We start from the raw sequence: 114,892 nt of genomic DNA, 5'->3' as shown, positions 1-114,892 counted from the left end.
TCCGACGAACTCTAAAAATTACCAAATTTTATAGGCAAGTAGATTTCAATGAGAGGAATAACTTTTATACCTGGGCGGAAGTCCAATTCGGCTTGGAAACATCTCAATTCTCCCTTGAATCGCTGGAAACCTTTGAATTGGGTGTTCTTGATTCAACTCTAAAACGAACTTCGATGCCTCATCCAATGATTGGGCCTTGCTCCTGGGGTTGAGGAGAGTCTATTGGTGGTGGGGATTGATGATAGTCGTTGTCAAAATCACCAGAAAAGGAAGAAAACCTCCTGGACAACTATGGGTTTGTGGCTTCAATTTGTAAAATTGGGTAAGAAATTGAGAAATCCAACACCTCAGGAATGTTGGGCTCACCAAGAGCTTCCTATAGACACCATAATCACCTCCAACAGACATCAGACGGAGGAGATGGAACCGGGTCAATGAACTAGGTCGGGTGGAGAAACCAAGTTGGCCGATTCTCTCATTCTCCCTTCCCTCATTTCCCTCATTTCCTTTTCTTCCCATTGGTCCTCCCTTCTCCCCTCTTTCCAGATTGGTCACCCTTCCCCCTTCTTGTCAGATCCTGGCCCGGATCCCCACCACATCCCGGGCCCAACTCCACCGGAGCACGATGTTGTCCGCTTTGGGCCCTTACCACACCCTCACGGTTTTGTTTCTGGGAACTCACGAGAGAACTTCCCAGTGGGTCACCCCTCCTGGAATTGCTCTCACGCGAACTCGCTTAACTTCGAAGTTCCGATGGAACCCGAAGCCAGTGAGTTCCCAAAAGGCCTAGTGCTAGGTATAGATGGAAATATACATATAAGGCTTACAAGATCCACTTCTCTGGGTGATGTGGGATGTTACACTTCTTCTCTCCCGCATCTCTCATTTTCCTCATCTCTCACGTTGCCATTTGGCAGCTTCCAGACTCCTCTTCCTCTTCTTCTTCTTCTTCTTCTTCTTCTTCTTCTTCTTCTTCTTCTTCTTCTTCTTCTTCTTCTTCTTCTTCTTCTTTTAAAAAAAAAAATATTCTAAAACCTCTAATTTCTTCATTTCAATTCCGATTCACAAATGGTTTTTGCCTACGTTTTCGTATGATCGAGCTCTATTCAAATACGTCCAGAAATACGATAAAATACATGAGGATAAAATATGTCCTTGTAAAATTACGTTTAGTCAACTAGGGCATTTTCATCTTTTCCACTTATCGATAAATTTTTTGACATAAATTATAATAAATTCTAGAAACAAAATTCTAAAATTTATCTAATCAATTTTTTATAACCATAAATCTATTTATTCTCGATTTACTCCACATAATCATATATTTTAAATTTCCAGGGTATTACATTCGACCCCCATTGAAATAAATCTTGTCCTTGAGATTTCAATTACATAATAAGGATAAGGTATTTCAAATCAATCTGCAGTATCGTTAACATTGAACAAAATCAAGATCTTATTCTATGATTTCATTCATATCCTTACATGAACCAAACTAACCATATTAATCACATAGCCATATTCATCATTGGTAAAACAATGACCCCTATTATAATAAATCTCGTTCTCGAGATTTCCAACCATCGAATAACAAAAAGGGATTTAGAACTAATCCCACCGTTCCATTTATAGTGAATAAAATCATACCCTCAGTCTACGATTTTATTCAAGCGCAAAATAAGTAATTCAACTTATCAATTATCAAAATTTTCACTCATACACTCAGATTTCCAACCACATTAATTGGTGGAAAAAAAAGGTATCAAATTTCTAGCCACACACATTGGTAAATTAATATTCCAAACATCAAGCCATAATCCTCATTGGCTAAGTAAATACCAGATTATCAAACCACATCTACCATTAGCTAGATAAATACAAGCATAAGAACCACAATCATGGGTAAAACTACTTACCATCATTGGCTACACATAACCGTTACCTCGATCCTTCCTCAAAATTTTTGGCCACAATCGCTGGCGATACCAGACATCAGAAAATTTTGCCATATTCATTTTTATTTTTTTTAGCAAAACAATTATCATATATTCCCATCGTAGCCATCATCAGCCAAATAAATATCAGAATTTCAAGCCATAATCATTAGTGGCTAAGTAATATTATAATTTCAAGTCAAACCAGCAGAATTGGCAACCCAAATGTCAGAAATTCCAGCAAAAATCATTGGAACTTCTAATCACAATCACTGTATAAAAAAAATGAGGGATTTAAAACCAACCCCACAATTTCCTTTTATATTAAACGAACTCAAACTCTCATTCTATTATTCATGTCCACCAATAATTCAATAAATGAAGAAATCTCCATGGTTTTTCCACCATTCCAATGAACAATTCATAACTTTGATTTATGATTTCTTTCCCGTTCGATAAATTTCATCTTGATTTTCGTAAATATTAAAATTTTCAGCCATAGATATCATTGGCAAAACAATGATTTCATCATCTTTTTCTTTTATCCCAATACGTGACTAGCAACTGGAAAAGATTGTAATATACTTGGTCGATACACATCACATTGATAACTTATTCTCACATCCCACACATGGAGCTTTTCTCCCGAAAACACTAGGTCTTTGTGCCCATTCAATTATTTCTCCACATTTCGCCTAAATCAACATTCACGGGGCCACTTTGCCCAATCAAACATCCACGTGCCATTTTGCCCAATCAAACATTCCTCCCATTTCACGGGGCATCACTGACACACCCCGACCGAGATCGGAGCGTGCTGGCCGTCACACAAAGGTGACGTAGCCATGTGCACGTGCGGAAGCTAAAGTAGTAATATGAAAGTACGAATAATTAAAAACTAGCATACAAGTACTAGAATGAGTGCTAGTTAGTGCGATACAAATTCAGAGCAGGTCTATAGCAGTCCAATTAAAACAACAACAGTAGTACGCCCGAAGGCGACCCTACAATGGGGAGTGTCTGTCAGAACGCCGAAAAGCTCTCAAGGGAAACCACCGCAACGGCTAAGCAACTAGAACCTGGAGGGGCGCAAAACAAAAACGTGAGTGGGCAAAAACAAAGCTCTTTGAAAACCATTTCATAAAATACTTTCTAACCCCTCGCCGTAAAACCTGTATACTTCCCAGAAAATAAACATATGTACGTATGTGTAAACATGCAAAACATGCTCAAGGGTATACCAATCATGCTCAAGATATGCCATGCCAAAATCTCAAAGTGATATGCAAGTGCCCAGGTATAATCATAATCAATATCATGTAATCAGGCAGCCGGAGTCACCTACGTGACCTGTACGGCTACATCTAGAGCTCAAATCTCAATCTCAATATCTAAACCTGCCCACGAGTCGGAACCACCTAAAGTGGTCTGTACGACAAGCCTGGGTGTAACATATATATACGCTCTAGTGCTACGATCACGTGAAGGCTGTGCGAATAATCGCGGGTCACCTACGAGTCGGAACCACCTATCGTGGTCTGTACGACAGGCCTATGCACCTAGCTTGGATCCAAGCTGAGCGTATGGTGCGGGAGGTGAACAACACGTGAAGGACTGTGCCCTACTCTGGGCGGGAGCACTAACACCGGGGGTGCAGGTTATGAGCTCTCTAAGCATCTCTAACCACTATTTAATGCAATCGTTAAATAACGCTTACCTGGCACTTACCTATGCCTCCACAGCACCCACATATAAATATGTATATGCATGCCACTACTAATGAATGTGATGATGCATAAACGTTAATAATAACATGCATGGCATAAGGCAAATAACCCTTTTAAACCAATTTCTGGGAATATAAATGTATATAGGTATATACGGAAAACAAAAGCCCACTCACTGATATGTAGAAGGGTCGTAGCCCCCCTGTCTCGCGTGTGCACGCTCGTCCTCTGGGTACGTGTCACCTAAATGCGAAACAACTATAAAAACGTTAACTTTAAAGCACATAACCCGTTTCTCGTAATAACTTCTCATACATTGCTCAAAATGGACAAATGAATATACCAACGTGCTCTACACAACCTCAGGATCACAACCATATTTTTAAAATAATTTTTGGACCCCGCACGCGCCCCCACGCGCCAGCACAGGCACGGACCTACGCGCCCCCCACGCGCGGCCACGTGCCAGGCACACTGACGGTGTCAACAGACGCCGTCAGGAATATTCCGTTAAACTGACGGAATATTCCGTCAAATCTAACTGATGCCGTTAACGGCGTCAGGAATATTCCGTCAACTCTGACGGAATATTCCGTCTCCTTCTCCACTCAGTCCCCGACGCCGGCGCCGTTGCCGTCGCCGGCACCGTCGCCGGAAAACCTGCAACTCACAATTTCTCACTCGTTTTTCCACCTTTTTCCACGTTTCTTGCACCAAATTAAAGCCCTAAACTAGTAGAACATGTCCCAACAAGTTTTAAGGGCTAAAACCACGAGATTATACCTGTCCAAAAACTCCAAGCTCGGCCAACCTCGAACCAGGCCTTCCCGACGTCCAAAATCGTCCAACGAGCTACTCCGACGCTCCTGGGAACCTCACAAACACAACCACGAGCTCAGAAAACCCAAAAACTTAATGTACAAACTTTGCATGAACAGTACCCAAATCGGCCATTGATGAATCGACGTGAAAACCAAGGATTCCTCACCTGAAAATGGTATGGCTGAGCTCGCCTCGACCTCACGAGTCGAATGGTGTAGTTGGTTCCTTCGATCTGTGATGGTTTGAAGGTCCTTGGTGTGTGTCCGTACACTCACAGAAGGAAGAAGAAGAAAGAAGGGAGAGAGAGAGACACGGGACAGGGATAGAGGGAGAGGGAGAGTGAGTCAGTGTGTGTGTGGCCCTCCACTTGCCACCACACACAAAATAACCCCACAACGTGACGAAAAACATACTAGGGGCAAAATCGTAATTTCCTACGTACGTTTTCGATAATTCCGGGACGGGATGTCACAACCTTCCCACCTTAAAAGAATTTCGTCCCGAAATTCAAAACAACCAAGCAGCAGCCCCTAGTGGCCAAAGAACAAACGAGGATACAAATCCCTCATTCGATCTTCTGTCTCCCACGTAGCTTCCTCAACTGAATGGTTCCTCCACAAAACCTTCACTAAATTCACTGTCTTGTTCCTCAAAACCTTCTCTTTCCAATCAATGATCGTCACCGGTTCCTCATCATACGTCAGATCTGGGTTAATCTCAAGCGGTTGAGGAGGTATCACGTGAGATGGATCAGCAACATAGTGTCGGAGCATAGACACGTGAAAAACATTATGCACTCTAGCCAACTCCGGAGGCAACTCCAACCTGTAAGCTACCTCACCAACTCGTTCGGTGACCATGTATGGTCCGATGTACCTAGGACTCAGTTTCCCCTTCTTTCCGAACCGCACAACACCTCTCCACGGTGAAAGCTTCAGAAATACCCAATCTCCGACCTCATATGTTCTGTCCGTAGCACGCCGATCCACTAGACTCTTCTGCCTGTCCTGAGCTGCTTTCAGGTTAGACTTAATCACCTGAACATTCTGAGTAGTTTCCTCGACAATCTCTGGACCCACTAAGACTCTTTCGCCAACCTCTGACCAACACAACGGTGTGCGACAAGCTCTGCCATACAAGGCCTCAAATGGCGCCATGCCAATGCTCGAATGAAAACTGTTGTTGTAAGCAAATTCCATCAAATCCAACCGCTGGTGCCAAGCGTCACCAAACTGCAACACCGAAGCTCGCAGCATATCCTCCAAAGTCTGAATAGTTCTCTCTGACTGACCGTCTGTCTGTGGATGATACGCCGTACTGTAAAGTAATCTCGTGCCCAAAGCTTCCTGAAAAGCCATCCAAAACTTCGATGTGAATCGTGGATCACGATCCGAGACAATACTCACTGGGACACCGTGGTACTTCACAACCTTCGAGATGAACAACTCCGCTAAACGGCTCAGAGAATACTTCTCTCTCACAGGAATAAAATGAGTCGACTTAGTGAGTCGATCAACGATCACCCAAATGCCGTCAAAGCCATTATGTGTACGCGGGAGTTTGTACACAAAATCCATGGTGATATTTTCCCATTTCCACTCGGGAACGGGAAGCGGCTGCAACAACCCAAACGGCTTCTTCCTTTCTGCTTTAACTTGCTGACAAACAGCACATCTGCTCACATACTCGGCTATCTCCCTCTTCATACCCGGCCAATAATAAAATGGTCGAATGGTATGATACATTTTCGTAGCTCCTGGATGCATGGCATAAGCCGAGATATGTGCTTCATCGAGAATTTCTTTCTTCAACTCCACACTCTTAGGCACGAACATTCTACCTTCTAGCATCAACATGCCATCCGAATCCCGAACTCTGAGGTCTCGCCTCCTTCCTTGCTCTCGAGCTTGAATAAGTTCTTGAGTCTCCTGATCAGCTACTTGGGCTTCAAGCACCCGATCAACAAGTATCGGCCTAACTTGGAAATTAGCAAGTAATGCCACATCTCGATCTTTGGCTTCTAGCCTTACTCCCGTAGTATGCAAGTCCACCAAAAGAGGAGCACGACTAGCGTACAACGCATTAATACGGCCCTGTGACTTCCTGCTAAGTGCATCAGCCACTACGTTCGCACGACCAGGATGATAATCAATCGTGCAATCGTAATCGCTGAGCAACTCCAACCACCTCCGCTGACGAAGATTGAGTTCCTTCTGAGTAAAGAGATACTGGAGACTCTTGTGATCCGTAAAGATCTTGCACTTTTCTCCGTAAAGATAGTGCCTCCACAACTTTAACGCAAAAATGATAGCGGCCAACTCCAAATCATGTGTAGGGTAATTCCTCTCATGAGGTTTCAACTGCCGCGAAGCATAAGCAATCACCCTACCATGCTGCATTAATACACATCCCAAACCATTCAAGGAAGCATCGCTGTAAACCTCGAAATCACCACTATCGCCTGGGAGTGCCAAAACAGGTGCATGAGTGAGACAATGCTTCAACTGTTGGAAACTCCGCTCGCACCTATCATCCCACTCAAATTTGACATCCTTCCTCGTTAACCTCGTCAACGGCAAGGCAATCACCGAAAAATCCTTAACGAACCTCCGATAATACCCTGCCAAACCAAGGAAACTTCTCACTTCGATGACGGTTCGCGGTTGCTCCCAACTCTCTACCGCTGCAACCTTCTGAGGGTCAACCAAAATACCCTGAGCAGAAATGACGTGTCCCAAGAACGCAACTTGGTCTAACCAGAACTGGCACTTGCTAAACTTAGCATATAACTGGTGTTCCCTCAACCTTTTCAACACCAAAGTAAGATGTCGAACATGCTCCGCTTTCGACTTAGAATACACCAGAATATCGTCAATGAAAACAATGACAAATCTATCCAAGTAAGGCTGGAATACTCGGTTCATCAAATCCATAAAGGCGGCTGGTGCATTCGTCAACCCAAATGGCATAACCAGAAACTCGTAATGACCGTAACGAGTCCTGAACGCCGTCTTAGGGACATCATCCCTACTGATCTTCAGCTGATAATAACCAGACCTCAGGTCAATCTTTGAGAACACACAAGCACCTCTCAGTTGATCGAACAAGTCATCGATACGCGGCAATGGGTAACGGTTTTTAATCGTCACCCGATTGAGTTGCCTGTAGTCGATGCACAGCCTCAAAGTTCCATCCTTCTTCCTCACAAACAACACTGGAGCGCCCCAAGGCGAAGTACTAGGCTGAATAAATCCCTTATCCACTAACTCCTGCAACTGAACCTTCAATTCCCTTAACTCCGCGGGAGCCATACGATAAGGAGTTAAAGAAATAGGATTTGTACCTGGAATCAACTCAATGGTGAACTCTACGTCTCGATCTGGGGGTAACCCAGGTAAATCCTCGGGAAATACATCAGGGAAATGTCTGACCACCCTCACATCCTCCACTCTGCTAGTAACAGTCTCATCCAGTACCACATGAGCCAGATACCCCTGACAACCCTTAGTTAACAACTTTTTCGCTCGAAGCGCCGAAATAACGCCATATCTCACCCCACTCTGCTCACCCACGAAAGTAACCACAGGTAGTCCAGGTCGGTGAAACGTAACTACTTTCCCGTAACAGTCAATATTGGCACGATAGAAGTGTAACCAATCCGTGCCCAGAATCACGTCAAAGTCCACAATATCTAACGGGATAAGATCGGCTAACAAAGCAACTCCCTCTACGATCACTGGACATCCTGGGTACACACAATCTACGACACAACTTTCTCCTCTAGGCATAACAAACTCTAAATCATACCCTAGAGGTGTGGGGCGAGGTTGCGTTACTTGAGCAAAAGTATGAGAAATTACGGAATGTGTAGCTCCACAATCAATTAAGACTCTAGCAAAACAACCAAGAATGTTCAACGTACCCATAATCAAGTCTGGGTTGTTCTGAGCGTCCTGCAGAGAAATATTGTGAAGACGCCCCTGTCCCTGCTGACGCCCGCCGCGGCCTCGGCTCGCCTGAACGCCGCGTCCCTGAGCACCACGCCCCTGACTGGGCTGGCCTGACTGTCTCGAAGACCCTGCACTGCTAGTGGCAATCTCCCCCTGCTGATACTGTCCTCCCTGATACCACTGTGAACCACCCGCTGGGGCTGGAGGATACGGCATATAGCCGCCTGAATACTGGGGATAGCCACCCTGGGAATAGGGATCCTGAGGGTACTGATACTGCCCCGGAGCATAAGGGACAGCATCACCCTGATAGTGGTAAGCACCACCTCGACCCGTCTGGCCGTAACTACTAGGACCCTGGATCTGCTGGAGTGGTGCAGGCGGTGGCATAAAGGTCTGCTGTGGTTTCTGCTGCTGCTGACCCTGGGGACAATTTGCCGCTCTATGTCCCACCTGTCCACATGTGAAACAACCGTTGCTACCACGTCTACACTCACCGAAATGTCGGTTGTTACACCTGCGGCAAATAGGGGCTCTGCCTCGCCCACCATCGCCCTGCCTCTGGCCTCTAGCGCCACCAGAAAATCTACCTCCACGACCCTGCCCAGTGGCACTGAAGCCACCACTCGAAGAACTAGAACTAGCTCCACCTCTCTTGAAGTTCTGAGTCTGTCGGGGCCCGAGCGATGCCTGACCTTTGCCTTTGTCATCTTTCTTCTGGTTGCCGTCCTTCTCTTCATCCGTATCGCTCGACATATTCTCGGAATCCTCGATCCTCAACAGTATCTCATAGAAGTCCCGATAAGTCTCGCTGTGGACCGTAGACGCCATAGAACGCCACTTCTTCCTTGTGCCCAGACGGAAAAGACGGAGCATCTCCGCCGGATTACCAGCGACATCAGGGTGATAACGGGACAAGTCCGTAAACTTACGGTAGTACTCATTCGCTGACATCTTCCGCTGTTTCAGTTCGGAAAACTCCTGCTTCTTGCGGTCAATGTACTCAGGGGGTACATATCTTCTCCTAAACAACCCCGTAAACACGTTCCAATCAATCCTCTGATCCGGAGTCAACCTACGAAGCTCCTGCTCCCACCAAGCTGCCGACTCCGTATCCAGAAACCAAGCGGTCGTCTCGACCCACCTCTCCATAGGCAAGTTCCCCTGATTATGCAGCACCCGGAAAGTCTTCTCTATGTGTTCTAGCCAGCGCTCTGCGCTCTCGGGTCCCTCACTGCCCTTAAACTTATCCAACTTCAGATTGTACATGGTCTCCAGAGGAGTCCTCTGGGGAGGGCGCATCACTGCCTGAAGGGCTGTAGCAAAAGCTTCCCCCAACTGAGTAATATCGGGGAACATAGGCTCAGAAGAGCGACGGGGTTCCCGACGAGGCGGCATAGTTCTGACAGAAGACACCAAAATTATTAGAATACTCACAAGGACACAGGACTGCCAAACCTAGGCTCTGATACCAAACTGACACACCCCGACCGAGATCGGAGCGTGCTGGCCGTCACACAAAGGTGACGTAGCCATGTGCACGTGCGGAAGCTAAAGTAGTAATATGAAAGTACGAATAATTAAAAACTAGCATACAAGTACTAGAATGAGTGCTAGTTAGTGCGATACAAATTCAGAGCAGGTCTATAGCAGTCCAATTAAAACAACAACAGTAGTACGCCCGAAGGCGACCCTACAATGGGGAGTGTCTGTCAGAACGCCGAAAAGCTCTCAAGGGAAACCACCGCAACGGCTAAGCAACTAGAACCTGGAGGGGCGCAAAACAAAAACGTGAGTGGGCAAAAACAAAGCTCTTTGAAAACCATTTCATAAAATACTTTCTAACCCCTCGCCGTAAAACCTGTATACTTCCCAGAAAATAAACATATGTACGTATGTGTAAACATGCAAAACATGCTCAAGGGTATACCAATCATGCTCAAGATATGCCATGCCAAAATCTCAAAGTGATATGCAAGTGCCCAGGTATAATCATAATCAATATCATGTAATCAGGCAGCCGGAGTCACCTACGTGACCTGTACGGCTACATCTAGAGCTCAAATCTCAATCTCAATATCTAAACCTGCCCACGAGTCGGAACCACCTAAAGTGGTCTGTACGACAAGCCTGGGTGTAACATATATATACGCTCTAGTGCTACGATCACGTGAAGGCTGTGCGAATAATCGCGGGTCACCTACGAGTCGGAACCACCTATCGTGGTCTGTACGACAGGCCTATGCACCTAGCTTGGATCCAAGCTGAGCGTATGGTGCGGGAGGTGAACAACACGTGAAGGACTGTGCCCTACTCTGGGCGGGAGCACTAACACCGGGGGTGCAGGTTATGAGCTCTCTAAGCATCTCTAACCACTATTTAATGCAATCGTTAAATAACGCTTACCTGGCACTTACCTATGCCTCCACAGCACCCACATATAAATATGTATATGCATGCCACTACTAATGAATGTGATGATGCATAAACGTTAATAATAACATGCATGGCATAAGGCAAATAACCCTTTTAAACCAATTTCTGGGAATATAAATGTATATAGGTATATACGGAAAACAAAAGCCCACTCACTGATATGTAGAAGGGTCGTAGCCCCCCTGTCTCGCGTGTGCACGCTCGTCCTCTGGGTACGTGTCACCTAAATGCGAAACAACTATAAAAACGTTAACTTTAAAGCACATAACCCGTTTCTCGTAATAACTTCTCATACATTGCTCAAAATGGACAAATGAATATACCAATGTGCTCTACACAACCTCAGGATCACAACCATATTTTTAAAATAATTTTTGGACCCCGCACGCGCCCCCACGCGCCAGCACAGGCACGGACCTACGCGCCCCCCACGCGCGGCCACGTGCCAGGCACACTGACGGTGTCAACAGACGCCGTCAGGAATATTCCGTTAAACTGACGGAATATTCCGTCAAATCTAACTGATGCCGTTAACGGCGTCAGGAATATTCCGTCAACTCTGACGGAATATTCCGTCTCCTTCTCCACTCAGTCCCCGACGCCGGCGCCGTTGCCGTCGCCGGCACCGTCGCCGGAAAACCTGCAACTCACAATTTCTCACTCGTTTTTCCACCTTTTTCCACGTTTCTTGCACCAAATTAAAGCCCTAAACTAGTAGAACATGTCCCAACAAGTTTTAAGGGCTAAAACCACGAGATTATACCTGTCCAAAAACTCCAAGCTCGGCCAACCTCGAACCAGGCCTTCCCGACGTCCAAAATCGTCCAACGAGCTACTCCGACGCTCCTGGGAACCTCACAAACACAACCACGAGCTCAGAAAACCCAAAAACTTAATGTACAAACTTTGCATGAACAGTACCCAAATCGGCCATTGATGAATCGACGTGAAAACCAAGGATTCCTCACCTGAAAATGGTATGGCTGAGCTCGCCTCGACCTCACGAGTCGAATGGTGTAGTTGGTTCCTTCGATCTGTGATGGTTTGAAGGTCCTTGGTGTGTGTCCGTACACTCACAGAAGGAAGAAGAAGAAAGAAGGGAGAGAGAGAGACACGGGACAAGGATAGAGGGAGAGGGAGAGTGAGTCAGTGTGTGTGTGGCCCTCCACTTGCCACCACACACAAAATAACCCCACAACGTGACGAAAAACATACTAGGGGCAAAATCGTAATTTCATACGTACGTTTTCGATAATTCCGGGACGGGATGTCACAATCACGCCCAAATCGATATCCACGGGTCTTTTCGTCCAAATCAACATTCCTCAATTTCATAGGTATAATACGACTTTTCCATCTACTTGTCACAATTCCACAATCATCCTACATTCAAATTTTTCATAATGCATAACACAAAATCAACCCAATTCAAGATTAATCTGAAACTTTAAATCAAACATTCATTCTTAAAGTTACACATAAAATATGACATTTTAAAATCTTCTACTCCTACTCAATTCAATTCACTTCATAGTGATTCACAATATAGACATTACACATAAATTCACCATTAGTCAAAGAACTTATGAAATAATACAATATCAATGCAATTCACAATTCACATCCATGAGCACCAATAATATCTCACATTGTAAGGTAAGATCATTCGCTCTGATACCATTTGTGAGAACCCGCCCCGCCAATTCGGAAATTACATTTAGTGATAGGCCAAAAGTGTCATTGTTACCTTTTATGTTAATAACCATTCTAACAATTCTCAATTGACGATTTTCCACTAAAATTTAATCTCGTTTATTTTATGGCTACATCTAACTTCTCGTTAGACTGCCTACGTACCCTACGAAGCGATCAAGCCATTCGTAGTTCACAATTTCCTTTTTAATCCATTTCTGATAATATCCAAATGATAGAGATATCCAACATTAGTTTTAATAATCGAAACACATCAATTGCATACTAGATACATATTTAGAATATCAAAATTGGCATAAAAAGGCAGCATCGGTCCACTGGCCACACGCCACCATAGGTGGCGGTTTCCGGCGAACAGAAACTCAGTTTTTCGATGAACTCCAAAAATTACCAAATTTTATAGGCAAATAGAGTTCAATGAGAGGAACAACTTTCATACCTAGGCCAAAGTCCAATTCGTCCTGGAAACACCTCAATTTGCCCTCGAACCGCGGGAATCCCTTGAATTAAGTGTTCTTGATTTGACTCCAAAACGAACTCTGATGCCTCATCCAATGATTGGGCCTTGCTCCTGGGGTTGAGGGGAGTCTATTAGTGGTAGGGATCAATGATAATCGTTGTCGGAATCACCAGAAAATGAAGAGAATCGCCATGACAACCGTGGGTTTGTGGCTTCGATTTGTAAAATTGGGTAAGAAATTGAGAAATCCAACACCTCAGGGATGTTAAGCTCGCCGAGAGCTTCCCATAGACACCAGAATCACCTCCAACAAACATCGAACGAATGAGCTAGGACCGGGTCAAGGAACCGGGTTGGGTAGAGAAACCAGGTTGGCTGGTTCTCACCTTCTCCCTTTCCTCATTTCCCTCATTTCCTTTTCTTCACATTGGTCCTCCCCTCTCCCCCCCTTTCCAGATTGGTCACCCTTCCCCCTTCTTCTCTCCCGCATCTCTCCTTTTCCTTCTCTCTCATGCTGTGATCTAGCAGCTTCCAGACTTATCTTCCTCTTCTTCTTCTTCTTCTTCTTTTTTTTTTTTAAATATTTTTTTTTCTAAAACCTCTAATTTCTTCGTTTCAATTCCGATTCACAAATGGTTTTCGCCTATGCTTTCATAGGATCAAGCTCTATCCAAATACGTCAAGAAATACGATAAAATACATGAGGATAAAATATGTCGTCGTCAAATTACGTTTAGTCAACTAGGGTATTTTTGTCTTTTCCACTTATCAATAAATTTTTCGACGTAAGTTATAATAAATTCCGGAAACAAAATTCTAAAATTTCTCTAATCAAATTTTTATAACCATAAATCTATTTATTCTCGATTTACTCCACATAATCATATATTTTAAATTTTCAGGGTATTACAGGGCGTATCAAGATATTTCTTATTTTCTTTAATGTTGTACATTATATTTTGTTTCTCGTTTTAAGAACTAACGACATTTTATGTATTTGATTAACCAAGTAAAATTCATGAATCGACTTATTTTTCTCACAAATAGATTGTACATTGTTCAATGTACTACATTATTCTATTTTCTGAACATTTAGCCAAGCAAAAATTCTCTTTAAATAAACAAAAGTTATAGCAACACAATACATAATATATACAATAATGGCTTCCCATCTCAAAGATGTAAAGAATCAACAATGACGAATAAAAAACGTAAAGTATTGTGCGAGTACATTACAAATAACCAAGTAGCCCTAAAAAAACTATTGTAACAATGAGTTATTAATTTATATATTAAGTGAGACCTATATGAATTTTTTATAATGTATTATCTTAAAATTTTAGCCATTTATTAATTTAACACGTTATCTTTAAGTTGAAACCAGTCAGATATATTACTTAACTGAGGTTATTTATCCAAGTTCTACCGTAGTTTGGAATCTCTCATCCAAAATCCAAACACACAAAGGGATGTTGCAGCATTGCAACTGAGTCTAACTGTTGATCGTGAACTAGGATTCTCTTCCCTCATCTTTTCCTCCACTTCCATCCCCTTCTCTCACATTTTTTATTTTGCCTTTCTCTTTCTATAAAAAATTAAAATAAGATGTTAACGTGACTTAACCATGATTGTTCAAATAAGAAGGAAGGGAAGGAGATGAAAAAAAAGAGGAGAGAATCCTACTCCGTTGATCATAACTTGCTTATGGATCAAACAGTACTGAATCTTGTAGTTCACACAGGTACCGTTTGGTACGTGGGATGGGACGGAACAGAGTGGGACAAGACGTTCCGTCCCACGTTTGGTGCGCCTAAAACGGGTGGAACGAGCTGTTCCACGGGATGAGTTTTGGGTGAATTTTCGTTCCACCTCACCCCCCTGGAACGACTCGTTCCACATCCGTAGAACATAAAATTATAACCTCTCCGTCTCCTTCTTCTTCCTCCTTGTTTCCATCCGAGGGCATCTTTGCTCCCACTCCGTTCCGTTCCGTCCTGTCCCGTCCCATTCCGTTCCGTCCCGTCCCGTCTGCATACCAAACGATACCACAGAGAATCCTGACCCAAGTTGTCTTCTTTTGGCCAGGCGGTCGACAAAGTTGTAAAAAATTTAGGACCCGGCTTCTCTGTCATCCCAGTTCCCATACACTCTCATCCCCTCCTATTTTGTACGCTCACGGTTAAGTCACGTCAACATTTTATATTTAATTTTTTATAGAGATAATAAGATAAAAAATAGTGATATAAAATGTTGACATGATTTAACCGTGACCGCACAAATAAAAAAGAATAAGAGTGTATAGGAATTGAGAGGGCAGAGAAACCAGGTCCAAAAATTTAAGCAGATCTCAGTTAAAGTTATCACTTCACTTGATAGTCGCGCTGGGACTGATGGCTCATGCAATTCCAGCCGTCCTTTTTTCGTGTGAAAAATCAACACGAACGTGTACATTGTGAGGACCAAGTCTCTCTTCACTATTCCCACCCCACAACATTCACCTGTCCCAACTCTTCAATCGTCAATTCTTCACCCAACAACACAAACTACTTCTGTCACAACTTATTAATTTCCCACAAATCTTTGCCTCCGACCCTCCAAGTTTCTCTGGAGTTTGGAGTTCTTAAATTTCAGAAACCTCACTTTCAGATTACTCTTTTTTCCACTTTCTGGGAAATTTGACTTGTTTGTAATCATAAATTTGTTCGAATTCGAAAACCCATTTGTTGTTTTAGATTGGTTTTGTGTTTCTTCAATTGGGTAGTTCCTGGGAAACATGGCTATGCATGTTAGCAGTGCATGTTTTTCTGCTTTGAGTGAGAGGAGAGTTCCTAGGGTTAGAGCTGTTGCTTCTGAGAATGTGACCACAGAGGATGATAAGGTGCAATTGGGTGGCTCTGATTTGAAGGTGACAAGGCTTGGGATTGGAGCTTGGTCATGGGGTGACACCAGTTATTGGAATAACTTCCAATGGGATGGTAAGTTGCTGAAATTCCACTTAAACATTACTGAAATTATTAAATAACTGGAAATTCGTTTTCAAATTGGTGCTTTATCATGTTACTAGATATTATTAATTCTTATTAAAATATATTTTGAAAAATAGTGAACGTAACCAGCCACCGTCTTTGTTTTTTTTGTTTTTATTGTTTTTTATTTTTTGAAATCTCAACGGTGGAAGAGTAATTTGGTTATTATAAAAGCTTCACGTTTTTCGTATTTCTTTATATTTATTCTTTATATATATAATTGTGGCTGTACTAGTTGCAGATGAGTTTTGCTGAAATTTTGTGCCTTTATTGTCTTTGTACATTAACTTTTAGCTTCCCAGAAGTGGGTGTACGGTGTAACCATGTAGGCTAGTGTGGATGTGTTCCCTCTATGCATACGAGTTTAGATTAGTTTAAAGTAAAATATCGCTTAAATAAAAAAATAAAAAAAACTTTTAGCATATGAATGAGTGTCTTTAATTTAGCTTCACTCTTTGCACCTTCAATAACAATGTGAAGTGTGAGCCATCATGGCTTTAGATTGAACGTGAGAAGTGAGTTGTATTTGCATGGTTCATCTTTATGCTAAAGCAATGGAAATTTTTGCTGGTGGATTGATGGGGTTTTAGGTTTGGCCATAAAATCCAAATAGTTGTATGAATTATTGTATGATTTGTATCCATTAAAGCAGTTTTCTTTGTTAGATTGGTTTCAATATTTATAAGGGGAAATTAGAAATTACTCAAATGTGTTTATGATGGCAATATGCTTGGAGAAAACTGCAGACAGGAAAATGAAAGCGGCTAAAGCGGCTTTCGATGTCAGTGTTGATGGCGGAATAACCTTCTTTGATACTGCTGAAGTGTACGGCTCCAGGGTGAGAAAAGCGTCTTATAGTTCTTCTGTTCCTCTCAAATACATTTCCCTAAACTTTGTTGCAAATCCATCGTTATCTATTCTCGCAGGCTTCTTTTGGTGCTGTAAATTCTGAAACTCTACTAGGAAGGTACATTGTAGGAATCTTCCGTAGTGGATCATTCTAATTTCAAGTCAACAGAGAGTACAGATAATCACGTCGGTTTCTGTATTTTGAGAATATTAGTAGACAACTGATTCCGAATTTTGCACAGATTTATCAAGGAAAGGAAACAAAAGGATCCAGGAGTAGAAGTTGTTGTTGCGACCAAATTTGCAGCTTTGCCGTGGAGGCTGGGCCGTCAAAGTGTCCTGGCCGCCCTTAAGGATTCCCTCAATCGCCTTGAACTTTCTTCGGTAGAACTGTATCAACTCCATTGGTATGTCCCTTATGAGGCTTTGCTCTTTGTGTAAATACTTGTTTGTGCTAAGGTAACTGCAAAATCTGATCAAGTGTTTGTGTTATTTTTCAGGCCTGGAATATGGGGAAATAAGGGTTGTTCATAAGCAACTCCATTTTTTCATTAAATAAATCTGTCTATCTAATATAATTAGGAGGTTATAACCGTTACGTATAATATTTTAATTTTGTTTCTGAAGAGGCGTATTTGGAAAATTAATTCAGGGTATCTCGATGGTCTTGGAGATGCTGTTGAGCAGGGCCTTGTGAAGGCCGTCGGTGTTTCCAACTACAGCGGTAGAAATCAGTATCTTTATCTATTTATATTGTTGGTTAAAATTAGCAGTTCAAACCATTTCTATCATAGATGCTCTTAACCAGAACATGATGCATAAAGTTCGTCATTTCAGAAAAGCGATTGCGTGAGGCACACACGAACCTTCAAAAGAGAGGTATCCCACTAGCATCAAATCAAGTGAATTACAGCCTCATATACAGGGCACCAGAGGAGAACGGAGTTAAGTCTACCTGTGATGAACTTGGGATCACTTTGATTGCCTATTCGCCTATTGCTCAAGGTGAAGTTGGAACCTTGTGTTTTCTTACCATATTCTCATCGTCACTCATATATGTTAGCTTATGAATTAACAAAAGAATTTCTAGAAGATATAATATCTTCTTATTTTACAGTATTCAAGACCTCTCTGCGTGAACTTAATCCTTGCTATCACCTTCCAACTATATGCCAAAATGAAACAGTGAAGCACATAACATTCTGTATATCTTGCGCATTAATGTGCTTTATCTTTTCAACATCTTGCTTGTATTTTTCTTTTTGTTGAATTGAACTGTTGTTGGATAGTTGGCGAATGGCGGTCTTGCATGGTAAAGTTTTAAGGTGAAATATCTTAGCAATAGGAGGTGTTGTCTATTTGTTGTTCTACACTTGCCCTCATATTTTCACCGAACCAATAAATACCTTACAAAAAATTCCGAACATCTTTTTTTGGTTAAGAAATTAGACAGTTTTTAACGATACAAAAGGGATGTAGTTATTCTAAAACAAACAAAAAAAATAGGGATTCTTGATAAAAATGTCTGTTCGGATATTATATTAGTACTTGTAATCTCTTCACAACCCCCGTTACAACGAATATGGCCTTTAAACGCAGATCTTACTAGATTGGTTGTCACAGCAGTCACGTTTTGTCTGTCTGATCCAGGGGTGAAAGAGATGAGAAGATTGACATTTCTACTATTTATACATATGCAGGTGCTCTTACAGGAAAGTATACACCTGAAAATCCCCCAAGTGGCCCCCGAGGACAGATTTATACTCCTGAATTTCTTACAAAGGTCCTAGTCAATACCTTGAATGCCGCTACACATTAAGTTCCAATTTTTTTTTGCTAAAATAATGGTGTTATCTGCAGCTCCAACCTCTGCTGAACCGGATCAAGGAAATAGGAGAAAAGTACAGTAAAACAAACACACAGGTTTGTTGCTCTTTAAATTTAACTAGCTTTTATCTTTTTCAATTAGAAGCCCTAAAGTTTTCATTTCTGTGTGAAGCATGGCTGAAAAATTATCCCCAGAAGATCTGTATTTTAGTAGTTAATTCATTTTGGACCCTTGAATACGAGTGTCAAACTCTTCGTAGATACCGTTGCAACTTCCTGTTCATGCTGAAAGCAGCTCTTTGTTTCACTGTTTTATATACATGTGGTCCAACTCTTGGTAGTTTCATGTTCTCCATATAAGATCATAAAACCACATATTGATATATCAGGCAAGAATTCTGAAATGTAGAAATAGGTGTTGGGGTACTAAAATGTGTAAATATAGTTTGTTCTTGTTGCTGGGATTTAATGCGAGTCGGGTTCCTGTTAACAGGTAGTCCTAAACTGGCTGATAGCCCAGGACAACGTTGTGCCAATCCCGGGAGCCAAAAACGGAGAACAGGCTGCAGAATTTGCAGGTGCCCTTGGATGGAGGCTCAACAGTGAAGAAGTAACCGAATTGCGCGCTTTGGCTACAGAGATAAAACCTGTTACTGGTTTCCCTGTTGAAAAATTATAAATTCTTATACAAGCATCTAGGCTGTAAATTCTTCTATACAAGAAATATATATACACATCGTCACATCTAATGCAAGTTTGACATATCTAATTTAAGAGTGACTGCAGGCTGACCATTGATGTAACTAGTAATCTTAGTCATACACTGTCATTGTGGTCTTAGAACAAGTTCATAAGTGTTTGTTCAGATGGACACGATCCGGGCGGAGAACTAACATCTAACGACAGTTCTCTGTTTTCCGTCTTCCGATCCAAGTAGTTATGACTTACAAGGAAGAAAATAATGTTGTTTAACTTAACAATAAGTTGAAACACTATCATATAAATACTTAGATAAAGACATTTGCTTGTAAATGGAAAAATAAATCCAAGATCTCAAACATAGAACTTGGACGATGAGGAAAAAAAAGCATAAAGGTACAGTATGCATTAACTAGCCTTTCTCTTAAGTACGATTCTCTTCCTTTTAAATTCTTCTCATCTTCAATTTATTTTTATTTGAACGATCATGATTAAATTAAGTTAACATTTTGTGAACTTCTTCACAGAGAGAAAAAAAAAAAAAAAAAAAAAAACTGAGAGAGTGGAGGAGGAGAAGAGAGAGAATCCTAATTCCTTCTAACTTGATATTAAAGTAGCAGCTAAATGATAGGCCTGCTACTCCTGTACTGAAAACATCATAGCCTGCAGGTTCATGGATGGACAGCAGCAGGCCTCTCAGAACAAAGTGACATGAATGTTAAGTTCATATACTTTGGATCCTTAATCGCTGGAGTCAGAAAATAATTGGCTTCTTGCGTACAAGTCGGACAACAATAGTCTCTATGAGATCATTACTCATTACTTGTAAGAGAGCATTACTTCTTGCATTCCACACAGTTTTACGTATGTTCAAGTGCTTTCTTTTTGTAAGTTGGATGAGTGACTCCTTATATGTAAAAATGAATGACTCTTTACGTTTAAGAAGCTAAACTGTGTTTCATTAGTAGCATGTTTTTTACGTACTTAAAAATGGGAAGCAATGAATTAGGGCCAAGAAAGAAGGAAGGGTAAGGAAATCAATTAGTCCCTCCAGTTGATCTGATTCCTAAAATTCTACGTAGTGCATTGCAGATGGTAGTCAATAATCGAAATTATTTTAATTTCTGTTTTCTATAAGTAAACATGACATGTGTCTACCTCCTTCGTGAGCTCGTACGTAGTAGCCTTGTGCATAAACTTACATACACAAAATTCTAGCCAACAAGCACTACCTACAAATGAAAGCTAACATTAGCTGCAAGATTTTGCTCCAAAATCCAACAGTTTTCTCCAAAGACTTGGACCTTGCCTTTAGCTGAGGTTTTTAAAGTGGAAATCTTTTCAAGATATTGATCACGATTGCCTTTTGTCCTTGTGTTGATTCACATGAACATATAAAACATGATCTGTTAGCAGATTCGACTGGCCACCATCCTCCAAAAAATTTTGGCTTGGATCAATAGGTCTGCTACCTCCAATATTTATGGCAATTGTTGGCTTCCACGGTAGAAAAACTTTGGTGCAATTAGAGATATATTTTTGATTCCTCGTCACTCTATATCACTTATTATGTATGTACTTATGACAATTCACGTGATGAGTGATTTAGAAAATGACTAACAAATCTAAATTCTTGATTACATATATTGGGGGTGGGGGTGCTTGTATAGACAAACTTCAAGGTATACCATCTTTAATTTTATTATTTTCAGTACACATTTTCTCCTCTTACACAGATATTGAACTATGCAAACCAATATCATATTTTTTTTTTTTATAATTCTCATCACTTGATTACATTCAAGAGTTGGCCTTCTACCAGACCTATATATCGATTGATGTTGTAGAACAGTGGATGTCCACTCAAAGAATAAAATAATGGGCCCTACCACTGTTTGCCGAAGCTTGCCTCATACGACTCCTATTTTCTATAAAATACAAAGTCCACACAACATCAAAGCAATAAGTTCACGAAGAGGAAGAGAGAAAAGAGAGGAAGAGGAAAGGAGATAACAAAGAGAATTATTTTGTACTCCTATTATTCTAAATTATAATGAAAGCACCACTACTGCTGCACACACCGTCAATTTTACAACACGTTATCAGCACAAGAAGCTCTCATGTCAGTGGAAAGTACAACGCCATAAATCCGGTGAAGCACTACTTACCTCTCACCTCTGTCAGCTAAAATCTCACAGAATAAAAGGTATGTCCATTTTCCGTCTCTCCAACCGCGCCAGAAGCACCCCACCAAATTACGGTGAGAATTGAAATTTACAACGAACTACAATCGTCACGAGATGAGAAAACTCATACTTGACAACTGGTTTCCAAAGATCCAAAAGAATCTCATCAAATTTAGAAACCCAGATCGCGTTGTTTTCAACCGATCTCAAGGACTCCCATGAAACCTCAGTTGTCTGAGATGGTGATGGCAGGACTGACTCCACACAGGCCTCCCTCTCTTGTGCCTCCATTAACCTTGCTGTCATCTATGTCTTTGTATGGAGGTTCTTGCTTCGCGATACCATGTTCCCTGGGTCATGCAAGAACAACGCAAGTCTCTGGTAGCCTTTTGGATTGAATTGAATTTAGGCAACCTCTACAACAACCCAACTGGCCCTACGTTTCAAGACTGACAGAAAAGGAAGAAAAATAATAGAAAAGGGGGATTGATGGAATGGTAAGGCACATGTGAAAAAAAAAAATTGAAAATGTGTGGTGTTGACTGCACCCTAAGAAAAATAATAATAATAAAATATAAAGGGATTTGAATGGTCCATGGCACCATTTGGTCAAAATAATAAATAAACAAAAAAAACAAATATAAAGGTTTCTATTGGTGCATGGCATCATGTTGCAGAAATAAGAAAAGTAATAATAAAAAGGGTTGAATAAGTGCTGACAAAAGAAAGAAAAATAATAAATAAAAGAAGGTATGATACTTCTTGTTATTTATGTGAATTGGTGTTAGTTTAAAACCCTTTCACAAATTCTATTTACTTTAAAGCAATTTATTTATCATGGACGGTATTACCGTCTACTGCTTTAAGTTTTGATTTATGTGAATGGTGATGAATTAAAGCCCTTGTCACAAGTTTTATTTATTTATATGCAATTTATTCACTATGGCTGGAATTATCGCTTATTGCTTTAATTTATTTTACTTATCTTTTGTTACGATGAGTATAACAAGGACCCGAAGTTCCTTGAACAAATCAGAACCTGCAGTTTCTTGATCCTCATCATATAAAAATGATTGGACCCGAAGTTCCATCATACAAAAAGATTGGACATGAAGTCCCTTGATCCTCAGATCAGGTAATGAAGTTCCTTAATGAGTACAGTAAGTTTGAAGTGCCGCAGTGCCTCAACTTAACTGTAATAAAGGCCAGAAAAGTCTCAATCCACACCAAAAGTTCCTTATATCCATACTCAAAATGGTTTAGCAAAAGCATTTATTAAGCGAATGAAATTGACAGTTCTTACATGAGTACATGCTATTTTGCATGATTCAGTATTAGTTCGGTTGAGACCTGTTGCCAACCATCAATACTTCTCAGTACAACTCGTGTTTGGGCACCAGCCAAACATTATACATTTACAAGTTTTTGGTTGTGTTATCTATGTGCCTATTGCACTACCACAACGTACTAAAATGAGGCATCATTGCAGATTAGGCATTGATGTTGAACATCATCTATCATTCAATATTTAAAACCCTTGACTGGGGATATGTTTACCGCGTGGTTTGCGGACTATCATTACAATTTTCTCACCGTTAGGGGGACAAAATGACATCATTCCAGAAGAACGATGAGAAAATATCATTTTAGAAGAATGATGAGAAAAGACCGTTCCAGAAGAACGAAGAGAATTTGTCTTATTTTGATTCACGAAACAATCAATGAGAAAAATGAAGTGAGAATGATTAATGATGCAACGAAAGTGATGAAATCACATTTACTTGCTGCAAATGTGCCTACAAGAATTGATGTTCTTGTTGAAAATAATAATACTGCAGTAAATGATTTATCTGTTGCATGCCTGAAGCGTGACAGACCCTTAGACTCAAAAGGTTCAGTCATTCAAATGAAGAAGAATATGATACTACTGAACTATTGCATTCTCGTAGCATAACTGTTACATACCAAAAGCATGACAGTTGCCACATGGATACACATCCCAGAAAGGACAATCCGCGAACATGGGAATGTTGATGTCTCATGCATGAAGCATGATAGACGTATAGGTTTCAATGACTCAACTCCCAAAATGGAGATTAAAATTCAAGCTCTATAACGCTTAAGAGGAAGTTATGATCTGCATTCTCTAAATTATGACTATCCTAGAAGATATAGTGTAATACCCTTGAAGAGGTAATAGATATCCAAAGAAATGAAAAGCTTTTATGCATGCGCATGCAAATGAGAATATGAGATCACATATTGATGACAACCAATGGTAGTGTTGGTTTTTACAAGTAGCTACTAAATTCATCAATGAGCTATGTTGATATTGAGTCTTGTTCTTTTTCCGTCAACAAAATTATTGGCCAAAATGGAGAAAGGCAATTCCATTACAATTTTGTAAGAACGTGGAAAAATAGACATATACACTTGAATACAATACAAATAGCCAAAAGATGTTAAACCTAGAAGGTTACATATGGGCATTTGTAATACCATGAAATATACTCACATGATATAACACAAGGTTGTAAACGAGTTCATATGAATGGAGAATTATATACGAAGGGTTGTACATCGCCCACATCATATCTCCATAAGTAAATCCCTCAAGAATACATGGAAGCAAATTGCTCTGTATAAATTCCAAAGGAAAATGTGTTATAAAGTGTAGAAGATCCCTGAAGGATTCAAATTGCTTGAAGAAAGCCCTGAAAAGGTAAAACATAAATTATGTACTCAATATCAATGGATGGTATAAATTGCATTAGTGAGTACTATCACTATGATATTGTTGCAACATACTAAAATCTCTTTTAAGAGTCAATGACATTAGATTGGAACTCCTGAAGAGTTTAGAAAAATTATAAAGTGTTGAGAGAAATATTGTCTCGAACTGCAAATCGAACAATCTATTAACACGAATTTTATCCATGATGTTTATGATATTAAAGAATCATATGGATTGAAGATTATGAGTTGAATACTCAAATGATTTAGACACTAAGAATGATCATTTATCTTTGCGAGGGTAAAGATAAATTGATATTTGGTCCAAAAGTACAACATCTTAGTGAAATATATGTTTTATTGTATTTAGCACAATACATTGAATGAAATAAAGTTTATCTATTTATATCTCAGAAAAATTACAAACATGTACATACACATGAGTTAAAACAAACAGGATAGAGCTTTCACAAAGGTTGCTCATGTGATGCCTCAGTATTCGAAAGTACCCCAGAAAGAGGAGGCATCAGATGTTGGTTATTTGGAGCCTCTATACTTGGTAAAACTCTGGATTACGAAGACAATATGTGCCATTAGAATAAAGCCTTGAACCTTTGATTGTCACTTTGAGTCCGATTTTCGGATTTTAGCAGCTGGTCAAGCTTTTTTTTCATGCTCGTTGAGTAATTATTTATAAGCATGTGTAACACTCTATTCTTGTGCTTAAGCCCTCTGATCTCTTGTTTAAGACTTGTCACCTTAGCTATCAATGATTCAACTTGGCGAGTTCGAACAAATAGGCATTGGCCCATATTGGAAACAGAGGCAGCACACTAAATGCTGAAAGCTAAGGAGTCTTGAACGACTGACTCATCAAACAGTTTTGAAAGGATTCTGTTATCCTTTAGAGTGAGAAGATTCCTAGCTACCAATATAGCGGTTATGTTATTCTTCATCACACAGTCCCCAACCGTAAGAGGACCATTAGAAGATAAGAAGGACGGACACCATATATTATCATGACGCTGCTCGTCTGTATCACTCCTAAGACTCAAATCTAAGCAAATGTTAGATGGGCAAGCCATTTTCAGAAATGATGAAGGAAAAATAAGATCAGATAAAATCTCAAAAGTGTAAGAAGGGGAAATTTCTACCTGCTGCAGTTTTTCGAGCATACATTTTGAGCACAATTGATGCCTCTATAAAAAGAAGAGGCAACATAGCCACTTGTTTGGAGATTGAAAAGGCACCATTCTCCGAATTTCAAAAGCCCGATTTCCTGGATCAAAGTTCATTAACATTTCTCAGACGCAATCTCAGCTTTTTAGATATCACGTGCAACTTTGTCAAAGATTTTTGACAAAGTTGAAAACGCGTAAATCTTACTGTTCTAATTACATCACAGTTGCTAACAAAAGTAAAGGCACAACACCACTACTTGTTATTGGGAAATCTCTATATATGTCGACCTCTGTTTTCCATAACAAGGCAGACCTGTAAGAATACCTAACTTTTCCTCATCTTCGAGAATGCATCTTCAACAAAACTTCTCGAAATACTCAGTTTTCTTCCTCTCCGAGAATACCTCTTCAAACAAGTCACACCATAGTAAGAGTATCTCATATCATCAGGGGGAGCATCCAAAAACAGATCAAGATTTTAACGAGTCAATCAAAGACTTGTGGCCATTCAGGGGGAATGTTGTAGAACAGTGGATGTCCACTTAAAGAATAAAATAATGGGCCATTCTACTATTTGCCGAAGCTTGCCTTATACGACTCGTATTTTCTATAAAATACAAACTCCACAACATCAAAGCAATAAGTTCACGAAGAAGAAGAGAGAAAAGAGAGGAAGAGGAGACGAGATAACAGAGAAAGTTATTTTGTACTTCTATTATTCTAAATTATAATGAAAGCACCACTGCTGCTCTGTAGACGTATTCCAGTCACACTAACTGTAGAAGAACCTCATAAATTTTATGTCTTATTTTATTTATTCCACTATACACACCGTCGATTTTACAACAATTGACTAATTCTTTTTCCAACTCTTAAACGGAACTCAAAGCTGAAACTGATAAAAAATATAAATTAATATAAATTTAAAAAAAAAAGAGAAAAAAGTTGACTTCATAGCTTTTCTTTTTCCTTACTTCGACCTTCCGTGGAGATAAGAACAAGATAAGTGCAGATTTGCAATTGCATCACCCAGCAATCTAAAAATTTGCCAATCTAGGCCAAGCTGTCAACAGAAACTTTGCCTCTGACAATCTTGTCCTTCATCATTGTCCAATAAAATACCACTGCCAATGCACACGTGGTACCACCCTCTCACATTATCAGATCACAGATCAATTGCCCTTCAAGTTGTAGATTTTGGCTGCCTTAAAATAACCAATCCCAGTCTTCCATTTTCCACACCATCCTGCATTGTACAAGCAACTGACCTAGCCACAAGTTTTCAGCATAGCACAAGTTGGTAACTGCCACGTGGCGTGATGGTATGGGTTTCTGTAGAAATATGTAGCTCTGTGTCACTAGCCAATCCTTGCTCTCACTGACAACAAGCCATGTCTTAACTCTAACTGCTGTAAAAATCTCATTAATTTGGTCGGTTTCCCAGTTTCTTGTCGCCCACCAAGCTCACCTCACAACCACAAAGAGAGGGGGAGAGAGAAAAAGAAGTGCTTTTAACAACAGCAGTTTAGAGCTTATACTGTAAGCCTTCAGTTTCCAGTTCAGGAGGCGTGCTTTTGATCAGGGGTGCTTTTCTATTCAGTTTTCTGCTTTGGGTTTTCTTTTATTTCTCATTTCCCTTCTGGGTTTCTATTGCTGTATGCAATAAAAGAATTCCTTTTTGCTTTTTGGGTTTCTACTTTTGTGGAAAAGCAGAAAAATTTTCATGTCATAATCTTCTTTATTCTTTCTTATCTTATTTTTCTTAATAATATTTTCCTTTAAGTGGTGAATGATGTCTCTATTTCCAACTGCAACTTTCCTGTTGAAATTTCTCCATCTTTTGCGTGTTTTTATGGTAGGGATTATTATATTCTAAATTTTTAATGATTTTGTATGTTAATCAATACTTTAATGATGAAGAGTTCTGAATTTTTTAATCCACAAACTTTATGTGGTCTGGTAAACATGATATTAAATTTTGTAGTTATATATTTGGGGTTCTTAGGATTGGTTTCATTTTTAGCATGCAGCATTTTTTAAAGTTTTTGAGATATCACAACTTCGAATTATAGTAGTATTAATCATTTGCAATCATCTCTAAATCTGTCTTCTTTCTTTGTTTTGCAGCAATTTCTGTCTGCTCAGAGACATGAATTCTTGCATTCCCGAGTGGAACTTTGAGTCTGATCTCCCCTTGACCAACCAGAAGAAATCAATAGGGTCTGTATTCTCTTTACTTATTCTCAAAGTTTTCGCCTTCCATGTTGAGCTATCTTGATAGGGGGGAAATATTTTACAGGCCAGACCATGAACTTGTAGAGCTCTTGTGGAGAAATGGGCAAGTAGTTTTGAACAGCCAAACGCATCGAAAACCAAGTTTTAATCCGAATGATCAATCGAGACAAGTTCAGAAACATGATCAGCAATCAATAAGGTCTGGGGGGTTGTATGGGAATTCAAGTAATCCGATTCAAGATGATGACACCGTTTCCCTTATCCACTACCCGCTTGAGGATTCTTTCGACAAAGAGTTTTGTTCCCATTTTTTCTCTGAATTCCCTTCCTGTGATCCAATTGAGCTTGACAAACCAATCAAACAGTTTGAGGGAGAGAAGGTTGTGAAGTTTGATGCTTCTGACACCGCGCGTCTTGTTTCCAACTCACCGCGGCCTAATGGCAAGTCCTCTGCTGGTGTGGAATACGCTGCAAATCCAATGCCTCCTCCAAGATATCAATACATTAATTCAACTGATCAGCAGAACCAAAATCAAGGAGGCGTGGGGAAAATAGTTAATTTTTCGCAATTTGCAACCCCGGGAAGGGTTTCAGCAGGATCTTCTAGAGGACAGTTAGAAGGGAAAGAGTCCGGAAATTTAGCTCAAGCGGAGGTTAGGGAGTGTTCTGTGATGACAGTTGGTTCGAGTTACGTTGGTAGCAACCAAGTTCTAAATGACCTTGATGTGAGCAGGGCTTCAAGCAATTGTGATGGAACTACTGGTTTATCGGCTGGACATTTCTACGACAACGTTCATAAGATAATGCCTCAGAGCGAGACAGGGAAAACGGATACCCTTGATCCAACGCTTACTTCGTCTTCTGGCGGTTCTGGTAGTAGTTTTGGCAGAGGAGGAAACCAGTCTAATGTTGTCAATAGCAACAAGAGAAAGGGTAGAGAGGCAGCAGACTCGGAGTGCCAAAGTGAGGTAAAAACTCAATTGAAACCCTCTTTCCAACACATGACTTGTAATAATGATTTTCGCCGCGATTAATAGGATTTTACTTATGTTTTAGGCTGCTGAACTTGAATCAGCTTCAGCTGCGAGAAGTAAGTCAGCGCATCGATCAGGATCGACCAGGAGGAGTCGTGCTGCTGAAGTCCATAACCTCTCAGAAAGGGTAGAATTTTTTAAGTTTCCTAGCATTACAAAGTTTCGGAATTTGTCACTTTTTGTTTCTTTCTAATAACTTGTCCATTTGTGCAGAAACGGAGAGATCGGATTAACGAGAAAATGAAAGCATTGCAAGAGCTCATACCTCATTCTAACAAGGTGAATTTACTTTCTTACAACCCCTTTAATTGTTTCTTAATTATTATCTAATTATAAATATCTCTTACTGATTTGATCCTTAATTTTTCAGACAGATAAAGCATCAATGTTAGATGAGGCAATTGAGTACTTGAAGTCACTTCAGATGCAACTGCAGGTACAACATCCCTTCATAAAACCGAAATTGGTCCTATATTGTTTGTACGTAGCTCAAGCTACTAATAATTTTTCTTGTTGATTCAGGTAATGTGGATGGGAAGCGGGATGGCACCAATGATGTTTCCGGGCGTGCAGCACTATATTTCCCGAATGGGAATGGGAATGGGAATGGGAATGGGAATGGGACCGCCGGCCTTGCCTTCTATGCAAAATCCGATGCATTTACCTAGGCACCCGCTCGTTGATCAGTGCATGAATGTGGCTCCAGCAGCAAACCAGACTGTAATGTGCCAACCACCGGTCTTGAATCCCATTGATTACCACAACCAGATGCAAAATCCCTCTTTTCAGGAACAATACGCGCGTCTCATGAACTTCCATCACATGCAGACTATGTCTCAGGTTTGTTTTCTTAGTCTTGGAGTAAATTATTAGTCATCCGTGTCTTGTTAGACACAAAAATTTATTATCGTTAATTATCTAACTCAAACGATTTTCATTTCTATCATATCGAAATTTTTGGGTAGCCGATGAATATGTTCAGATTTGGCTCCCAACCTCTACAACAGAATAAGATGATGGCACCAAATGGTTTCAGCAGTGGACCTTTCGGTGGAGGAGCTGCAACTAAGGACCCTTTAAGTGGAAAAATGAGTAAGTCACTTAAAAGCACTTAACGTATAATCACTTTTTATACAAGAAGCATGCATAACTTTTTTTCAAACTTAAAGGGAATAATTTGTTTAAATAAGTTCTGTGAACCCTAGCAAGTGGCTGTCAAAATCAGGGGCTATGTGGTGAATTCGGTTGAATTTTTTGTGTTCATTTACCACCTTATCTTCATTGCCATCTCTCAAGAAAGTGAATGGTCACAAACTTGTTACTACTCTCTAAAGGGGTTGGCCGCATATATTCTTGTTGCGCAGTATAACAGCTCATATCTGTTGAAGAATGTAAGAATCTCACGTCGGAGACTTGACAAAATAAATTTCAATATATAATTAATGGTTTCACACTAACTGTACAGAGACTTTAAAAAAAAAAAAACAAAAACTTTACACACCCAGGCGATGTTTTCTATTTGCATTCCCGTCAGCTAAACAATCGGACCAGACAGATGCAGGCCGATTGACCGCCTTACCCGTCATTGAAACACAAGTCGGAGACGTATCGGCCTATATTCCAACCAATGTGATCTCCATTACCGATGGACAAATCTGTTCAGAAACACATGGGCGCGTCTCACTGAATTGAATTCTTCTTCTAGCTCTTATTTTTTACTGATAATATGTTCAAAGTAGTTTGGTTGGTTGAATCATTGATGCCATAAGTGTCACTGTCATACTAATTTCAGTGGACACACTGCTTTTTTCTGATGTTAACAGGTTAATGAGAGAGGATGCATACTTATCTCATCTGTATATATGGTCCCCCGGCCCTAGCTGGCTTATAAAACAAGATCATATAATTGCTGGCAGAAGTTGTTGAATTATATTGGAACATTTTTTGCTCACGCGGATCGCATGATCTTACCATTTAGATAATTCGAAGAGTCACTTCTCGTATGCGTATGCCAATGAACAACTACTGCAAGAGTTCAAACATCTCAATCCGGCATTGAACTGGTTCTGAAACCTTACAAGCGGACACAAGACTAGTTGTGTAGCTTTCTGAGTTGAGTTTTTTACTCTGGGAAGAAAGGAAGATAGTATTTCATGCATATTATTGCTGCGCATTGATGTTCCTCTTGTAAAAGGATGCCTCAAATTTTAATGGAAACTGATATATGTTTCTTCAAGTGTTTTCTTTGTTTGCGCGGTTATGCTTATGCTTTGCCTGTGAGGAGCTTGTCTGTCACTGCAGATATATGGAGAAACTGGAAAACTCAAATGAATAAATAAATAAAGTTGAATGATCACATAAGCTTTTCTTTTTTCTTACCTTTAAATTTTGTTTTCCTGTAAATTCAATGTTGTACTTACAGTTCGAACACATGCTAATTATGGTATGTTTCAAGAGACTTGTTGCTCAATTCATAAAGAGCATTCAACATTTCCACTCCGAACTCCTGAGTTCGATTCTCTCTTGTGAAATTATTGCATGTCGTTCTCAAAGTTGAGCATCAATAACCTATCTCAAGCTTTATATATCTTGGTCTCTTAGTCAATTACAGCGGTCTTGGAATAAAAATACAACCAAAGCCAACTTGTGATACCCCTTAATTATTTGACTCGACTATAACACGACTAACGTTTAGACTTTTTAATTCAATTTATGATCAAAATGATTATTTTAACCTTCATAGTTGGAAGATTTACCAAATTGCCATTTTGATTTTAAGTTATGGTTTTTGGGTACTCATGTGGAACCAAAATTTATAATAGAAAAATAAAATAAATAAAAACAAAATGAAAGGAGAGAGCTAGATGCTCTAGAAGGGAGGGTAAAAAGCTGGAGAAAAAAATACAAAAAGGAGAGAAAAGGAAGGAAAGCTGGAGAATTCGGGGCCCTATTTTCCTCTTGGGGGTGCTATTCCATCCTTCTCGGGGGTCAGCCCTCTCTCTCATCTTTAGCTTTCTTTCCTTAGAGCCTTTGATTCTGGCCTCCGAAGCACCAACGAACTGCCCTGGTGCGGTCGGATGAGGGTGCTCTATAGAGCTGGATTTAAGTTAATTGTAATTAGTGGAGACTTAATTTAGAGATTGAGGATGCATTGAAGCAACCAAGGTAAATTCTTGAATCTTTGTGGCTGCTGGAGCTCTAATTCATGTTGCATGTTGGTTGAGTTGTCACCATAACGTATACTTTTATTTAGTGGAACCTTAAGACAGAAATTTGAGCAGATTGAGTTATACTACTTAATAAGATGTATTCATGCGAAAAGTAATTTAATTGAAATTGTGATGGTACAATTCAAAGCTATGGTTGGATGTTGATGAAGTCAGTAATAGATCAAGGATTAAGAAAATAATAAATAATTGGTGAAATCCAAATAGTTTGATCCCCACGTAAACAATTTAACCTAAAAGTTAAATACAACCATAAAATAAAAAGAATTTAATTCGTACTATACATTTCAATTCACAATTACTGTGACACAACTACTTATGACTGATATTGGCTACATTTTTATCTGTAAACTTCCATGTTACATAGTCATCAAACTCCAGGATCATGCACATGGCTTGCACGACTTATCCTTTTATTGCATTATTTGACTTGGGATCCAAGTTAATTGCCTTTTGTGTTTGAGATATTTGAATTGGACACTTGTCATAGGGTCAGTTATACAACTTTGTGCTTCTGCATTTTTAGCATTTTGAATTCAAGTCAACAGCCACCACAAAGTTATTGTCTCCTTAGTGGAATGCCAGAAATGCGGTTGCATAACGCCTACACCTAGGCCCTAATTGAGGCTGGTCACTGCCTAGTGTCTATAAGCTATCTAGGTCGATTTTTAGAACATTACCACAAAGTAGCATATATTTGGTACTTTGAAAAAATATGTTAAGTGTAGTTGCCTACTTAAATAGATAACAATCGTCGTATTATTTATACGATGTGGGCCTCACATGCATCGATGGCCGATTAACTTACGCTTTGGTACATCTTTTATATGGTGGGTCCACTTTGGCTCATGCAATGCCATCAATCCCTTGCACTCATCAGCAACGGGAAACTACGGACATCTGCAGCCTAAACGCCTATTAGGATTTAAGGATTAGGGTTCTCGTACTTAGACTAACTAGTGCAGTTCTAGTTAGAAGTACAATATTATATAACAATTACTTACATGTGGACGTGCATAATTGACATTTGCCTCCCATCATCATTATAATCTATAAAATAATTGATCTAAAATCCATTTCCCTTTCCAGCAAGGAAGGATTTCTGCTTTCTCCGACATGCATGGGATAATAGCATTATATTCCACCAAGTGGGTGCGGTTCATTGTCATCTTTTCAAGTTCCTGAAAAGCTCACTTGGAAGAAAATGAAAATCAGAAGTTGAGAACTAACGTACACTAATCAGAGAGTAGAATGAAATGTAAACCTAAACGTAGTACACTTACTAATCGCATCTTGCATAAATAGAAAATTTGTGTGAAAGTCGCTTATATGAGCCAGTTTTATTTCCATCAAAGTTAGATATAATCGTCAATATGATCAACAAACGTAGTACATGTAAATGTTAATTGCTATGATTTAGTTTTTTTTTAGTATGCAACCGTATACTATATGACGTCATCTATGATTAGTTGATTCTTGACCACACATCTCATACATCATATTCATGTCATATTCCGAAGTTTAGTACAACCTTTTCAAATTTTGTTCTCACTTCCCCCAACTTGTACCCTATTTTATGTCTTTTGTCCATTGATGTAATTCACATGCAAATATGAAATAGCAATGCCTCACCACCACCACCACAACCACTGTCATCATCCCATGACTCCTATTGCCTCCCAATTGTTACATTGTACCGATGGGGCCTCCACCAGAAGATCTGGCCACATAAACAGATAACCACAAGAGCTGATACAGGAACCATTTGAAGCTAGTGGCAAAGGTCAGCTTCTCTTATTTACTAATATCTCTCTCAGTCGTCCCCACTGCATATCTTTTTCTTGATGTTGGAAAGGTGGACGAAGACTGATCGGCATCACTGATTGGTCCCATTTCTAGCAATACTTGCCCGGCCAACTTTCACGAACATTTTTTTCCCCAACTTGTCTTATCCAAGTTGGATCGACATAAAAATTAATATCCAGTAGTCATGTGCATGGCATTAATCATCACCATCGTTATACCCCACTTCATAGATTTTAACAACCATGTTTAAATCGTCATGAATCAATTTGTTTTCCCTATCAATCATTGGTGTTCTTTACCATGACAAAATGAAGTTTTTTGTTTGTTACTTAAGATTACTATTTCAATTTGAATAGTTATATGTATAGACATATATATTTTGTACCTAAGATCAATTAATAATTATATAATCACAAAAATTAATGTCATGGAATCCACTACCCTAATAGTATGTCGGTAAGTTTTGTTTATAATGTAGAATAAATGACTGGAAGAATTGAAGAGACGTAAGCTTGGAAACAACAAAATCCAACATTTGCAAAATTGGGCTCCGTGCTCTAACTTGGGCACCATAATACAATAGAACGAGAAGAAGAGTCAAGCAAATTGAGACTTTTTTTTAGTGCACATCAGAAGTACACATTTAAGTTGTACGTCTAAATAAAGGCCGTTAGATCATTTAACCTTAGAGAATCTATTGACTGTTGTTCAAATGTATAACTTTAATGCGCACTAGAAAAAATTCATTAAGTTACCTGACTTGCATTTGCAAACAAAATGTTTTTGTGTGGTTTTAAAAATAGCAAATCCCACATTGGGCCTGCATAAGAAGGTGCTCAACTAGCCCATTAACTGCTGGCACAATAACATTGTGTCAATGGTGGAGTCTCTCCAGATTTCCTTCAAAACTGCAGCCTTAATTTGGTTACATGCTCTTATTTATTTATTTTTTAAGCAAGATTAAATGGTTTCCTTAATCATAGCATTAGAGGTTAAGGGTCTTTTTTTCTCCGAAAAAAAAAATAGTTAAGGCCCGTTTGGTATCCTACTAAAAAAATTCATCCTTTTTAAAAATATTTCTTAAGACCATTTTTAAGAACAATTTTCAATAAGACTCAAAACTTATTTGGTATAAAATTCAACATTGTTTTTATATTCACATTTTTTTTAAAGAAAAAAAAATGCACCCATCAATTCATTGGTGGCACTGACGGAAGTAAGAGAGGATCTGGCTTGAGAGTAGAAAGAGGACAGAGAGGATGTGGTGTTAGAGTAGAGAGAGATGAAAGAGAAGAGATTGGGACAGAGGATGAAGAGAGAAGAGAACTGAGAAGAGAGAGAGAGAGAGAGAGAGAGAGAGGACAGTGTTGAGTTTGAAAACTGAAAAACTAACTTTTTCTGTTTTTAATATAGGCTGTTTTTCAAATTGGTTTTGAGTTCAATTTCTAAAAATAGTTTTACCAAACAAATATTCTTAGCTTGAAACTGAAAAACTGTTTTTAAGTTAAAAAACTGAATACAAATTGAATACCAAACATGCCTTCAGTTTCTTTGGTTCTTTGCTTTCATTGATGGAAATTTGATGTCATTGGAAATTTGGTGATGTTACCTTGGAAATCAATGTCTCTGGACACATTGTTGGAACGGCTAGCCCAACCAATTGGACTGGGCCTAAGTCCACTTCGAATGCCACATTAAAAGCCCAATAGAGACTTGGGAAGCCCATTCATTTTTCCAATGGTGCATGCCAATTATTTTCATGTGCAAGTCACATGACTTAAATTGATGGTAATTTGAATTGAATAGCTTCTATTCTTATAGTAAAGATGAAATCTGCTGTTTTTAATGAGTTTAAGGACTTAGTTTATAGATAAAAAATTTACTCAAAATATAATTAAAGGATCAAATCGACAGTTTACTCTATTTTATCTATCTTAAATTTTTACCATTCAACTTTAGCAAGGAGCTTGTAGCTTGTAATTTTACCAATATGCAGTTTACTCTATTTGAAGATGGCGTTTTACTGCATGGTGAAAACAATCACACCTATGCACTCTGGTGCGCATTCCTCTCCCCCCTAACAACTAACTATTTAATCTATTAACCCTATCAATCTACTACAATAAGAGGTTAAAAATATCTTCCATGCATCCAAAGTTCAAGATTTGATTTTTCCTCCTCTCAAAATCACTTGTAGAAAAATGTTCTCATAGAGAACAACGACCATGAGATTATGAGGATCATATGTAAAACTTAAACTAAAATCCTCACACAATCCAACGTCATAAAAAGATTTACCATGAATTGATTTCTTAAATCAAATTTTTACTATAAGTTAAGACAACTCATTTTAATGCGTGCTAATGCCTTTTGTGAATGTTTTTGTTTCCTTAACAAATATGCCAAAAAGAGAAATGCTTGTGTGGGATTCAAACTAACAAGTAATCTTCACAAATATATTAGAAGATGTTGTGTATTAACTTATAAACGTAGCCCGATGCTCCAATGGAGTTGGGTGGACCGCGACAAACTGGGTGTTACTTTTTGTGATTGTGTAATTTTTTAGAGTTAACCTAGCTAGTTGATGCAATGTTTAGCATCAACAGTTATCGTGCCCTTTAGATTGTTCTTCCTTTAAAAAGAATCCTATGAACTTTACAAGATAAAGTTTTCTTAGAGGCTTTTTCAACCCTTAACGAATAGGATACTTACAAAAAAGGTTGCCTTATTATCTGACCCCTTCTCATATCATCTGGCTCCTCGTAGGGCATATTATACGTACACAGTGCATGCAGGGAACGTGCATGTGGGTCATGACCTTTCAGTTCCACGTTTTTCATATCATCTTGTGAGAACGAAAACTACATTTAGGGGTGTGTGAAGGGCAATGACCTTATCATTTAGGGGTGGACTGTCCATTGAGTTAGGTTAGGTGATAAAAACAAGAAGGACGAGAGGATATGAAAAACGTGTGGTTAATATGGAACATTAGATTGGTATCCAAAAATAGGTTGGAAACCAAAGCGCATAAATCCAAGTCATGACTACCACTACGAATCGAAATTGCACAGATATATAACTCAACACATCTAGTCAGTAGTCACGATGAATTTGTAGACAAATGGGCATATATATATGAGAAATAATCAATATTCAACAATCCCACTAATAGTGAAGCTGAACAAAAGCTAACACATGGGCAAGTGGTACCGAAGTCCACCAAATCAAGAGTAGAAAAGTTAGAGAAAATGATAAATTTAAAAAGAAAATTTTGGGGGAAGGATTAAAATGAAAGATTACTCTAAGATAAGTGATGGAATACTTAAATATGAGCATAACTTGACTAAGTCACCTTCATTTTCTTTATATTTTTCTATGTTCCTTGATGTTTGAAAATCGAAGCTCCTTAAGTATGGTTACTCGTCAATATAATCCTGATTTTAAGCAAAACATAGGGTTGGAGGACCTAACTTTGTTAAACTTTAATTAGCTTAGAAAGCTCATATTTCTTGGTTTTAATAGGACTTCTTACGAGCATTGTTTCTATCTATCATCTCATGATTATTGACAATGAATCAAATCAGATGGTTTTATTTTTTAATTTTTTTAACTCGTTCCTACGAAACTAAGGTCGAAAAGATTGAGAGTTATCCATAATCACTGATAAAGAGTTCCGTAAAAAGTTAAGGATTATTAATCTTTTTTGGAAATTGAATGAATTCGACCTTATACATGATACGCGGGAACACCAAATAATTTTTTATAGAAAAACAACAAAAGAAAAGACTGAGTCACGGGCTCAAAAGCCTGAATAAACTCCATTTAGGGAGAAAGAAAAACAAAACAAACGTCAGGAAATGAAAGGATGCACGTGTCCCCAAGCCACCGACTTATGTCCCCAAGCCTCTGGCTTGACAAAATCCTCAAGCGGAGGAGTGGAAAGTAAGATATCTACGTGACCTTTGGCAGGGTTGGCCTTCAGAATTTGAGGGTCCTAGACGAGCTTTTGAAGTGGGATTCTAGAGTTCTTTCATTTTTGACTCTTTGTATATTGATATATGTAAAAAAAATTCACTAAATACATGAAAAGTCTATTTTTGCATCAAATATCATTAAAAATTAATATTAAAAAAAAAAAAGATATACAAACATTATTCAAATATTACCCTTGTTGTGTTTTTAGATGCAAATGCATCTATTAAGTTTACATAATCTAATTTTTCAACCAATTCAAACGAAAAGAGAAGTCCTTACCCAGTATGCCAAATTCCAATCATTTTTCTATTGTTACAATGTTGTTACATTCAATAAATGAATGAATGGTTGAATTACAGAGACAACATCTTATAGCTAGGGAAAATACTAAAGTGAAGAGGATAGTAATTTTCATATACGGCCTAGGCAGACAAGGTGGATTTGAATAATTTATTATATTTTATATAACTAATTAATTTGAACATTAAATAATATCATTTTTCAAAAAGGTGAGAGTTTTAGCCTTTTAGGTAGATAATAAAGATACATGTGGTGTGATTTTAAAATAGGGTAATAACATCTCATAAAATAAACATAAAGGTGATATTTAAGAGAGAAGCAAAAAAAAGTAAAAATAAGATGATGAGGACTACTTAAAAGGAAGAAGACGTGCAGCTATAAAGGAAGATGGTGGGACCATCTTAAGTAAAATCATGCAATTAAAATGATGTTGGGAATAAGGTTGTCTTCTTCCTCGCATGAGGCCCACCTTGCAACAAAAGATTTACAGATTCCTGCGTATATAACCTCGTATAGCTCTAGTCCATCTCCGTCCAAACCTACCTAGCCGCCTAAAAATTAGGGGTCCTTCCAAAATAGGAGCCCTAGGCGAGTGCCTAATCCGGCTACTCTCAGGGCCGGCTCTGACCTTTGGTTTACACCCCCATAGGAAGATAATTTTGCGACAACAAATTAAACACGAATTATTTATGTATTTTCAACACGTGGTTGGTCAAGTGCCCCCATGCATAATCCTCATGAATGTGAACGTCCCTTTCCCCTTGACATTTCAACCTCTGCACAGAAATGGCGTTTGAGCCTTTGAGGGCTTTGAAAAAAACGTGGTCGGTGCTGACCGGACTGAGTAATGAAAGAGCAATATTGAATGGATTAATCTAATTTAATCATTGTTTATTAGTTATGTAAAAGTTTGTGGCTGATAATCCTTGTGCAAAGCATTGGTAAGTAGGATCACAAAGAAATCATATGAGCTGAAACATTTGGTACGTAATTAGGTAAGGAAAATCATTTGGCATTTGCTCTAATTCTGCAAAATTAGGTTGCTAGTAATTAAAACTACATTGAAAAGGTCTAACCCTTTGTATGTTACTCCTTTGGGTTTACGGTTTTTTTTTTTTTTTTTTTTTTTGGGTTTTTTAATCCTCAAAAGGAAGGGGTGTATGTTTCAAATTCAAAAGTATTATTTTATTATTGGATTATGAATTTTCTATCTCTTCTAATTTTTCTTATTAACCAAGGGATTTTTTGTATTAATGAAAATCTAACTAAAATGAGTCACTTAGTAGTATAATTTAGTGGTATTCATCTTCACTTGTAAGTGAGAGGTTTTAGGTTCAATTCTCGCCAAAGACGAATTTGAACAATATTATTGGTAGTCTAGGCTTAGCCTATCCATCACCTTCTTAGTATAGATAATATTGTTTCTTTAAAAAAAAAATAAAAAAAAAAAAATCTAACCAGAAGTTATGGGTTTATGAGCAATGCACATATGCTAAACAGTTAAGAGAACCTATTGATATTGTGAAAATTTTAGTAATTGACATAGATAGCCCTGATAAAAAAAAAAATTATACGAAATATCCCTAATATATAATAAGCGAAGGGAAGTGTTATTGTCATTAAAAAAAATCGCATTTTATACTCCTCACAAATGTATTTTTCTTTCTTAATATAGAAAGTTTGGAATGTAGAATAAGATTTTTAGAGTGCTAATAATAATTCTCTAAGCGAAAAATATATTAGAAAAATGACGATGTGATAAGAATTTTGGAAAAGTAGTTGACATGGCCCTTCCCTTAATAAATAGTTTAGATATGGATAGATGATATGCGAGTCATATGTCTAATTACAATAAAAAAAATTTAGCTAGTACGGTTAGAAATGATCCACGTATTTTAGCTAGTACTGTTTGAGCTAGCCTCATGTATAGTAAAACTCCTCTTGTCGGTTGCCCTCCAACCATCTCTTAAATCTCAACCTTTTCGGTAAATTCTATTAAACCTTGATGAAAAATGTTAAAGATATCATATTTTGAGATAATATATTATATACTACATGTGACGATTGATTTAGGATTTAGGGTTTAGAATTACATCCATCAACCTACACACTGCATAAGCATTTGTCATGCCTAATCACCCTCCATTAGCAACTTGGTTTCTCTTCGATTATTGCTATATTGCTTTCTTTATTTTTTCCACCCTATAAATATATATAATTGTTGGGATTGACAATTGGCTGCAAGTCCTCAATCACTAGTTGTAGTTACGTGGAAGGAGACTCCATGTACGTAGAACAGGAGAAATGCTAAGGAGGCTCTCAAAATGAGACTTTCTGATACGTCACAACTTAACGTTAATTTTTATGTCAACATTATAAAACATTGTGTCAAAGATATAAGATAAATATAGAGTTCATGAAAAGTCACTTTTGAAAGAGCCTCCCTTACATTTTTTCGTAGAATATTGATGTAGTCCTGTAGAAAGAGTCATCTCTGTTTCATCAGTAAAAGTTAAATGAATATCATATATTTTTTACCACTTAAAAACGATGATGAACTTAAAAAACGATCATGAACTTGATGGGTGGTAGGATAGTTGGATTTGGGGCTCCTTTTGTTTCTGAAAAGGCACTCATCTGATGCCGACTGCTGAGGCAGGGAAAATTTACTAAAAAGGAAGGCCGACAGCTACCGGTTTCGGTTACGTTTCATTTTCTCTATGGACAGCCTTAGGGAGTGGTCCAACTTGGTGGTTTTCATAATAATAATAAGCGGGGCCTATAATTAAAGAGTCGTCACTCATGATACATAAAAAGGTTTGGCGATCAAATACATTTTTTTTTTTTTTTTTTAATAAAGATTTGACTCCTCAAGGGTTAGGAGGAACTCTAATTAAGATACTACATGATCAATTTATAGAATTTTGTGGTTATAATTGAGATCGTTCATATCATAAATTATTGGATAAACTGTCATATGACCTTTTGAACTATTATTTCAATTGAAATTGATCTGTGGACTATTTTTTTTGGTAAATTAACCCTTTGAACTATTTGAAATCAGCCAATTGACCCCTTGTTAGTATATTTCATCCACTATTTCGTCAAATTCAAAGGAAAATAAGTTTTTCCTTCATTAATTCTTACTTGTCAACTATAACCACCAATAAAATTATGACATGTGAAAACAAAATAATATGTTGGTTTTTTTTTTTTTAATACTTTCTCATTATGCTATATGTTTATGGATTATTTTGTATCCATGTGTCAAAATTTTATTGGTAGTTATAGCTGACAAGTAACAATTGATCATGAAAGGACTAATTTGCCCTTGAATTTGACGAAATTGATTTCGCATTCTAATGACAAGGGGTTAATTGATTGATTTTAAATAGTTTAGGGGGTTAATTTACCAAAAAAATAGTTTAGGAGCTCAATTTCAACTGGGATTATAGTTTAGGGGTCAAACGGCAATTTACCCTAAATTATTATATAAATATCATCTTTGTAAAAAATCAATTGAACTAAGATTTTTGTCATCGAACTATATGGAAACAGATAGACGGATTCAATAAAAGCATTACAAACGGTCTATCTATTTGTTACAATTATTGATGAAATGATCTTAGTTTTAATGTAATTTTTGCAGAGATGTTCTTTATATAGTGATTTATAATATAAACGATCTCGATCATAAAATGAAATTCTGTAAAGAGGCCACAAAGTATTTTGACGAGGAACTCCTCCTCAACTTTAAGAAGCCAAGTTTTTTTTCTTTCTTCTTCTTAATGCATGGTTTGGTGATCAAATACATATCCTCTCTACATGTCTTGGTTATTGACTGACAAGCCCTAATAATTAATTAATTGGTATTACTTCCAACCTTTAGGTCATTTCATCATTCAAGATATATGATCCGATTTGATAACAACTTTTACCTCATGTCATTCTTGCTCTTTAGAACATACAAACCTTTAGTTCATTTCATCATTTTAGAACATACAAACTTTTATAACGCTTAAAAAACTATACAACACTAATGTAATATATATCTGCATGATCAAGGTGATGTAAAAACGTAATTTCTCTAGTATTTTTCGTTTTCAAGTTACGATCCACGTGAATTTAAAAATAGTAATTAGATATGACTTTTCATTTCAACATCGACATTTATTTAATCTTTTAATTTTACATTATTCATTTAACTCTAGTTTATTGTTATTGAAAAACCTGTTAAGTGAAAATAGTGGCAATGGAAGTCCTATGTGTGACACTATAATTAAAAACGACTGGCTAGATTATCTTAGAAGTTAGAAAATAATTAATAAGAATTTGAGACGTCATTATCGTAAGGTCTAAAGATTACACTCACATCAATATTAATATTTATGAATTAGTTGGTTTCACCAGTTTCCATGTTTGACGGTTGAAATAAAACATCAGATAATGCCTGGGATGACCACATTTATTTTTATATAAATATCACCAAATAGGAAGGGGAGTGGAATGTCAATATCACGAGTGTATTTGTCTACAAACATGTTATATTGTAGAAATTTTGCATGCAACATATTTTTACATTTCGTGACTATTGTGTCTATTCCGGAATTCCCACAAGTTTACACTTCTCAGTCTCTGGAAGATTTGTCCTTGTGTGTGCAAGTTTCGAAGATACTTTTTTAAATGGAGGTAGATTGTTTGCCTTCTTGTTTAGGTGCCTTTCCCATTTTTTCTTATTTGTGCATTCACGGTTAAGTCACGTCAATATTTTATATTTTTACTGTTTTTTGTCTTATTATCTCTATAAAAAATCAATATAAAATATTAACGTGACTTAACCGTGACCGCACAAAATATGAAGAGATGAGAAGAACACCAAACAGAAAGGCAGACAATCTGCTTCCTTTTCAAATGAGCCAAACTACCTCTCAAAGTTCAGGTTGTTTCGATGATGCGAGTGTGTGACAAAATGATAAAGATTCAATTGAGATGGAAAAGCATCTGATTAGCCCTTTATAATACTACTCCTGTTTTCTTATTATTCAATATTAACCCAACTCCTATCATTCTCTTAAAAGATGTGCGCAAATAATTAATTTGACACGTAAATATAACCTTATTTACACAAAGCCCACAAAAGTGGTACATTAATACGAATGCAAATCCTCGTGGAATCCTCTTTATGAGAATTCTAGAAATCCATAAATCATATCCGTTTATCGTATATCGTGCGGTCATAAATTATTTTAAATATTTTTATATAAAATTGAATACAAATAATACCTAACAAAAACTAACCGCACGATGTACGATAAACGAACAAGATTTACGAATTCCAAGATCTTCACCAAAAGGATCCAGAGAGGATCCTGTTGGCATTAATACATCTCTTAAATATGGATTTATTGTTTACCCAAGTTGGTTGTAGCTGTGTGTTTTATGATTTATCATCTACCCTTAAGTTTGAATCTCAGTTTTTTTATATTTTTGATAAATTAAATGCAATTACATAAATTATATCCATTGTAGCACAATTCACTCTACATGAAATATGTTTGTTATCTTTTTTCTTATGAATGAATATTAATGAAAATGACTTCAAAACTTTGAATCTTAACAAAAAAACATTTTAATAACTTTATGTAATAGTTAAGACAAAACTCAAATTAAACAGCTCAATAAAACTGGCCCAATAAGACTCATTTCTCTCTCTCTCTCTCCCTCTTTCCTTTTCCACCTATCGCCACCCCCTCTCTTTGTTTCTCTTTCTCATTTCTCATCCCATCCACCTCTCTATCTTCTCTCTCCTTTCTCTCCTCCCATCCACCTCTCTATCTTCTCTCTCCTTTCTCTCCTCCCATCCACCTCTCATCTTTCTGTCAACTTTGCTAGAACTTCCATCAAAATGAGTAATGTGCTACGCACGTGAGGCTGAATCAAAAGACAAATATGGAAAAGCAAATGAGAAAATTTGTAGCAATTGTCCCTCAACTTTAACTTAATTGAAGAAATGGTTCCTTAATTTTAACCTAATTAGAGTAATGGTACCTAAACTTTAACCAATTTGTAGCAATGATTATTCCAACACGGCTCATTTTGATGAAATTCTGATGGAGTAGACAAAAATGACCATATATGCACGTTTTGATGAGTAAATAGACCAATTATCATAAATTTTTAGTTGAATAACTATTTCTACAATTTTCTCACAAAATAAATAAAAAAGGAAAGTGATGGGAGGAAGGAGGGACATCAGAGATAAGAGAGATATGATATTGATGTGTGAAAAAGAAGAGAGATGATGTTTGCAACAAGGGAAAGAAAAGAGAGAGATGATGGTGATGGGTGAAGAGTGGGAAAGGAAAAGATACAGGAGGGAGGGAGGGAGAGAGAGGGGTAGAGATGCGTGGGACTTACTTGTTAATTTATTGGGTGTATTCAATTGGGATTTTGAAGGATTTTAATTCTTTTAATAAATCTAGGGGTATTCAATCAAGATTTTAAGTGATTCTCTGAAATCCAAGATGTATTCAATTATAATTTTAAGATAGTTTATTAAAATCTTTAGAAATCTAGGTGTATTCAACTAGGATTTTAAATAAATTTATAACATTCCAAGTGTATTCAATTAGAAATTGATTTTAAAGAATTTAAGAAAGTTGAGGAATTAGAGAGATTTCGTAGTGTATTTTAAGCATCCACAAATCTCACCTCTTCCTATGAGATTTCGAGGGAATTGAATCAAAATTTCATAGGAAATCTCTACAAATCAATTAAACTTCATAAAAATCCATTAATATTTCTCAAATTCTTAATTGAATACACCTTCCTTATTTTAAGTTTTTTTTTCTGATCATATTAAGTTTTTAGTCATTTTCATTAAATAAAATTATTCGATTTTTTTTTTTAAAAGAAAAAACTTGGATAAACTTAAGAAAGGAACAAAACAAAAAAAATTAAAAGTTAAGACACATTATTGCTAGTGTATTGTGAGATTAAATCTACTATTTATTTCTTAATGTAAATAATCTTGTTTGTTAAAAAAAAAATAAATAAATAAAGAGGGTTGAATACCGTACACGGCACAACGATTGACGCTTCACTTTCTTTGCAGTTGTTGCCATATTTAACCCTACTCGGGAAAATCCATTTTTGCGCGAAATTTTGAAATCAAAGTACCTATAATTTCCAAAATATCATCTCCACGCGGCACAATCCTGAAGCGAGTACACATCCAGCTACCCCAGCGAGTACAGAAAACTTTTATCTCCTTAACCTGTTGGGGCTGGCCTAGCTGTCTATATATACACATGGCAACCATGACGGTGGGAACCAAATCTCTCTCTCTCTCTCTAGAATTCACGTTTCGTTTTCACCAATTTCTCACAAAACCCCCTAAATTCCAGTTTGCACCCAAATCCGCGGCCAAAAGTCCCGACTTTCACCTCCCCCCGATCTCTCCAGTGTTCGATTGCGCTCGATATCTCGCCGGAAATCGGAATCCGGAATCCGATCGGCGATCGCAGCTTTTTGAGAAATCGTTTGGTAACAAGAAAGTCGCATGAGCTGGTTGGGAGAGCTCGGTTTTTCAAAGAGGACATTGAATTCCAATTCCAATCACTTCATTACGTGTCTCTTGATCTTCATTCTCCATTACTCCCCTCAATTGCCTCTTAGCATTCTTAAATTCGAGAAGAAAGCCCTCGATCCTTTATTATTATTATTATCTAATTTTAATTTTAATCCCAGTTTAAATTTAAATTTTAATTCCAATACCAATTTCGATTTGAATCACCATGGCGTCTGGAAGCAAGAGTAATCCCCAATTGCGAAGAGGTCCGTTCACATTTACCTTTTTAATTTCCATGTGGGGTTTAAAAGTTCGTTTCTTTTAACGGTTTTACTGCTTTGTTAATCCTGGATTTTTTGTAAAATTAATTTGTTTGGTATTTTTGGCTTGCAAATTCAGCTCTTTGCTCAAATGGTGAGAAGAGGCAGCGATCGGCGCCGTCTCCTTCTGTAATAGTTATAGGCGGCGGCATGGCGGGTGTTTCAGCCGCTCGTGCTCTTCACGATGCTTCAATTCAGGTACCCGGATGGAAATCCCAGCTCAGTGTTTTGCACATTGAAGTTTGCAGTTATGGGTTTGGTTAAATTTTGAATTTTGATGGTCAGGTTGTGCTGTTGGAGTCTCGAGATAGACTTGGCGGTCGAGTTTGCACCGATTACTCATTCGGTTTCCCTATTGATTTGGGTGCATCATGGTAAGCCAAGAATGTGGATTGCCTGCTTGTAATAGGGATTCGATTCGCCTGAATTTTGAATTCGGATGACTGGAATTTAGAAGCCTAAATTTTGTTGTTTGATGCTTCAGGTTGCACGGAGTATGCAAAGAGAATCCATTGGCACCATTGATTGGGAGACTGGGGTTACCCTTATACCGTACGAGTGGAGATAACTCTGTGTTATATGACCATGACTTGGAAAGGTACTAATTTCTTCCTCTAACTGAGACTCCTTTTATGTAGGTGTTGTATTGAAATGATGTGAATTTTAAATGTTGTTCAATTTGGGGTTGTCGGTGATCATTGCTTTAGTTTTACAGTGCTTGGTTCTTTGTTTTTGGGTCTAAATTGTTTCGTCGCTTTATACTCCTACATTCTAGTATATGACCAAGGTATGCCGTCGACAATTTACAGTATTACCAGCAGTCTTCAATATAATATATATATGGTTGATACGTTCAAGTGTGTTTAAATATTTGTGATGGTAATACATTGCTTTCTCTTTTCTTTGAAGTTGATTTCTTTCTCCCCGGCTGTCATATGCACCTGGATGTCTGACATTATGGAGATATTCTTGTGTTCTTTGCAGCTATGCACTCTTTGATATGGATGGGAATCAAGTTCCTCAAGATTTGGTCACGAAAGTTGGCGAAGTATTTGAGAACATTTTGAAAGAGGCAAGTCATCTGATGTGTATATTTTATTTTTCTAAAGCTATAGAATTGGGTTTTTGAAATGCTCTTATTGTTTCTTTGCTTTTATCTTAAGCCTTAAATAGTGTCTTGCCATTTTGGCCATTCTTTGATATGCTTTTGTTTCCTTAATGCAGACAGACGCGGTAAGACAGGAATTTAGTGAGGACATGCCCATCGCCCGTGCTATCTCAATTGTTTTTGAAAGGAAACCGGAATTAAGGTACATGATTTAAAATCATATTTGATTATGTTGTTTCAGTTGTTTACGTCTTGTTGGTCTAGAAATAGTTTATGGAAAGTGTTATGCTTTACGTTGGACAGGTTGGAAGGAGTAGCGCATAAGGTACTGCAGTGGTATTTGTGCAGAATGGAAGGTTGGTTTGCAGCAGATGCTGATACAATTTCACTTAAATGCTGGGATCAGGCAAGTTTCTCATCCATCAGATTACTTATAAACACATTGCCATTCTGAGTCTTAATTCAACTGTAAATTGTTATGTCAGTGTACATTAATCCGAATTTTTGGCGATTTATTTAAAAAATTTGATTCTCTTATATAGGAAGAACTGCTCCCTGGTGGTCATGGTCTGATGGTCAGGGGTTACCTCCCTGTTATTAACACCCTTGCCAAAGGTCTCGACATACGCTTGAGCCACAGGTATGCATATTTTTTTATTCATGTTGTTTTATATATGTTCGGCAATCAGCATGCAGCTTAACTAACAAGCATTGTACATTCCTGTTCTCAGGGTCACAAAAATAACAAGGCGATATAATGGGGTGAAGGTAACGGTCGAGGATGGGAGAACATTTGTTGCGGATGCTGTTGTTGTTGCTGTTCCTCTTGGTGTGCTTAAAGCAAAGAGCATAACGTTTGAGCCAAAGCTACCCGATTGGAAGGAAGCAGCCATTGAAGACCTCGGAGTGGGAATTGAGAATAAAATCGTATTGCACTTTGAAAATGTGTTTTGGCCAAACGTGGAGTTCTTAGGAGTGGTTGCTGACACATCTTATTGCTGCAGCTACTTTCTAAATCTTCACAAGGCAACTGGTCACTCTGTGCTTGTTTATATGCCTGCAGGGCAGCTGGCTAAAGACATAGAGAAAATGTCTGATGAAGAGGCTGCTAATTTTGCTTTTACGCAACTCAAGAAGATCCTTCCAGACGCTTCTACTCCGGTAATTCTTGTTTTCAAAACTCCATATCAGACACTGAAATGCGATTTAGTCTGGTTCAATCTTTGAACCCTAACTTAATTGATCCTTTTCCAACTTTGCAGATTCAGTATCTTGTTTCTCACTGGGGCAGCGATGCTAACACGCTCGGGTCCTATAGCTACGACATGGTAGGCAAACCGCATGATCTGTACGAGAAGCTAAGGGTCCCAGTGGATACCCTATTTTTTGCCGGGGAGGCAACAAGTGTGGACTTCCCAGGCTCAGTGCACGGTGCATTCGCTACTGGAGCAATGGCAGCCGAAGACTGCAGGATGCGAGTTCTTGAGCGTTATGGGGAGTTGGATTTGTTCGAGCCAGTCATGGGCGAGGAGGCTCTGTCTATACCGCTTCTTATCTCCCGGCTGTAACTTCCCGGCCGCCATCCTCTGGCTACATGAACCCAAAGTCTTGAAGATACGTTCACGTCAGATTGGCTCACATAAATTCGCCATTTCTGTTGGGGTGGCTGGGAAAGGTTGTGAAAAATTACCGTTTTCCTTGTGGATCAAGCTGTGGTGTTTGTCTTTGCAGGTCTCATGTGAGTGGCATATCTGTATTTGCACGATCACTGAATTAGTATATTATTATTATTATTATTATTATAAAATATAGCCCAAGAATAGGTAACGGAATATTATAAATAAATTGTGATATTTAGTAGGCCTCCGTTTAATTCGCGGTCTTTTCTGTTGGTTTTAGATAAACCGTTACCCGAATTACAAAGTAGAATTTGAATACTACAACTTATCAGCCGCTCAGCGTTGGTTGATTTTCTCATTTGGCCGCTGCTGCTGCTGCAGCTTTTCCTTCCAAATCAATACAAACAATATATTAAAGTAATATTAATTGATATTATCGTTAATGGTCAAATGTGTGGGTAAATCTGATTTTGAACTAATTATTAGTATTATTTTCACCGTTTAAATTTATATTTAAGCTGTTAGATTTTTTTATTACCGTTAAAAAGCTGTTGGATTTACAAAAAGATGTAGTTGGTCTCGCCACAAGGATCATAACCCAGGAGGCACGACAGCCCTGGATGACAACGGCTCAACGATCTCAATCGTAGAAACTGGGCTTGTTGTGAGCCCACCCGCAGCGAATCTCCCGGTCATGTTTGCTTTTGACGCGCGGGACCACCACTTCCCCCTTCACGTGTTGCTGCAGCTTGCCGGGCCCTCTTCCCACTTGCATTTCTTATCCATCGAGGGTGGATGCAAGCACCAAATGCCCACTTCCGAACCCAAATTCCTGTTTTTGTCACCCTCAAAATACATTCTTTGGAGATGATCTGTTGAAGACAGCCTAAGATTCTTATATGCAGTATCTAACTATTGATTTTTCAAACCAACTCGGTAGTACGCCATGGGAGAAAAATTGTATTTATACTAGTGGAGATGGAGCTGAGGATGGTGAACATAGGACTGTTGGCGTGGTGCCTGGTGGCACTACTCGAGAGGTGTTATTAATTCACATGCTACAATATACGTTGACAATATAATTGATATTGTATGAAATTAGAATATAATATTTGATAAAATAAAAAAAATAATACGCGTTATGTAAAGTGAATTTGTAACGCTACATAACCGTGTGCCGGTTGCGTAACACCTGCCCTCCAAAACTGAGAGAATGAGAAGATACAATTGATACAACTCAAGAAAATGAATATGTGAATTTCATTTAGATAAATACTTTGCTCAGTTAAACCACATACATTTACAGAGCTGAGCAAAAGTATTGCTAAAAACCAGCCCTCCAAAAATGAAAACAAAACAAAGAATAAAAGAAAAAAAAAATCTCCTATATTTTCACTTCTCCAATGCACAAAAACCAAATGAGCTTCTGCTTCCCTCGCTTTCGTTTCTTCTCGTAATACGCTCTAAAAAATGTTTCCTTTCAACAGATGAATGAGATGAGAGTTAAGCAGATTCCGAGTTCCCCGAGTGGCTCTTTCAGAGGGAGACATCAGAGAACAGAGCTGAAGCTTTCAATAGGATCAGATTCTTCAAGCATGGAAGCTGCCTGGAAGCAGTCTATGGCATCCCCTATTCGTCCATCATCTCTGTGAATCATTCCCAAGTAATACCAAGCCTTTCGATTGCTAGGATCGATCCTTAATGCATCCGAGAGCAAGCTCCTTGCCACAGGCAACGCCGTTGATCCCATCTTTGACAGAAGAGCGGCAATCAAAATCTTGCACGGAACATAACAGGGTTCTAGCAGAAGACAATCGATATAAGTGGCTAGAGCTTCCTGAATCTGTCCCTGTCCTTCAAAGATGACACCTACACATGATGTAACTTAACAGTCAACATAATGCACATCAAATGATCACATTACATTTCTATAAAGGTACACGGCTTCGGTGCCACGTTAGGTCCCCTAGTGTTGGAAGTGTTTGAAAGTTCTGTCGCACTATTTAGTTCCTTCATGATTAAAACTCACCCTTGAAAGACACTTTGGAGATTTCATGCATCACTTTCTAGGAAATAGAATAGAAATGCCTTTGAAATCCATTAATTATAGTACATGAGTTACCTTCGGCGTGCAGCGTTTCTGCAGAGTGTTGCTTCAGCTCTCTGGCTTTACTCAAACAAATTTCAGCATCCTTCCAATATGAAAGGCTAGAGTATAAGTCTGATAATCCATGCCAAACTTCAAATTCATTGACTTTATCATTCTCAACCTACATAAAAAGGCGAACAAAAACATAGGAAGGAACAACTTGTTGAGAAAATATTTAAAATGTAATTTTAGATACACAAAATATTGCATCAGAAATGATTTTGAAAATGAAAGAGGAACAAGTAAATGTTAATCGAATGGCAACAACTACTCGTTTCCCAGTTACTAGACAGTGCCACACACCTTGGTATATTTTAAAGTTTGTCCATCTTTTAAAGTGCAGAACTAGGCCCCCCTTGTAAATCAAACTCATAACCACTTTTAAGCACCCCTACCCCTGCCCCAACCCAACCGATATCTTCAGATAAAGCAACTTAATCCAGCGTTCACATACCAACCCCAATATCTGAAAAAAACTACGTGAATGAAACAATCAGATCAAATTTCTAAACTTCCTCCCAAAATATTGCAGATTCACAATATAATATCACTATCCCACCACTACAAATAATAGCTTAGGGAGGACTCTTATATTTAGGAGGAATCTGGATAGACTCTATTTTGATACAAAGTGAAGAACGTAAAGCAGTAGTCAGAATGTTAACCTGAAGACTAATTCTGAGAGGCCCAAGGGATTTCCTTTGAGCTTGAACCAAAGCAAGAAGGTTACGATAAGTTTCAATTGCATCCATGGGTAACGATTGGGAGATTTTTAGCTTTGCTTTAAGCCTGAGAAGTGGCCCTTGTTCCCATTTTGCGGTCTCATCTAAAGCAGCATCAGTGACCACATGAGCTTCTGAAAATCGTTGTTGAGCAGACAAAACAAGAGCGAGCAACCTCCAACCTTTTATTAGGCAGCCCCCTGTTTGATCAATGAACTTTTTTGCATAGCGCAAAGCAGTATCTAGATTTCGGTGCTCAGCGTAGTGAACACCCAACTCGAAAGCCAAATCTGAATTGTTTGGCTCCAAATTAATGGCCTCATTTAGTGATTTCAGTGCTTCAGACTGAAGACGAGACCTCTCGAAGTCAGACGAAGAAACTTTTGCTTGCTTCACCAAACAAAGACCCAACAAGCGAAGTCCCACACCCTTTAAATATTCATCCAACCCCTGAGCATTGCTAATAGCCCTTTGTGCATATCCCACTCCCTCAGCTGCAACATGGGAATCCTCACTGCAGATTTTGGCGGCCAATAACAATGCCATGAGTTCCTCTGGTCGTTCATGTTTGTGCAAAGACTTCCTTAATAGGTTCAAAGCCTCTTGGTTCTGTCCTGCTCCACAATAACAAAGGGCTAAAGAATTCCAACGATCAACACGGTGATATACTCCAGGCATGATTTCTTCAAGTTGCTTGGCTAAAACAAAAGTTTGGTTGCATAAAGATAAAGCAAACGTTAGATGTTCCATCAATGATGAATCCCATTTCGTTTTACCTAGGGATAATTTTCTCAAAAGGATCATCAAAAGCAGAATAGCCTCCTCCAGATTATTTTTAGGGACATATGAACCTTCAACCTGAGCACCTAAACTGGGTGGACCAGCCTCTACTCCACTATACAGCAAAAACACAGCAAACCCTTTCTGAATTCTTGCACAGCAGTCGTTGTCAAGGTTCCATTGACTAAGTAGGGCACGTCTATAAGCAGATATTGCTTCTTGAGGGTAGCCAGCTTGCTTCCAAAGCTCGGGAAGAAGCTCCACAGATTGGCTGACTGTCTCTTGTAATCTGCCATCTACTTGTGCATCAGGTATGCCCTGATGGAATATTTTTTCCACGGCATCAAGAACATTGTTGCATTCATTAGCAGCTTCTGCAAACACAAAAAACAAGATTCCAATTTACTTTAATTCAAACTTACAAGGTAAAAGATAATGGAAAACTGTCACTTAAATTACTGGAACAATACCAAACCTTTTAATCTCCCAAGCTTTTGTAGAGACTTGGCTTTTAAGTATATGGCATCAAGAACGAGAGTAGCAGCATGCTGTGGGACTGTATGCTGTGAGTCAGAACGAGATCGGCCCTTCTTAGAAGGTGTTTTCTCAGCAAGATTAGGTTGCAATCGCTCTATGGCAGCTTGAAGATCAATGCCATCAAACACACGAAGTGCACCTTCCAGGTTACCTCTTTGATACTCCAGCTTTCCAAGAAGGGCTCTTGCTTCCTGTAGATTATCAGAAACGAGTGTTTTTTTCATCTTGGATAAGTCATAATCAATCATCAAAGCACAACTCTGATTGGTGCTAATAGTCGTACAGAAAGAGATAAAATTATGGAAAAGATGGTTTCTTTTTTACACCTATCGATGATGACATAAACTAACCTCGAAATTGAGTGATAACCCTTCTCGTAATGAAGATTCTGCCTCCTGAATATTTCCTTCATCAAGCTTGGCCTGAACCTCTGTTGCTTTCATGGAATTCCCATTTGCAGAGAATTCAACCACCATGCCTTCCTCATACTCTCCAGACTCCATTGATTGGCTCACGATTATCTGCTCCCTCACCCCTTGTTCACAAATTTCACCTTTGTCCCGGTCTCTAATCCATTCAACACTTAGCTGACAAACATACAAATGCCATGGTTCTTATAAGTCAAACAGGAAAATCAATTGAAGTATAAAACATAATTTGTGTAAAAACATCCAGCTACCCTCACACATTCTGCGCATGTGTACTAATTCCATGTGTACATCTACATTAACTTGTATAGCAAAAAAGTCAAAAGCTGTAAACTGTAAACTTTCACTTAATTGAAACAAAACCTTACAATGCATTACAACCTTCACGCCACTCGACCAAGTTAGCATTGCATCCCAGGTAGCAAAAACACATAAGATAGCGGGAAAATCTGGGGGAAATTGTTCTAGTTAAACTGAAAATTATACCAAAACTTTGAGGGGAGGGTATTGGAAGCCGAAGAAAAAACTGAATCTTAGGTTTCCCCTATCTAACCTGTAACACATTTCATCTCAGCTAAGCCCAAATGCATATGACTAGAAGCTATTCCATTTCCCAAAATTTCTCAGCAGAGAAACAGATGGTTAAGTACTACATTACTAATATCTATATAATCTACAGTTTCACGTAACGAACAATGCCAAAGCAAAATTACCAATCTACAGATCCAATGCAATCCAATTAAGGTGAAAGAAGAAAAGTAAAGTCAAACTATCATTTGGTTGCTAAGAAAATGTGATAATTTGAAAAGAAAAGTGATCAAAAATCATAAATTTACAAGCTTTCATAATCCAGGGCCCAAAAAGCAACATTTTCTGTCAATATCCATTTAGTTGGTACCGACATTTCGAAATTCCAAAAGAACCCCATCTGAAAAACACAACCTTTCACAATTTCATCACATTGCCATTCCATTTTATTTCATTTTCTCTGTCAACTTTCTCACCAACAAAACACCTTTCAAAATCCCCACTTCCTAATAATTGCTCACCTTCCCTGTCGTACCAGATTCAGATCACGGCACGCTGAAAACGACGGAGCTGAATATCGAATTCCCGCGACGGAACGCGACCAGTGGGGGGAGAATCCGCGGAAGCGGTGTGTTCGGTAAGTGAGAAAATTCAGGGCGTTTGTGAGGCGGAGAGGATGCGTGTGTGATCTGAGAGAATGTTAAAGTATTATGCATTTAATGGGGTTATCTGCGGCTGCGACATAAAAATAAACGTTCTTCTTCTTCTCCACCTTCTCCTTCTGTCTATATTATTTTATTTCATTCTTGGGGGTAAATCTCAAGTTTAAAATTGGTTTTTATGGAAAACAATGAACAGTGTTAACAATGGATGGTTCCCTAGAATCTTTTATCTAATTTAAATACCAATTGTTATAACGATGTATCGGTATTTTTTTTATTTGATTTTCGTTAAAGGTAAATTTGAACAAAATTATTACAGCAAATGAAAAGTTTAGTCCACTCTCTTACTAGTGATGTTAATAATATCGAATATATTAAAAAAATCCAAGTTATGAGCGGGCACTAGTATTATAGGACGAGGATTTAAGCTAAGTTTTATTTTTCTTTTTATATGAAGGGCATTTGGGAAATGGGGAATTGAATTCGGGATTTTGTGTACAAGGATGACTGACACATGACCGAAGTTGAGACGTGCTTGCCATCACATGAGGGTGACGTAGCCCAGTGCACAACAGAAGTGATGATAATAATAAGAAAATGCGACTAAGTAAAAACCAAAACTAAACTTACTTAAACTAGAGATAATATGTAAGTGCGTGAAAGTGATCAAGTATAAGATACACACATATCAAAGCATAGGTAAATGAAAGTGCAATCGAACTAACTAAGTATTAATTGTACAAACAGGGAGAAGATCCTTACAGTTATTTAGTAGATTGTTAGAACCACCGAGAAGTCCTCGTGAGCCACCAAGATGTACAACTACTTAGGATCTGAAGGGGCGCAAAATAGAAGGGTGAGTGGGCAAAAAAAAAATTGTTTGAAAACACATTTATCTTTTCTGAACATAATAACCCCTCATTGTAAAACACGTATAGTTCCAGAAAATAATACTACGTATATACATACGAATACCAATGCACAAGGGCAGTAAAAATTGAAGTATGCCATGCCATAACGTTTCAGCACTAAAGGATGTAAGTTAGGTGAAATCAATATAAAATAATATACTAGTCGGAGTCACCTAATGTGACATGTATGACTAGACCTATAGCTCATCAATTTATGCTAGCACACGAGTTGAAACCACCTATTGTGGTTTGTACGACATGGCTGGGTGTAAATATGTACACTTAAGTGCTACGATCATGTGAAGGCTGTGCGAATAATCACGGGTCACCTACGAATCGGATCTACCTATTGTGGTTTGTACGACAGGGTTGGCACCAAACTTGGATCTAAGGTGAACGTGCAGTGCGGGAGGTGAACATCATGTGAAGGACTGTGCCTTGGCCTCGAGCGGGATCACTAACATTGGGGTGCAGCAATGATGAGCTCTAAATGCATTTATGTATAACAATGTGCCATGCAACCAATACCATCACAATATACTCACCTGAAGCTTACCTGAGCCTCCGCAACATCAAACGATATACTTCACGATTTATAATAATGTAATACTTAAAATGCAACTCATTTTTGACATGACATTTAAAGCATAAATCATTTTAAAAATGTTTTGGAAACCACGATATATAATTGTAGCCCCCCAATCTCGCTTGTCCATGCTCGTCCTCAGGGTACGTTTCACCTGACGCCATTAGAATATTCCGTTAAAGTTAACGGAATATTCTCCTTCTTCTCTAGTGGACCTTGCCGAAGTCGTTGTCTGTATTCGCCGGTTTCTATTAAGAGTCCAAAAACCAAATGAAATTGGTCAGAAAAACCCTTGGAAAAACTAGCCAAAACTGGAATCCTTTGAACTCGTGTGTCCCGACGTCCAACTACTCCAAAACTAGCCTAGGGTCCCTATATAGTCAATTAGGAACCTCCTTGAACCTTAAAACCTTGGAAAAAGACCACGATCACGTTGGAGCCAAAAAGACACATCACCGGAGGTTATGATTCCTCAAGTTAAAACACTTCAACTCACCTAACGAATGGTATCATGAGATTATAGAGCTCGAGAGGAGTGTAAAGGTGGAAATCTCGAGTTTGATTCGTGAAGTTTTGGTATAGTTTGAGTGTGGGTGTGCTCTCGGGTGTATGGACGAAGGAGAATGATCGAGAAGATGTGAGAGGGTAAGGGTATGTGTACGTGTGTGTGCGTGTGTGTACAGGATTGGCCAGAAGAAAATGGTAATAAGTCCTGATTAGGCTGCCGTGAGAAAGAGGAAGAGAGAGTTAAGTTTCAGTTGGCCCAAAGAAAAATAAAACAAACCCAAAGTCTGATTGGACCTAATAAAGTAGGAGTTAAGGTGATTAGTGAACAAAGTATAGCAAATCCTAAAATATAATCCTACCCATTTACATATTCGTTTATTCGTAACTTTTTCGTTACTAATCCGATTTGGCCCTAACTCATGTCAACACACTCGTGACGTCGAGTACGATTTAATTACGTTATCGGGAAAATTGATTTAAAACTGTATACGTACATCCACGTCACTAAGCCAATGAGGGCAATATCGTCATTTTACATACTTGGGAAGAAATTATATATAATAATTTGGGACGGGTCGTCACAATGACTATGCTTACTTAGATCTGTAATTTTAGGCACTAGCACTATGGTATTATGCCTAACATATGGCGGCTTGAATGACAACTGTAGCGTAACCCAAAAATCTTTCACCTATGTTTAAATTGTTTTTAAAATAGGTTTAAATGTTTTAAAATAGCTAAAAGCATAATATATCGTATGTATAGAAAATAGCTAAGACCATTTTCAAAGAACCAAAACTTTGACAAAAAAGTTTGAAGTCCTTGTAACCAAAATCTTGATGTGATTTTAATAAAGATTATTTATTCGATTTCTCTGTAAACTTGTATCGCACTATTGATTTCTTTTGTGTAATTTAAATAACATTAATGATCAACATGGGATAAACTTTGAACAAAATGTTAGATGAGATGTACTAGTGAAGGATATTGACTATTTATAATAGCTCAAGAATATATTGACCAAAATAAAAGGCAAGGGGGATATGGGTAGTGGGGTATAAGTTAGGAGGAAAATGACAAATTACTTTTTAAAGAAAGTGCTTGTGGCCAAATACTTATAAACAACATTCAACTTGTTATTCATACAAGTCAAACAATAATTTTTCGCTTACAGGTACAAAAAATATTAATTTTTAGTTAAATCTTGACCGTCCAATTATAAAAAATGACGGTCCGGAGAGAATCATGGTGTAGAACAAAAGGAGAACCCAAAGCCCAACAGGCCTTGAGCCTTGAGGTCCGAGGCCTAAAATTGTTTGTGAGTGTATGTCCATAACTTTCAGGTTTTCTCAGTATTACCAGTCAGTCCCGCTCTAAAAAGATAAGATTTTTGTCAAAAAAATATGAGAGTCTTCTGCTCCCACACCTTCTTCAGAAATCCCCTTCAACTCCGTTGACACTCAGCTTTGGTTCAGTCACTTCTGAGAGACATCCAGAGGAGAAATGCCTCAAACCCTTTTCTTAAGGCCCTTTATTTCATCAGCTCCTTTGGATAATTGGAGGTTTGTTTGTTTTTCCTTCATCTCCTTTTGTTAAACCCCTGCAAAACCCTCAGAAACCCATCTGACATTTGAGCTTTTGGGTTTCTTTTCGGGTTGTAAAGTTCGAATTTTTAGTGTCCTGTTTGGTTTCTTGTGTAATTAGGGGGATAGCATGGAGAATTTGGGGTTCTGGGGTTATTTTTACTTAGAAAGTTGCATGCTTCAGCTATGAAATTATGAAGGCAGGCAAACAGGGAACTGTGGTTAACTAAAATTTCAATTTTGATTCAAAATTCTGAAAGATTGGTATAAAGTTTTTTTTTTTGGCTGTTATACTTTTCCTGTCTTGCATAATTGCTGCATTTCTTGGGGTTGAAGGTGAATTTGCTGGTTCTTTATGTCTTTGGAATCAAAGTAGGGAGTCATATAACTCATTGAGTGAAATTGGGTTGCCATTATACTCAAAGTCGAAGACGTGCAAGCATATACTATACATATAGGAGTACATTTACATTATTTTATATCTTTCTAATTGCAGTGTTAAGTAGTTTATTCTTTGTGGTGTGACCTTTGGCTTGTTTGCGCAAGTGGATGTTGTCGACTTTGTACATTCCTATGGCCATTAACCTGGGACGATCATGTTTTTGATAGAACTTACTAATTCGAGAGCTCTTCGATGATTTATGTGTTCATTGTGATATCAGTAATAACTCTGTGAGTTTTTGTCTTCAGTAAATTGAAAGAATGCACAAGTTCTATAGGTTCCAATGTCAAGGTGCGTGGAAGAGTGGGGATAGTTTGTATGGGCATGCTGGCACCAAGAAAGTTCTTGCAGAAAAGGAAGAAGGTAGAAGTTTTCAAAGATGCTGCTGATGAAGCCGAGCAGAAGAACTGGAGGAGACTTATGAATGAAATTGAGGAGACAGGTTCTGCAGTTTCTGTGCTCAAAAGTGAAAAGCTCAAGGACAAGACTATTCCCAAGGATGTTGTCCTTGGAACTTTGGTTAGATTTAAGCAACTGAAAAAATGGAACCTAGTCAGCCAGGTATGTAAAGATGCTCTTTTTTGTTGTGCAAATATTCGGTTTCTGAGCGCATTTCTTTAAGTACTTGATTTTATTTGGTGATTAAATCACTTGTTTATGTTCTTTGTCTTCTAGATTCTCGAATGGCTCCAAACTCAGAACTGGTGGGACTTCAGCAAAATGGATTTCCTGATGCTTATAACAGCTTATGGAAAGCAAGGGCACTACACGAGGGCTGAGAAGCTTTTAAGTTTGATGAATGAGAAAGGCCATCCACCAAGTGTAATATCTCATACTGCTCTTATGGAAGCATATGGAATAGGAGGCCGATATAACAATGCTGAAGCAATATTTAGAAGGATGCAGTCTTCTGGCCCTGAACCATCTGCTGTGACATATCAAATAATACTAAAGATATTTGTTGAGGTAATAACCTTCTTTAGCCAAACTTGTCAGTGTCCCTAAAAACATCGATTAAATCTTAATTCTAAATTTTCAGCTTAGTGCTGACAACATTTTGATGATGCCGGCATCTTCAATATTTATGACATATCTGCCATTTGAGCAATATGCATGCTTTCATTGGAGTCTTTCTACCTGCCTCACATGGTACCTTGAAATACAGGGATGTAAGTTCAAGGAAGCTGAAGAAATATTTGAGACTCTTCTAAACGAGGAAAAATCACCTTTAAATCCAGACCAAAAGATGTTCCACATGATGATTTATATGTATAAGAAGGCTGGGAGCTATGATAAAGCTCGGAAGATGTTCGCAATGATGTCTGAGAGAGGGGTTCCACAATCGACGGTTACTTATAATAGCTTGATGTCATTTGAAAATAATTACAAGGAAGTCTCCAAGATGTATAACCAGGTAAATTTTGGGAAAATATCTTAATACTTAGTCGTACAGCTTGGTAGAGCATGCTAAACCTTCCTATTAGAGTATGCTTTAGAATTATAAAATACGGTTACAGCAATATTTTCCTGGTTTGTTTTGAAGAAAGAAAAATAGTTTCCTTAGTCTGTTTTTTTAAGCATCATTGGTTGATCTATGATCGAAATAGAAGAATGTCCGGTCTTGCAGCAATGATGTCCTGTTTAATTTAAAAAAATAGTTACCTTAATGAAAACCGATGCGTTTTTTATCACCCAGATTTAACTATGATTTTACATGGTTCCCAATCACACATAAAAGTTACTTATCAATGTTCTGTATAATTCTGAAAGAGATTTGACAAAATTTATTGATCAAAGCAGACTTAAAAGTCCTGTATTTTCCCCTTTCTCATGCTTATCGTGTTACTTCGTTTTGCTGAAATTGGTACAAACTACCCACTTGAAGTTCCGTGACCTTAATATCTTATCATGCTGCTCAAGTAATAGCTTTATTGTTAGTAATAAAATGCATCAGAAATTAAAGGAAACTTCTAATGGCAGATGCAAAGAGCTGGTCTCCGACCTGACGTAGTGAGTTATGCCTTACTCATTAGTGCTTATGGGAAAGCTAGAAGAGAGGAAGAAGCCTTAGCTGTTTTTGAGGAGATGCTTGATGCTGGTGTCAGGTACAGGGTTAATGCTACTTTTTCTTGTCATACAGGGAGCTGAAGTGTTCGAAACTTAAAAATGGATTTTCAACTCTTGACATTGATTTGTTACCATTGATGAAACCTATAATCGCCACCATTCTCTCTCTTTTGCAGACCAACCCGCAAAGCTTATAACATTTTGCTTGACGCATTTGCAGTATCAGGAATGGTGGACCAAGCTCGAATAGTTTTTAAAAGCATGAGAAGGGACAGGTATATTTCTCAGTACCTTCATGTTGATTACGCTATAGTCGATGATGAGTTGCACTTGCTAAACCTTATATTCTTGTTTTGGTTTGCAAAGGATTGTTGTTGTGCTGATTAGTTGCTATAAATGAATACCTAGCACTATGTGCACTCTTTGTGGGATAGTACCTAATAACGAAAACTGGATAAGAAAAGGGTTCAACTATAAAATATTTACCTAGTGTCTCTTTCTTGTCTAGCTCTATCAGAATGAATTTACAAATAAGTGGTTACGTTGACATATTAGGTTAGACCGGTTAGTTGTTGGGTTCAAATATCCTAGATTCTAGGACCTAGAAGTCTGGGACTTGGAAGTTATAGTTAACTGAAGTTTACGCGTTGGATGATGTCAGTATTTCATACTTGATAAGATATTTAAATAAGTTTCATTTGCAAGCAGGATTTTTCATGTATATATGACATGCGTTGCCTGTGTCCATCCTGTTTGCTTAAAATTTTGTTTTATGGTGAATTTGTTCTATTTATGTATCCGAGCATGCATATCAACTTACTCACATTTCCACAAACTGATCATTATTAGATCAGATTGTGAATTCTACAAACCAGTCAACATTAATTGGATTCAATTGGCATCCATCAGTCCGTTCCTTACTACTGGATTCAATTGGCATCCATCAGTCCATTCCTTACTTCTCTCCCTTCACCTATTATCTTCACACATATTTGCCGGAGTGAAATACCTGTGTAATTGAATGCACTTTATGGTTCTACTATCTGTTTGTTAGAACCACAAATTTATTAGGCTGTTTTCAGTCATAATGTCAAGTATCGTATGTCAAAAACAGTGTGGTCTATCGACAGATAATCAAAGGCATGCTTTTGTAGGAGGGCAGAAATAGCCCTATCCCTAAAAGTTTACGCTCTATGATCTGGATAGTGATCCCTCTTTTTTTTTGTCTGTTTTTGCTTCAGGTTTAATCCTGATCTGTGCTCTTATACAACTATGCTGTCAGCATATGTAAATGCATCTGACATGGAGGGTGCCGAGAAATTCTTCATAAGAATAAAACAAGATGCATTTAAACCCAATGTCGTCACTTATGGGACATTAATCAAAGGGTATGCTAAGACAAGTAATATCGAGAAGATGATGGAGAAATATGAGGAAATGCAGGCATCTGGTGTCAAACCAAATCAAACAATCTTGACAACAATCATGGATGCATATGGAAAAAACAGAGATTTTGGCAGTGCTGTTGTTTGGTACCAGGAAATGGAATCCTGTAGGCTTCCGCCTGATCAGAAAGCAAAGAATATCCTTTTGTCTTTGGCGAAAACAGCAGAGGAACAGAAGGTGGCTAACCAGCTTGTAGGAAATTTGGATCAGAGTAGCAATGAACAAGGATCTAGTAAGTATCTGGTGCCTATCGATGAGAATGATAGTGAGGATGAGGATGAAAAGTATGATGATGAATTAGATGGTCCTTCACTGGTCACTTCATCAAATGCGGAGCAAAAACATGAACTGGTTTATCTCAATAGTGTTAACGAGAAAAACCTTGAGGGTTTACTTGCAGTTGCAGATTTGTAAAGTTGGGATACTCTAATTTGTGATACAGTCACGTTACTCAGGCTTGGTTATTAAGTCGAGAATATAAGTTAAGAAATACTACGTGGGAGCGATATCATTTCAGACCAGCTTAAATGAGTACATTTTGCTGCCTGTGAACTATACTGGCTCTGTTTTCCGGCCACCCTTGATCTTGTTGCTCTTTGAGATGGACGGAGAACAAAATGGAACCGTTCGATTTTGTAGCAGCCTAATTAATGTGTACAACCACAAGCACAATTTTGTGATCCAAGTATTGCAGCTTCTACTCAAAATGTCTGGTGCAACTTTTTACTACATTCTGTGAAAGAAGTAGGACTCTTTTCTTTCCTTTAAGCCATCAAACTTTGTAACAATCTGGTTAGCTTCTACACAAAATGTCTAATTCTCGTCGACTGTGGTGGCTCAGCCGGCTGAGCCACCATCATTTGATGGTCTTGAAAGAGGAAAACTATAAGGTATAACTACCATTCAAAAATGTTGGGTGACCACCAGTGTATAAACGCGTGACATTAGCAAGAGAAGTTTAGCTGCAGCAACCTGATTTTTCTTTAATAATTACACTAAACCATCCATAAACCTAAGTCAAATATAGTCAAGTATCCACATTCGGAGGCAGTGTTCCATTATAAATTGCAATTGATTGTGACCGGTCAGATGGCCATACCAGTGCCCAAATTACGAAGCACAAATATATGTCACGTGGCATCACATGCCCATAAAACAAGGACGTATGGACAACAATTTTCACCAGACTCCTCATTAGGTTAATGAGGCACGTTCCAAATTTAACTAATTCTTCATTATTACTAAAAAAGGAATGAGGATCATCTCGAGATCCTCTTTGTGAGGATCCCGATAATCCTTTAATCGTGTCCGTTTATCGTACATCGTGCAGCTAGTTTTTGTCCAAATACTGTTTATATTCAATTTTAAATAAAAAAATTTACAATAATTTTTAACCGCATGATATACGATGAACGGATACGATTGAAGGATCTCCGGGATCCTCACAATGACGATCCAGAGAGGATCCCCATTCCCACCATACATTAAAAAATGTGAGAATTTGTGTGAAATCCCGTCCTTGAATTTCACTATTTAAAATTAAGATTTTCGTATTATTAATTTCAACGCGTTTATATTTACGACATATGTTTTTTTTTGGAAAGCACCTCGACCACATATTGTTGAAAAATGAAACCATGTGAGTGGTTGTTAAAAAAAAAAAAGAAAAAGAAAAAGAAATTAGAGCTGCCAAATGGCAGCTAGAGAAGAAAAAAGAAAAGAAAAGAAGGAGAGAGGAAGAGGAACGGAGGAGGAAGAGAGAACGGGAGAGAAAAGGGGGAGGGTGCAGTGAATCGAGAGGGAGGCATATTGTCTGCCCTTCTAATATGGTGCCCTTCCCATGCCCTTCTATTTTGTGCAGTCACAGTTAAGCTACGTCAACATTTTATATTGATTTTTTTTATAAAGATAATAAGACAAAAAGCAATAGGAATATAAAATGTTGACGTGGCTTAACCGTGACTGCACAAATAGTAGGGTATGGGGAGGGCACCATAACAGGAGGGCAGACAATCTACCTCCAATCGGGAAAGGAGAGAAGGAGTGGATGGCCCAATTAGAGAGAGGGAGGAAGGAGGGAAATGAGAGAAGCGAGAAGGAGGGGAAAACCCGGATTCCCCTTTGACCTGCAACCCGGACCCGATTTCTTCATGATTTCCGACACCTTTTCAGGCCATTTTTCTGGCAAATCGTAGCCACCCACTACCTGGAACCGACTCAACATCATATTCTCTTCCATATTCATTCAAAAATTAACATGAATTAACCTCTAATTTGTGAGATATCACCGGCGGGTTCACGGGTGCACGGTGGCGGAATCCGTCATTTAAGGAATACCTAATTATAGGGTTCCGGCGGATCAAGGCTGATTTCAGGTGGTTCCTAGCCGAATTGGCCTTCAGCCTAGGTATGAAAATTTCTCCCCTCACTGAGATCTACTTGCCTGTAAAATTTGGTAATTTTTGGAAATAGTTGAATTTTCCGACGAGATAGGGCAGCCGGCTGCCACGTGCGGCGGCGAGTGGGCCGGAACCCCACCTGCCCTTCCTAGACTAATTTGGATACCCTGATTCCATATGTGACGTTCGATTGACGAAATCCCATCGTATGACTATAATTTTGATAGAGACCGCCACTTGGACATTAAATGAATCGACGATCTGACCGTTGGATCGTCACCAAAATTTAGTACATTATAGCACGTAATATTTGAGGACATTAGAAACTTACGGATCGGGAATCTAAGGTATGGATCTCCTCAAATTGGATTTGTAAGTTCATAAAATAAAACGTCGACCGCCACATGAATTTGTGATTGGCGGAGATTCGACCGTCGGATCATGATGAGATTTTAGTATGATGTTCTATGAGAATAATGAGGACCCTAGGAAGTTACGGATCCAAAATTTGATGGGCGGATCTTTCAGATCAAATTACGTGGAGATGTATACCCTACAGTTAACCGAGAATTGACTTTTGGTCAACATGTCTCGAAATGTTCTAGATACTAAAATTGGTACCACGGGAGACTAAATGAAGTCTAGTGGACCCACATGGGTTAGAGAGTGATTTGAATATATGTGATATGGTTATTACCTTAATTTCTTATATTAATATCATTTGTGAATATGACTTGGTTTTATAAATGTAATTTCCTTTGAAATGTGATTTTTTTATATATTTAGCCATAGACCTATGTTTATTAAACATGATTTGGCTTGTGTATTGATGATTGTAATATATGTGTGTTTAATTATCCCTTTTTAGCAATGTGAATGATAGGTATGATAAATGCTATGACTATGTGATCTTAGAATCCTATTAGAAGTATTATGTAGAATTTATACGCTTGTGTGACGTATTAGTTGGTGGCCATGATAAGTTGATGGTGTAGTGACTACGTTGTAACCCATAGAGGTTGAGTTGTGGGTAGGTTGTGTGTTGAATTTCCTGCACCGTGTAGCAGTGGTACATGGATGGTCCTGCTTGGTTAATCCGCGATAAGGGACCATACTATTTATGGATCGTGCTTGGTTAATCCACGATATGTGATCCTTATATCTTTGATATGGCCATATACACTTAGGGGTGATCATGCTTGGTTAATCCGCGATAGGTGATCATTGTCTAATAGTTCTGTAGGTATGACTCTGCTTGGTTAATCCGTGATGGGTGGTCGCTACCTACTTGGTTATCTTGGTCCTGCTTGGTTAATTCGTGATAGGGGACCATGGTCCTACTTGGTTAATTCGCGATAAGGGGCCATATTTTCTATGGATCATGCTTGGTTAATCCGCGATAGGCAATCCTTATGGCCATACATACTTAGGGGTGATCATGCTTGGTTAATCCACGATAGATGATTATTGCCTAACAGATGTGTAGGAGTGACTCTGCTTGGTTAATCTGCGATAGAGGGTCATTGCCTACTTGGTTACTGTATGGGTGGTTTTGCTTGGTTAATCCGCGATGGGGGGCCACTTCCTGTTTGGTTACTTTAGCAGACTTGGCTTAACTGTGTCACTCTAGCCTTAGTTTTTATATATTTGTGACAATGGTTTCGAGAATCTTGTGAATTGGGTTAGAAAAGCTGTTGGACGTCTGGGTGACTCCTTCGGGATTTTCTACGATTCGATTATGATTTCATAAGGTATGAATTCAGAAGATATGGGAATGATTGTTATTATTTTGATAAGATTAATTAATTAATGTGGCTAGAGAATGGTTTTGTGCTTCGTCGACTCTTAAATATGATGTATGTTGTGAATTATGATATCATGATGAGACATAATGATTTATATGTTGGATGGAAGAGAATTCATGATTTTCATGGGGGTTTGTTATGTAGCTTGAGTCCAGGAATTTCATCTTGTTAGGTTATAATAAATGGTTGAGTAATGCTATGCTTTTCTGCTTGAACTTAGTGGGATAAACGTCTGATTTTGTGAATGATGAACTAGGAATGGCTTGATCCCTATTGAGGGTACGTAGACAGTCTAACGAGGAGGTTAGATGCAGCCATAAAGTATACGAAAAATTACTTTGCGATTCAATTCTCAAGTTGTGATTTGCCATATCCCGAAGGCAAGGTATGTTTGAGATACGAGTATTTGGTGACGTCACATGTCAATTTGGGATGTATGTTGAGATCGGGACGTGACAATTTGAATTCTCCGTACCAAGCCGAGGGACCGGTATGACCAAGGCAAAGAGTGCTACTCGTGCTTTTGGCCCAGCCGATCGACTGGTTGCCCACGTTAGAAGCTCTAATCACCGGGTTTTCGCTTCATCGTACCGGTCGCTTGATATCGCCGACTGATCGGATTTTTTTGTATTCCTCTTTTGTTATTGAAATTTTCCAACATGATAGAATCATAATTCATTAGGTGGTTGTCTGTCGTAATGTCAAGTACCGCAAGGCAAAAGCAGTGTGCTTCTTCGACAGATAATTAAAGACATGCTTTTGTAAGAGGGTAGAAATAGCCCTGTTTTTGTTTGTTTTTGCTTCAGGTTTAACCCTGATCGTTGCTCCTATGCGACTATGTGACTATGCTATCCGCATATGTAAATGCATCTGACATGGATCAAAGGCTAAGACAAACAATATCGAGAAGATGATGGAGAAATATAAGGAAATGCAGGCATCTGGTATCAAACCAAATCAAACAATCTTGACGATAATCACCAGCTTAAGCCAGTACGTTTTGCCGCTTGTGAACTATATTGGCTCAGTATTCCGGCCACCCTTCGTTTTACCATTCGAGGTGAGACGGATGAAGAACAGAATGGAACCGTTTGATGTTGTAGCAGTTTAACTACAAGCACAATGTGATTCTAGTAGTGCAGCTTCTACTGAAATTATGCCTGGTAGAAATTTTTACTGCCCCAAACAAGTAGGACTTTTTTCTTTCCCTTAAATCATCAAAATTGCAAACAATCTGCTTAGTTGTGGGCAGGGTAAGAAAGAAACGTAACAAACATCTATGCTAGTTCTCGTTGACCATAATGCACTGTCGAATCAAAGGATTTTGAACAGGAATCGCACGTGAAATGAAGTTCAGAAACCTTCACGGCAGCCTTATATATCGGTCACCAAGTCTAATCTTTCTGCACTTGCAGATTTCTTCAATCGTTCAGCTGCTTTTACAACCTACAAAAGCATGATCATTGGTGAGAACTTTTGGTCAAATGCAGTTCCTGTCTCTATATATTCAATGACAATTATATCTTCCACAAATTTTGAAACTTAAATTACCTCAGAATCCCAGTTTGTTCTTGCAGTGAGAACAATTAGAGTTACTGTTTGTAGAAAAACTCCAATGATCATTCCCCACCAAATACCCTGAAAAATAACAAAAGTTTATCATTTTCCATCACTCACAAAGCAAAGCAATCACTTTACTAGCAAAAGTGAGGTGAGATTCTACTTACAGCAACTCCCATGCTAGTTTTGAAGCCTAGAACACATCCAATCGGAAGACCGATAATATAGTAACAAGTCAGGTTAACGTACGCCACAACAGCTTGCCATCCGCTTCCGATTGCCACACCTAAAATTCCACACAACATGAATTAGAATTGATGCTGATAGTGCCTGCAAACTTAGTTTGTTTCTCTACGGCTTCTATCATTTTTCAATACCTGAGAGTATAGGTTGAATGCCATTCAAGAAAACAGAGATGGCGAGCAATGGGGTTAAATCAGACACTGCCGTGATAACTTCAGCGTCGCTTGTAAAAAGCTTGCTCAATCCAACTCGGAATATCAATATAATCGCACTGAAGACTATGCTAATCAATATGCTGGTCCCGTTCACTACAAACACTGAAAACTTGGCCACCTTCGGGTGACCGGCACCGAGCTCATTACTAACACGAACACTGGCTGCCGCGGATAGGCCTAACATAAATTGCATGTCCCAGTTCAAGTAGTTCATGCTGGAATTGTATCACATCAGAAAATGAAAAGTTAGATGTCAGACAGCAGTTAACAAAAATTATCAAGTTGAACGGTAAAAGTAAAAAGGTTAAAAAATGGATTGCTTTAACAAAAGGTGTACCAAATAGAAATGGAGTCTAGAGAGATTGTAGGATTGGAGAGAAGCCCTGATATCAGCACTAGTCCTTGGTTGTACCATATCTCCAAACTATCATAAAACCCAACAGTTAATTGCAAGCAAAAAATATTTTAAGTGAATGGTAAAGTGAAAAAGGAAAAAAACGTAATGCGTAAAAATATAACCGGTTTTAGTTTTTTTAATCAATCTTAAAATCAGAACACCAGACAATGCATGTTTATTCTTTATTTTAAATGTGTAACCGGTTCTATTTTGGCATATTTCTCAAAATCTTGTACTTACCAAAGCATGATAGCGGAGGCAAGTGTCAACTTAAAGTAAGGCCAAATGCCCCTAAAAGCCTTCCATGAGAAGCCAGTCCAAGTCTCCTTACACTTGGGGCTGACAAGAATGTAAATTCCATATGTGATGACAAGAAGCCACCAAGAGAAGCTGAGTGTCAGAGCCGCCCCCGTCAGCCCATAGTCCACCACATAAACCACCACCCAAGTGAGCAGAATGTGGAGGAGGAAGACCCCGAGTGACATGTAAGCTAGAGGGTTTACAATGTTCTGGGCTTGGAGAAACCTCTGCTGGGGGCAGTTTATGGCAAATGCATAGAGCTGTGGGATTATTCCTCTGGCAAATACTTGGCCTTGCTCTGCTATGTCGTCTGTTTGGCCGATGGCTATAAGGATTGGTCCTGACCACCAGTACACAAATGTGAGTAGTACTGCTGCTCCCAAATGCAGGATGATTGCCCTTTGGCATATGATTCCCATTGCTGGCAGTTGTTTGGCTCCATATGCTTGCCCACACACTGTTTGGACAGCACTTGCCATTCCCAACTTTGATTCCAAACCAAGAATTAAGAACACAAAAAGTGTTAATCCAACCACACAAGAAGAACATGGAGATGAAATTCGGCCACACGAGTAATGTAACGAGAGTTGGGCACTCTCGGTTTAGTTTCTGTCATCACTCCTAATCGAGTACTTTGTGTGTTTTTCATGCGCGAAGGGAAAACACAAATACTATACCGAAGCGTATGAAAAAACATGATGAAATTGTGCCATATAAGTTAATCAGAGAACTATTATCTGCGCAACATAATAGTTAGGATAGTGCATTTTCAGGATTATTAGATGTTGGAGTGTGCTAATATCCTTATTTATAAAGTACATTAAACTAGAGGACTTACCATGATACCATAAGCGAGACCCTGAATTCCAACGCTAGCTATAGAGGCCCCAGCAAGCTCCAAGGCACTCAGGTGCCCACAAAACATGAGAGTCACAAAGCTGAGCATGTAGTTGAATATAGAGACAGCGATAGATGAACCGGATAAAATCCAGAGGAGCCTCGACTCCCAAGCCACCAGTTTAGGCCACCATCGAACCGCCACGGGCTTGTGCTCCAGAAACTCTTCAATGGCACTGGACGACAAGTTAGGTATCTGGGAGTGTGAATCGAGCCTGATGAGTAGCGGTTGGTACTCCTCCTGCGACCCCATGGTAACCTCAGACGGCTGAGCCACCACTACTTGATATGACACTGAGAGAGAGAGTGTGTGTTTTACCTGGGAGGAGTAGTGGGATTATGTATATTTATGCCCTGTTACAGTTTGTAGAAAAATGGAAGGGAGAGAGGAGACACTAGGGTAGAACTACCGTTCAATATGTTTGTTTGGTGCCTACCAGTTTGTACATGTGTTTTCTTAGCAAGAGAAGTTTAGTTGCAAGTAAGTTACCTATTTTTTGTCATTTAGTTTCACCAAACCATGCATAAACCTAAGTAAAATCTATTTGATTTTTCGAAATTAAATAATTCAAATATTCACATTTCAAGGCAGTGTTGCCTAAATACAAGCTTGAATTCAATGCGACTTGTCAGATGATCCCAATGTCATCAGGTTTTTCTTTTCAAAGGAAAAGTGCATTAGGTTACTGGACATTTCAATTTTCTTATATTTTTTTTCTTCAATTTTTGTAAGTTTTTTTTTGTGGGAAATTGGCCTTAGTTTACAAAACCACCAACTTAAATTAGCCTTGTTTTCGAAAGCTAATATGCACTTTATCGCTAATACTGAAATGATATAAATACAATATTGATATATAGTATCGAGTTAATAGTAAATTGATATAATATTGATGATAAGACAAGGTATTTTTAGTAAAAAGAATGTTATATTTGGAACCAAGGTTTTTATTTATTTTTATTAAGATATCTACATTGATCTACATTAAAAAAAAGGAGAAGAGTTTTAAATCGGATTTCAGTAAAACAAAACTACTAAAACAATCCAGCCATTGCGAAACAGGGTAATTCACTATATGAGTTTGTAAAGGGGTTACTAAAGTCAAATCCATTTATTTTGAATACTGCATTGAATTTGTGTTGGAGCTCGATGGACAATGATACTTTTGGGGGAAAGGTGTGACGATGCTTCTATCCAAAGGTGGGTTAGGTAAGCACGTGTACATGGTAAGGTCAGCACCCATTTTTTTTAAACTGCATTTTCTTTCTGATTAGGTAGGGTTTAGCAATTGGTAGTTGTGATCAGGGGTTTAAAGGGGGCCGTAACTTTAACACCTTCACTTCACAACTCCTGTGTACTTTGAAACCTTAGATGCCATGTTGACCGTGGCATTTTTGTAGAAATTATATTTGAATTATGGTTTCACAAACCATTATTATATTGAATGGGTTTTACAAATCCAACTAGTTTTTGGAAGGACCTCTATGTTCTTTTCTTTTCCATTTATAATCTATGCTGAATTTTTTTTGTATAACATCATGCTTATATATATACGCACATACACACAGGGTAGATACGAGATATTACTTTTTTTTACATAATTTTTTGCACAAGTTTTTGTAGGACCCATTCCGTAATGTATTTCAATAATGTAAGCATATCTTTTAGGTCTTTTTTTAAATATCATGTGCCTTTTAGGTCTTTTTTCAAATATCATGTGCACTCAAAATCAACCAGACCCGAAACAATATGACTGTTGAATTAAATTTAGTGTTTCCTTGTAAAACTGTATTCGTCCATTTTCTTCACTACAAATGAATGTCTTAATAGTTTCGGATATCTAATTTTTTACAATGATGATCTATGAATGATGTTCTAAAATATAGACTTCGGATCGATGACATACATTATGAAGTGGACCCTACAAAATGTGTCAAATTTTGTGTAAAAAAGTGTTGTCACAAATCTGCCTCCAATATAAAATTAGGAAAATATGTATAAGAAACCTCATTTATAAAATGGCTACAAATTTTTCATTCTGATAAATCAAAGATTGTTCAATAGAAACAGGTATAAAATAAGCAGAACAACCATAGAAAAATAAACAAATACAGGAGAAATTAAAAACAGGTACAAAACATATCATCTTAGAGTTTAAACAAATACAGAAAAAAATTAAAAGAATTTGCTTGATGAGAAAAATTGTGGGCATTCACAAGGAAACTGATTTTCACCCATAGAACTCACATATTCCTTTTATTTTTAACCACCAGATTCACCAAGTCAAACAGAATTAACTTATACGAATGTGTAAGAAGCTAAAAATGATTTGTGAAAGTCATCTCGCTTTCCACAAATGCTAAAAGCTAGGGTGGACCAGGTTTCTCAATCAAAACAGATTTGTGGTCCTTTAGCTTTGGGCCGAAGTAGATTATGGACTTTTAGCAAGAACTTTTGAACGACAGAAAATTCGGACGTAATCCAGAATCTGTCCATTTTGAATGTCCTCCAGCTCCATTGCAACTTCTTTCATTGAGGGGCGTCTTTTTCCATTCAAGTCTAAGCATCTTCTTGCAAGGCAAGCAATTGCCTCAACCTGTCCTTTATTTCCCTCCTTCGTAACTTAAACATCAACCGATATCAAACCGACAATTTTCTTCAATTCTAAGAATTAAGTATGTGGCTAGACTTCTCCCTTCTTCCGATCTTGTGAATGAAATAGGATTTTGACTAGTCAGGAGCTTAACGAGGACAACTCCGAAGCTATAAACATTGGAGTTTTCTGTGAACCAGCTTGATTGGAAGTACTCTGGATCCAAGTATCCAAAAGTGCCTTGTACTTGTGTGGTCACATGAGTTTGATCAATGGAAAACTGTTGAAGTTCCAAAATGAGCTACTTTTGCTCTATACTTGTCATCTAAAAATATGTTTGTGGACTTAGTATAGCGATGATAAATGGGAATGGAAGCTGATGAATGCAGGTAGAAAAGGGCTCCAATGACCTCAGTGGCGATTCTTAAGTGCATATCCCACGTAAGCGGAAACTCTTCATTATCTTTGTGGATATACTCAAAAGGGGTACCGTTTGGAACAAATTCATACACCAGTCGAGGAACCTTTATCCTCAAACAACACCCGAATAACTTAATCACATTCATGTGGTTAAGCTGGGAAAGAATGACAATCTTGTTAATGAAAGGCCTTTAAGTTTCCCTTCATCAACCACCTTGGACTTTTTTACTGAGACAATTTTTCCATCTATCAACATTCCTTTGTAAACGGTACCTTGGCCTCCCTGGCCAAGTTTTCTGTTCACATTAAAATGATTTGTGGCCTTCTCTAGCTCCTTTGGTTCAAATAATTTTATTTTCTCAACATTGACTTCACCAGAACTCAATTGTTCTTCGAGCAATAAGCCATCGTTTTGTTTGAAAAACTTCTCTCGGCAATTATTGTTATTTATTTTCTTCACTACCTTGTATAACCACCATAGAGCAACAAGAAGAAGTAATAGCCCCAAGCTTGCACCAATATCTACATAAATCAATACATGTTACAAAAAAGTACCCAATTCTTCAGCCAATCTCTTGAGAATTTTAGTGAACTGTTCAAAATTTTCTCATTTTGAATCCATTGAAAGTTATTCCAGGTCAACTGAGGGGACAGAGATGCACCTGTAACCACTGGTTTCACCGCAAATTTCTTCTTTTTAGGAGGGCCGTAAAAGTATTATTACAAATAGAAGTATTGTCAAGATTTTCTTATTTTATTGTCTAATTCATGTTGTTTCTGCATTATCTAGTATAGTAGTCATACTTGATAGTGAAAGGCTGAAGTATCCTAATGAATATAATTAAAATTCAAATTAAAATATCAGCCAAAATAAAAAAGAAAGAAATTTCATCAGAGTTGTTCAAGATAGAATGGAGGAATCATCAGTCAATCCCATAACTTTTGGAAATCATATGATCAGATTATAACATCTAGATCATAAAATTCGCCATGAAAAATGAGTTTTGGCTGTTGACTACTTGACAGAGTCCACCTCCTTCTTTATTCGGGCTTGGGGTTGGCAATATAAGATAAACTTTCACAGGCTTGGGACTGAACCACTCAATGAAATCCAAGCTGGATACGATTCCGAACCACTCAACGGAATTGCGGATCACGTGGGATTCCGGACCACTCAACGAAATCAAGACAGAGTAGGAAACCAGACCACTCAACAGAACCCCAGTGGAAACCCAGTTCCAGATCACTCAACGGAATCGAGCGGAAGTCCAAGGAATATAGTAACGCTCGAAGAACAAGACATGAAACAAGTACTCAAAATACAAAAGCTCAATGAAACAAGAAATGGAACAAAACACAAGGTACACAATTAGAATGGCTCAACAAAACAAGAAATAAAATAATGATACAATATGTGAAACAAGTCTCGAAGCGACAAACACCATGACAATGGGTTCATGGTCCACTACTAGCCCTCACATTTCATCACATCAGGCCAAACATACAAATCAACCACACTCCACAACAAGTTCAATACAAACGTTAAATCACATAAAATAAACAAGCATAACATAATGTGATGCCATCAGTACGTAAATCGGGTGCATGTCATTCGAGGAAGACACGTCATCATGCTGAGCCTACTAAGCTCTATGGAATCTCAACAACACTTTAAGATCAACAACACGCTAGAAGAACTCGAGCTAGTTGACTAAAAAGCCAATCGTCGATCAAGGTCGAGAGTAGGGTCCCCAACCTTAGAAATCTAAACCAGAACATCTGCCTATCAGATTTCTGATCTATAACTTCCCAAGAGTCTCACTACTCTTCTAGAACAACATACTAAAATTTCATTATGATCCATCAGTTGGATCTCCGCCAATCACTAAGATAAAGTGGCAGTCAACGTTTGATTTTACAAACTTAGAAATCCAATTTGGGAAGATCTGTACATCAGATTCCCAATCTGTCAATTTTTAACGTCCTCAAATATTATGTACTATAACCTATTAAAGTGGAGTGACAATCCAACGGTCGGATCGTCAAATCATAAAATGATCAAGTGGTGTAATATTCAATAATAGGTTCAAAGTATTGAACCACATCAAATGGATATCAAATATGAAATCAGGACATTTTATTTAACTTAAAAAGGTAGTGTCGACCCATTGACCACGCGCCACCGCATGTGTCGCTGCAGGTGGCGGTTTCTAGTGAACGGAAACCACAAATTTTGACCAACTCCAAAATTCACCAAATTTTGCAAAAATGTACAACTCAATGAGGGAAACATTTTTCATACCTGGGCCGAAGTCCAGTTCGGCTGGGAAGTAGCCAGAAAATCTCTCGAATCGTCGGAAACCCAGAAAAATGGGTGAACCTCGATCTGTCGAATTCGAAGCTCTGCCGCCCCTAAACTTGTTTGGGGTTTGTTTATGGGCTCAAGAGACACCTGAGGGTGGTGGTGGTTGACGGAGAACATTTCAGAAACGGTGGATCACCGGTGAAGGGTTCTTGAACCCGTGGGTTCTGTGTACCACGAAAGGTGGCCAAATCTCAACGGGTTTGGGGTGGAATTGGTAAAGGAAGGGTCGTGGAGTCAAGTGTAGGTGGTGGCGATGATCAATTCGCTGGGAAAACGCCGAAATCTGAGTCGAAAATCACGTAAGGTGTCCGGGTTGGGCGCCAGGTCTTTCTGGTCGAAAATGGGTTAAGGATTCAGTGTTCCTCCATCTTCTCCTTTCTCTCCTTTCTCTAGTTCTTGATTGGGCAGTTCCACACATCATTTCTCTTCTCTTATTTCCATCACAACCACACACGTGGCTCTATCGCACTGCTCCAACAAAATCTAAAGCCTTCCAGATTTATGGTCAAATGACCATTTTGCCCTCAATTTCATTCATTATTAACTTTTTCTTTATAACTTCAAATTACAATCCGTTTGTGCTCACGTGTTTGTATCGACACTTACTATCCAAATATGTAAAGAAATCTAGAAAATCATGAAAGAATCAAATACGTCCATGAAAATTCCGTTTAGTTCATTAAGGGCGTTTTCATCATTTTACTTATCGAAAAATTTGTACGCCACAAATACAAACGCGTCAAAACTATGAATAAGAATACGAAATACATAATTTTAAACAGTGAAATCCGGGGATGGGATTTTACACTACTCATATGTTCTCTGAATTTCCCCATAGCATTGTTCTAAAAACTCCTACCTTGCACCGCCTAGGCCCCGCTTAGGTGGTAGGCGGCTAGCCATTGTCCCGAATAATTCCTAGGCATTTGAAAATTAAGAAAGGATGTCTAGACCTCCTTAGGCATCCGCCTAGCCCGTCTAGGCACCCCCAAGTCGCGACTCTCATTTAGACAGAAAATCGATGACTTTAATTTTTGAATTTTATGTTTGTTTATTAAATTATAAGAGACTGGTTAATACTTTAATTTTTCAATATGTTATAATATTTTAATTTAAATGTCATTTTGTTTTGCAATTTATGTATCTTAATGCAATTATGTATTTTGTAAGTATAAATAAGCCCCACCTAGCCACCTAGATGCTAGGCTCAGCCCATTACACAACTAACACCTAACATCTTTTATAACTTTGCCCCAGAGTCATTATATAACCTATATATTCCATATCAAACACTCAAGGCTCTGAATTATCAAACATGTTAGGATTACCATCTCATCCGAGTGTACGTGGATCGTGGCCGAGTTTCATTAGTGATAACAAAAAAATTTCATATATCGGGATAAATTTATATGAAAATATTAACAAAAAAATTTCATATATCGGGATAACTTTATATGAAAATATTTCTTTTGGCCCATATGAGAATTTTGTGCAGAATTATCCTCATAGAAGAAATATTGAAGATTTCGTTACGGTTTTGCCATGCTTCCTGCAGTGTATCATTTATTATCCAGTTACATTTTAATTTTTTTAAGGCTAAATTGGATTAATAGTCCTCGTGATGAGAGGGTAATCGGAAGATAGCCCCTATGGTGAAAAAATTTGGATTTAAACGCTTGTGGTGAACTCTGTTAAGATTTAAGCCTAAAATTAACATATTCCTCATCTATCTGTTAACCCATTCAACCTTCATAACCAAAAGAGAAAAAAAATCATTCATCCAAAGCTATGAATTCGCTCAGCACAATGATACAAAATGAGAATGTCCAACTTATAACGATACAAATAGTTCGCCGGAGGATTACAGCCACTAGCGTGATTATCTATGGCAACTTAAACGATTGACTATTCAAATCCAGTCCATTTACACAAGATTTCAAATCCCTGGGTTAAATATAATGAACATTGTGGCCGATTAAGTACTTATCCCTAAGCAATTTGGAAGGCCCAGAAATCCTATATCCAATGTGATCAATAATTTGAATTTCCTCATTGAATTATGTTGAACAATAAACAAAGCAAACAAAAGGGCAGATTCATTGGAATTCGAATTCATGTATTTTGAATAAGATCTCAAACTGTAAATCAGGAAGCAAGGAAGGAAGAGATGAGACCCACCACATCAGCGGAGGAGTTTTTAGCATCCATTTCGAGGCGGAGCTTGGCGTAGAGTTAGGGGCTGCAATAGATGGAGCCAGGGGCAACAAATTCATAGCCTTGGATGAATGAGTTTTTTTTTCTCTTTTGGTTATGAAGGTTGAATGGGTTAACAGACAAATGAGGAAGATGTTAATTTTAGGTTTAAATCCTAACGGAGTTCACCACGAGGGTTTAAATCCGAATTTTTTCATCACGGGGCTATCTTTCGATTAACCTCTCACCACGGAAACTATTAATCCAATTTAGCCTTTTTTTAAATAAAGGGGTCCTCGGAGGACTAATGCATCTGTAACCCGAACGCTGATTCACACATACTAGGTGCTCGTCACATTTGCCAACCTCACATTCATTGATGTCTGGATTAATGTGTATTGAAAAAATTAAATTGATCATCAATCACCTACTAACTCATTCCAAACACAAAGAAAAGAACTTTAAACATTGAAAATGGTATTCGAGTTTACCTTGACATCCGTCGAGAAGATAGGGATTTCCTTCAGAGCCCCCTCCGCAGGTACATTTAAGTCTTGAGGATCCATATGCGGAAGAGTTGTCATGGTAGCTAACACACCGAGGCCGGATTGGGTACTCGCTTCTTGTCGTTGCATTTACTTCCAAAAAGGTTCCAAACACTTCAGTTGTGGAATGAAACATGTTCCATTTAAGCACCACAGGAATATTGTCCCTTTCGCTGATGGCAGAAATGTTTGTTAAATTGTTGGCATACCCCTGAAACCATTTGCGGTCTACCAAGAATGCGTAATTGCATGAACTTCGTGTTTTATCGTCATCACGCTGGAAACTCGTATTGAAAGCAGAGAGAAATGAAGGGATGGCTATCTGGCAGCAGTCCACACCGTTGCATACATTATGCCAGGCACCGTTACTCTTATTTATGGAATTGTCACACTCGGACTTGCATCCACTTGAAATGGAGTAGCCATTTGAGTTTGAGGTGATCGTGGCCATAAAACCACAACCAACTGCAGTGTACACGTTCTCGGTGGAATACGCAAAAGGGCTGCCCTCCAAGTTGGCCGTCTGGCGGTTGATTGGCTTGTTGCTGCAAGTTGAGAAGGTGATCGGGTTTGTGACCCTTAGCGTACCTCCTTCAGCAGAAATATTGAGGACCTCCAGATTAGCACGGTTCAAGAAAGGAGTGGGATTGCCAGTAGAGTTGTCACAGATTATTTGGAACCAGTCGTCGTCAATGAAACAACCTGCCCCAATTCCAAAGGGATACGGGATTTCAATGTCTCCACAATGAGACTGACAGTTAGGCTTTGCTATGGGTGGTTTCTGTGATGATGATACTGCTAGTAACTGCAGCAACAGCGTAAACAGAATAATATGAGTTAGCAACTTGACAACCATTCTGTTTACCTATACCGGCGGTTTCTAGTTGTAAGCTCTGAGTAAGGTAGCACAGAAAATGATCCTCAACTCTCAACCTTCTTCAAAGTAGAAGTAAAAGTGCATAGATATATAGTTAGTCCTCAGCACTTTCCCGCTGATTTCTCTGCACTTTCCACGACAGAAGAGAAGATTAGGGCGGCGTTAGAATATGACTGATGCTGATTTCTCTGCACCTTCCACGACAGAAGAGAAGATTAGGGCGGCGTTAGAATATGAGTGATGCTGATTTTTCTCAAATAATTTTTAAAGTTTCATTGTTTATTTTCTGCTTTTGCACCATATTCTCTTTATCGATAAAAATAAAATAAAGGATAAAGTAAATAATATTAAGTTTGATATTTTAATGTAAAAATATAATTTTTTGTTAAAATGAACAGTATAGTAGATTTTTCGTTTAAACTCTTTATTTTCTAATGGCCCTACAAGTTTGGTGACTTTCCAGTGAAATGCTGAAAATATGCTAATAAATATAGTCAAAATTCAAATTATAAAAATAGCAGTGAAACTGAAGAAAAATCATGAAAGTATGTGAAAAGGATTGGAGGGATCAATCAAATATTTGTTTTAAAATGTGATTAATTTCCAGCTTCTAAAAAATTAGAACAAACTAAAAAAGATAAAATTACATTTTATCCCTTTAGATTTGATGCTATTAGAACTTCATACAACATCTTTAAAACATTTTAATTTTATTCATGATTTATTATTTTATTGTAATTTTATACATTTGTTAAACCGTTAATTGCTGATGTAACAAATATAAAACTAATATATTTTGGTGATGTGGTGAACCAAAATAATTAAATATTAAAAATTAGAAACGTAACCTTCCCTTCTTCTTTCTCCAGCTTCCCCTCTCTCTGGATCTCCATCTTCCATGGAAACACCTTCAAATCCCTCCCAGGTCCAAACCCCACAATCCCTCTAACATTTAGCACCATGAAATTTCCATTTCTTAACAAATCCCACACATCAAAGAACTCGGGGAGAAATCGAACCTTGCAGTGGTGGATGTGGTTCGGCGGAACCAGCTGGACGGCGGGGCGGGCTTGGGCTGGGCCTTCTAGGCCCGGAAGTGATGGCGGGAGGTGAGGTAGAGGGAGAGGAGGAAAAGGGTGATTGACGGCTGCATCATTGGTAGGAGGAAGAGATGGGGTTATCGGGCTAAGCTTTGCCCGGATCCCCTATTCAATTTTTTTTAGTTTTTAATTATAATATAGACTGATTTTTTATTAAATAATCATTTTTTATTCATATGGTGTAAAGTTAACAGTCATATCAGTACAAATGTGGATTCTACATTTGTCACATCATCATTCAACGGTTAACTTAACAGATTTTTTAATAGATATATGAAACTAAAAAAAAAAAAATAACTAAACGTATGAAATTAAAATATTTTAAAGATGTTGTATGAGGTTGTCAAATTACATGATCTCACTCTTAAGATAGAAAATATGAAAAATCTGTTGAAATGAGGAGCCAAACTTGATGTTCTGTCTTGCCTTCACAAATTTGGTTGGCTTTGCCAAGCTACACCTTCGAGGCAGGACTGGCATCAGGTTTCCTCGGGTGTACCAACGTTTATGGTGGTGCAACTGGAGGCTACGCCAGGAGCCTTGCAAGAAGACGATCTTCTGCTTCCTTTTTCTTGTACACAAATGATATTGGGGTGGGGGAATTGAACTGACATGGTACTTTTGATGCAGGGTTATACTTTTAACTACTTTAGTGGTTGGAGCAAGCTAGATCTAGAGTTCAAAACTCTCAAATATGAGGAAAACACTAAAAAAATATTCACATTTGCTTGAATGACAAGCCGTTAAAACTAATATTTTATTTTATGAATAGACAAAATTTTTCTTTTTCTATTAAAACCAAAGGGAAAAATATTCAAGATTATGGTGGACAAGCCCCTTGTTTAAAAGAGTGGGCACATGTCCGTTCTTATTTGGTATTAGCTTATATTTGTATCCGATGTCTTAATTTCGAATTCCCCTCTCCAATGCCGTTGGTATAAAAAAAATTCAATTTTCTTTTATCAAACGAAATGGAATTAAAAATTGAGGACTGAAAATGAAATTTCGTTTCCATTGGCTTCTAACTTAAATTAGCCTCCACAAACTATTTTAGACTTTTTAAATTCTTCCATTTGACAAACAAACAATTCCTTTATAAACTCTATATGTATAATACATTCTAACTCATAAACTAATTTGAACATTTTTAATTATCCAAGTTGACTTCACCAGAAGATAAACGCTGTAGTTCCATCAATAAACTGCCATCTTGTTGCGAAAACTTCTCCTTGAGTTTAATTCTAACGACTTTATACAACCACCAAGCACCAACGAGTAAAAACAATAGCCCAAGACCGATGCCGATACCTGAAAATATAGCTGAGTAACATAAGAATATCAACCAGGTCAAGAAGATTTTTATTTCTTTTTATAAAGGTAAAGGGATAGCTATTTGCAATATTTGCAATTCATATTAATCTGGAAACTGGTTGTCGATAATGCCATCGATATCGTTGTTGACAACAAATTATAAAACCATGTTATCGACATATTTTCTATGGTATCATTACAATATCGATCTATAAAGAACTAACTTCATGCACAAACAATCCTTGTGTTTTGTAAATAAGAAGAAAAGTTACCATAGAAGAAAGCAGATTATATTTTACATATCGTAGTGTGGGGAGACAAGGGCATACCTATAAAGACCACTTTAAGCCAAGAATTTCTATGTGGTGGGTAGCATTCATAATACCCAACATGGTTCTTACATATGAAGCCTCCAGTACAATGGTTCCCAGCCTCACATTCATTTATGTCTGCAATATTTTGTAATGAAAAAGAAAAGTTAATAATGTTGTAAATTTCCTGCTCATTAAAATCAAAATGGAAAGTAGAGAAGGTAGACAGACAAAGAAGGATGGTGTTTGTTGATTTATAAAATTATAAATTAGAATTGTTTACCTTGACATCCTTGTGGGAGATAGGGATTTCCCTCATAGCCCCAATTGCAGAAACATTCCAGCCTGAATGAGGATTCATGTATTGAAGAGCTGTCATTATGACTTTGGCAATAGAAGGATGATTCGGAACCCAAAGATCTCGGATTTACTTTTACCATGACTCCAAATACATCGACCGTCGAATGATATAAGTTCCAGTCTAGCATGACAGGGACATTGTCCATGGCACTGATGGTAGAAATATTTTTTGTTGAATTGTTGGGAAACCACTGAAACCAGTCATGGTCTACCAAAAATGCATAACTGCATGAATTAGTACTTTTTGTATAATCATCATAAACCTGGAAAGTAGTAGTGAAGGCAGAGAGAAACCAAGGGATGGGGGTCTGGCAGAAGTAAACTCCATTCTTTTTCACATTTGTTGAAATATTGTCACATTCGGACTTGCAGCCGGCTGAAACGGTAGAGCCATTTGAGTTTGAAGTGATCATGGCCATAACGCCGCAACCCATTGCAGTGAATATGTTCTTCTGGGAGAACACAAAAGGGCTTCCCTCCAAGTTGGCCGCTTGGCGAATAGGCTTATTAGTACTGCAGTTGGAAGAGAACGTAATTGGGTTTACAACCTTTAGCGTACCCTTAACAGAAATTTCTAGCACCTCTAGATCGATCTTGTTCAAGAAAGGTTTGGTTGAGTTGACACATGTTATTTGAAACCAGTCGTCAATGTAACAGCCTGCTCCAATTCCGAAAGGGTACGGGATTTCAACGTCTCCGCAACGTGATTGGCAATTAGGCTTTGCTAATAATGGTACTGCTAGCACTGCACTACTCGTAAACAAAAATAATAGAGTAATATGAAGTCGAAACTGTAAAAAATCCATTATTCTGCTTCTTCTTCTAATTGTTCTAGGTACATAAATAGATATTTCTCTTTATATATTGTGTTCAGAGAAAGTTCTTTCCTCCCTTCCTGCTGTCTGGTTTTTTGCATTAATCTATACTAGTAATCAAGGATGAATTGTCTTCAGAAGCACACTAATTCATATATTCATATATTCTTGAAACTTTCCTGAGTCCTTGGAGGCTAAGTCAAAGTTCATTTATCATTCATGTTTCTAGTAGCCATACCTTCCCCCCACCGAACACCATACTCTTCAAAATAAATAAATAAACCAAAAGCTAGCAGCCGTACTCTGACCAGTTGAAAATATTTAGGTGACTTGGTAAAGAAAAGCTGAATTATGTTATCCACATGGTGATTTTATAAGGCAGCTACAAAATATCAACGAGCAAAATATAGAATTTGTCCTTGAACTTGCACTTGAGTTTAGAATTCGTTCTTGAACTAAAATTTTGTTAATTTGCATTCCTAAATTTAACAAAATGTGTATCATTGGTCCTTGCCCTCAACTTCTGTTAAAAAACTGTTAGCTTGATGATGTGTCACCCATTTGGGTCTCACATAATCGAGAAGAAAATTCATCAGGACTTGAAGAGTGGTTTCAAGCTAGGTGATTTTTTCTTTCACATAACTGAGAGGTATAAGGTAATTAATAGTCTAAACGATTACAACTGCAGGAACACATACATCAACTATATTTTGAGTACAAAAATTGTGATTGTGCATAGATAAAGAACCGGTACGATTTCTAACTTTTGCCTTCACAATGTGGAAAGGCTTGCGCCGATAACCAGAATTGCATCTACTGAGGTAAATTTGTATCCTTGAGCACTTGACATTGTTGTTATTTAACCACAACTTTTTTCCTTTGGAATCAGGACATTGAATTTAACTTAAAAAGGTAGTGTCGACCCACTGACCACGCGCCACCACATGTGTTGCTGCGGGTGGCGGTTTCTAGTGAACAGAAACCACAAATTTTGACCAACTCCAAAATTCGCCAAATTTGGCAAAAATGTACAACTCAAATGAGAAACATTTTTCATACCTGGGCCGAAGTCCAGTTCGGCTGGGAAGTAGCCAGAAAATCCCTCGAATTGTCGGAAACCCAGAAAAATGGGTGAACCTCGATCCGTCGAATTTGAAGCTCTGTCACCCCCAAACTTGTTTGGGGTTTGTTTCTGGGCTCAAGAGACACCTGAGGGAGGTAGTGGTTGATGGAGAACATTTCAGAAACAATGGATCGCCGGCGAAGGGTTCTGTGTACCACGAAAGGTGGCCAAATCTCATCGGGTTTGCGGTGGAATTGGTAAAGGAAGGGTCATGGAGTCAAGTGCAGGTGGTGGCGATGATCAATTCGCTGGGAAAACGCCGAAATCTGAGTCGGAAATCACATAAGTTGTCCGGGTTGGGCGCCAGGTCTTTTTGGTCGAAAATGGGTTAAGGATTCAGTGTTCCTCCATCTTCTCCTTTCTTTGGTTCTTGATTGGGCAGTTCCACACATCATTTCTCTTCTCTTATTTCCATCACAACCACACACGTGGCTCCATCGCACTGCTCCAACAAAATCTGAAGCCTTCCAGATTTATGGTCAACTGACCATTTTGCCCTCAATTTCATTCATTAATAACTCTTTCGTTATAACTTCAAATTACAATCCGTTTGTGCTCACGCGTTTGTATCGACAAGTACTATCCAAATATGTAAAGAAATCTAGAAAATCATGAAAGAATCAAATACGTCCGTGAAAATTCCGTTTAGTTCATTAAGGGCGTTTTCATCATTTTACTTATCGAAAAATTTGTACGCCACAAATACAAACGCATCAAAACTACGAATAAGAATACAAAATACATAATTTTAAACAGTGAAATCCGGGGATGGGATTTCACACTACTCACATGTTCTCTGAATCTCCCAAGAGCATTGTTCTAAAAACTCTTGCCTTGCGCCGCCTAGGCCCCGCTTAGATGCTAGGCGGCTAGCCACTGTCTTGAATAATTCCTAAGCATTATATAACTTTGCCCCAGAGTCATTATATAACTTATATATTCCATATCAAACACTCAAGGCTTTGAATTATCAAACATGTTAGGATTACCATCTCATCCGAGTGTCCGTGGACCGTGGTCGAGTTTCATGTTGTGATAACAAAAAAATTTCATATATCGGGATAACTTTATATGAAAATACTTCTTTTGGCCCATATGAGAGTTTTGTGCAGAATTATCCTCATAGAAGAAATATTGAAGATTTGGTTACGGTTTTGCCATGCTTCCTGCAATGTATCATTTATTATCCAGTTACATTTTTATTTTTTTAAGGCTAAATTGGATTAATAGTCCTTGTGATGAGAGGATAATCGGAAGATAGCCCCTATGATGAAAAAATTTGGATTTAAACCCTTGTGGTGAACTCTGTTAGGATTTAAGCCTAAAATTAACATATTCCTCATCTGTCTGTTAACCCATTCAACCTTCATAACCAAAAGAGAAGAAAACTCATTCATCCAAAGCTATGAATTCGCTCAGCACAATGATACAAAATGAGAATGTCCAACTTATAACGATACAAATAGTTCGCCGGAGGATTACAGCCACTAGCGTGATTATCTATGGCAACTTAAACGATTGACTATTCAAATCCAGTCCATTTACACAAGATTTCAAATCCCTGGGTTAAATATAATGAACAGTGTGGCCGATTAAGTACTTATCACTAAGCAATTTGGAAGGCCCAGAAATCCTATATCCAATGTGATCAATGATTTGAATTTCCTCATTGAATTATGTTGAACAGTAAACAAAGCAAACAAAAGGGCAGATTCATTGAAATTCGAATTCATGTATTTTGAATAAGATCTCAAAGTGTAAATCAGGAAGCAAGGAAGGAAGAGATGAGACGCACCACATCGGCGGAGGAGTTTTTAGCATCCATTTCGAGGTGGAGCTTGGCGTAGAGTTAGGGGCTGCAGTAGATGGAGCCAGGGGCAACGAATTCATAGCCTTGGCTGAATGAGTTTTTTTTCTCTTTTGTTTACGAAGGTTGAATGGGTTAACAGATAGATGAGGAAGATGTTAATTTTAGGCTTAAATCCTAACGGATTTCACCACGAGGGTTTAAATCCGAATTTTTTTACCACGGGAGCTATCTTCAGATTACCTTCTCGCCACAGGAACCATTAATTCAATTTAACCTTTTTTTTTAAATAAAGGGGGCCTCTTACGCCTATTAAACTAATGAAGAAGAAAAAGGTAGTACAAAGACCGGGGGGTGGGGGGACAAAAAAACCAAACCCCACAAAAGCAACTATGGCAATAAGATAATTTGTGTTAAGGAAGTTTTACCAGACTTTTCTTCTCTTTCCCTTAATTTCCAAACTTTGATCTTCCTATTATTTTTTAAAAGTTTTTAAGTTGTGTAATTTTCCTTTATTTTCTAGGATTGATTCAAACATTTCGGAGCAGACCAATTTTGAAGCTTGACTGTGAAAGTTCTCAGCCAACTGCCCCTTGACATTTGACAGCCAAGGGAAATAGGCTGCCAAATGTCACCCTTCTTTTGATTACTGGTGGTGGAAATTTAAACAGAAAACTAAACCATAGAAGTGGACAACACAATAGCATGCTAGGATTTAGATTATTTAAACAGGAAGAGTCTGGAAAAAAACACCAGAAAATACGCGAAAGATGCAAGATGACCTTTTCAGACTGCTAATAACAGTTTGTGCAGAAAACCTAAAACTGTCGGACACATCAAAATTATTAGCACATAAAACATCAAGAACAATCGGAGCATACAGACACCACTAAACAAGTTGATTAAAACCAGAAAAAAAAAAAAAACTTGCTTCGAAAACAAGATCAGGGAAATCTCCAGTTTCCACCAATTGCTGGTCGTGATCAGTAAGATAGTAGTGGTAGTGAATCTTTTGACGGAGTAGTACCTCCAGCCAAACACGACCCTGTCGATGTAACATCCCAAGGACCAGTTACTTCATTTCTAACATATTCGACCTCATCGTAATTTTGTTGCAGATTATTAGAAGAAGACTTGACTGATTTTTGAATCCTCTCCAACTCCATTGCCACTTCTTTCATCGTAGGCCGTCTCTTTCCACTCATATCCAAGCATCTGTTTGCGAGGTTAGCAACTGACAATATGTCTTCCGTTACACCCTCCTCCTTAACTCGAGCATCAATAATATCAAACAGACGATTCTCTTCCATTGTAAAATTAAAATATGTAACTAGGCCTCTGATTTCTGGTGACCTTGTTAGAGAAACGGATTTTTCTCCAGTCAATAGCTCAAGAAGGACAACTCCAAAGCTATACACATCACTCTTATCCGTAAACTGACTTGATTGGAAGTACTCTGGGTCCAAGTACCCGAAGGTGCCATGTACTATTGTGGTGAGGTGGGTTTGGTCAATGGAAACCGATCTTGAAGTCCCGAAATCTGCAACTTTTGCTCTGTATTTATCATCTAAGAGTATGTTTGTAGACTTGATGTCCCTGTGGTAAATTGGAAAACCTGCTGCTGAATGTAAGTATGAAAGAGCTCCTGCAACTTCAGCAGCAATCCTTAAGCGCATTTCCCACGTAAATAAAAACTCCTCATTTTCTTCGTGGAGATATTGGTAGATAGTCCCTTTCGGTATGAATTCATAAACCAAGAGAGGTACTTCTGTCTCTAAACAGCAACCCAACAGTTTAACCACATTCCTGTGGTTAATTTGCGAAAGAATGACAATTTCGTTAATGAACTGCGCAACTTCGCCTCCATCAACTAATTTAGACTTCTTTACAGCAACGATTCTTCCATCCGTCAACATTCCTTTGTAAACAGTACCTTGGCCTCCCTGGCCAAGAATTCTATCGATGTTAAAATGGTCTGTGGCTATCTCTAACTCCTGTGAATTGAACAACTTAATTTTCTCAACATTTACTTCACCAGCCGCCAGTTGTTGCTCCAATAGTATACCACCATTTTGTTCAAAGAACTTCTTCTTGCGTTTAATGGCTTTTGTTTTCTTTATGAGTTTATGCAACCACCAGGCACCAAGGAGCAGTAACAAGAATCCAAGACCACTGCCGATACCTGAATAATTAAAGAAGATAAGAAAGGATAGTGTACACACACACACACACACACAGCGACAGACACAGACACACACAGACACACACACACACACACACACACACACACACACATAAGCAAAGATTATTTCGCTTTTTTCATTTGCTGAGATTTGTTATATATATGGTTGCTTATTTTGCTCTTCAAAATTCCAAATCATTTTGTTAATTCTAGATTATGCATTATTAAATCAGAAAATTATACTGTATTGTGCAGGGACATACCTATAATGATGGCTTTGACCGGAGATTTGCTCTTCGGAGGATTCATGCATGAGTACCCGTGAGGAATATTCACACATACATTGGACTCGGAACATTCATTGTTGCCAACCTCACATTCATTGATGTCTGGATTAATGTGTATTGAAAAAAATTAAATTGATCATCAATCACCTACTAACTCATTCCAAACACAAAGAAAAGAACTTTAAAATTGAAAATGGTATTCGAGTTTACCTTGACATCCGTCGGGAAGATAGGGATTTCCTTCACAGCCCCCTCCGCAGGTACATTCAAGCCTTGAGGATCCATATGCGGAAGAGTTGTCATTGTAGCTATCACACTGAGGCCGGATTGGGTCCTCGCTTGTCATCGTTGCATTTACTTCCAAAAAGGTTCCAAACACTTCAGTTGTGGAATGAAACATTTTCCATTCAAGCACCACAGCAATATTGCCCCTTTCGCTGATGGCAGAAATGTTTGTTAAATTGTTGGCATACCCCTGAAACCATTCGCGGTCTACCAAGAATGCGTAATTGCATGAACTTCGTGTTTTATCGTCATCACGCTGGAAACTCGTATTGAAAGCAGAGAGAAATGAAGGGATGGCTGTCTGGCAGCAGTCCACACCGTTGCATACACTATGCCTGGTACCGTTACTCTTATTTATGGAATAGTCACACTCGGACTTGCATCCACTTGAAATGGAGTAGCCATTTGAGTTTGAGGTGATCGTGGCCATAAAACCACAACCAACTGCAGTGAACACGTTCTCAGTGGAATACGCAAAAGGGCTGCCCTCCAAGTTGGCCGTCTGGCGGTTGGTTGGCTTGTTGCTGCAATTTGAGAAAGTGATCGGGTTTGTGACCCTTAGCGTACCTCCTTCAGCAGAAATGTTGAGGACCTCCAGATTAGTACGGTTCAAGAAAGGAGTGGGATTGCCAGTAGAGTTGTCACAGATTATTTGGAACCAGTCGTCAATGAAACAACCTGCCCCAATTCCAAAGGGATACGGGATTTCAATGTCTCCACAATGAGACTGACAGTTAGGCTTTGCTATGGGCGGTTTCTGTGATGATGATACTGCTAGTAACTGCAGCAACAGCGTAAACAGAATAATATGAGTTAGCAACTTGACAACCATTCTGGTTATTTTTCGTATTCTGTTTACCTATACCGGCGGTTTCTAGTTGTAAGCTCTGAGTAAGGTAGCACAGAAAATGATCCTCAACTCTCAACCTTCTTCAAAATACAAGTAAAAGTGCATAGATATATAGTTAGTCCTCAGCACTTTCCTGCTGATTTCTCTGCACCTTCCACGATAGATGGAACATTTAAAGCAGTAAATAAAATTCTCCAGCATTCTAAAATTCCAGACCAGTTCTTTCTTTGTTGACTTTGACGAGTTCACTATAACAGAAGAGAAGATTAGGGCGGCATTAGAATATGAGTGACGTTGATTTTTCTCAAATAATTTTTCAATTTTCATTGTTGTATTTTCTGCTTCTGCACCATATTTTCTAGTAGTCCTAAAATTTTGGTGACTTTCTAGCGAAATGCTGAAAATTTGCTAATAAATATAGTCAAAATTCAAATTATAAAAATATCAGTCAAACTGAAGAAAAATCATGAAAGTATGTGAGAAGGGTTGGAGGGATCAATCAAATATTTGTTTTAAAATGTGATTAATTTCCAGCTTCTAAAAAACTAGAACAAAGAAAAATAAAAGTTACATTTTATCTTCTCAAATTTGAAGCTATTGCAACTTCATACAATATTTTTAAAACATTTCAATTTTATTTAGAATTTATCATTTTATTACAATTTCATACATCGTTAATTAAACAGTAACGACTCAGTAAATATAAAACTAACATATTTTGGTGATGTGGCGAACCAAAATAATTAAATATTAAAAAAAATTAAAAATTAAAAACGTAACCTTCCTTTTTCTTTCTCCAGCTACGCCTCTCTCTGCATCTCCATCTTCCATGGAAACACCTTCAAATCCCTCCCAGGTCCAAACCCCACAATCCCTCTAGCATTTAGCACCATGAAATTTCCATTTCTTAACAAATCCCACACACCCAATTTCTCACTCTCACCCCACCTTGAAAACTCGTCAGCAAAACCCAGATGCAAATATCATCTGCTTCCCAAAACCCAGATGCAAATATCATTCTTCTTCGTCAGATTTAACGACGACGATGCAGCCATCTCACCAAGATTCACATCGTCGGCTTCAGAATCGCACAGGGGTCCAATGGGCGAAATTGCTGCAGCCGCTCCACTCGAAAACCGTCGAGTGAGAAATCGAACCTCGCAGTGGTGGATGTGGTTCGGCGGAACCAGCTGGACGGCGGCGGCGGGCTTGGGCTGGGCCTTCTAGGCCCGGAAGTGGTGGCGGGAGGTGAGGTAGAGGGAGAGGAGGAAAAGGGTGATCGACGGCTACATCATTGGTAGGAGGAAGAGATGGGGTTATCGGGCTAAGCTTTGTCCAGATCCCCTATTCAATTTTTTTTAGTTTTTAATTATAATATAGATTGATTTTTTATTAAATAATCATTTTTTATTCACATGGTGCAAAATTGACAGTCATATCAATACAAATGTGAATTCTACATTTGTATCATCATCATTTAACCGTTAACTTAACAGATTTTTTAACAGATATATGAAACTGAAAAAAAAATTATAACTAAACGTATGAAATTAAAATATTTTAAAGATGTTGCATGAGGTTGTCAAATTATATGATCTCACTCTTAAGATACAAAATATGAAAAATCTGTTGAAATGAGGAGCCAAACTTGATGTTCTTTCTAGCCTTCACAAATTTGGTTGGCTTTGCGAAGCTACACCTTCGAGGCAAGACTCGCATCAGGCTTCCTCGGGTGTACCAACGTTTCTGGTGGTGCAACTGGAGGCTACGCCACGAGCTTTGCAAGAAGACGACCTTCTGCTTCCTTTTTCTTGTACACAAATGATATTGGGGTGGGGGAATTGAACTTACATAGTACTTTTGATGCAGGGTTATACTTTTAACTACTTTTGATGCAGGGTTACACAAATGATATTGGGGTGGGGGAATTGAGCAAGCTAGATTTAAGGTTGGAAACTCTCAAATATAAGAAAAACACTAAAAAAATATTCACAATCGCTTGAATGACAAGCCTTTAAAACTAATATTTTTATTTTATTAATAGACAAAATTTTTCTTTTTCTATTAAAACCAAAGGGAAAAATACTCAAGATTATGGTTGACAAGCCCCGTGTGTAAAAGAGTGGGCACATGTCCGTTCTTCTTTGGTATTAGCTTATATTTGCATCCAAGGTCTTTAACTTCGAATTCCCCTCCCCAATGCCGCTGGTATAAAAAAAAAAAATTCAGTTTTCTTTTATCAAACGAAATGGAATTAAAAACTGAGAACTGAAAATGAAATTTCGTTTCCATTGGCTTCTAAATTAAATTAGCCTCCACAAACTATTTTAGACTTTTTAAATTCTTCCATTTGACAAACAAACAATTCCTTTATAAACTCTATATGTATAATACATTCTAACTCGTAAACTAATTTGAACATTTTTAATTATCCAAGTTGACTTCACCAGAAGATAAACGCTGTAGTTCCCCCATGAGGCGAACACAAATATTATCCAAAATGTTGGAATTTTGTTGAGTATTTCAAAATACAAATTCATTGCAACCGTTTATTTTCCTCCCATTCACTATGCCATATTATTGTTTTTTATTTGATATTATTGCATGGTCGTTTCATCACTTATAGTCTTATTTCTAGCTAGCCACATCATTTCATTCATATTATAATTGAGAGTTAAATGAGGGAGTTATACATTGAAAAGTACCATCTTGATTAACCCATTAACTGGGTAATTATATAGTCTAACGCTTTAGCCCATTTTGTTTTCATATAAATATATTCTCATCTATTCCTTTCCCAAACCAAAAAAAACACCGCTGTAGCCATCCTTTTATCCATTATTGAATCATCACTCTTCAAAGTGATATATCCTTCAAAAGTTTTACATACCAAAGGAAAGAATCGAGTTGTTTACTCGATCTAAGTATTGCGTGTGTATACTTCCGAGGATTATAGGTTGTTGTATGATGGAGGGTAGGGCGCTATAACCTGTTACACCAAGACATTGTCTTAGATGGGCAAAATCAACTCTTAAGGACAGTGAATTTACACACCTCAACCTCAAATCTTGTTATAATCAGTGATCAATGAAGAGAGTTCTCTACCTACAAGAGATAAGTATTTTATCATATTTGGTTCATTATATTTAATAAATTGTGGTAATAAAATTGTGATATATTAAAATTAATTTTATGTGATTTGTTGTAGAAGAAGTAGCATCCCAATCGCCAATATTTCCATCACAAACAACTTTATGCCAACACTTACGTCCCCCACTTGAGAGATAGCTCATTCTCCCACTTACAAATAAAGTATCTTTCACTGGAGAATTTTTTAATTAGAATCATTCAATTTCTTAATCTTCATTTGAAGATTTTTTGTGGAGATATTTTGTAAACGAAGATTAAGAAATTGAAAGATTCCAATTATAATATTTATCTATTTGTAAGTGGGAAAATAATCTCATCCCAAAAAAGTGAACACAAGTATTATTCTTCACAAAACAAACCCAGAAAAATAAGGGGATGGGATGGGTGATGAGTCATTGAGTGGTGACAAAAAAGAAATGAAAAAGAAAACCAAATAAGGTGACGATGAAGCCAATAAAATGCCGATCTCGATCACTTGAAAACTTGGAAGTCATACGAGTCGTTTGCAAGTAAACATCTCTAGCTAGCCTACAAGAGTCTGCCATTAGCTAGTCTACAAGAATTTACCATTAGTTAGCCGACAAGTAAACATCTCTAGTTGTTACTTGTTGGCGTTGCATAGCAGCCAATTGTTCTCCGTTGAAGTCAAGCTATTAAGGCCAAAATTGCCTTGTCCCACATGATAAGGCATCGCCAATTAGTAATTATCACTCATGTTCTTGTCAATATAAATACTGAAAGTGACATCAAGAAAATATAGAAATTGCATTCATAATTCAATAATACAAAACCAACACAAGGGTTACATCAATAGCATCCAAAAATCTAGAGTTTCTCCGGCCACGGTAACAAAGGGCTAAAGCCCCATCGAAACCCGAAATTACGTACTCCTTTGATGGACAACAATTACTCGTCCCTTCTTCTTACGTCCAAGATGCCACCATTGGATAAACAAAAGAATATGCAGGAGCAGACTTGTTGATCGCAAAACCATTCCTTGGATTGCAACAAGGCAGAGCACTTATCCATGGAGTCAAGTCGATTATTGTACATCCGTATGATTGAAACGGTCGAGCTAGCTAGTAGGTTTAATTCTGTGTTTATCACGCTAACTTCTATCGGCGTAAGTATTTTCATTCGATCAGTCATCAATCGATTATCACCATAAATATTCTAGTCATGCTCAACATGCATTCGAGTCTTACAAATTGTTTTCTGTCCATTTTCAGTACTTATTTTTGGTTGCACAAACAAAATGTAGATTATACCAACAAAACTTTAATTTTGAGATATGATACAAACGTCCCTACTTTGCCTCTAATATTTTACAAACATTAAGCCATTTATAAAGTTTGGAAGAAAAAAAAAAGTTACATTATACGTTTAATTTCCATACACTAGCCTTCATGCACGCGCTCGTGCGCGTGCATAAGGCATTTTTTGAATCATGGCATGCTACGCGTGACTTACACGTTTTAAATGTATTTATATGCTAAATTGACAGAAGAAAAGTCAAATATTTGAAGTAAATGAATAAATCAAAGATCATGCTAGAAGACACCCCTCATAAATCAATTAAAACAGTTGAATCCACATAATAAAATTAGTCTCTATTGAATTTATATTAAGAATAGATAAAATAGTATTAAATAAACAACTGATTGAATCATTTTATTGCTAGCCCATTATGAGGCTAAGCTCACCTCCTCCCCCCTTAGTGTAGATAATATTGTTTGTTCAAAAAAAAAAAAAACAAATAAACAACTGATTGAATCACATTATTGCTAGCTCATTGTGAGGCTAAGCCCACATCCCTTCCCCTTAATATAGATAATATCATTTGCTCAAAGAAAAAAAAAATAATCATTTGAGAACTAATTTAATCACATTATTATTCACTTGCGAAAAACCTTTTTTATAACTGACATTACAACCTCTTAAGATGAAAATTGCATTATTCCAACTTGGAACCTGCCACTCTTGTTCCTTAAAGACTTAAAAAGTAAACTGTATGATTTTTCCTCTATTTTAGGTCATATGTCAATAAGTACCCCACCATTTAGACAACCATTTTTTCTAATTATTACATTTTTTTTTTGTTAATTTTAAATGAATGTTTCACTCCATAACTTCAAGGCCGCCCTTCAAATCAACGTAACACATCAATCATGATTCTCATATATATAAATAGTTGTTTTTTCAAACTTGTTGAAATTTGATTAGTTCAACTTTCTCATCTTTTGTAATTTCTATGGAAGAATAATCCTCTGGATGCCAAAAAATCTTTTGGTATAGCCAACTAATACGACAGTCTTCATTCCTAACTTATATTGTATGCGTGTTGATTGTTGGGTATCCCAGATCCATGAAGTTTCTTGATTCACCAAGCACCCACGAACGTCCAACTACAACCAAATTATTGTGTTTAGTTTATGACATGCACGCGCTCACGCGTGTGCAGAAGACATTTTTTGAATCATGACATGCTACACGTGACTTACACGTTTTAAATGTATTTATATGCATAAATTGACAAAAGAAAAGTCAAATATTTTAAGTAAATGAATAATCTTAGATCATGCTAGAAGAAACCCCTCATATATCAATTAAAGCAACTGAATCCACATAATAAAATCGATTGAATTTATATTAAGAATAGAGAAAATAATATTTAATAAACAATTGATTGAATCACATTATTGCTAGCCCATTGTGAGGCTAAGCTCACCCCCTCCCCCTTAGTGCAGATAATATCGTTTGTTCAAAAAAATAATAAATGAATAAACAACTGGTTGAATCACATTATTGCTAGTCCATTGTGAGGCTAAGCCCACCTCTATCTCCCTTAGTGTAGATAATATCATTTGTTCAAAAAAAAAAAAACAATCATTTGACAACTAATTTAATCACATTATTATCCGCGTGCGAAAGACTTTTTTTTGTAACTGGCATTACAACCTCTTAAGATGAAAATTGCATTATTCCAACTTGGAGCCTGCCACTCTTGTTCCTTAAAGACCTAAAAAGTAAACAGTATGACTTTTCCTCTATTTTAGGTCATGTGTCAATGAGTACCCCACCATTTAGACAACCCTTTTTCTAATTATTACATTTTTTTTGTTAATTTTAAATGAATGTCTCACTCCATAACTTCAAGATCGTTCTTCAAATCAACATAACACATCAATCAGGATCCTCATATATATAAATAGTTGATTTTTCAAACTTGTTGAAATTTGATTAGTTCAACTTTCTCATCTTTTGAAATTTCTATGGAAGAATAATCTTCCGGATGCCAAAAAATCTTTTTGGTATAGCCAACCGATACGACAGTCTTCATTCCTAACTTATATTGTATGCGTGTTGACTGTTAGGTATCCCAGATCCATGAAGTTTCTTGATTCACCAAGCACCCACGCACGTCCAACTACAACCAAACTATTGTGTTTAGTTTATGATTCACTAGCCTTCATGCACGCGCTCACACACGTGCAAAAGGTATTTTTTTGAATCACGGCATGCTACGCGTGATTTACACGTTTTAAATGTATTTATATGCGTAAATTGACAAAAGAAAAGTCAAATATTTGAAGTAAATGAATAATATTAGATCATGCTAGAAGAAACCCCTCATAAATCAATTAAAGCAGCTAAATCCACATAATAAAATAAGTCTCTATTGAATTTATATTAAGAATAGAGAAAATAATATTTAATAAACAACTGATTGAATCACATTATTGTTAGCCCATTATGAGACTAAGCCCACCCTCTCCTTCTTAATGTAGATAATATCGTTTGTTCAAAAAAAAGAAAAAAACAATTGATTGAATCATATTATTGCTAGCCCATTGTGAGGCTAAGCCCACCCCAACAATCATTTGACAACTAATTTAATCACATTATTATCCACTTCCAAAATATTTTTTTTTATAACCGGCATTACAACCTCTTAAGATAAACACTGTGTGAGACTTTCAAGACTCTTGTCATTAATACATAGATAAACACTGTGTTGATCACTTGAGTAACAAGTTCTCGCAACATGAACTAATAAATAAATCATGCACTCCAAAAATAACTTGCATAACTATATCCTAATTAGGGTTTTGGGATCAAAGAGAACAATGGAAGACGTTTGCAAACCTAAAGGCTAAAAGTTATTCAATTTGGAGATTTTTTAACCATTTATATACATAAAACAAATAAACACTTCATTATGAATATGCTACTTGTTACTAAAAACGTTGATTGGCTTGTCATGAATGAATGACTAAAAGATCTCTGAATTGAAGGATTTTTGCAGATATGATTACGATAAAGAGAATAAATAGTTTCGATATGATGTTCGTACAATGAAGATACGTTAATCGTAAGTGAGGGGACAAGCATTATCCAAAAAGGTGTGTGATAAAACTTGTACTCCTTGGGAGATGAGTTCATTCTCCCACTTACAAATAAAGTATCTTAACCGTAGAAATTTCATAATCAAAATCATTCAATTTCTTCATCTTCATTTGAAAATCATTCCTATAAATATCATTCGAATTACATATTGTTTAATCATCTAAATGTAACAAATAAATCAACATTTTATCATAAATATATTAGTTGGTACTTACACCGTTAATTTGTTTAATACATTTGGATCTAAACGACCTCTGATTCAAATGATTTTCGTGTGGAGATGATTTTAAAATAAGGATTAAAAAATTGAAATGTTCCGTTTATAAAATTTATACTGTAAAAATTCACTATTTGTAAGTAGAGAAATAAGCTCATTCTAAAAAGCAAGCACAAGTATTATTCTTCACAAAACATATGTAAAAGAAAATATGGGGATGAGTGATGAGTCATTGAGTGGTGACAAAAAAGAAATGAAAAAGAAAACCAAACAAGGAGACGATGAAGTCAATAAAATGCCGATCTCGATCACTCGAAGACTTGGAAGTCATATGAGTCGTTTGCAGGTAAACATCTCTAGCTAACCTACAAGTCTACCATTAATGTTGTTGCTAGTTATTGGCATTGGGTATCAGGCAATTGTCTCAGTTGAAGTCAAGCTATTAAGGCCAAATTTGCCTTGTCCCACATGATAAGGCATTGCTAATTAGTAATTACCACTCATGTTCTTGTCATGATAAATACTAAAAATGACATTAAGAATAAATAGAAATTGCATTTATAATTCAGTAATACAAAAGACCAACACAAGGGTTACATCAATAGCATCTTAAAAATCTTGAGTTCCTCCGGCCATAGTAACAAATGGGCAACACAAGGGTTGCATCAATAGCATTGAAACCCGAAATTACGTACTCCTTTGATGAACAACAATTACTCGTCCCATCTCCTTCTTGCATCCAAGACGCAATTTTTGGATTGAAGAAAGTTAAGGTTCCACCATATGATAAAACTAATTGACAATATAAAGAGTGATCCAATTTTTTTAAGCTCTTGCAAGGTTTTCTTTCATCAATGCGGAACTCTTTTATCTTCACATTCTCATACGCCCCTTCACGTGTAGCAAATTTTCAAGCCAAACACGTGGCCAACAATAATTGGGTGATGTCGAGCACGTGTGGCTATTGGGCCAACCTGCTCTGATACCATGAAAAAAGTTGAGGTTCCACTATAAAACTAATTGGCAATATAGGGAGTAGCCCAACCTCTTATAGCCCTTGCAAGATTTCTCTTTCACCAATACGGAACTCTTTTACCTTCAGATTCTCACTTGGATAAGCAAAAGGATCTACAGAAGTAGACTTGTTAATCGCAAACCATTCCTTGGATTGCAACATCGCAGAGCACTTTGAAAGATTTCCAAGAGAAGCCAGTCCAAGTCTCCTTGCACATGGGGCTCAGAAGAATGTAAAGCCCATAAATAATGACAAGAAGCCACCAAGACAAGCTCAGCGTAAGAGCAGCCCCAGTTAGACAATAATCCACAACAAAAAACACCACCCCAAGTGAGACGAATGTGAAGGATGAAGACTCCAATAGACATGTAAGCCAAGGGGTTGACTATGTTCTGAGCTTGAAGAAACCTCTGCTGGGGGCAGTTTATGGCAAACGTAAATAGCTGTGGGACAATTCCTCTTGCAAAGATTTGAACCCGCTCTGCAATTTCTTCTGATTGGCCGATGGGCCACGAGGATTGGACCTGACCACCAATACACAAATGCGAGGAGGATTGCTGCTCCCAAGAGCACGATGCATGATTGCTCTTTGGCATATGATTCCCATTGCTGGCAATTGCTTGGCTCCATATGCTTGCCCACGACATAATTACATAGTTATATTCTCAGCTTGTCATGCTTCAAGACTTGACAATGACATGATTATATTATCCAATTTCCCCTAGCTATGACTAGTGGATAATATTGTATGATATGCCAACAGTAAGTATTAGCTCAGCATATATGTAACTATCAACTTGATGTATATATCAATTTTCAGTTTTTATGGCATGCTTAGGCTTTCAAAAATCAAACATAGTATTATATGTGTTTCCAAAACAAGGGGTTAGTATGTTTAGAGAATAAAATAGTTTTGGAAAACTTTATTTTTCGTCCACTCACATTTTCTTGTTTTGCACCCCCTTAGGAATTAGTAGCAGTTGGTGAGCATATTGGACATCGATGCATCTTTTTAGGCTCTCACACATCCTTATCGAGTTGGTTACCTACTCCGCTTTATCCATGAAACTAGTATTAGACAACTATGCTCTGAACTAGGTCGGAGACCTATTAATTGTGGCCCTTCGGGGATGTGTTGAAGTAAATGTATTACCTGCAAGGGTTTGATTTAGGCTTATCTTTATTTTAGGAGAAGTTATACCGAATTTTCGATAGATTTTATTAGTTGATAATTTAGCTATGTTTTTATGCATATTATGGCTTCATGATCCATACGGGTGATGTCCAACACGTCTCAATTTTGATGTTCACTGGACATAGGGTTGAGGTGTGTCAAGTGAGGGCTTCAATTCTGCATAGGTAGTGTCGACTAATCCTGGAGGAGATGGCCAGAATCCGCGTCAGCTTGTTTCGAAGTAAATTGGGTTGGGGGGGGGGGTTTTAAACGGGTTGTAGCTGAGGTCTGGGTTTTTCCAAATTTGGAACTTTCTATTTCTGACAAGTTCCATGTTTCCAAAATGAAAAACTTACTATTTATAGTAAGTGAAAAAGATCAAAATGCCCTTCAATTTCGATGCTCATAACTTTTTCGTTTTAACTCCGTTTCGTTAATAGTTTTCACTTAAACCTCATGTAATTCAGCTCTATTAAAAAAAATACAAGATTTGAACAACTAAGCTAAAAAAAAAAAAATTTGAAAAAGAAAGGTCAACTCAAGTTTTAAAGAGTCAAACTGGGATTTTCGAATTTGAAAATACAACAATTACCAGAGAAATTAGGGTAACGTTGTGTCACACCGTTTGCAGTGAACCTTGGAAGTTGGAATAAACAAGGGAAATGACAAGTCAACTCTCAACCTTGTTTCGTATAAGAGGGTACTAATGTTTCTATGTCCACCAGGTCCTTAGATATCATTTAACAATGCAATAAGCTTGTCATTATCATTTTTATTGAAATGTCACTCATTACTATGGTTTGGTGGTATTCCTCTTCATTTGGAGGTAAGAGGTCTTAGATTCAAATCTCGTGGATGGCGAATTCGATACCGAATTAGGTTGCCCATCGTGTGGTTTAGCCGAACTCTCCCTCCTCCTAGTGTAAAAATATTGATGTACTAAAAAAAAACATTTTTATTGAAATGGTAAGTGAGAAAATAGGACACGTGCACGGAAAGGGCAACCAAAAACATGCAAAAGAAGAGGAAAATAGTGCAGGCCTTGTTTTTCTCATTTGTTATGTTTCGCAGATAGCTCTTTGGTCCTTCCTGGTGCTTGGTGATCTTTACTTTTCTCAAGGGAGATTTGTGTGGACAAGGATATACTAACACATGGCTAGTATTTTAGTTCTAGCAGCATAGCAGCCATACTTTACTAATTAATACATGATTAGTATGTTCTATAGCAGTCGTCTTCATATAGTAAAAGACTCAAATTTGAAAATTCTGAAGACCGATTTGCAACATGTTTGATTCCGCCATGAAGATTGACTACTAATATGTTCTAGATGCAATGAACCTCGAGTCTATGGAGAAAATTTTAGCTCATTAAGCAAAACAAAACTAGGAAGCAAATTTTAAACCTGGAGTTTAATTATGTTTTCATATATAACCAAAAACAGAGACAGAATATTACAAATATCTGCTCAATGATTTGTCCGGAAAAATTGCTTTCTAGTGAGGTAAACATATATATATCCTTTAGAATTAATATACAACTTGGTTGATATCTGGATGAAATCGTCAAAAATTGATCTGTACATTTGTAAAATTAAATACAAAAATTGCAATATGTTTGAGTCTTCTTCATTTGCGGATCTCCTCAAGTCGGTTTTAAAACCTATAAAAGAATGTGATCAAAATCTTTTGGTGACAAAATGTGATCAAATCAAGTTCGATGCACATCTACCATATACATTGATAATTTTGTCAAAATTAAAACACCTCTCACTACCGAAAATAAAGGTGTAAAACCGAAGGCTTTCGCACCTAAAAACCGGATGTCTTGGCCGGTGACGCCTATTACAACAATCAAAGACATGGGTGAAACATTTTGATGCCTAGAATACAAACAACTTACGGATATTATGTAGTAACGACCTAGAGAGTAGGAGAGGTTGAACTTACTGCCACTCCCATACTAGTTTTGAAGCGAAGAACACATCTGATACGATGGGAACAATTATATATTAACAAGCTAGGTTGACATAAGCCACAACAGATTGCCATCCACTTCCAGTTGCCACACCTTAAATTAACCTCCAAACTACCTTACTGCACGGTCAAGCTCAAAACATTCGAAAGAAAAAAGATGTTAAAATGTGAAAGATTCATATAAGAAAGGGGATGGAAAGTTGAAATTATAGACACATTGTTTCATTAGAAGAAATAATTTTAGACCACATTGCAATGCTAGAGTGACAACTTTTTTAGACCACATTGTTTCATTCGAAGAAATTCCTCACAGTGACTTGAAGGACAATAGTGGTTGTACATCCAATGAAGAGCCTGTGCCACTATCCATACAAGAAGCTGTTGATATAGAAACAACATCCCAAGGCTCGGTTATTTCACTTTGAACATAATGAACTTCTGCAAAATTTTGTTGCACATTAGAAAATTTAACTGACAATTGAATTGCCTCCAACTCCGCTGCTACTTCTTTCATGGTAGGTCGCTTCTTCCCATTCAAATTCAAGCACCTCTGTGCAAGGTTAGCAACTGCCATAATCTCGTCTTTCCCTGCCTCCTTCATTACTCGAGCATGAAGAATATCAAATAGACGATTCTCCTCCATAGAAAGAAGGAAATAAGTTGCTAGGCTTCTGCTTTCTTGTGAACTCAAAACTGAAACTGGTTTTTCTCCAGTCAAGAGCTCTGCAAGGACCACTCCAAAGCTATAAACATCACTCTTCTCTGTAAATTGGCTAGATTGGAAGTACTCTGGGTCCACATTACCAAATGTTCCATGTACTCGTGTCGTAAGGTGAGTTTGATCAATGGCAACTGATCTTGAAGTCCCAAAGTCTGCTACTTTGGCTCTGTAGTTTTCATCCAAGAGTATGTTAGAAGACTTGATGTCGCGGTGGTAAATGGGAAAAGAAGCTGCTGAATGTAAGTAGGAAAGAGCTCCTGCAACTTCGATGTAAGTTAGGTATCTGGGAGTGTGAATCGAGCCTGATGAGTAGCGGTAGGTACTCCTCCTGCGACCCCATGGTAACCTCAGACGGCTGAGCCACCACTACTTGATATGACACTGTGAGAGAGAGAGTGTGTTTTACCTGGGAGGAGTAGTGGGATTATGTATATTTATGCCCTGTTACAGTTTGTAGAAAAATGGAAGGGAGAGAGGAGAAACTAGGGTAGAACTACTGTTCGATATGTTTGTTTGGTGCCTACCAGTTTATACATGTGTTTTCTTACCAAGAGAAGTTTAGTTGCAAATAAGTTACCTATTTTTTTGTCAATTAGTTTCACCAAACCATGCATAAACCTAAGTCAAATGTATTTGATTTTTCGAAATTAAATAATTCAAATATTCACATTCCAAGGCAGTGTTGCCTAAATACAAGCTTGAATTCGATGCGACTTCTCAGATGATCCCAATGTCATCAGGTTTTTCTTTTCAAAGGAAAAGTGTCATTAGGTTACTGGACATTTCAATTTTCTTTTTTTTTTTTTTTTTTTTTTTTGTGGGAAATTGGCTTTAGTTTACAAAACCACCAACTTAAACTAGCCTTGTTTTCGATCGCTAATATGCACTTTATCGCTAATACTGAAAGGATATAAATACAATATTGATATATAGCATCGAGTTAATAGTAAATTAAAGAATGTTATATTTGGAACCAAGGTTTTTATTTATTTTTATTAAGATATTTACATTGATCTACATTAAAAGAAAGGAGAAGAGTTTTAAATCGGATCGCAGTAAAACAAAACTACTAAAACAATCCAGCTATTGCGAAACAGGGTAATTCACTATATGAGTTTGTAAAGGGGTTACTAAAGTCAAATCCATTTATTTTGAATACTGCATTGATTTTGTGTTGGAGCTCGATGGACAATGATACTTTTGGGGGAAAGGTGTGACGATGCTTCTATCCAAAGGTGGGTTAAGTAAGCACGTGTACATGGTAAGGTCAGCACCCGTTTTTTTAAACTGCATTTTCTTTCTGATTAGGTAGGGTTTAGCAATTGGTACTTGTGATCAGGGGTTTAAAGGGGGCCGTAACTTTACAAGTCCTGTGTACTTTGAAACCTTAGATGCCATGTTGACCGTGGCATTTTTGTAGAAATTATATTTGAATTATGGTCTCACAAACCATTATTATATTGAATGGGTTTTACAAATCCAACTAGTTTTTGGAAGGACCTCTATGTTCTTTTCTTTTCCATTTATAATCTATGCTGAATTTTTTTGTATAACATCATGCTTATATATATATATGCACATACACACAGGGCAGATACGTGATATTACTTTTTTTACATAATTTTTTTGCACAAGTTTTTGTAGGATCCATTCTGTAATATATTTCAATGATGCAAGCATATCTTTTAGGTCTTTTTTCAAATATCATGTGCACTCAAAATCAACCAGACCCGAAACAATATGACTGTTGAATTAAATTTAGTGTTTCCTTGTAAAACTGTATTCGTCCATTTTCTTCACTACAAATTAATGTCTTAATAGTTTCAGATATCTAATTTTTTACAACTATGATCTATGAATGATGTTCTAAAATATAAACTTCGGATCGTTGAAATGAATTATGAAGTGGACCCTACAAAATGTGTCAAATTTTGTGTAAAAAAGTGTTGTCACAAATCTACCTCCAATATAAAATTAGGAAAATATGTATAAGAAACCTCATTTATAAAATGGCTTCAAAATTTTCATTCTGATCAATAAAAGATTGTTCAATAGAAACAGGTATAAAATAAGCAGAACAACCATAGAAAAATAAACAAATACAGGAAAAATTAAAAACAGGTACAAAACATATCATCTTTAGAGTTTAAACAAATACAGAAAAAAATTAAAAGAATTTGCTTGATGAGAAAAATTGTGGGCATTCACAAGGAAACTGATTTTCACCCATAGAACTCACATATTCCTTTTATTTCTAACCACCAGATTCACCAAGTCAAACATAATTAAATTATACGAATGCATAAGAGGCTAAAAATGATTTGTGAAAGTCATCTCGCTTTCCACAAATGCTAAAAGCTGGGGTGGACTAGGTTTCTCAATCAAAACAGATTTGTGGTCCTTTAGCTTTGGGCCGAAGTAGATTATGGACTTTTAGCAAGAACTTTTGAACGACAGAAAATTCGGACGTAATCCAGAATCTATCCATTTTGAATGTCCTCCAGCTCCATTGCAACTTCTTTCATTGAGGGGCGTCTCTTTCCATTTAAGTCTAAGCATCTTCTTGCAAGGCAAGCAATTGCCTCAACCTGTCCTTTATTTCCCTCCTTCATAACTTAAACATCAACCGATATCAAACAGACGATTTTCTTCAATTCTAAGAATGAAGTATGTGGCTAGACTTCTCCCTTCTTCCGATCTTGTGAATGAAATAGGATTTTGACTAGTCAGGAGCTCAACGAGGACAACTCCGAAGCTATAAACATTGGAGTTTTCTATGAACCAGCTTGATTGGAAGTACTCTGGATCCAAGTATCCAAAAGTGCCTTGTACTTTTGTGTGGTCACATGAGTTTGATCAATGGAAAAATGTTGAAGTTCCAAAATCAGCTACTTTTGCTCTATACTTGTCGTCTAAAAATATGTTTGTGGACTTAGTATAGCAATGACAAATGGGAATGGAAGCTGATGAATGCAGGTAGAAAAGGGCTCCAGTGACCTCAGTGGCGATTCTTAAGCGCATATCCCACGTAAGCGGAAACTCTTCATTATCTTTGTGGATATACTCGAAAGGGGTACCGTTTGGAACAAATTCATACACCAGTAGAGGAAACTTTATCCTCAAACAACACCCGAATAACTTAACCACATTCCTGTGGTTAAGCTGGGAAAGAATGACAATCTTGTTAATGAAAGGCCTCTAAGTTTCACTTCATCAACCACCTTGGACTTTTTTACTGCAACAATTTTTCCATCTGTCAACATTCCTTTGTAAACGGTACCTTGGCCTCCCTGGCCAAGTTTTCTCTTCACATTAAAATGATTTGTGGCCTTCTCTAGCTCCTTTGGTTCAAATAATTTTATTTTCTCAACATTGACTTCACCGGAACTCAATTGTTCTTCGAGCAATAAGCCACCGTTTTGTTTGAAGAATTTCTCTCGGCAATTACTGTTATTTATTTTCTTCACTACCTTGTATAACCACCATAGAGCAGCAAGAAGGACTAATAGCCCCAAGCTTGCACCAATATCTACATAAATCAATACATGTTACAGAAAAGTACCCAATTCTTCAGCTAATCTCTTGAGAATTTTAGTGAACTGTTCAAAATTTTCTCATTTTGAATCCACTAAAAGTTATTCCAGGTCAACTGAGGGGACAGAGGTGTACCTGTAACCACTGGTTTCACCGCAGATTTCTTCTTTTTAGAAGGGTTGTAAAAGTATTATTACAGATAGAAGTATTGTCAAGATTTGCTTATTTTATTGTCTAATTCATGTTGTTTCTGCATCATCTGGTATAGTAGTCATACTTGATAGTGAAAGGCTGAAGTATCCTAATGAATATAATTAAAATTCAAATTAAAATATCGGCCAAAATAAAAAACAACGAAATTTCATCAGAGTTGTTCAAGATAGAATGGAGGAATCATCAGTCAATCTCATAACTTTTGGAAATCATATGATCAGTTATAACATCTAGATCATAAGAATTCGTCATGAAAAATGAGTTTTGGTTGTTGACTACTTGACAGAGTCCACCTCTTTCTTTATTCGGGCTTGGGGTCGGCAATATAAGATAAACTTTCACAGGCTTGGGACCGAACCACTCAATGAAATCCAAGCTGGATACGATTCTGAACCACTCAACGGAATTGCGAATCACTTGGGATTTCAGACCACTCAACGAAATCGAGGCAGAGCAAGAAACCAGACCACTCAACAGAACCCCAGTGGAAAACCAGTTCCAGATCACTCAACGGAATCGAGCGGAAGTCCAAGGAATATAGTAACGCTCGAAGAACAAGACATGAAACAAGTACTCAAAATACAAAAGCTCAATGAAACAAGAAATGGAACAAAGCACAAGGTACACAATTAGAATGGCTCAACAAAACGAGAAATGAAATAATGATACGATATGTGAAACAAGTCTCGAAGCGGCAAACCCCATGACAATGGGTTCATGGTCCACTACTAGCCCTCACATTTCATCACATCAGGCCAAACATACAAATCAACCACACTCCACAACAAGTTCAATACAAACGTCAAGTCACATAAAATAAACAAGCATAACATAATGTGATGTCATTAGTACGTAAATCGGGTGCATGTCATTCGAGGAAGACACGTCATCATGTTGAACCTAATAAGCTCTATGGAATCTCAACAACACTTTAAGATCAGCAACACGCTAGAAGAACTCGGGCTGGTTGACTAAAAAGCCAACCGTTGATAAAGGTCGAGAGTAGGGTCCACAACCCTAGAAATCTAAACCAGAACATTCGCCTATCAGATTTCTGATCTATAACTTCCCAAGAGTCTCACTACTCTTCTAGAACAACATACTAAAATTTCATTACGATCCATCGGTTGGATCTCCGCCAATCACTAAGATTAAGTGGCAGTCAATGTTTGATTTTACAAACTTAGAAATCCAATTTGGGAAGATCCGTACATCAAATTCCCAATTTGTCAGTTTTTAACGTCCTCAAATATTATGTACTATAATGTATTAAAGTTGAGTGATAATCCAACGGTCGGATCGTCAAATCATAAAATGATAAAGTGGTGTAATATTCAATAATAGGTTCAAAGTATTGAACCACATCAAACGGATATCAAATCTGAAATCAGGACATTGAATTTAACTTAAAAAGGTAGTGTCGACCCACTGACCACGCGCCACCGCATGTGTCGCTGCGGGTGGCGGTTTCTAGTGAACGGAAACCACAAATTTTGACCAACTCCAAAATTCACCAAATTTGGCAAAAATGTACAACTCAATGAGGGAAACATTTTTCATACCTGGGCCGAAGTCCAGTTCGGCTGGGAAGTAGCTAGAAAATCCCTCGAATTGTCGGAAACCCAGAAAAATGGGTGAACCTCGATCCGTCGAATTCGAAGCTCTGTCACCCCCAAACTTGTTTGGGGTTTGTTTCTGGGCTCAAGAGACACCTGTGGATGGTAGTGGTTGATGGAGAACATTTCAGAAACAGTGGATCGCCGGCTAAGGGTTCTTGAACGCGTAGGTTCTGTGTACCTAGAAAGGTGGCCAAATCTCATCGGGTTTGCGGTGGAATTGGTAAAGGAAGGGTCGTGGAGTCAAGTGCAGGTGGTGGCGATGATCAATTCACTGGGAAAACGCCGAAATCTGAGTCGGAAATCACATAAGGTGTCCGGGTTGGGCACCTGGTCTTTCTGGTCGAAAATGGGTTAAGGATTCAGTGTTCCTCCATCTTCTTCTTTCTCTCCTTTCTATGGTTCTTGATTGGGCAGTTCCACACATCATTTCTCTTCTCTTATTTCCATCACAACCACACACGTGGCTCCATCGCATTATTTCAACAAAATCTAAAGCCTTCCAGATTTATGGTCAAATGACCATTTTGCCCTCAAATGACCAGATTTATGGTCAAATGACCATTTCGCAACTCTCATTTAGACAGAAAATCGATGACTTTAAATTTTGGATTTTATGTTTGTTTATTAAATTATAAAAGACTGGTTAATACTTTAATTTTTCAATATGTTATAATATTTTAATTTATATGTCATTTTGTTTTGCAATTTATGTATTTTAATGAAATTATGTATTTTGTAAGTATAAATAGGCCCCACCTAGCCACCTAGATGCTAGGTCCCAGCCGACCACACGACTAGCACCTAACGTCTTTTATAACTTTGCCCCAGAGTCATTATATAACCTATATATTCCATATCAAACACTCAAGGCTCTGAATTATCAAACATGTTAGGATTACCATCTCATCCGAGTGTACGTGGACCGTGGTCGAGTTTCATGTTGTGATAACAAAAAAATTTCATATATCGGGATAACTTTATATGAAAATACTTCTTTTGGCCCATATGAGAGTTTTGTGCAGAATTATCCTCATAGAAGAAATATTGAAGATTTGGTTACGGTTTTGCCATGCTTCCTGCAATGTATCATTTATTATCCAGTTACATTTTTATTTTTTTAAGGCTAAATTGGATTAATAGTCCTCGTGATGAGAGGGTAATCGGAAGATAGCCCTTATGGTGAAAAAATTTGGATTTAAACCCTTGTGATGAACTCTGTTAGGATTTAAGCCTAAAATTAACATATTCCTCATCTGTCTGTTAACCCATTCAACCTTCATAACCAAAAGAGAAAAAAACTCATTCATCCAAAGTTATGAATTCGCTCAGCACAATGATACAAAATGAGAATGTCCAACTTATAACGATACAAATAGTTTGCCGGAGGATTACAGCCACTAGCGTGATTATCTATAGCAACTTAAACGATTGACTATTCAAATCCAGTCCATTTACACAAGATTTCAAATCCCTGGGTTAAATATAATGAACAATGTGGCCGATTAAGTACTTATCACTAAGCAATTTGGAAGGCCCAGAAATCCTATATCCAATGTGATCAATGATTTGAATTTCCTCATTGAATTATGTTGAACAGTAAACAAAGCAAACAAAAGGGCAGATTCATTGAAATTCGAATTCATGTATTTTGAATAAGATCTCAAACTGTAAATCAGGAAGCAAGGAAGGAAGAGATGAGACGCACCACATCGGCGGAGGAGTTTTTAGCATCCATTTCGAGGCGGAGCTTGGCGTAGAGTTAGGGGCTGCAGTAGATGGAGCCAGGGGCAACGAATTCATAGCCTTGGCTGAATGAGTTTTTTTTCTCTTTTGGTTACGAAGGTTGAATGGGTTAACAGATAGATGAGGAAGATGTTAATTTTAGGCTTAAATCCTAACGGATTTCACCACGAGGGTTTAAATCCGAATTTTTTTACCACGGGAGCTATCTTCCGATTACCTTCTCGCCACAGGAACCATTAATCCAATTTAGCTTTCTTTTTTAAATAAAGGGGGCCTCTTACGCCTATTAAACTAATGAAGAAGAAAAAGGTAGTACAAAGACCGGGGGGTGGGGGGACAAAAAAACCAAACCCCACAAAAGCAACTATGGCAATAAGATAATTTGTGTTAAGGAAGTTTTACCAGACTTTTCTTCTCTTTCCCTTAATTTCCAAACTTTGATCTTCCTATTATTTTTTAAAATTTTTTAAGTTGTGTAATTTTCCTTTATTTTCTAGGATTGATTCAAACATTTCGGAGCAGACCAATTTTGAAGCTTGACTGTGAAAGTTCTCAGCCAACTGCCCCTTGACATTTGACAGCCAAGGGAAATAGGCTGCCAAATGTCACCCTTCTTTTGATTACTGGTGGTGGAAATTTAAACAGAAAACTAAACCACATAGAAGTGGACAACACAATAGCATACTAGGATTTAGATTATTTAAACAGGAAGAGTCTAGAAAAAAAACACCAGAAAATACGCGAAAGATGCAAGATGACCTTTTCAGACTGCTAATAACAGTTTGTGCAGAAAACCTAAAACTGTCGGACACATCAAAATTATTAGCACATAAAACATCAAGAACAATCGGAGCATACAGACACCACTAAACAAGTTGATTAAAACCAGAAAAAAAAAAAAAAAAAATTCTTGCTTCGAAAACAAGATCAGAGAAATCTCCAGTTTCCACCAATTGCTGGTCGTGATCAGTAAGATAGTAGTGGTAGTGAATCTTTTGACGGAGTAGTACCCCCAGCCAAACACGACCCTGTCGATGTAACATCCCAAGGACCAGTTACTTCGTTTCTAACATATTCGACCTCATCGTAATTTTGTTGCAGATTATTAGAAGACTTGACTGATTTTTGAATCCTCTCCAACTCCATTGCCACTTCTTTCATCGTAGGCCGTCTCTTTCCACTCATATCCAAGCATCTGTTTGCGAGGTTAGCAACTGACAATATGTCTTCCGTTACACCCTCCTCCTTAACTCGAGCATCAATAATATCAAACAGACGATTCTCTTCCATTGTAAAATTAAAATATGTAACTAGGCCTCTGATTTCTGGTGACCTTGTTAGAGAAACGGATTTTTCTCCAGTCAATAGCTCAAGAAGGACGACTCCAAAGCTATACACATCACTCTTATCCGTAAACTGACTTGATTGGAAGTACTCTGGGTCCAAGTACCCGAAGGTGCCATGTACTATTGTGGTGAGGTGGGTTTGGTCAATGGAAACCGATCTTGAAGTCCCGAAATCTGCAACTTTTGCTCTGTATTTATCATCTAAGAGTATGTTTGTCGACTTGATGTCCCTGTGGTAAATTGGAAAACCTGCTGCTGAATGTAAGTATGAAAGAGCTCCTGCAATTTCAGCAGCAATCCTTAAGCGCATTTCCCACGTAAATAAAAACTCCTCATTTTCTTCGTGGAGATATTGGTAGATAGTCCCTTTCGGTATGAATTCATAAACCAAGAGAGGTACTTCTGTCTCTAAACAGCAACCCAACAGTTTAACCACATTCCTGTGGTTAATTTGCGAAAGAATGACAATTTCGTTAATGAACTGCGCAACTTCGCCTCCATCAACTAATTTAGACTTCTTTACAGCAACGATTCTTCCATCCGTCAACATTCCTTTGTAAACAGTACCTTGGCCTCCCTGGCCAAGAATTCTATCGATGTTAAAATGGTCTGTGGCTATCTCTAACTCCTGTGAATTGAACAACTTAATTTTCTCAACATTTACTTCACCAGCCGCCAGTTGTTGCTCCAATAGTATACCACCATTTTGTTCAAAGAACTTCTTCTTGCGTTTAATGGCTTTTGTTTTCTTTATGAGTTTATGCAACCACCAGGCACCAAGGAGCAGTAACAAGAATCCAAGACCACTGCCGATACCTGAATAATTAAAGAAGATAAGAAAGGATACTGTACACACAGACACACAGACACACACACACACACACACACACACACACACACACACACACACACACACACACACACACACATACATACATACATACATAAGCAAAGATTATTTCGCTTTTTTCATTTGCTGAGACTTGTTATATATATGGTTGCTTATTTTGCTCTTCAAAATTCCAAATCATTTTGTTAATTCTAGATTATGCATTATTAAATCAGAAAATTATACTGTATAGTGCAGGGACATACCTATAATGACGGCTTTGACTGGAGATTTGCTCTTCGGAGGATTCAAGCATGAGTACCCGTGAGGAGCATTCACACATACATTGGGCTCGAAACATTCATTCTTGCCAACCTCACATTCATTGATGTCTGGATTCATGTGTATTGAAAAAAATTAAATTGATCATCAATCACCTACTAACTCATTCCAAACACAAAGAAAAGAACTTTAAACATTGAAAATGGTATTCGAGTTTACCTTGACATCCGTCGAGAAGATAGGGATTTCCTTCAGAGCCCCCTCCGCAGGTACATTCAAGCCTTGAGGATCCATATGCGGAAGAGTTGTCATTGTAGCTATCACACCGAGGCCGGATTGGGTCCTCGCTTGTCATCGTTGCATTTACTTCCAAAAAGGTTCCAAACACTTCAGTTGTGGAATGAAACATTTTCCATTCAAGCACCACAGGAATACTGTCCCTTTCGCTGATGGCAGAAATGTTTGTTAAATTGTTGGCATACCCCTCAAACCATTCGCGGTCTACCAAGAATGCGTAATTGCATGAACTTCGTGTTTTATCGTCATCACGCTGGAAACTCGTATTGAAAGCAGAGAGAAATGAAGGGATGGCTGTCTGGCAGCAGTCCACACCGTTGCATACATTATGCCTGGTACCGTTACTCTTATTTATGGAATTGTCACACTCGTACTTGCATCCACTTGAAACGGAGTAGCCACTTGAGTTTGAGGTGATCGTGGCCATAAAACCACAACCAACTGCAGTGAACACGTTCTCGGTGGAATACGCAAAAGGGCTGCCCTCCAAGTTGGCCGTCTGGCGGCTGATTGGCTTGTTGCTGCAATTTGAGAAGGTGATCGGGTTTGTGACCCTTAGCGTACCTCCTTCAGCAGAAATTTCGAGGACCTCCAGATTAGTACGGTTCAAGAAAGGAGTGGGATTGCCAGTAGAGTTGTCACAGATTATTTGGAACCAGTCGTCGTCAATGAAACAACCTGCCCCAATTCCAAAGGGATACGGGATTTCAATGTCTCCACAATGAGACTGACAGTTAGGCTTTGCTATGGGCGGTTTCTGTGATGATGATACTGCTAGTAACTGCAGCAACAGCGTAAACAGAATAATATGAGTTAGCAACTTGACAACCATTCTGGTTATTTTTCGTATTCTGTTTACCTATACCGGCGGTTTCTAGTTGTAAGCTCTGAGTTAGGTAGCACAGAAAATGATCCTCAACTCTCAACCTTCTTCAAAACACAAGTAAAAGTGCATAGATATATAGTTAGTCCTCAGCACTTTCCTGCTGATTTCTCTGCACCTTCCACGATAGATGGAACATTTAAAGCAGTAAATAAAATTCTCCAGCATTCTAAAATTCCAGACCAGTTCTTTCTTTGTTGACTTTGACGAGTTCACTATAACAGAAGAGAAGATTAGGGCGGCATTAGAATATGAGTGACGTTGATTTTTCTCAAATAATTTTTCAATTTTCATTGTTGTATTTTCTGCTTCTGCACCATATTTTCTAGTAGTCCTAAAATTTTGGTGACTTTCTAGCGAAATGCTGAAAAGTTGCTAATAAATATAGTCAAAATTCAAATTATAAAAATATCAGTCAAACTGAAGAAAAATCATGAAAGTATGTGAGAAGGGTTGGAGGGATCAATCAAATATTTGTTTTAAAATGTGATTAATTTCCAGCTTCTAAAAAACTAGAACAAAGAAAAATAAAAGTTACATTTTATCTTCTCAAATTTGAAGCTATTGCAACTTCATACAATATTTTTAAAATATTTCAATTTTATTTAGAATTTATCATTTTATTACAATTTCATACATCGTTAATTAAACAGTAACGACTCAGTAAATATAAAACTAACATATTTTGGTGATGTGGCGAACCAAAATAATTAAATATTAAAAAAAATTAAAAATTAAAAACGTAACCTGCCTTTTTCTTTCTCCAGCTACGCCTCTCTCTGCATCTCCATCTTCCATGGAAACACCTTCAAATCCCTCCCAGGTCCAAACCCCACAATCCCTCTAGCATTTAGCACCATGAAATTTCCATTTCTTAACAAATCCCACACACCCAATTTCTCACTCTCACCCCACCTTGAAAACTCGTCAGCAAAACCCAGATGCAAATATCATCTGCTTCCCAAAACCCAGATGCAAATATCATTCTTCTTCGTCAGATTTAACGACGACGATGCAGCCATCTCACCAAGATTCACATCGTCGGCTTCAGAATCGCACAGGGGTCCAATGGGCGAAATTGCTGCAGCCGCTCCACTCGAAAACCGTCGAGTGAGAAATCGAACCTCGCAGTGGTGGATGTGGTTCGGCGGAACCAGCTGGACGGCGGCGGCGGGCTTGGGCTGGGCCTTCTAGGCCCGGAAGTGGTGGCGGGAGGTGAGGTAGAGGGAGAGGAGGAAAAGGGTGATTGACGGCTACATCATTGGTAGGAGGAAGAGATGGGGTTATCGGGCTAAGCTTTGTCCAGATCCCTTATTCAATTTTTTTTAGTTTTTAATTATAATATAGATTGATTTTTTATTAAATAATCATTTTTTATTCACATGGTGCAAAATTGACAGTCATATCAATACAAATGTGAATTCTACATTTATATCGTCATCATTTAACGGTTAACTTAACAGATGTACAATAATCGACTTGACTCTATTGATGAGTGCTCTGTGATGTTGCAATCCAAGGAATGGTTTGCGATTAACAAGTCTACTTCTGTAGATCCTTTTGCTTATCCAAGTGAGAATCTGAAGGTAAAAGAGTTCCGTATTGGTGAAAGAGAAATCTTGCAAGGGCTATAAGAGGTTGGGCTACTCCCTATATTGCCAATTAGTTTTATGATGGAACCTCAACTTTTTTCATGGTATCAGAGCAGGTTGGCCCAATAGCCACACGTGCTCGACATCACCCAATTCTTGTTGGCCACGTGTTTGGCTTGAAAATTTGCTACACGTGAAGGGGCGTATGAGAATGTGAAGATAAAAGAGTTCCGCATTGATGAAAGAAAACCTTGCAAGAGCTTAAAAAAATTGGACCACTCTTCATATTGTCAATTAGTTTTATCATATGATGGAACCTTAACTTTCTTCAATCCAAAAATTACGTCTTGGATGCAAGAAGGAGATGGGACGAGTAATTGTTGTTCATCAAAGGAGTACGTAATTTCGGGTTTCAATGCTATTGATGCAACCCTTGTGTTGCCCATTTGTTACTATGGCCGGAGGAACTCAAGATTTTTAAGATGCTATTGATGTAACCCTTGTGTTGGTCTTTTGTATTACTGAATTATAAATGCAATTTCTATTTATTCTTAATGTCATTTTTAGTATTTA

The 114,892-nt window shown here is 37.8% G+C and overlaps 9 protein-coding genes and 2 pseudogenes across 24 annotated transcripts; 4 read left to right on the top strand and 7 right to left on the bottom strand.

Moving 5' to 3' along the window:
- The first annotated feature begins 15,353 nt into the window (after positions 1-15,353).
- LOC137739440 (NAD(P)-linked oxidoreductase superfamily protein) lies at positions 15,354-19,518 on the top strand. Its single transcript, XM_068479005.2, has 10 exons — positions 15,354-16,017; positions 16,815-16,906; positions 16,995-17,035; positions 17,160-17,324; positions 17,418-17,440; positions 17,570-17,641; positions 17,755-17,922; positions 18,618-18,700; positions 18,778-18,840; positions 19,238-19,518. The coding sequence occupies exons 1-10, from the start codon at positions 15,816-15,818 to the stop codon at positions 19,421-19,423; spliced, it is 1,095 nt and encodes a 364-aa protein (XP_068335106.2). The 5' UTR covers positions 15,354-15,815; the 3' UTR covers positions 19,424-19,518.
- A 7,171-nt stretch (positions 19,519-26,689) lies between these two features.
- LOC137740097 (transcription factor PIF4-like) lies at positions 26,690-31,048 on the top strand. 5 transcript variants are annotated; one of them, XM_088700382.1, is made up of 9 exons: positions 26,690-26,865; positions 27,671-27,763; positions 27,843-28,746; positions 28,835-28,939; positions 29,026-29,091; positions 29,183-29,248; positions 29,335-29,652; positions 29,778-29,904; positions 30,636-31,048. In XM_088700382.1, exons 2-9 carry the CDS (start codon positions 27,693-27,695, stop codon positions 30,638-30,640), a joined length of 1,662 nt encoding a protein of 553 aa, XP_088556508.1. In that variant the 5' UTR covers positions 26,690-26,865; positions 27,671-27,692; the 3' UTR covers positions 30,641-31,048. The 5 variants fall into 5 exon arrangements, with proteins under 5 accessions (XP_088556508.1, XP_068336004.2, XP_068336006.2 ...); XM_068479903.2 differs by having other exon boundaries at positions 26,690-27,082; XM_068479905.2 differs by having other exon boundaries at positions 26,734-27,127.
- A 14,372-nt stretch (positions 31,049-45,420) lies between these two features.
- LOC137739950 (polyamine oxidase 2) lies at positions 45,421-50,702 on the top strand. Of its 4 annotated transcripts, XR_015966522.1 has the most exons (11): positions 45,448-45,956; positions 46,090-46,208; positions 46,296-46,384; positions 46,495-46,608; positions 46,995-47,082; positions 47,235-47,320; positions 47,422-47,524; positions 47,661-47,758; positions 47,850-48,279; positions 48,381-48,856; positions 50,225-50,702. XR_015966522.1 is itself a non-coding variant. In XM_068479705.2 (10 exons), the coding sequence occupies exons 1-10, from the start codon at positions 45,917-45,919 to the stop codon at positions 48,684-48,686; spliced, it is 1,473 nt and encodes a 490-aa protein (XP_068335806.2). In that variant the 5' UTR covers positions 45,421-45,916; the 3' UTR covers positions 48,687-49,095. The 4 variants fall into 4 exon arrangements, 3 of the variants coding, with proteins under 3 accessions (XP_068335806.2, XP_088556117.1, XP_088556119.1); XM_068479705.2 differs by lacking the exon at positions 50,225-50,702 and having other exon boundaries at positions 45,421-45,956; positions 48,381-49,095; XM_088699991.1 differs by lacking the exon at positions 50,225-50,702 and having other exon boundaries at positions 46,995-47,086; positions 47,239-47,320; positions 48,381-49,095.
- LOC137741083 (protein NPG1-like) lies at positions 49,980-54,689 on the bottom strand. Of its 3 annotated transcripts, XM_088699990.1 has the most exons (7): positions 54,403-54,652; positions 53,276-53,512; positions 52,864-53,116; positions 52,385-52,762; positions 51,552-52,306; positions 50,860-51,007; positions 49,980-50,606 (listed from the first exon to the last, which is right to left on the bottom strand). In XM_088699990.1, the coding sequence occupies exons 2-7, from the start codon at positions 53,426-53,428 to the stop codon at positions 50,287-50,289; spliced, it is 2,007 nt and encodes a 668-aa protein (XP_088556116.1). In that variant the 5' UTR covers positions 53,429-53,512; positions 54,403-54,652; the 3' UTR covers positions 49,980-50,286. The 3 variants fall into 3 exon arrangements, with proteins under 3 accessions (XP_088556116.1, XP_068336988.2, XP_088556115.1); XM_068480887.2 differs by having other exon boundaries at positions 51,552-52,762; positions 54,403-54,689; XM_088699989.1 differs by lacking the exon at positions 54,403-54,652 and adding an exon at positions 53,722-53,893 and having other exon boundaries at positions 51,552-52,762.
- A 3,145-nt stretch (positions 54,690-57,834) lies between these two features.
- On the top strand, positions 57,835-62,792 carry LOC137739844 (Tetratricopeptide repeat (TPR)-like superfamily protein). Its single transcript, XM_068479565.2, has 7 exons — positions 57,835-58,109; positions 58,821-59,133; positions 59,248-59,538; positions 59,738-59,986; positions 60,553-60,677; positions 60,816-60,914; positions 61,881-62,792. Exons 1-7 carry the CDS (start codon positions 58,051-58,053, stop codon positions 62,497-62,499), a joined length of 1,755 nt encoding a protein of 584 aa, XP_068335666.2. The 5' UTR covers positions 57,835-58,050; the 3' UTR covers positions 62,500-62,792.
- A 4,464-nt stretch (positions 62,793-67,256) lies between these two features.
- On the bottom strand, positions 67,257-70,285 carry LOC137739863 (protein DETOXIFICATION 41). Its single transcript, XM_068479591.2, has 7 exons — positions 69,843-70,285; positions 68,945-69,489; positions 68,645-68,731; positions 68,227-68,522; positions 68,017-68,135; positions 67,841-67,927; positions 67,257-67,735 (listed from the first exon to the last, which is right to left on the bottom strand). The coding sequence occupies exons 1-7, from the start codon at positions 70,152-70,154 to the stop codon at positions 67,664-67,666; spliced, it is 1,518 nt and encodes a 505-aa protein (XP_068335692.2). The 5' UTR covers positions 70,155-70,285; the 3' UTR covers positions 67,257-67,663.
- A 2,045-nt stretch (positions 70,286-72,330) lies between these two features.
- Positions 72,331-80,104, bottom strand: LOC137740497 (wall-associated receptor kinase-like 22; annotated as a pseudogene). Its single transcript, XR_015967015.1, has 5 exons — positions 79,741-80,104; positions 77,962-79,144; positions 77,697-77,853; positions 73,575-73,627; positions 72,331-73,434 (listed from the first exon to the last, which is right to left on the bottom strand). The product of XR_015967015.1 is annotated as a wall-associated receptor kinase-like 22 (transcript).
- Positions 80,105-81,111: 1,007 nt separating this feature from the next.
- On the bottom strand, positions 81,112-82,912 carry LOC137740495 (wall-associated receptor kinase-like 6). The gene is made up of 3 exons (XM_068480351.2): positions 81,898-82,912; positions 81,633-81,752; positions 81,112-81,300 (listed from the first exon to the last, which is right to left on the bottom strand). Exons 1-3 carry the CDS (start codon positions 82,778-82,780, stop codon positions 81,140-81,142), a joined length of 1,164 nt encoding a protein of 387 aa, XP_068336452.2. The 5' UTR covers positions 82,781-82,912; the 3' UTR covers positions 81,112-81,139.
- A 3,496-nt stretch (positions 82,913-86,408) lies between these two features.
- Positions 86,409-90,680, bottom strand: LOC137740275 (wall-associated receptor kinase-like 22). Of its 2 annotated transcripts, none has more exons than XM_068480127.2 (4): positions 90,104-90,680; positions 88,399-89,571; positions 88,165-88,290; positions 86,409-87,901 (listed from the first exon to the last, which is right to left on the bottom strand). In XM_068480127.2, the coding sequence occupies exons 2-4, from the start codon at positions 89,303-89,305 to the stop codon at positions 86,703-86,705; spliced, it is 2,232 nt and encodes a 743-aa protein (XP_068336228.2). In that variant the 5' UTR covers positions 89,306-89,571; positions 90,104-90,680; the 3' UTR covers positions 86,409-86,702. The 2 variants fall into 2 exon arrangements, with proteins under 2 accessions (XP_068336228.2, XP_088556133.1); XM_088700007.1 differs by having other exon boundaries at positions 88,399-89,254.
- A 10,773-nt stretch (positions 90,681-101,453) lies between these two features.
- On the bottom strand, positions 101,454-105,702 carry LOC148694187 (wall-associated receptor kinase-like 1 pseudogene; annotated as a pseudogene).
- A 4,053-nt stretch (positions 105,703-109,755) lies between these two features.
- Positions 109,756-114,052, bottom strand: LOC137739386 (wall-associated receptor kinase-like 2). 5 transcript variants are annotated; one of them, XM_088700001.1, is made up of 5 exons: positions 113,479-114,052; positions 112,704-112,942; positions 111,767-112,625; positions 111,532-111,657; positions 109,756-111,252 (listed from the first exon to the last, which is right to left on the bottom strand). In XM_088700001.1, the coding sequence occupies exons 3-5, from the start codon at positions 112,269-112,271 to the stop codon at positions 110,057-110,059; spliced, it is 1,827 nt and encodes a 608-aa protein (XP_088556127.1). In that variant the 5' UTR covers positions 112,272-112,625; positions 112,704-112,942; positions 113,479-114,052; the 3' UTR covers positions 109,756-110,056. The 5 variants fall into 5 exon arrangements, with proteins under 5 accessions (XP_088556127.1, XP_088556124.1, XP_088556125.1 ...); XM_088699998.1 differs by having other exon boundaries at positions 111,767-112,942; positions 113,475-114,052; XM_088699999.1 differs by lacking the exon at positions 112,704-112,942 and having other exon boundaries at positions 113,475-114,052.
- Positions 114,053-114,892: the final 840 nt, after the last annotated feature.

The sequence above is a fragment of the Pyrus communis genome, chromosome 9 (assembly GCF_041283825.1).
Source record: "Pyrus communis isolate YQ-2024b chromosome 9, ASM4128382v1, whole genome shotgun sequence".
NCBI lineage: Eukaryota > Viridiplantae > Streptophyta > Magnoliopsida > Rosales > Rosaceae > Pyrus > Pyrus communis.
The sequence above is the reverse complement of the archived record's forward strand: the minus strand, read 5'-3'. Positions and strand labels throughout refer to the sequence as shown.

What these genes read in the sequence shown, in the direction of transcription:
- LOC137739863 (XM_068479591.2), bottom strand. Translation starts at nt 70,154, where the DNA reads ATGGGGTCGCAGGAGGAGTACCAACCGCTACTCATCAGGCTCGATTCA. An exon ending in CATTCAACCTATACTCTCAG is followed by an intron (nt 68,136 to 68,226) that starts GTATTGAAAAAT and finishes GTGGAATTTTAG; the next exon opens with GTGTGGCAATCGGAAGCGGA. An exon ending in AAACTAGCATGGGAGTTGCT is followed by an intron (nt 67,928 to 68,016) that starts GTAAGTAGAATC and finishes GTTATTTTTCAG; the next exon opens with GGTATTTGGTGGGGAATGAT.
- LOC137741083 (XM_068480887.2), bottom strand. Translation starts at nt 53,428, where the DNA reads ATGGAGTCTGGAGAGTATGAGGAAGGCATGGTGGTTGAATTCTCTGCA. An exon ending in GGTTATCACTCAATTTCGAG is followed by an intron (nt 53,117 to 53,275) that starts GTTAGTTTATGT and finishes GATAATCTACAG; the next exon opens with GAAGCAAGAGCCCTTCTTGG. An exon ending in CTCTCAGAATTAGTCTTCAG is followed by an intron (nt 51,008 to 51,551) that starts GTTAACATTCTG and finishes CTTTTTATGTAG; the next exon opens with GTTGAGAATGATAAAGTCAA.
- LOC137739844 (XM_068479565.2), top strand. Translation starts at nt 58,051, where the DNA reads ATGCCTCAAACCCTTTTCTTAAGGCCCTTTATTTCATCAGCTCCTTTG. An exon ending in TACTAAAGATATTTGTTGAG is followed by an intron (nt 59,539 to 59,737) that starts GTAATAACCTTC and finishes CTTGAAATACAG; the next exon opens with GGATGTAAGTTCAAGGAAGC. An exon ending in ATGCTTGATGCTGGTGTCAG is followed by an intron (nt 60,678 to 60,815) that starts GTACAGGGTTAA and finishes TCTCTTTTGCAG; the next exon opens with ACCAACCCGCAAAGCTTATA.
- LOC137739440 (XM_068479005.2), top strand. Translation starts at nt 15,816, where the DNA reads ATGGCTATGCATGTTAGCAGTGCATGTTTTTCTGCTTTGAGTGAGAGG. An exon ending in GAATAACTTCCAATGGGATG is followed by an intron (nt 16,018 to 16,814) that starts GTAAGTTGCTGA and finishes AGAAAACTGCAG; the next exon opens with ACAGGAAAATGAAAGCGGCT. An exon ending in TCTGAAACTCTACTAGGAAG is followed by an intron (nt 17,036 to 17,159) that starts GTACATTGTAGG and finishes AATTTTGCACAG; the next exon opens with ATTTATCAAGGAAAGGAAAC.
- LOC137740495 (XM_068480351.2), bottom strand. Translation starts at nt 82,780, where the DNA reads ATGGATTTTTTACAGTTTCGACTTCATATTACTCTATTATTTTTGTTT. An exon ending in TCTCCCACAAGGATGTCAAG is followed by an intron (nt 81,753 to 81,897) that starts GTAAACAATTCT and finishes AAAATATTGCAG; the next exon opens with ACATAAATGAATGTGAGGCT. An exon ending in GCTTAAAGTGGTCTTTATAG is followed by an intron (nt 81,301 to 81,632) that starts GTATGCCCTTGT and finishes CTATATTTTCAG; the next exon opens with GTATCGGCATCGGTCTTGGG.
- LOC137739950 (XM_068479705.2), top strand. Translation starts at nt 45,917, where the DNA reads ATGGCGTCTGGAAGCAAGAGTAATCCCCAATTGCGAAGAG. An exon ending in TTGAGAACATTTTGAAAGAG is followed by an intron (nt 47,083 to 47,234) that starts GCAAGTCATCTG and finishes TCCTTAATGCAG; the next exon opens with ACAGACGCGGTAAGACAGGA. An exon ending in GACATACGCTTGAGCCACAG is followed by an intron (nt 47,759 to 47,849) that starts GTATGCATATTT and finishes TCCTGTTCTCAG; the next exon opens with GGTCACAAAAATAACAAGGC.
- LOC137739386 (XM_088699998.1), bottom strand. Translation starts at nt 112,676, where the DNA reads ATGGTTGTCAAGTTGCTAACTCATATTATTCTGTTTACGCTGTTGCTG. An exon ending in TCTTCTCGACGGATGTCAAG is followed by an intron (nt 111,658 to 111,766) that starts GTAAACTCGAAT and finishes ACATGAATCCAG; the next exon opens with ACATCAATGAATGTGAGGTT. An exon ending in AGTCAAAGCCGTCATTATAG is followed by an intron (nt 111,253 to 111,531) that starts GTATGTCCCTGC and finishes TTAATTATTCAG; the next exon opens with GTATCGGCAGTGGTCTTGGA.
- LOC137740097 (XM_088700382.1), top strand. Translation starts at nt 27,693, where the DNA reads ATGAATTCTTGCATTCCCGAGTGGAACTTTGAGTCTGATCTCCCCTTG. An exon ending in ACTCGGAGTGCCAAAGTGAG is followed by an intron (nt 28,747 to 28,834) that starts GTAAAAACTCAA and finishes CTTATGTTTTAG; the next exon opens with GCTGCTGAACTTGAATCAGC. An exon ending in TCATACCTCATTCTAACAAG is followed by an intron (nt 29,092 to 29,182) that starts GTGAATTTACTT and finishes TTAATTTTTCAG; the next exon opens with ACAGATAAAGCATCAATGTT.
- LOC137740275 (XM_068480127.2), bottom strand. Translation starts at nt 89,305, where the DNA reads ATGGTTGTCAAGTTGCTAACTCATATTATTCTGTTTACGCTGTTGCTG. An exon ending in TCTTCCCGACGGATGTCAAG is followed by an intron (nt 88,291 to 88,398) that starts GTAAACTCGAAT and finishes ACATTAATCCAG; the next exon opens with ACATCAATGAATGTGAGGTT. An exon ending in GGTCAAAGCCATCATTATAG is followed by an intron (nt 87,902 to 88,164) that starts GTATGTCCCTGC and finishes TTAATTATTCAG; the next exon opens with GTATCGGCAGTGGTCTTGGA.